This window comes from Hyaena hyaena, unplaced genomic scaffold (genome assembly GCF_003009895.1).
Source record: "Hyaena hyaena isolate Hyena2069 unplaced genomic scaffold, ASM300989v1 scaffold_1102, whole genome shotgun sequence".
In the NCBI taxonomy this organism is placed as follows: domain Eukaryota; kingdom Metazoa; phylum Chordata; class Mammalia; order Carnivora; family Hyaenidae; genus Hyaena; species Hyaena hyaena.
This window is the reverse complement of record NW_024081732.1, coordinates 280,613-410,762: the sequence shown is the minus strand read 5'-3', so window position 1 is coordinate 410,762 and position 130,150 is coordinate 280,613. Positions and strand designations below refer to the sequence as shown.

Here is a 130,150-nt window from a genome sequence, read left to right as displayed (position 1 = left end):
GGGAGGAGGGAGGAAGGGAGGAGGAAAGAAAGAGAAAGATGAGGACATCCCAGAAATCTACAACCTTCAGGATGGAAAAGGCACAGAAATTTCCACACAATGTTGTTGGAATTGAAGAACACTGGGAGTGGGTGCCCCATTTCCATGGGTATAGCTGAGGAAGCCAGAAGCATCTCAGAGCAGCCCAAGTAAGTGTTATCATGGCACTACATCCCACATGGCATGAAAGTAATAGAGCAACATCACGCCCTCTGAGTCTGGCAGATATTTAAACTGGGTGCTTTTGTGGGCACTTCAAAGCCTCCTTCCCTTTTGGGTACTTCCAATGACATGGATGAGATTTCTCCTTGAGTGTGGCTCCCTAGTGGCCACTCTAATACACAGACTTTCAGAGTTGGAAGCTCTTTGCCCTCCTCCTGGGCAGAACCTAAAGCAGTTCAGATACAGGTCTGATCTTGATGTGACCCACATTTGTTCCATGGGAAAGACACATTATATGTTTGGTCATTAGTGAACGTGTAGTTATTACCTAAATGTAGTCTTTTAGGGGCCTTCGCTGCCTTTACTCGGGCTCCTCTAGCTCTTTCTGACATGAGTGAAGTCCAAAAGTCCACAGAGGTCCCAGCTGTAGGCTCTCCTAGCATCCACCCCCCAATTGCATGATCCAATTTCTTTATATATATATAAAGAGACACAAGAATAGGGTGGATGGTGGGGCGCCTGGGTGGCTTAGTCGGTTAAGCGTCCCACTTTCGCTTAGGTCATGATCACGCAGTTCGTGGGTTCGAGCCCTGCATCGGGCTCTGTGCTAACTGCCAGCTCAGAGCCTGGAGCCTATTTCAGAGTCTGTGTCTCCCTCTCTCTCTGACCCTCCCCTCTTCACGCTGTCTCTCTCTCCTAGAAATAAATAAAAATATTAAAAAAAAAAAAAAAGAATAGGGTGGATGGTGATCCAGGGCAGATACCAGCATTTGGGGAACCAAAACAACAATTCAATACCATAGGAATCAGCCCAGGACAAATAGCCCTGAGAGGGCCTGAGTGCCAACCCTGAACTGACTACTTTGTGTCTAGAAGAGACATTTTCAAATTAGAGGCATCCTAGTTAATATGAATGACAAATATATGGGGTTTTTTTCTTCTACTAGAGGGAATAACTAAAAGAAATACATGAAAGCAATATGAAATCAGTTTTGGAATACAAAAAAAAGCTATATATTTATTCACATCTGAGTCATAATGAGAATTTTGGCTTTTCAGATTTTATTTCAGAGGGAAAGTTGAGTAACTGCCGGCTACTCGGTATTTTTGACTGTCATAAATCAACCACGGTATAAGTTATGCATGAGTGTATCATTGATTCGCATAGAATGTGGAATAGCATAGAACACAGAGATAATCAGCACCCAAAGGTGAAGCAGGACAAAAAATAATAACTACAGAATGATCAGGACGGGGCCATCTCCAGTAGCTTCTTCTGGGATTATCTGGACATGCCTGAATCTTTGGAGAGGACAAATTGTAAGGAAATGCCAGAACTATAATGCATTTAAGATTGTATTTTTATTGTAGTGTGCATGTGCATATGTGTGTGTGTAAGACATGCATAAATGCATACTTATAAAATATTCATCATATATTCCTGAGGTAAGAGAGATAGGTCATAAAATTCATTTATTTCCAGATATTAATAGCCCTAAACAGTGACAGGTACTGGAAGTTGACATTTTGAATATTTCTGTCTTTTAAGCAGCCAAGACTGACAGCATAGTATAATAGTTGAAAGCACATAATCTAGGGGTTTCAAATCACAACTCTTTCATTTAATAGTACCGCAACCTTGGGAAATTTACATAACTTCTCTGTGTCTCATTTTCTGATGTGTAAAATGGGAATAACAGTAAACACTTCATAGGGGTAATATTAAGGATTAATGAAGAGACTTAGTATCCACTGAGCCCTTAGAACCATGCCTGGAATATGGTGAGCTCTACATAAAGACTTGTTAAATAAAACTAATACGGTAACACATATTAAGATTGTAATAATAAATTGTGTAAATTGTGTCTTTTGGTTTATTTGGATATTTCGTTTATTTTTGTTCTTCCTAAACTAATCATTTCTATTTTCTTTATTACATTCAAAAAGAGAGTGGAAGAAATCTCAATTGCATTTTAAAATTACTGAAATCAAATGAGTCAATGTAACAACTACAATTACAAGGTTTCAGTACATTTTTAGAAGTGTGGGAATAGCACTAAATAGCACTAAAATGAAGGTATTATAAGACTGTGGAGATATTAAGTTGAAATTTAAAAAGAAAAGAAGGAAACATAAATATCAATTTTTCTTAGAGAAAATATAAAAATATAGTGGAGCTTTGAAATACACACTACTATAACATTCTATTCATTAGGGTTTTCCCATTTGAATGAAACTTAGAGTATTTATTAAAGGTAATTTTTTTTAAATTCTAGATATGGATTATAACCAACCAGCATTTTGGCCAATTATCTGCAATAATCAATGAAAATTGATAAATTGGAAAATTGGAAGGATTTACCCAGTGCACTACTAGATTTTTAATTAAAAGTGTCTCTCATTAGGTTTAATATACTGTTTTTAATGACAGAAGAGTGAACTCAAACATTATTCATAGTTTCCAGTGTTGGAAAAAATAAAAAGAAGACAGTGCCTAACTCTCAGCTAACTAAAAATGTTTTAAAAATTATTATCCAGAATAACCAAGCATTCGAGTTTATCCAAGTTTTATTACTATGTCCTGATTTTGCTTTTGCCAATTTGCTTAACATGTCCTCATTTCTAATTTTTTATGCTGGCAAAATCAGTTAAAATGCACATAACACAGTAATGTGCTTGTTAACAAAGACATCTTTCTACAACTGGTGACACAAAAAATAACCACTCAAGGACATACTCAAAATAAAAGTTCACAAAGAAGTTCAGCAGCTTAGGTCTTTCTGTGAGGAGAGTGTATGGTTTTCCATACAAGCTAACTCAGAATTGAGAAATAGGGAAGGAAAATTAATATAATGGCTCTCACCAAAAGCATTCAACCTGAGGCAGATCAGGACATGCATGAAAAGATTACACTGCACACCTCGTTTTAGGGAGCTGGAGTCTTTGGTCATTACACTTTTAAACTTTGGGATTTCCTACAGTTATTTACACAAATAGAGCCTCACATCATTAAATCCTCATCAGTGATGCCACTCTCTGCCTCTGGCCACACAGAATGCCAAATTAAAAAATGGTGTTTCAGAGTTTCATCTTCAGGAGACCAAGAGGTTATAATTTTCTTTCCTGGGAAACTATAGATAGAGGTTGAGAATCTCCTGGACATTTATCTTCAGTTTCTTTCATTTGTCCTTTGTCCAGAAAGGTCATTGTCTGCTCCTCAGAAGCATCATGCCAAGCCTCTTCTTTGAGACATATACATATAAATTCCCTTGTATAACCCACAAAAGACGCAACCTTGGACATAAATGTTCAGAGAGTATTCTTAGTCAGGTTGAGTTGCTACAACAGAATACAATAGACTAGGTGGCTTCAACAACAAACATTATTTCTCACAGTTCTGGAGACTGGAAAGTCCAAGAACAAGGTACAGGCAGATTTGGTTCCTGGTGAAAGCCCTCTTGCAGACTGCTGCCTTTTTGTTGTGTCTTCACATGGTAGAGAGACAGAGGGAGAGGGAGAGGGAGAGGGAGAGGGAGAGGGAGAGGGAGAGAGGGAGAAAGGAAGATCACTCTCTCTGATCTCTTCTTAAAAGACTTCTTAATCCCATATAAGGGCTCACCTCCTAACCTCATCTAAACCTCCCAAAGGCTCTACCTCCTACTGTTGTCATATTAGTGTTAGAGTTTCAACATAGGAATATTTATGGGTACACATATTTACTGTATAATAATTTTCCTATATGTTCCTACGTCTAGTATCAAAAGGGTTTTCTTAGACCTAGACACTAGCCATACCATCACCCTCTGTATTATGTCCTCTGGCCTGGAAAAAGGATAGTTTTTATAACAAAAGTAAGTAGTATTGTCTGATATTTCTTTTCAGCTTATGTGATTCAGAGAAAATCAAAGATTAAAATGGAACAAAATGGTTTAAGTAAAAAGATCGGATTCTAAAATCAGTATCTTTTTGATTTTGTATACAGTGCTTATTCTTGTTTCCTCTTCTGTTACATTGGGTAACAATAATACCTATTTCTCAGACTGTGCTGTTGGTACTAAATAAGATCAATTTGGTGATTCATCCCAGTACTTCTTGGGTGCCTATTCCATGTAGATACTGTTCTACACACTCAGTGAAGAAGACTCTCAAAATCTTCAAATCACCGGACCTCCATTCTAATCAGTGTGATAAACAAATATGTTCATCTTAACATTAGGCAGGGCAGAGAACTATATAGAGAAACAAAAGCAGTGTGGAAGGCTAGAGTATAACAAAAGGTACTTTTGGGGATAGGGCAGTCAAGCAAGGCCTCTCTTTGTAGATGAAGTTGAGTGGACGCCTAGTAAAGTGACCAAACAAGCCATGCACAGACATGGAAGAAGAGAATTCTAGACAGAAAATAGCAAGTGCAAATTCTATGAGATGGAAACATACTTGGGATCTTCAAGGAATAATGAGGAGGTTATTGTGGCTTGTATACAGTGGTCAGTGGAGAGAGTAGGGGAAAATGAGAAATAGGGGGAAAGGAATGGAGGTAGATAATAGAGAGTCTGGCAGAGTGAGTAATCAAAACATAGCTATTCTTAACTAGTTTATTCCTGTATTTTTGATGCAGGTTGGGATTAGATGGTTTCCTTTCATATTGCCGATAAGTCCTCTTTCGAATGAAAACACTTGCTGAATATATTATGGTCCTGTCACTTTCCCACAGTGCTGTCAATACCATATTTGGGTGCTCATTGACCCTGGACTCCCAGTAAGTGGCAATTGCCTTTCCTCTATCCGAAGTCCTGTTCATCTTAATGAAGATGCGTCATTGGCACTCACCTCCCGCATGGCTGGGGAGGAGCAGCAGAACCCAAAGGCCCCGTCCAGACGGAGGAGCTCATTAGAACATCTGCCTTGCCTGTCTGTCACCTCCCTACCTTCTGCTGCTGTGTTAGCTGCCAGCCATTGCATCAGTTCCTGATTCAAGGGCCCTCCTCTTCTGGTGTCTTCTTAGAGCTTTGACAGATTAACGGTACTGTTATTCCCAACAGCATCACACCATCTTTCTTAAAACTGCAGGAAGATCTTGATAGAACTCTCAGTCCTTTAAAAAACTGCACTATTTGATCTTCAAAATGGATCCATTAAACCATAGCCACACTTGAAAATTTCCTATCAACTAACATTAGACAGTTAATTCATTGTGTCAATTACACAGATGGCCTATACTGGTCCATATGACACTGAAGAAACAAGAAAGCTATGGAGAACACATTTGTCCCTCTCCAACTCCTACATGACCACTTGAGTCCAAATCACTCTCATCTCCTGCCTAGATTATTACAGAAGCCTCCTGACTGATCTAGACCAAACCACTTTAGTCCAAACCATCACTTGCCTGATTATTACTATCGCTTCTAACTAGCCTATTTCCAGTCCAGCTCCCTTTACTTCGGTTGATTTTCCACATTTGGTAATGTCAAGTGACATTTTGAAACCAAATTCTAAACATCTGAGTTTTGCATAAAACCGTTTATGATTTCTCAAAGCTGTTAGAGATTATTTCTGGCACCCATAAGGTGATGCCTGATCTAGCCTTTATTTAGCTCTTATCTAAGAACACACCCTGCCCTGCCCCATTCTCTATACATTAGTCCTATTGGCCTTTATCTGCTCTGCTAACATGCGATGGTCCTTTCTGCCTTCAGGATTTTTTAATACTGTTGCCTCAGACTGGAAATTCTTCCCATTCATCTCACTTCACCTTCTAAACTTTCTCATGTTAAATATACAACTAAAACACCCAAGGATACCTGCCTTGCACTTCCCAGACAGGTCCACCATTCTCTAATCCTCTCTATAGCTCCTTTTACCCTACATTTGAAGCTCTTCTAGTTTGTGGTTACATGTCACTGTGATTATTTTATTAAAGACCCATCTCCCTACACTAGGTTGTATTCACCAGGAAGCCAAGGAATTTGCTTTTCTTACCTCTTGAATCCCAGCATTTCTGGCTCCAAAGGTAATGCTCATTCTACTGTTTTCTGAATAGATTTGTCAAAGAACAAATAGCCATTTAAACCTCGACAGCTCTCAGTATAAAGATCGCTTGCCTAGATTTTTTAAACCTATACCATTTGCTTCATTTTATATAGGAGAAATAACAACTTTAGTACTTTCAAGCAGGAGTTTGAGCTAAGAACTGAACTAAGAGCTGAGACACCCATAATATGTGTTTTGAGTAACACTTTGCAAAACCAAATATCTTGATCTTTTCTTCTCATTGAAGGTATATCCAAAAAGCTTGACTGTGGACAAAAGCAATAAGGTAAAAATGGAACTAGCCAAACTGCTCCTTCTATGAGCTTACCTAATTTGTTCAATGAAAATAAACATTTACTTGTTTATTTCTGATAAATTCTACTTGAGTGCTTTGGTACCAATTCCATATTATAGGAGAATAAAAAGGCAAAGCCTAGCTTTGTTACAATACCATCCCTTACTGTGAAAAACAAACTTTTCACAAGTAGTACTTAATAACACTACCATAAACTCCCGAGTTCTTCAAAAAGAGCATTATTTCATACCTGAGGGAAAAGAATAAAAGAATACCACGAATCAGGGCACATGGATGGCTCAGTCTGCTAAGCATCTGACTTTGACTCAGGTTATGATCTCACAGGTTTGTGAGTTCGAGCCCTACATCAGGCTCTGTGCTGACCGCTCAGAGTCTGGAGCCTGCTTTGGATTGTGTCTCCCTCTCTCTCTGCCCCTTCCCTGCTTCTGCTCTGTCTCTCTCTCTCTCTTTCTCTGAAAAATAAACATTAAAAATTTTTTTAAAAAGAATACCACTAATCTAACCTAATTATATATTCCCATGAAAAATAAGAAGAAATAAAGAAAGGCAGAAAGCTTTAGAAAGATAAAGCAACATTGAGAAAGCAGAATACTCAGTCATTAGTCTTAGAATTAGAGATTCTGTTGTGAAATCATCATGTCACTCTAATGCAGATAAGGTAAATGTAATGGTACACAACTACCCCTTATAACTAATCACTAAATTAATAAGGATTTAAAGCACATAAAAATGATGTTTGATATTTAGATCATAATATAAACATTCTATAAAATGGTGGGTAACAACTTTATTTCTTTAACATAAGCAATAAATATTTACTATTAATCTACTATATGCCAACTACTGGAATCCATCAGTAAATAAAAACCAAAATATCTGTCTTCATAAATTTAGATATTAGTAGGTAAAGGTAATCAACAAATAATGAATATAATCAGTACCTTATACAATTTGTTGGAAGATGATAAATGCTATGAAAAAAAGTAAAATAGAAAAGAAATGAGAGTACAGGGACAGGGGATTGCAATTTAAATGTGATGGAAAGAGTAAGCCTCATTAGGGCAGTGACATTTAGCAAAAGTTGCAAAAGCTAAGAGAGATAGCTTTGTGAATATTTGGAGGAAGTGAATTTCAGGTAGAGGTCAAGACTGCATCTGGGACATTCTAGGAACAGCAAAGATATGTGTGTGGCTGATGTGGAGCAAGTGGGATAGGAAAACACAGGAGAGGAATTCAGACAAGTACTCAGGAGCCAGACCACATATTTTCATTTCCCTGTTGGTTAATGGTGTTGAACATCTTTTCATGTGCCATTTGTATATATTCTTTGGTGAAGTACCTGTCCAAGTATTTCCCAAGTTTGAAATTAGTTTGCTTGTTTCTTTACTATAGAGTTTTGAGAGGTTTTTCTTTTTTAATGTTTTTTTTTTTTTTTTATTTTGAGAGAGAGAAAGAATCCTAAGCAGGCCCCGATGTGGGGCTCAGTCTCACAAACCATGAGATCATGACCTGATCCAAAATCAAGAGTCAGATGCTTAACTGACTGAGCCACCCAATATACTGAGTTTGGATAGTTTTTATATTTTTTGGATGCAAGTCCTTTGTTGGACATGTGGTTTGCAAATATTATCTCCCAGTCTATAGTTTTTTTCTCTAAATAGAGTCTTTTGCAGGGCAAAGGTATTATATTTGATGAATTCTTATTTACCAGCTTCTTCTATGGATCTTGCTTTTGGAGTTCCATCTAAGAACACTTTGCTTAACCACAGGTCATGAATATTTTCCTCTAAAAGTTTTATCATAATTTTAAAATTAGATTTGCAATTCATTTTTAGTTGATTTTTATACAAGGTTTTTATGAAAGATTGAGTGTTATGGTTTGTAAACAGGCCCAAGTAGTTCCAACATTGTCAAAATGACTATACTTCTTTCATTGAATCACTTAGGCACCTTTGAAAAAATCAGATGGCAATTATACAATGGAATATTATTTGGGAACAAAAATAAATGACATATCAAGTCATGAGAATACATGGATGAATCACAAATGCATATCTTTAAGTGAAAGAAGCCAGTATGAAAAGGCTATAAACTGTCAGGCTATATACTGTCATTTAATGCAATTAAATGGTATTCTGGAAAAGGCCAAACTATAGAGACAGTAAAAAGATCAGGCGTTACCAGGGGTTTAGGAGGGAGAATTGAAGCATGGGAATTTTTAGGGTGGTGTAACTATGATGTATGATTCCTGACATATGACATTATGCATCTGTCAAAGTCATTTAACTTTTAAAACTTTACAATGGACCTTAATGTATGCAAAATTTTAAAAATTACTTAGGCTGACATGGGATCCCAGGATGGAATATAGAATGTGACAAAGCAATCTAACAGTATTACAAACATATAAAACAACCTCACTGGAAGTGGTGGTGCTGACCTAAGTAACTTTGGAAATTAGTGGAGTTTATAAAATTAAAGGTAAAAGAAACTCTATTTAAATGCTATGCCCAGTCACTTCTCATCATTTTAGCTAAGATCAAGGGTAAACACTATGCTCTAGGTGATAAAATTTTTCCCATGCAAGAAAAAGTTAACAAATCTAACTCAGCTATACATGTATACCAGAATTAAACAATTAAGAGTATAAATGGTGAATGATGGGAACCCCAATTCTTACTGTTGGAGTGGGAGTCTACAGATAAACAAGAGAAGGAGCATCATTCTGATGCATATGGTAATGGAATTAGAGTTAGAGACGTCATTAACTCATGTTTAGCTTAATATAAATTAAAATGATTACATGCAGAAATAGTTATAGACACATGTATAGACACAGTATGCAAACATAAATTTCCCTGATCCATGAACCAACAGGGCCTAGAGTGTCAGTAACATCTTAGTAGCAGTGAACAAACTTAATTCTCAGGTCTTGGTTTCTAATACCTTTATACAAGAAAAAGAACCAAGTCTTCTTGGAGAATGGAGGAACAGGGGATTCTAGGAGTGGAAGAGAAAATATAGAAGAGGTGCCTAGTAGGAAATGTGCAACATGTGCCAGGAGCAACTTGTAGTGCCAGGAATTAAGGAAGTACTTTCAAAAACAAAAAACAAAAAACACCATCTGGGCATATGAAAGTGAAACAGGAGCCAACTGAAAGAGTTCCCAATGTTCCAACTTGGAACAATTTGAGCAAGAAAACTAAGTCATATTGGATTATAACCCATAAAATAAATATTCATAGAAAGAAAGAAAGAAAGAAAGAAAGAAAGAAAGAAAGAAAGAAAGAAAGAAAGAGAAAGAAAGAAAGAAAGAAAGAAAGAAAGAAAGAAAGAAAGAAAGAAAGAAAGAAAGAAAGAAAGATGGAGAAGAGCTAAACCTTCCATGCAGAAGAATTTCAAGTAGTTTATTTTCATAGTCTTTCCTCAAGGAAGAAGGAACACCACCCCCCACTCCTTAATTGTGGGCTAGGTATAGCAACTTGCCTCCAAATAGTAAAGTGTGGAAAACAAGGGAAATGAACAGTTTTCAGTTGAAAAACAACAAACACTATTTCAGCCAGATGATCAAAGTCAACATCAACAGTGATATGTCAGTCACATTGGTAGTATGTGCTCTTGATATAATGTGATGAAAAACGTACTTTACATCTATGATCTTCCTTCCCCAAAAATAAAACCCCAGTCTATGAAAAAACATCAGGGGCGCATCTAGGTGGCTCAGTCAGTTAAACATCCAACTTCAGCTCAACTCATGATCTCACAGTTCATGGGTTTGAGCCTCATGTCAAGCTCTCTGCTATCAGCACAGAGCCCATATCAGATCCTCTATCCCCCTCTCTCTCTGCCCCTTCTCTGCTCACACTCGCTCTTCCCTCTCTTTCTCCCTCTCTCTCTCAAAAAAAAATAGTAACAATAAGCATTCAGGAAAAAAAGTCAGAAAAATCCCAATTGAAGGGCAATCTACAAAAGACCCAACCATACTCTTCAAGACTATCAAGGTCAAAAAAACAAGGTAAGTCTGAGAAACTGCCACAGCCAAGAGAGAGAACCTAAGTATACATGACAACTAAATGTAATGTGTATCCTCCATGGAATCCTGTAACAAAAAAAATACTTTAGGAAGGAATTAGTACATTTTACCTATTTTGGATTATGGAATTCATGTGCACAGAATTGTCTGTAGGTTGTCTTTAGTGTCCTTTTAATATCTGTGGGATCTGTAGTGATACCCACTTACTTTATTCCTGAAATTGGTAATTTGTGTCTTTTCTATATTTTTGTTTGGTCAGTCTTACTAACAATACCTGTGTACTTTTGACACTTTTGAGATTTCCTACAATAAACATTTCAGTAAACATTTGTCATTTTATAATTAGAAAATATACCACTTTAAATTTGCTTGTTTCTTCATTTAAATTGTGGATAATAATGCTTACAACATAGGGGCAATATGTGGGTTAAAAGTGGTAATGCATATAAAAGTTCTGTACAATTCATATACAGATGTTAACTATTATGATTATAAGTAAAGGAAGAGAGTTGTATAACTAAATTAGAAGAATATTGCTATCCAACTTAGGAACAGATGTCAATATTATATTATGCTTTTATGGGTTCAAGAGAAGGACCTACATTTTAAAACATGGTTTCCTACAATATTTAAAATAAGTTTGCTAACAATTAGAGGTGTGACATTTACTGACTTAAAATTTTTAATCATTTTTTAAAATGACTAATCACAACTAAAAATTCAAAATCTTTATAAGCAAGTATAAAAGAACAGCAGAAGATAGACAATTATCTCATTAGTTCTGAAATATCCAATGTATTTCTCTGAAGACCAGTCACCTAAACTAAATCTTACCATACAGTTGGATGATTCATATTATTTAGGTACCCAGGTAGATTACCTGTGAGCTTAGAGCACGCTGGCATACTGGTCCTATGTTTCAGATTAAAAAATAAAATTGAAAAAACTAGTATAAACCTGCCCTGAAAAAATGAGTTCAAATAATATAATACTTTTAAACCTCACCTTTTATATTAGCATATAAGAGACAAGTAGGAGGATAAGGAGAAGGAATTATATTTTCTTTTAAAGCACTTAAGGCGGGATGGTACAAATACTCTATCCCACCAAAAAAAAAAAAAAAAAAAAAAGGACTTGCTAAATTCCCTCCATCTGAAGCCCAGAAACACTCTATCTGGCATTTGGAAGATGCTACTCTATGAAGAAGTGATCTCCTAAATACTGAGCTCTCAGAGCCCCATGAATTGACAGGTAGGATTGAGGAGAGAGAAATAGCAAGATAAGAAGGATTCCAATTGTAGGAGAAAAAAGAGAATTAGACGAAGCCAACACATTCAGCTATGATTTATGCAATACCCAAGTACTAATTCAAGCCAACAGCATACTTCCAGGCTATATGCAACTACCAAATTACCATAAATTAAGCTCAGGCAAAAATAAGGCCATAAAATGGACATTTTACAGTGGCTATTGACTATGATGTTCAGTTTGCATTAAATCTTCTGAAATATTGTTACTTTGTCAACTGAATTAGTAATTGGTGTCTTCTTGGGAGGGAAATATATAATACTTCAAAATCCATATATATTACTCACCACAATTAAAGTCACTCGCTGTAAGGAGCTGCTATCTATATGCATCAGACTAATTATTTTGTGCTTTTTTACTAAGATAATGGGACACTGCTGCCAGTGGGCAAATCCTGATCATACATTATACCACACTTCCTAGCAATTTTTGATGAAAACTACAGGTGGAGACAGATTATAATGGGAACACCTAATTGAAATTCATCTCCATTTTGCTTCAGATGGAAGACATGCTGCTTGAGCCCTGAAACATATTCAATTTCATTCAAATTGGATGCAGATTTTTCCGGCAAAACTAAATTTAAAAAACATATATTTTAAATGGTTCTGGAAGAGAGAGAGAAGTGCCACAAACGTTGACCACTTGGGTTTCTTAAGCTACAGCTTTCCAAGGTAGGAATAGAAAACTAAACTTCTAATAAAGGCTATTATCTTTGTGATACCATATTGCACTGGCAGTTAGTAACTCTGAGGCTTCACAAAGACTATAAAGGAAACTGTCCAGTTCTTTAATAAATCCTCTAACACTTCACAGTCAGGTCTCTTCATTCATGTGCAGATCCCACCGTCTCCTTCTTCCATGTCCACCTTCGGCACCAGCTCCTAGGACAGAAGATGGAGACTTTCCAATGAGATATTAAGTAGGAAGCCATTTCCTTCCTGGGCCAAAAAAAGTTTTAAACACAAACACACTCATACACACACATGCACAAGCACATGCACATTCTTCCACACACTCACATACATGCATACATATATGAACACACACATTCATACATAACATATATGTATGTGTGTATTTGCACACACATGTGAACTCATGTCTGTGTGTGTATGATACACATATTCCCCTCCTTCACAATAAACCAAAATACCCTTCATTGGCAATAAGGCTAATAAAAATGCTTAGCAAAGTATCAGTTTAGTATTCAATACAATATTATTTAAAATGAAATTTTTCCGAGTTATTTTTGCTAAACGCTAGATAATATACTTCTTCAGAATAATTGATTTACTCCTAAATCCACCCATTTATCTAACCAATATTCAATGAACACAACTATGTGCCATGTACTAAAATAGGTGCCAGAGATAGAGCAGGGACCTCAAAGGTCTCAGCCTTTAAGAAGACTTAATTCTAATGGGTGATGAGCATTGAGGAGGGCACTTGTTGGGATAAGCACTGGGTGTTGTATGTAAATAGTAAGCCATGAGAATCTACCCCAAAAATCAAGAGCACACTTTACACACTGTATATTAGCCAATTTGACAATAAATTATATATTTTAAAAAAAGAAGCTTTAATTCTGTGCAGAAGAAATAAACAGGTAAATATGTCAGATGGTGATATGTAATATGGGGAAAAAGAACACAATGCAACGAAAGGAGAGTGATGGTGGCTGCTATACACACAGTGTTCAGGGAAGGCTTCTCTTAGAGGGTCATATTTTAAGGGACCTGAATCCAATGAGAGAGTACACCAGGCCAAAAAAAAAAAAAAAAAAAAAACGACAACTGGAGGAAGAGGATTCTATGCAGAAGGAATGACCTATACAAAGGCTGGGAAGCGGGAGCATGCTGTAGGTAGATACAATGAGAGAAGAGAGCAAAAGGAGATGAGGTCAGAGAGAGAGCTAAGATAGGGTTCCACCTTAGAAGCTATGGTAATGACTTTGGCTTTTCTCTGAGTGAGATGGTGCCACTGGAGGGCTATAAATAGAGGAGCTACACGATCTGATCTTTAACAGGGCTTTCTCTGCTTGCTCTATAGAAAAAAACAGATGGAAGGGCACAGGGAGAGACCCAGACATTGCATTTAAGAGGTCACTACACTAATCAAGGGGAAAGATGTTGGTGACTTGAACTAACACCCTGCATTGCACGTGGTAAGAGGTGACCAGATTCTGGATATATTTTGAAAGTAGAGACTTCTGGAGTTGTTGATAGATTTATATAGATATGTGGAAAAAAAGGCGGGAGGGGAGGGAGGGCTCAAAGATTACTCCAAAGCTTTCTGCCTGACCAACTGGAAGAACTAAACGGCATATCAAGTGCCTAGGACACGTTACATACGAAAAGATGCTGGCAATCAGTATATGTATTATTCCCTTGGTGTGGACCAGGCCTGTCCTCTTTACCAGACACAGGGGACCTAATGAATAGCTGTAATGGAAGACTTTGTCTTTGAGCTGTTAGTTTCTTCATAAAGGGAGACACTAAATGTCAAAAACTTCCTCACTGGGGGGAAGGAAGCTGGAGTCTTGAAACAGAAGCTATAGACAAATCTCCAGGGATTCCATGGACAGTTTCTAAAAGTTTCTTTTACTGTTATATTCAGGTGTGCTCAAATCTTCATAGGCAACATACTATAATCAAAATTAATCCAATCCTTCTGATGTGGAGTTGAAATTACAAATAAACATTAGTGTAAGCTTCAAATACAGTGAAATAAATTTCTGACATAAAACAAAAAAAAGTAAAAAGTTAATACAACTGAATTAATCTTTTATAATTAATCTTTTATAATCTTGGTATAATCTTGGAAGTATACCAAAGTGGTTTCCTTAAGGAGACATATTCAGTATGAAGATCATATTGGTTACAAATATAAACAGCTACCTATAGTGTATAAGTAAATTCACATAATACAGAATAATAGAGCCATAATAACTTAATAAGAGAGATTAGAGCATTCTAAAAATATATTGGTCAATGTAAAGTTCTCAACCAGGTAGACAACTTCCAAAACATTCTCCAAAATGTATGATCTTCCAAAATATTCTCCTTGCAGCCCTTTCCAGAGAAAGAATATGAACTGGCTAAACCACGGGCAGCGCACAGGAAGATAATTCTAAAGATGTTAGCCCTGTTCCTTAAGGGTTTGCAATCTCTATGATGAAATTATTGAGGAGGTTATTTTACACTCCCTCCCCCAAAAAAGGCATGTCTGTAAAACAAAACATATCTGCATATTGACACAAATATATAAATAGAAAATATTATCTATACTAACATGTGCTAGATATTCTTTACCTGCTCCTCCAGTTCCACTCTCCAGAATTCTCCACCTTCTTTGGTGTCTCAAAAGTCTGATTTTTATAGACTGCATCACCTGGACTCCCTGGCCCTTTGGATTTGGCCAATGAAAATTTCCAGAAAGAGATCAAAGAGCAAAAGGAGAGAGAAGTTTTCCTCCCTGCTAGATGATGGAGTGACAATAGCTGTCCATGGTTCCTGTCCAGGGGTCTTCTCTTACACCTACAAGTCCCACCAAATTCTGATAACTCCTTCCTCCCCTTGCACCTACTTCCTACTACTGCTAGGATAGCTCACCATCCCTTAACATTTTCCCCTAAACTTGCCCATGCATTTGTAAATAAGCAGCTATTAAAGTATCTTTAATCACCTCTTCGAGTTTTCCATTTCCTGCTACCCAACTGATAGAATGATCTCCAAACTTCATTCATAATCATTTGTAGAGTTTTTAGAAACACAGATTCCCAGAACCTACCTAAGACCTAATGAATCAGAATCTTTATGTTTGGAGCTAAAGAACAAATAGCTTCAATAAACAACATAGGTGATTCCGCCGCAGCCAACCTGACAACTATCCCCAGACCAGCATTTGGGAACCACCCACCCTCTCTGAAGACCTTCCCTTGCCAAACTGTGGCATCTGAAAACAAACGTGGTGCTTCCAGAATCCCACATCATTCACACACACTTCCCTCTGACAGCAGACCAACCAGGACACAGAAAAAGTGGGTTCTTTATGAGGACATCGAAAGCCAAGGAAAACAAGTGTAGGGTCTGACAAGATAGGAGATACTCCTGAGCACATGAAGTAAATGCTCAACTACTCCCTTCATATTTTATCAGATTCTCAATTGAAAATCACTTTTCAACCATTTTACAGGAAATGAAATGCATTTACATCTCCATCTGGTGCCAAAATTAACAAAGTGGAAAATGCCGACTAGTTTGGGCCTGCCCAGCTTTAGTTTAGAATGGGCACTGGAGCACCCAGTGCCCTTCAGCCTTGAAGAAGTGAGGCCTGTTTATTCCTAAACACCATGAACCTCTGGTAGGACCAGGAGATAAACAGAATCAAGAGCCCAACCTGCTCCAGTCTCACGAGATTTACTCTCCATTCTGAAGCCAAAGGCATCAGGAGATGGGCTAAGCTGACCATCTGTTCTTCTCTCTGATAATATGTAATTAGGTAATTTATTTATTCAGTACTTGAACCCCGTCCTCTCACCTCCCATTAGTCAGGGATGATTATGCCAGACCCAGCTGTAGGTAACATATTGCACACTCAGACAAGCTCTGTGCTACAAAGCACTCTGCTAGCCTCCTGGCTATCGCCACCTCTCAGACCTGACCACAGGAGTGGCTGCATGAAGCTTGCTGCTCTGCTGGCTTTGCTTTCTTCCCCAACGCGTAGGCGCCACTTTCCTGCTGTGCATTAAACCATTTACTGTGCATATTTAATTCATTTGTTCAAAGATGAATTTACCCACATCCTCTGATCACTTCCACCAAGCCAGCTAGGCATCACCAATGGATTTCTCCCATCTGGTAAATTTTATCTAAAATATAAACAAACACAAATGTACACAGAGCCTGACATACAACTATAGAGTGCTGGGATTGATTCCATAGGCCTCCAGCAAAATGTACAGCTGAAACTATGATTACATACAGCATATGTAATGTTTTGCATATTATCTGTGATGCTTTGCATAGTACATCTGTTTTGGTAGCTGACCAACAAATATTTCCCTTTTGCTGATAGTGCCTTTTTAACATTTTATGGGAGACCATCACTCCTTACTTAATGTCCCTGGAGTTTCATTGAGACTGACTCAATTCAAGATTGGCCCAGCCCAATGAATGCAAATTCTACAAATTGGTTTTTTTTTTTTAATGAAGCTTTTCAACTGATGTCTAAGAAGATAGCAAGGTCGTTTGGGTCATTGGTGATCATCTTGTCATCTTAGCATTATCTTGCTAAAGAAATTCAATTTAAAGATAAAAAAGAGAACTAAGAGATAGAGAGACCAACTCCTGAGCAACCAAGTCACCATGTGAGTACCTGGATCCAGCTGAAGCTATATGTATTCCAGGATTACTCTGGTATATAAACCGAAGCCCAATATGGCCAATGATATTAGTTCCCTAACACTGATATTACTCAAGGGAACACTGGAGGTAACTTGCCCAGAATGTAGTAGAGAGTGTTCTTAGAGAAAAGAAGATAGTCTGTTGTCCACAGAGATTGCTATGGTAAGCTGAATAATAGACTCCCAAAAATATTCATGTCCTAATCTCTGGAATCTGTGAATATTGCCTTATATGGCAAAAAAAGAACTTCGCAGATATTATTAAGTTAAGGATCTTGAAACAGTGAGATTGTCCTGGATTATCCAGGTGGGTCCTAAATACAATCACAAGTATCCTTCCAAGAGGGAGACAAAGGAGATTTGACTACATACAGAAGAGAAGGCACTGTGACTGTGGAAACAGAGAAAAAGCATGATGCAGCCACAAGCCAGCGAAGGCTGGCAGCCACCAAAAGCTGGAAGAGGCAAGGAAATGATTCTCTCCTAGCACCTCCAAAGAGAATACAGCTCTGAACATAGCTTGATTTTGCCCCACTAAAACTGATGTCAGATTTCTGGCCTCCAGAAGTATGAGATAATAAATTTATACTGTTTTGGGGCGCCTGGGTGGCTTAGTCGGTTAAGCATCCGACTTTCGCTTAGGTCATGATCTCGCGGTTCGTGGGTTCTAGCCCCGCGTCGGGCTCTGTGCTGACTGCCAGCTCAGAGCCTGGAGCCTATTTCAGAGTCTGTGTCTCCCTCTCTCTCTGACCCTCCCCTGCTCACGCTGTCTCTCTCTCTCCTAGAAAAAAAATAAATAAAATAAAATAAAATAAAATAAAATAAATTTATACTGTTTTCAACTACCAAGGGTTTGTGGTAATTTGTAACAGCAGCCATACAAAACATAAGGCAGTCCCAACTCCAGTGTTCTATAATTTCTTTTTATTTTAGATACTCTTTTATATCATTGACAGATGATAATGATATTGGTAAACATTTCTTCAGGGCTTAATCTGTGTCATGCACCATCACAACAACTTTACATGTATTACCCCATTTAAATTTCTCAGTGACCTTATGATCTAGTTACCATTACGAAGGCATGTTGCAGATAGGTAAAGAGAAACTTGTGGAGGTTAAATAACTTGCCATGGCCAACAAAGCTAATAAATTGTAAAGCCAGGATTTGAATTCAACAAGTAATTTGATCTCAGAGTCTGAGATCTTAACCATTATAGACAAGATAATGCCCACTTTGTTTGATGTCTCCCACTGGTGAGGAAAGGAGAAACCCATCACCCATCTGGAAGGTGGGCTATCTTTTCTTATGCAAATCCTTCAATTCAGCAAGAGGTTTTCCTCATATCAAGCCCAAATTTATCTCCTTATAAACGGGAACCCTCTGGCGTTGTTGGTGGGAATGCAACCTGGTGCAGCCTCTCTGGAAAACAGTGTGGAGGTACCTCAAAAAATTAAAAACAGAACTACCCTATGACCCAGCAATAGCACTGCTAGGAATTTACCTAAGGGATACAGGAGTGCTGATGCGTAGAGGCACATGTACCCCAACATTTATAGCAGCACTTTCAACAATAACCAAATTATGGAAAGAGCCTAAATGTCCATCAACCGATGAATGGATAAAGAAGATGTGGTTTGTAAATACAATGGAATACTACTTGGCAATGAGAAAGAATGAAATCATGTCATTTGCAACAATGTGGATGGAACTGGAAGATATTGTGCTACGTGGAATAAGTCAGTCAGAAAATGACAGATATCATATGTTTTCACTCATATGTGTAATTTGAGAAACTTAACAGAGGATATGGGGGAAGGGGAGGGGAAAGAAATAGTTACAGAGAGGGAGGGAAGCAAACCATAAGAGACTCTTAAATATAGAGAACAAACTAAAGGTTAATGGTGGTGGGGAGAAGGGAAAATGGTTGATGGGCACTGAGAAGGGCACTTGATGGAATGAGCACTGGATGTTGCATGCAAGCGGTGAACCATGGAAATCTATCCCCAAAACTAAGACCTTACTGTACCCACTGTATGTTAGCCAATTCAACAAAAAATTATATTTTAAAAATTTATCTCCTTCTATAACTTCTGCCTATCATACAGCCCTCTTAAAGGTACAAAGAATAAATCTAATTGGTGTTCCACCACACAACTCATCACACCCCCTCAAGTTTTCCCTTCTCTAAGCTAAATCTCCCTGTGTTTTAAACTGGTCTTCAAATGACATAGTGTTCCAATGTTTCACTATGCTAATTGTCCCTGTCACGACATACCACAAATCTATTAATCTTCTGTAAAGTGCAGTATCCAGAACACAATGTCATGTTCTAGTTAGGTCTTGCCAGCACAGAATATAAAGAACTCTTACCTCTACCATTCTGGTCACAAATTCCATTAGGCTATTTTAAAAATATAGTCCTTAACGTGCAAGGGCACTCAATATTGCTATTCATCACAGAAATACAAATCAAAAACATAATGAAATATTGCCTCACACCTGTTAAAATGGCTATCCACAAAGCAAGACAGAACAAGTGTTGGTAAGGTTGTGGGGAAAAAAGGAGACTTCTAAACTCTGTTGGTGGAATTGTAAATTGGTGTAGCCACTGTAGAAAACAGTATGAAGACTCCTCAAACAAATTTGAAAATGTAGCTACCACATGATCCAGCAATGTCGTTTCTGAGTATTTACCTAAAAGAATTGAAGAGATATCTGCCCTTCCATGTTCAATGTAGCATTATTCACAATAGGCAAGATATGGAAACAACCTAAGTGTCTATCAATGGATGAAAGGATAAAGAAAATGTGGTTTATATGCTATGGAGTTTTACTCATCATGCCTTTTGCAACACAGATAGACTTTATTATACTAAGTATAATAAACCACACAGAAAAAAAGGTAAATGTTATATACTACTTATACGTGAAATCTGAAAAAGGCAAACTGAGAGAAACAGAAACTACAATGATGGTTACCAGAGGCTAGGTGGTAGGGACAATAGGGAGATATTGGTCAAAGAGAATAAACCTCCAGTTACCAGATGAATAGTTCTGGGGATCTGATGTCCACCATGGTGATTATAGTTAATAATGCTGTATTATATACTCACAAGTTGCCAAGGGAATAGATCTTAAATGTTCTCACTGCAAAAAGACATGATGATTATGTGATATAACGGGTGTGTTAGCCAACACTATAGCGGTTGGTGATCATTTTGTCATTTATAAATGTACTAAGTCAACATGTTATGTACCTTAAATTTACACAATGTTACTTACCAATTATATCTCAATAAAGCTGGGGAAAATACATCCTATGACTTAGCAGCCATATAAGGGACACATACTTGCAATCTCAGGATAACAGTCAGAGGGTATACATGAAGGAATTCCACAAGAAAAGTTAATTTTAGGACTTCAGACAATGATATCAGATCAGATAAAATTAAACCTTCTGCTATAAAACATACAGATATTCTGGTTAAAATAATCACAAGTATCCTTTTAAATACATGTCTGAACTCAAATAAAAGTATGGGAAATACCCAGGAGTCAAAAATGAAGAGGAAACTCAGTGAGATAGTATCATGTTGTCCTGTTTTGGTGATTGGGGAAGGGACTGGTCTGGTCTCAGCCTATGGGCTCTGATTTTAAGAGCTGCACACAGAGTACATAAGACCTGGAACCTATGAGAAGCAAAAAGCTGGAAAGGAGACCCTTGTCCTTAATCCAGGAACTTCGGAGGACTGGATTTTGGGTGAAATGGTGTTCTCATTGGCACAGAAAGGTAACAAGGCGGCTGGTACAATTCTACATTTCAGGCATGCAAAGGGGGGAAACCTCTCCTAAAAATTTTTAACCAGAAGCCCATCTTCCCATGAGTTTGGGTTTTATTTTACACTCTCCTTGCAGAGTTCTGTATTCCTAAGACATGACATTAACATAGAAAAACATCCTGGAGCACCCAGCAGGAGAAAATGAGAAACTTATCTAGATGAAGAAAAACACAGCCTAAATCACACAGAAATCCCATAGATAAAGCTCCCACTGAGGATGCAAATGCAAAACAAAATTATAGAGCCAAAGAGGAAAAATCTAGTATTCATGTTAAATCAGCAGATAAACAGGACTAGGCTTCCAAGAACTTCAGATAACAGATATTTTTTTTCAAAAAAATATGCTTAAAATGATTAAAAGGGCAGTGTATTGAAAGCATAAGTCTAGTTCTGGGTTTTCCCAAAGCCCTATTAAAATGATAGTAAACCTTTTTTCTCTGTAAGGCATAAATTCATAAATGCAAAAAGAAAAAAAAGAGAACAAAAACAGAAAAAAAAAACATTTGGAGGATAAAAAGCTAATCGACTAGTGATAATAGACTAGCAGACAAGAAAAAGCTAGCAATAGAAAGTAACAATAAGAAAAGGAAAACCAAGAAAAACCCAATTTACTTCACAGATGACACCCACACAGTCAATAAGGCCCACCCAATGATCAGAACGTTCATAGCCCAACTGGCACAAATAAACAGATAACCTAAGGATGAGCTATCTAAGAAATAGGATGTAGAAGTTAGACTAGACCTGAATTCCAACCCTGCAATTCTGTACTATGTAACTTTAGACAAGTTATTTGCCTTCTTTAGAGCTCACCTTCCTCATGTGTAAAATTGAGGAATTGATAATACTCACCTATAATATTTAAGGTAAGAATGAAATAAGTTAACATGTATTGAGTAAGTTAATATGAATAATGCACTAGAAGAGTGATGACCACATAATAGATACTCAATAAATGTCTGCTACTAACAGTCAATAAATGTTGCTATTGTTGTCTAAAGAGAGTTCTAACATAGAAGACAAAATGAAGAAGCTAAAGCAAATTGGAAGAAATAGACATAATGTAGGGGGAAAAATTTTTAACTTATAATAATATCCTCAGAAAGATAAAATGTCCTGGCCATTGTTTATAAGAAACAAGAACAGACATTCATTTAAAAATAATAATAATAGAGGATAAATATAGCCAAAGGAAAGAATGGAAAATAGACTTCAAGGAATCTCTGAAAGCACTTCTGTAAGAGTGGGAAAAGGATGTCTGAAAATTTACTCACCCATAAACGGAATGGAACACTAGCAAAAACTGTCAAACTTATTCTGGACTCTGGAAATTAACCAATGATATAAAGCAATTCAAGGATTCTTTATTCAAGGAAATATCTGGGTCTCAATAAGGACAATGAGGTTTGTGATATTCTAACTTAGCCTATTCCCATCACCCTCTACCTAACTCTGCAATAGCTTTGGAAACGAGTCTAACAAATGCGGTAGTGGTGGAAATCAGCAGCCTTAGGGAGTTCAAATGCTATACTCAGAAACCTAACTAACACTAAGCAAAACAGCAATGGAGGAACAAAGAAACAAAAAGACAAAAGACATACAGATATAAATAGCAAACTTGCACACATAAAATTACCTTAGCAGTGATTGCATTAAATGTAAATGGAGTAAACACTCCACTCAAAAGTCAGAGATAGATCAAGAGATACTGGAAATATAATTTAGAGCCAAAGAGACAAATAGATGGAAAGTAAAAGGACAGTTAAAAATATACAATGCAGGGGCGCCTGGGTGGCTTAGTCGGTTGAGCGTCTGACTTTCGCTTGGGTCATGATCTCGCAGTTCGTGGGTTTGAGCCCCGCGTCGGGCTCTGTGCTGACTGCCAGCTCAGAGCCTGGAGCCTGTTTCAGTCTGTGACTCCCTCTCTCTCTGACCCTCCCCTGCTCACGCTGTCTCTCTCTCTCTCTCCTAGAAATAAATAAAAATATTAAAAATATATATATATATACAATGCAGAGAGTCACCAAAATAAGTTACAGTGATCAGAAGGAGTTAAGATGACAGAAGAGTAGGAAGACTCAAAGCTTCTCTTATCCCTCAGAATATCCCAAAACACTCCCTCAAATATCCTTATAACAGCTAGATAGTGATCATTGTAAACACCCAAGAAAGCAATTGGAGGTCGGAGAGAACAAAAATTCCAAGTCTACAAGTAGAAAAGTGACTTCCTCTGGGAAGGTAGGAGGTGCAGAGTGCTGACTCGGGAGAGATATAGCTGTGGGTAAGGCAGGGAGGAGACAGCCTGCTCATGGAGGCTACTGTAAAGTATTATAAGCATCAGGGCACAAAATCTGAACTTCTAGAAGTCCTCTACCATGGGGGACATGCCTTCCTTAAAAGTGGCAAAGCAGGCATAATCCCAGGAGTGACAGCATGGTCTGAGCACTCCTGTGTCACATGAAGTACAGGTGGTGACAACATGCTGCACTTTTCTCAAGCATAGCAGCAGAGATTCGGGTGGAGGGCAGCAAGCTGGATGCTGGCTTTCTGCTCTATTTTGCCATAAACTCTGAAACACTGAATGGTCATGCGACTGCTTTCCTCACAAGAGCCAGCAAATGACAAAAGCAGAGCAAGACCCTCCCCCAGAGCAACAGTGCAGGTATGCAGTATGGAGGTTTCTCAAAAAACTAAAAATATAAGCACCCCACTATCCAGCAGCTACATCACTAAGTATTTACCCAAAGGATACAAAAATACAGATCTGAAAGGGAACATGGACACTGATGTTACAGCAGCATTATCAACAATAGCCAAACTATGGAGAGAGCCCAAATGTCCATTGACTGATGAATGAATAAAGATGTAGCATGCATATATATATATGCATTACACACACACACACACACACACACACACACACACACACAATGGGATATTACTCAGCATCAAAAAGAATGAAATCTTGCCATTTGCAATGATACTGATGGAATTAGAGTGTATTATGCTAAGTGAAGTCAGAGAAAGACAAATACCATATGATTTCACTCATATATGGAATTTAGAAAACAAAAAAGATGAACATATGAGAAAGGGGGAAAGAGGAAAGAGAGAAACAAACCATAAGACATTCTTAACAATAGAGAACAAACTAAGGGTTAATGGAGGGAGGAAGGTGGGAGATGGGCTAGATGGGTGATGGGTATTAAGGAAGGCACTTGTGATGAGCACTGGGTGTTGTACAGAAGTGATGAATCACTGAATTCTGCTCCTGAAACCAATATTGCACTGTATGTTAACTAACTGAAATTTAAATAAAAATTTAAATTAAAAAAATTACAGTGATACTCATATCAGGCAAAATAAACCTTAAGACAATATTGTTACTAAAGACAAAGCCATTTTATAATGATAAAAAGTCAATCTATCAAGAAGACATGATTATAGATATACTCAACTAATAAAACCCCAAATAAATGTAGTCAAAACTGATATAATTAAAGTAAGAAATACACAATTCAACAAAAATAGTTGAAACACAATTCAAAACCCCACCTTCAGTAATGGATATAATAACTAGACAAAATATCAACAAGGAACCAGAAGAAATGAACAACACAATAAACTAGCTAGACGACGCCAAGATCTATAGAACTTTCCACCCAACAAGAGAAAAATATAATTATTTAAGGGCACATGGAACATTCCCCAGTATATACCATATGCTAGGCCATAAAACAGGTTTCAGAACATGTATAAGGATTTATATCATACAAAATGTGTTCTCCAGTCACAGTGAAATGAAATTAGAAATCAATAACAGAAGGGCTTTAGAGAAATTGACAAATATGTGGAAATCACACAATAGAGTCCTCAATGACCAATGGGTCAAAAGAAATCACAACAAAAATTAGAAAAATACATTAAAATGAATGAAAACAAAACACAACATACCAAAATTTATGGGAGGTAGCTGAAGTATTTCAAGAAATAAAATTTATAACTGAAAAACCGATATTAAAGGAAAAGAAAGACCTTAAGTCAGCAACCTAACTTTCCACTTTAAGAAACTAGGGGGGAAAAAAGCAAACTAAACCCAAAGAAAGCATACAAGGAGACAAGGGAGAGAAGAGAAAATCAGAAGAGAAAGATGCAGAAACTGAAAATAAGGAAATAGGGAAGAAAAGATAATAACTGGGGCACCTGGGTGGCTTAGTCGGTTAAGCGTCCGACTTTCGCTTGGGTCATGATCTTGCGGTTCGTGGGTTCGAGCCCCACCTCGGGCTCTGTGCTGACTGCCAGCTCAGAGCCTGGAGCCTGTTTCAGTCTGTGACTCCCTCTCTCTCTGACCCTCCCCTGCTCACTCTGTCTCTCTCTCTCTCTCCTAGAAATAAACACACACAAAAAAAAAAAAAGAAAGAAAAGATAATAACTGTAGAGGTATAGACGTGGAGGTCCAACATCATTAAATGAATTAGAAAATAAAGGAAGTGGAGAAAAATGAACCATCCAAACAAGAACTATTATTATTATTCAAGAAAGTTCCCATAATTGAAAGATATAAGCTTCCAAATTTAAAAAGACATATTAAGTTACCAGAAAAATAAATAAAAATAAATGAACATTAAAACACATCAATGTGAAATTTCAGAATATTAGGAAAAATACATCATCGCATACTTCTTGGCTTGATTGTGAATAGTGCTTATAAAGCCATAATAATACAGACATCGCATATAAAAATACCAATCTAACCAATTTCAACTAAATTTGTTGGAAAAACTGGGGATATGAGAAGGTTTTGTTTTGTGGCAGGGATCAAGCATGAAACAGAGCTAAATCTTCTTTGAGCTTTCTCATTTGAAACTGATAGATAACACTTAAAATTTAAAAATCAGGAAATAGCAATAAAAGCATGTTATTTAGAGGTATGATGTTTAATTCCAAAATAAGTTAAAATAATTAAAGTGGTTTCTCTGGATGAGCAAAACAAGGAGAGCAGAAGAGAGGGAAGTAGGACTAAAGTAAAAGAACACAGCATCCCTTTAAAAGAGCAGGAAAATTTGAGGGGCGCCTGGGTGGCTCAGTCATTAAGTGTCCAGCTTCAGCTCAGGCCATGATCTCACCGTTCGTGAGTTTGAGCCCTGCTTTGGGCTCTGTGCTGACAGTGCAAAGCCTGAATCCCACTTGGAGTTCTGTGTCTCCCTTTCTCTCTCTGCCCTCACCCCCATCATGCTCTGTCTCTCTCTCTCTCTCTCTATCTGTCTCTGTCTCTCTTTCTCTCTCTCTCTCTCAAAAACAAATAAACATTTTTTTAATTTTAATTAAAAAATACAGAGCAGCAAAACATGAAAAATACAGGGACAAGAAATATCCTTGCAGTAGGAAAGACATGTTAACAATGAAAAGTGAGGCATGATCATTGAAGAACATATAGAGACATTTGAGCCTTCACAGCATCCTACGGGACATTCTATTTTCTACATAGAAATCATAAAGGCTCATCAAATCTCTCTCTCCAAAGGAGTGCCCAATGGGGACATTTAAAGTCAAACATTGACAGTGAGGGGACTTCACCTCCCTACAGCATGTCCTGAAAGAGCTCCTAGGAATAAAAATTGTTAAAGCATAAAACTTCAATTAAACTCTGTGCAGATAGATGCAAACTGTAAGAGATGTAACAGAAAGATAGAATTTTCTGTGATTACCCTATCAACACTTATGTCAAAAGAGAGACTCGAACACTCTGGGCCAGTGACAAAGACAACACAGGCCGGTAACCTGGATCAGGAAAACAAAAGATAGAAAAGTTCAAGAGAAAGAACAAGAGATCACTCTAGCTGCTTCTACCAAAGGGATTCATCTACATACTCATAATGGGCAACTAGTAATTAACACCAAAGCTACATATGGTTACATATGCATGTCATTTGTAATTTCTTGTGGGAGAGTGAATATATTTACATAAAATACTTAGAAAATCGTGTAGAGTGCAGTATGCAGCATCAGTTCACAGCTCAATAAATGCTTTTACTATTTTCATGAAGTTCTAGAGTAGAACTTCCTATCAACTGGGCTAAGTAAAATAGTAACCATCTTTATTCACTATCTGGGCTCCACACTAAGTACCACTTAACAAGTATTACCAACAAAAGAGTAAACTTTTAATGACAGCTCTCTAAATTTTTCTTGACAGGAAATTCTTTACATCATTTAGGATCACAATACATATTCGGGGAAAAGGAATTGCAACCCTTAAAAACTTTTTAAGGGGCACCTGGGTGGCCCAATCAGTTAAGCATCTGACTTCAGCTCAAGTCATGACCTCATGGTTCAGAAGTTCAAGCCCACCTCGGGCTCTGTGCTGACAACTCAGAGTCTGGAGCCGCTTCAGATTCTATGTCACCCTCTCTCTCTGCCCCTCCCCTACTCATGCTCTATCTCTCTCTCTACCTCTTTCTCTCCCTCTTTCAAAAATAAATAAACATTAAAAATTTTTTACAAAACTACTCTTTACTACAACAGTTAGACACTTTCCTTTTGTGGCCTAAGTCTGACCCACAGACCTATATTAACTTTTACAAGTATTACTACTAAATTAGGTGCCAAAATATAAAACTTGGAAGATTTTGCAAAATCCAGATTTATGGATTCATGTTTCTAAAAATGTTTAATAGTTGGCTAGAGCTATGTAGAGACTGCCCACTTCTTGACCCCAGCCCCTCCTCCAGACTAGCATCCTCCCTTGTCTACCTGGCCCCATGGGCATGTAAGATTGGAATCTTGGCTCTGATTGCTGGCATAGCCCATCCTAATGAAATCAGCTTTAGGCCAACAGACCTGGTTTAGAACCATGGGTCTAGCTGACTCCACTGATGGAAGGTAATTTACTTACTATTTTAAGCCTCAGTTTGTCCATTTTTAGAAGTGGGAATAATTTTGTCTTCCTCATAGAACGATTGTGAGAATTAACAGGAAAAGTACAAGTATTTCAAATGCTTGGCATATTTATTCAATAAGTGATATTTCTTTCCTTCTTCTAGTTGAACTTTTAACCAATTCAAACACGTTAAGCATCTTCAATCTTTTGGCACACTTCTGAGTGAACTTTACATGCAGGTAATTACACAAAGAGTGGTTGATTTAAAAAAAAAATGTACATAACCCTTGCCTTTAAGAAGCATGTAAGCTAGCAGAGAAGGTAAAACCTAAGGGCAAAACAAGGTAGAACCTGATACCACAACACACCTATTTAGAATGGTCAAATTCTGACAACACCAAATGCTGACAAGGATGTGAATTAATAGGAACTCTCATTTATTGCTGGTGTGAATGTAAAGTGTTATAGCCAGTTTTGAAGATACTTTGGTGCTTTTTTTTTTTTTTTTTACAAAACTAAACATGTTTTTACCACAAGGCCAGCAATCGCTCACCTTGGTATTTATCCAAAGGACTTGAAACTTATGTCCACACAAACACCTGAGCACGAAGTTTATAGAAGCTTTATTCGTAATTGCCAAAACTTGCAAGCAACCAAGATGTTCCTCAGTGGGTAAAAGGATGAAACGTATACTGAGACAAAGGAATATGATGCAGTGACAAAAAGAAATGAACTATCAAGCCATGAAAAAATATGGAGGAATTTTAAATGCATATTACTAAGTGAAAGAGGTCAATCTAAAAATGCTACATACGTTATGATTCTAATTATATGACATTCTGGAAAAAGCAATACTATAACACACAATAAAAAGTTCAGCAGTTGCTAGGTTTAAGGTGGACAGGGAGGGGTGAATAGGAAGAGAACAGGGTTTTAGGGCAGTGAAAATGCTCCGTATGATACTATAAGGAACATGTCTCTATACATTTGTCCAAACCTACAGAGTGATACATCAAGAGTGAACTACGGGCTTTGGGTGGCTGTGATCTGTCAACGTAGGTTCATCAATTAATGGCAAGGCTATGCAGGTTTGGGGGCAGAGGGTATATGGGAAAACTCTGTATCTTCCCCTCTGTTTTACATTGAACTTTAAGCTGCTCTAAAAAAGTCAACAACAACAAAAAAACATAATAAAGATGACAAGCAGGAGGGAAAATAAAAGGAGAGAACATGACGAATGCAGAAGTAAAAACAAAATGCAATAATTATACTGGAGTCACAGGTGATTAGGCAAGTGTTACTGTATTTTGTACAAATACTCGTGGTACTTTTCTATGTTTTGCCACCTTTCTCACTTCCATCTCTACCAGTACAGTGCAGGGGAGGGGGGGATAATCAAGGCTTCACTTAAAGAGCTGAAAAATCACCGGTCTTGACAGATTCACTTGCTATATACACAGCCATGTTCTCTACAAAGAGAAACAGGAGCTATTGCTGCTGTTTTAAGATAGGATGTCATACCTAGCTGTGGAATAACATTTAGAATACTCTACTTTAGATCTGAGTATACATGGGGGGAGGGAGAAGGAGGCCAATTTTTAAGAACAATCTTACTTGTCTGATGGGACTCACACTTCATCTCAAACACAAATGCGCTATTAAGTGAATCTAAAATAACTGATACAAATCTCTCCACTGAGCCAGTGGGAAATTCCAGCCTTTATAAGTTAGGAAGTGCTAAAACAGCAACCTTTTAGAAAAAGAGTATCTATCTTTTTGAGCTCTTTCTGGGGAATTGCATATAAAGCATTCTGAAAACAAAAATACTTCCCTATTTTTCCAGGATCTGTTTGCCAGCTTGATACGAGGCTGCCCAGGACAGATATTGTCATGGCTCAAAGTGTTTTCAGAATTATATTCACAGTTTAAATGTTTTCCAATATGGTGTTTGAACATCAAAACCAAAAACAGCCCTTGAGGAGATGGGGGGGGGGGGGGACGGGGAAACATTCCTTAATTCTTATTTCCTTTAAGGTGTCTAAAGGAATTTATTTTCTCTACCAACATTCCTATCATTTAATAATTTGATAGAACTTTCTGAAAGATGTCTTTGGGAGATTTACATTTAAGAGAACTAGGCACAACATTTTGACTGACTACACTGAGCCACAAAGTGACATATTCTGATTGATTTTATATTGAAAAGAAAAACCATATGCTAAATGTTTCTGTCCTCTTATGGATGGGAAGCGTAATTATTGGTCAGATCCCAGGAATTTCAGAAATGATTAAGCACCCAAACTTCATTTTCTAGTAAAATCTTTGAGTCATTCTTCTGATAATTAATTCAGCTTTGTAAAATGATAGTCCTGTGGCAGCTAACTTGGAATAAGAAGTCAATGACAAAATCTTAACTTACTTTATTGGGTTTATATTTTGGCACAATTTGTCAAAAGATACTTAGATTTTTTAAAAGCAAGGCTTAATTAATTCATAAGGAGCCCAAGAAAAGACTACTAAGAGGAATTAAGAATGTTTGGAGCATACCCCTAATATTCAGGGGCTGTTAAGGACTGAATGTTTGTGTCCTTCAAAATTCACATGTTGAAACCCAACCACAGTGTAACGATATGTGAAGATGAGAGGTAATTGGAGTTACATGAGGTATGCAGGTGGGGCCTTCGTGATAAGATTATAAGGGAGAAACACCAGAAAGCTAGGCTTCTCTCTCTGCCCCCACACTCTTACACAGAAGGCCATGTGAGGACACAGTGAGAAGGGAGTTATCCATGAGCCAGAAAGAGAGTCCTCACCAGAATCATACCCAACATGTTGGCACCCTGATCTCAGATTCTCACCCAGACTATGGTATTGTGTTATGGCTGACTGACTAATACAGAGTCTGTATCCCAGAACAAAGTATCATACTCTAACATCCTTTAGAGACATCTTCTGGGATCTGCCCGCCTGGCCCACATCTTTACTACTGACAAGTAACTCCTCCACCCACAGGGTATTGATGGCGACTCACTCTTCTGTCTACAACTGACTGGCTTATGGGTAGACACCTAGTGAACCATGCTACTCTGACCCATAGTGGAGCTTGAGGTAAAAGTAAAAATCAGTAAAAGTGATCCTGTCTATATTGATAATTTTGTATTTTGTTCATCATAGAGTCTTTTTGCATTAGTTTGTATTTTTTTAAACATTGCATTGAGGGGTGCCTGTGTGGCTCCAGTCAGTTAAGTGTCCAACTCTTGATTTTGGCTAAGGTCATGATCCCAGGGTGGTAAGATGGGGCCCCATGTCAGGCTCCTCACTGAGCATGGAGCTTGCTTAGGATTCTCTCCCCCCGCCCCGTCCCGCTCTCTTCTCTCATGTGCTCTTTCTCTAAAAATTAAAAAAATAAACATTACATTGAAATATTATTTATCTGTATTATTGATATTTTTAGGCATCACCTTAAATTTTGTACCTGAGGCCTTATTGCCTCATCTTAGTCTCATCTCTGCCAATAAAGCTAGGTGTCCCCTAAATTTGGGAAATGATCTAAGAAAGACTGGTCAAGGAATCTAAAATGGCACCTCAACACTACAGTTGGCCTGCAGGCCATGGCTATGTTTAGTTTTGCCAATAATATTGTTTAATTTGGATGCTTTTAAGCAAGAATGCATTCTGCGTATTGCCCCTGCTCCATCACTCACTATTAACCGAAATGTGGCCCGGCCTCTGAAGGTCTTTGGGCCTGACTCTGACCTAGTGAGTGGGATTGAGAATGTGCAGTCTGGGACCTTGTGATGCCACCATATTCTGCACGAGTGGAAAGATGCAGAAAAAGTCCAGTGGCATAAAGAAAAACGAAACAAGAGCAAAAGAGAGACCTCTAAGAGAGATTGAAGGGTAAGGTTGACTGTGCTGACTTTGAATGCTCTGTCCCTGTCACCCACAAGCATCTCTAATTCTACCTCTAGTCTGAACCAAACACCCAGGTCCCTTCTCAGTAACCACTTCTCCCCCCTTCCTTCCTGGGCTCCTGATACATGGAAACTAACAATTCTTAACCAAGTCTACTAATGAGGAGAAATCATTGTCCTTTCTCACCTACTATTTACTGTGAAATGAGTAAATAAGCAATTCACCACTTAAATGCTTACCCGCACAGAGTCCCCAACCTGTAAAAACGCAGCCATTTGAAAGGAGGAATGATCTTCCATACTATACTCTTTGTTGGGCAGTTCATAACACTGTTGCACAGCGAATATAGTTAACACTGAAAAACTGGCAAGCGCAGAAAAGCTGGATGAAGACAGCCTCCAGGAGCTATAAAGAATGCTGCCCAGGCTCATGCTGTGAATTACTGTTGTTATAATTATTCAGAATCAATTTTAATCAGGAAACAACACACTCATTTAAATAAAATGAAAATAAAAGCACCAGGAAGAAAACCAAAGTTTGATTCCAAGGAAAGCTGAAGACTTCAGCCTCTGCAAAGAAAATCTCATTCTGCCAAAATTTAGTACATTTTACATTTAATTTTGCTCTGATTTATGACTGAATCTCCTGGGTACCAATGGTATATAAAAAACCATTAACTCCGTGGCAGCAATTGTTAGTTTTTATAATAAAAAATGCATACTGCTTATACCTTTATTGCTTAGGAAATTAGGGAACAGAGCTTCCAATACCTTGTGTGTGGAATACTGTAGCAAACCACTTAACTTGCAATAATAGAGTATTGACTGGGTACAGTGATCTGTGAGATACAGCCACAGTCAGATTAAGCTACCATCACACTGTGCTCGATAGAGCTTCTCCGATAATACATTTATTCCACCTTAGCCAAAGAATTCCCAACAAATTAGCTTTGAAAAAGGCTAAGAGCCTCTTCCTGTAAACTACTTATCATTTTCTCTCTCTCACTTTGTTTTCAAATACGTAATTAAAAGACTTATTTTCTCCTAACTACCTACAAAATCTTTCCGACTTTGTAATACTGAGCCCTCAACTTAAACAATATGTGAATTAGAAGAATGTCTTTCTAAGGCTAATTTCATGTTTGTCAAAGAAAATCACCATATAAAAAGCATGGGTTATCACTCGCAGGTCTTGAAGTATAACAGAATAAGTTTAAGAGCCTTAAAATGCCTTTCATGTGAACGGACACAAGCCCAGTGGTATCAAAACAGTTAAGTGCACATGCTCCTTCTAAATACAGGCTGTGATTGGTACACCTCTCCCTCTTCTTCACTGTCTCTTTCCCCCTCTCCCCCTCTTTCCCTCTCCTTTCTTCTTTCTCCTTCTCACACACACACTCACACAGTCACTCACTCACAGACAGACTTTTCATTACTCCCTAGTTAATCGGCTCAAGCAATCTAGCATATTATACAGTGACAGGATACGGTAAGATATCTTCTGGTCCCTGTCACTACTCCTTAATGGACACTGGAACAGTTAATCTGAAGCCTTTCCTTTGCATCCTAAGCATTCATGCTGGATGAGTTTAAGTAACAATAGAAGAGGTATCTCCCCTTAAAAAACGTATCCAAGTTACAGGTCACAGGAGGAAAAGCCTCAGTGGGTATGACTTAGAAAACAAAAAACTGGCGTGTCCCCAAAACACTCCTCTTGCTTTTCATAATTGGCTTTATTCCTTTGACTTCAGGCATCATCTACCTCCAAAACTCAAAAAAACTTGACTTTGGATGGAATATATTATTTAAAGAGGATTCTTCATGAGTCTCTTACCTTCCTGCAAATTTTCAGAGCAGAGGCACTGACAGTTTTTTTCCCTAGACTATCTTGTCAAGGATGTTTGAATAGCAAATAGCCTTGGAAGATATAGTCAGTTTTCCTCTGGGACTGAGGACAGATTTGTTTCCTAACCACTTTAAGAAAGATAGGGGTGCCTGGGTGGTTTAGTCGGTTAAGCATCCGACTTTCGCTTGGGTCATGATCTCACGGTTCGTGGGTTCGAGCCCTGCATCAGACTCTGTGCTGACTGCCAGCTCAGAGCCTGGAGCCTGTTTCAGAGTCTGTGACTCCCTCTCTCTCTGACCCTTCCCTGCTCANTGCCAGCTCAGAGCCTGGAGCCTGTTTCAGAGTCTGTGACTCCCTCTCTCTCTGACCCTTCCCTGCTCACGCTGTCTCTCTCTCTCTCTCTCTCCTAGAAATAAATGAAATATTAAAAAAAAAAAAAAAAAGATAACATCTCCCTCCAAGGCAAAGGTTGGTCAGGTTTGCCAATAGCCCTTTTTTAAAAAATTGGGGTTTCCTAAGCATGGCATCCCTCAACAGTGACATAACCCCAATGCATGCATAACATTCCCCTAGGGCCTCCTCTGCATCATCCTATGAAACATGGGGTCTCAGGAACCAATGAGATCATGGAGCTATGCCTGCTCAGCTATAAATAATAAAGTCTTTTGTCTCCACCCAGGAGTCTCCTATCTTCAGCCAATGTCTATGAAACTGTCATGGGCTGACTTGTTAGTTTGCAAGTAGGGTAAAATTTCAGACCGTTGCAGTTCTGGACACTCACCAGACTTTGTGAATTAACATGTAACTTGAGTATGACCAACTGTTCCCTCACAAGAATAACAAATTGCTTGACTCCTGAATTTCAGTTGTTCTCAAGGGTGCTTAAAATATTCCCCAGTCATGGGGCACCTGGGTAGCTCAGTGGGTTAACCATCCGACTTTTGGTTCAGGTCATGATCTCACGGTTTGTGAGTTCAAGCTCTGTGCTGACAGCTCAGAGCCTGGATTCTGCCTCAGATTCTGTGTTTCCCTTTCTCTCTCTGTCCCTCCCCCTTTCTCCCCCCCCCCTTAAAAATAAACGTTTTAAAACATTTCAAAAATATATTCCCCAGTCTCTGCCACTGCCAATGGAATGCCTCACATGTACCCATGAACCAACATGTCAACTGTAGCCCTTACACAAAATTGTCATGTTCTCTCTCTCTCTGACAACTGCCTCCATAGGTGTTCTGGGCTTGCCTTCAGCAACTGCTTTCCACACCCATCCCTATGAGTGGCAGTATCCATGCAGGAGCACAGTGTTCAGAGAATTCTCCAAGATGTCAATTCCAAAGGTGCCAAAACAGTGCTTAGAGACTTCCCTCTCTTCTATTCTGTGCCATACTCTGACATGTAGGCCTGAAATACCACTGCTTGAGCACATAATCCCTGAAGCCTCTCATAAGGGGGCGGAAAATGAGCACCTGAGTGGCTCAGTCAGTTAAGAGTCCAAGTCTTGATTTCGGCTCAGGTCATGATATAATAATTCATGAATCTGAACCCCACGTTGGGCTCTACATTGACAACACAGAGCCTGCTGGGGATTCTCTCTCTTTCCCTTTCTCTCTTCCCCTTCCATGCTCGTGATCTCTCTTTCAAAATAAATAAGCAAATACTTAAAAAATTATAGCAACTTTTGACCATTGACCCGTTAACAAGTTAATTTGAAACCCATTTCACTGTATAAAGCAGAAAGACAAATCAATACCTTCATCATTTTTGCCCCTCCTGCTTCATGTAACCTTTATTGTGACAAAACTCTTCCCTTCAATCAAACTAATAATCCAATGTTCTTATACATAGGGTAAAGACAGATTCTGGTCAAGTGTCTAAACCCTCCATTCATCCTATTAATATTTTTATTACAAACTCCTTTAGTTTATAAAATGATCTACCAACCAAGAAGCAGAGAATTATACCAAAGAAAATGAGGCCGCCTTGCTGGCTCAGCCGGTAGAGCATGTGACTCTTGATCTCAGGGTTGTAAGTTTAAGCTCCATGTTGGGTGTAGGGCCTACTTTAAAAAAAAATTTAAGGGGCACCTGAGTGGTTCAGTCAGTTGAGCGTCTGACTTCAGCTCAGGTTATGATCCCAGGGTTTGTGGGTTCGAGCCCTGCGTCAGGCTCTGTGCTGAATGCTTGCTCAGAGCCTGGCGCCTGTTTCAGATTCTGTGTCTCCTTCTCTCTTTGCCCTTCCCCAACTCACACTCTGTCTCACTCTGTCTCTCAAAAATAAATAAATGTAAAAAAAAAAAGAAGAAAAATGGAACACAAGTTAGCTAATATTATAGAAGAAAACAGAAAGGGGAGAAAAAAGGCAAAAAGAAATGGTCCAGATTTTATAGATGCATGGAAAGTGTGCACCTAGGCATTGAACAAGTTCCTCACAGAAAGGACAATAATGTCAAGGCTATCTTCAGTCTGAGCACCTCTCTCCAGGGTAACAGTTCTTTGCATATGTACCCCCAAGCTTTGAAACTGTTATGCTTTTATCTAAGTGGTGATATTCATTTGTGTATTCAAATATGCTAACTGGTGATTATGGGAAGGAATAAATGTGAAACAGAGGGAGAATAGAGCAATTGCTCAATATGAAGCTAACTCAACACTGAGTGGTTATCTCTCATTTTCTGTCTCCATCCTCCAGAAAAGAAGAAAATATAGACTTGCAGGGAATAAGAAAAATATCTGGATCAGAACACCTCCCAAATTTCGCATTCAGTCCTGCCATTCAAAGAAGGATTTGGAAGCATTTTTCCTAAACCAATAATTGAGTGGCATCTGCCAATTTCTTCCAGAACTTAACTTTTTTAAAATGTTTGTTTATTTTGAAAGACAGAAAAGAGAGCATGAGCAGAAGAGGGGCAGAGAGAGGAGACAAACAATCAGAAGCAGGCTCTGTACTGTCAACACAAAGCCTGATATGGGGCTCAGACTCATGAACCATGAGATCATGACCTAAGCCGAAGTCAGACACTCAACCAACTGAGCCACCCAGGTGCTCCAGAACTTGACTATTCTTAAGCCATTCTACCACCTTTACCCCTTTTGTTCTTTGAAATAAGAATAAGAGAAACTGGATGAATTGTACGTACTCACCATCATAGAGGTAAAAGGTATGTAATGAACTGTAAAAAAAATAAATTATTAATATTGTTCAAGTCATGGGATTTTCTGAGAAAAATTCACAAATAAAAAAATACCATTTAGAAAGCTGACAGTTTTACAAATTGGTCCATAAAACAGTAATGCTCCATTTTTTTTACTAGCCTAGAAATTGTTTAGTTTTGACAGGAATGACCCAGGTAGCAAGGACTATATTTCTATAAGGAAGTGACAAATACGGAAAATATAGCCAGGACCAATTTTTGCCAAAAAATCAAAGGAACTAAGTTACTTCCAGAGAAGGATCAACTGACATCTAACACAACAGTGATTTCCTTGACAGAGGCTTCTCAGGAAGGCTGTACCATCACCCAGACTTCTGGATCTTTCCACTACCCTGACCCATTTCTGTAACTCCAGGTTTGAGCCTGTACTGATCAATGAAACAATGTTCGGGCTACACATAAGGAAAAGAAAATTTCCATCTGAATCTTCATCATGAAAGAGGAGTTTTGAGAAAATCTCTTATTCTTATGAAACAGATTCTCCCAAGGCAGAGCCTTCTTCCTGAGAGGAAGTTAAACTATTATTGAAACACTCAGGGGTTGCCTGGATGGCTCAGTTGGTTAGGCATCCGACTTCATGATCATGAAGGTCATGATCAGGTCATGATCTCATGGCTCGTGAGTTCAAGCCCCATATCTGGCTCTGTGCTGACAGCTAAGAGCCTGGAGCCTACTTCAGATTCTGTGTCTCCTTCTCTCCTTGCCCTTCCCCCACTCATGCTCTGTCTCACTCTCAAAAAAAAAAAAAAAAGAATAAATATTTTTAAAAGTTTTAAAAAATAGAAAAGAAATACTCAGTGCTCTGCAGGATCATGTACCATGAGGTCAACAGCACAGGTTTGGTGGAGGCCAGTCTCAGGTTCAAAGCCCAGCTCCACCATGCCTAGGTGACCTTAGGAAAGTTAGAAGATAGTCTGTAAGCCTAGGTTTGGTATCTCTAAAAATATGAATAATAAAACTACCAAACACGTTCTCCATGAAATAAAGCTGTAATGATCAATCATAATATATGAACTAGAACTTTAGTTAGATGGCAGAATTGTCACAGGTCTCAATTTTAAGAAAGAAAAGCATGGAACAATTATTCACAACTTCTTCTTCTGTAGCTGTTTTGCTTCTCCAATCTCTAGAAGCTGTTGAGGCTTCAACTCCTATCACGGGAGCTGACAGGTAAGGAAAACAGGCTCAAAACAGCAGCTGTGGGTCATGTCATCAGCACCTGCTGAGAAGCCCTAAAACCTCATCCTGGCTCCCTGCTGATTGACTGTGCCTGGGGCACCCATTTAACCTCTCTCAGACTCCGAATCCTCAGTTGTAAAATGAGAGATTGAATGGCATAGGTTCTAGAAGGTCCATTGGAGCTAATGAAAAATATTCTCAATTTCCACAACTCTACTAAATCAAAGACACAGATGATCCAAAAAAGATTGCGAGGCGGGTTACCTTTCCCCCAGAGAAATCGAGCTTGCATAACAGGGAGCTCATGCCTTGTTTGGCAATGAGCATATGGATCCACTGGGCTGGGCATCCAGGTGACCCTCATTTCTGTATAAACATATCTGCTGGTGCCAAGGGCTGCATCCAGCCTGGAACTAGAAAGGAAGAGATTAAACCGAAGGCACAAACACCTGCCTCAAAGCCTGTAGGGAGCTCTAACCATCCTGATAGGCCAGTTGTGGTAATTGTCCTGTCTTATCCAATAAACCAGCTATTTGAGAACTGAAAGGTTGATGCCTCCTGTCAGTTGACCATAATTCCAATCACCTCCATTGCACATATATGTTTTATTTGCATCACACCTGTACCACCACAGACCAGGAGAGACCAATCAAACTATGAGCAGCACATATGCCACCTAAATCTGACAAAGGGCTGTTCTCAATGAAATCAAAGAACTGTGTTAGGGAAAGCCAGATGATCACTTAGGTGTGAGAGAGTAGTACCAATGACACTGAGAATATACCAAAATATTCTGTATTTTGAGACATACCAAAATAGTTCTAAAAGAAATAAGACTTGTTAGTTATGTTTTCTACTGCTCTCGATAGATGGAAAACTTGGATAGTACATGTTCAAAGAAAAGCATTCCATTTTAAACCTTTGCTAGTAAATAAAGTAGCAAAGGAATAGGACCATGTAGCTTAACTTATACAAGTACCTCAATTGCTGGGGCATCTGGACATTAGCATCTGGATACAACATCATCTGGACCATGGAAATGCAAAACACAAATGTGGTCAAGGGCATTGTCTCAGCTTGCCTCCCCAACTGTATTCCTTAGGGCAATCCCAGTTGCTCTTAAAATAAAACTGTTACATCCCATGAAAGTGTTCCTGGTGAGTAGGCCACTCTCCTCCACGTAGAGGTTTAGAGAACAAGTGTCCTTCCATCTTGTAACTGTCAATTCCTAGGCCTCTGGAATCTCCTGCAACCAGATGACAGACAGGGGAAAGGAGAGTAAGAGAGATACTGGCATCTTAAAATTGGCTCAGGAAATAATACTTCTGCTTGTTTGCCAAAATGGTGACATGGCCACATCTGCATGCAAGGAGGACCAGGAAATGTAGTCCCCTAGGGGCAATTTCCTCCCAAGGTTGATCCTGTACCATGGAAAGCACAGCACTAAATTTTGGTGGAGAGCTATTCTCTTCTACAATTACATACTCTCTTATATAAATGTTTCTACTTAGGAGCTGTTTTTAGACCCCAATTATTTCAACTTGTACTTTATCACTGACTAGAAGTGTTACATCACATCTTCCTGCTTCCCCATCATCAGTAATTTTATATAGTATCATGTTGAATTTGATTTTTCAAGATATTGGAGGATATCCAACCAGACAATAAAGATATTCACAGGTACAGTATTAGGTCTAGGTATACTAATAGGAGCAGGAATACAGTACCATTGCCTCTTCAGTACCAAAACTGCTGATTTGTCTTCACTTTTTTGGCTACTCTGATTCCAGGCTTGATATCCAGTGTGATGACAGCCTGGTTATAATGTCTAACTTTGTCTCAGGAACTTGAATCATGATGTGAATCTAAACCACCTTTGCCTTCAGGAGGTGGTTCACACTCATGCCAAAATCAGGGTTACAACTCATGGCTATTAACTGTGGGAAGCCAGCATACATGATGGTCAGAGGCTATGGTCCAAGATGATAGACGGCACGTAAGAGAGCAAGAGATGTGTTCAGAATGCCTTACTCTGCATATGAGTTAAAGTCTCAAAGTCCTGCTTGGCTTGCATTTCTTATTTGAATTGTATCTTCTACATCACCTTTATGAGTGATAGAGCATCCAGGGATGGCTAGACTTTGTGGGAAAAAGACAACAGACTGATAAATGTAAAAACAGAACAGGGGCGCCTGGGTGGCTCAGTTAAGTATCCAACTTCGGCTCAGGTCATGATCACACGGTTCATGGGTTCGAGCCTCGCATGGGGTTCTGTGCTAACAGCTCAGAGCCTGGAGCCTGCTTCAGATTCTGTGTCTCCCTCTCTCTCTGCCCCTCCCCTGCTCTCTCTCTCTCTCTCTTTCTTTCTCTCTCTCTCTCAGAAATAAACAAAACATTAAAAAAATTAAAATTAAAAAAAAAACAGAACAAACCCCAAAACTTGCCATTCACAGAAGCTACACTGAAGGAAGTAAAGTGTTAACAGGCCAGGTGATAAGAACCACTTTATAAACACGTTGTAATGGCAGCATCCCTTCTGTCTCTGCGTATAGCTAAGAGCCCCACCAAGATGTGTCTCATGGACAGCTGGTAGAAGTAACTTCCATCACTCAAGTAGGGAAGATGAGACCATGAGACATTGAGCAGAGCAGGAAAAGACAGATCTTATCATCGTAAGTTAGCAAACTTCAAAAAACCTTTAAAAGGTTTAAAAGGAGTTTTTAAAGGAGTATTTAAAAGGAGTTTAAAAGGAGTATTCCTATAACATTTGTTTCGATGAGATCATAATATTTGTGCTATAAAGCACAGACTCTGTGAGCTGCAGCTTTTGTCCAGGGTAGTAAATCATTAAGGATCTCTGAGCTTAGATTTTTAACTTCTAAAATGCATGATGTAAAGTTCTGTTGATTATAGAGAATCTGATTTTCTAGTCAGCATCCACCAAAAGCAGCAACAGAAAATGCCTCTGTAGCACAGTTCTGCTGACTTATGATCCCTGCTTTGCCGACTCTCATCTGCTTCTAGGCACAGCTGTTTTTAAATGGAACAGCACTTTATGCAAACAGTGCCAGCCTGGCCTCAGAGCAAGAAAGCCCGGAAAATAGGAGTTAGGGAAGTCAGTATTTTATAGATGGAGCCAAGAATTTGGACCATCACCTGCGATTTCTAATACCTGTGATCTTACATGGCTTGCTCTTTGCGGAAATTCACTGCCTGAAGCAGATCTTAGAGAGCTGTTATGGCAACCCAGTTCTCTGAGTCCTTGTGAATTTCTATGAGCCTGCCAAGAAGATGAGAAAATCGAAGGATAATGAAGAAGGTTGTGGCATGCATGGTGCCTCATCTATCTTTGCTCAACCTCATGGAGAAGACTGCACCCAAGTTGATAATTACAAGATTAGAATCCATGTGAGTTTTGTTTTTCTATAAAGTTCAACAGTGCATAGTTTCTACTAAAAAACAAACAAAACAAACAAAAACAAAAAACAAAAACAAAAAAAACCTAAACATAATGAATCCACTCTGTAGTATGCTTGGAAGAAAGTAGAATTTCAGAGCCAACAAGACTGGAGTCATCAATAAGAGTAGGACCGTTGGAAAACTAAGAAAAGCATACTCCTTAAAGAGTAACACTCCCTTTGGAACCGGACAGAATGTTTCAGTCCTCGAACCCTGGCTGCTGTCTAGAAACTGCCATAATCCTACAGCTTCCAAGACTTCCGAAGGCCAGGATTTAATCCATTAGGTAAACTGTAAGTGTTTACGAGCAAAGGCTGTGAAATAATTCTGCCTTATTCTATATCATGACTTCACTACATACTGTATGATTGTTGGTAAGTAATTTAATTTCTTTTAAAATAGTAGTCATCTCTGGGTGGAGGGATTAAGCTTTAAATTACTTTGATTTAATTTATCTGCATTTTCTAAAAATGTTTACAATTGAACATATATTATTTTTGTAATAAGAAAAGCAAACATGTATAACAACTTAGGAAATGAGAACTTAAGTGAAATAATTGTTTTCATAGAGTAATTCTTTGATGAATCCAAACAATAGAGTCTAACTTTGTTCCTCTAAATGTTATAAAAATGCCAAAAGTCAATTTGAAAATCAGTTGATGGGTTTATTTTTAAATAAAGGTAAACAAAACCACAGCACCAATGTAACAAATTAAAATATGAGACCTCCCCCCCCCCCCCCCCAGGTCTCCCACTTGATCACTTGATTCCACTCCTCCAGGCCTTAGCTGGCATGGTAACTGGCTCCCTTGACAGTCCCATGGTGCCTCATATACCAGACTCTGTGCTATTTTCCAGATATATACCTCCCAGGCTTGCCACAAAACTGTCCTTCCAAAAGATTCCAGCACAATGAAACATTCTGTTGGAATGTTTTTAAACAAGTTATTGAAACACAGAAAGGACATTGCTTTCAAAGTTTAGCCTATTCCAAGAACCCTGTTGAGATTCTTGGCTCATTCTCCAATTGCTCTGACACAAAATCCAACTGATAGAGGCAGTCTCACTTCATGATAGTTGATGGAGCACAAGACAACCTGATCATCAAGGAACTTTATCAAGGAAAAAACACATGTCATAAGATTGGCAGCAGACTCCCAGAGAACTGAGAAACCTACAATCCCATGCATACAAAAGAGGAGACCAACAGAATTACAGAATAATCCTCAATAAGAGAATCAGGTATAGTGGGCAAGCTCTGGCAGAGACAACATATCTTGTGATTGTCCATGAAAAAATTAAAGTGCTGGGAAACAACTGCATTGGTCCCTGCTTTCAAAGTGACTTCAATATATTTTGAACAACAAGCCCCAAATTGATTTTTCTAAATAAAGAGGAGGATATGCCCCCAAATGCCTCCAAGTGAGCATTGGAACAATGCCATTGGAATGATGGCAGTGTTGCATGAAAAACCTATCCCAAACTTGAGCTACTCATGTAACTAAAGAAAAGGCTCCATGGCCAGATGTTGCTCTGCTCTCCTGCCCTGCATAGCTATAGAGCCACTCATCTTGTAATCATAACTCAATTATCTACCAGAAGAATGACTATTTTACTTGTGCTGGAGAAACCCATTCCAAACTCTAAATTCTATACATAAGCAAGAATGCCAAAGTAACAAAAGCTGAAAAGGAAAATAACCAATCCTCTAAACAGAGCTTATGAACAATATGGAATAGAAATTTAAATATGTAATAAGTATTTTCAAGAGATTTGAGCTCTGTGAAAAGCAATCATCAGTCTGCAAATTAAAACTATAATTGCTAAGATTTTTTTACACTAAATAAATCAGTCAAATACCAAAATGGAGATCAATTAAAACTGAATTAACCACAAGAAAATCTATCAAACAAAGAGATTGAAATTATAAGACAAATAACAAGAATCATGATAGAACTAAAAGCTTAGATCTTTCAAGATAGACCTTAGAAAGCCAATATCTGTCTACCATGAATTCTAGAAGGACAAACATGGAGAGAGAATATAATGAAAGAAATAAATATCAATTTTCCTTGACCTAAGAAAATTTTCCAAAGGACATGGCCCACTGTGGAAATGATAGCTAGTTACCCACCACTAGCCATTCTCCCTGACTTCTTTTAATAGAACCCTAGGAATTTCAACTAATCACAGAGGACCAGGCCAAATAATTTGTCCCCCTCTCTTGCAAACTGGTCTTGTGATAAGATTCTCACCAGTAAGATGTGGATGAAAGTAATATGTGCAATTGTAAGTCATTCTCTTACATAAAAGAAGAATGTCTTCCACTTTCCTACTTTTCTTCCTATTGATTGAAATGCAAATGTGATGGAAATGGATATTTTAGACCAAAGATCATTCAAAATAGCCATGCCCATTTGTTTACTTACTGTCCACAGGCTGCTTTTGCAGTACAATGGTACAGTTGAATAGGTACAATAGAGGTCTTATGGACAATAAAGTCCAAAACATTTACTATCAGGGCACCTGGGTGGCTCAATCAGTTAAGCAGCTAACTTCAGCTCAGGTCATGATCTCATGGTTCATAGGTTCAAGCCCCACATGGGGCTTTGTGCTGTCAACTCTGAATCTTAAGCCTTCTTTTCAATTCTGTCTCTCCTTCTCCCTCTGCCCCTCTCCTGCTTGTACTGTTTCTCTCTCTCCCTCCCTCTCTCTCTCTCTCTCTCAAAAATAAGTAAACATTAAAAAAATTAAAAATAATAAATAAAATAAAATACTTACCATCTGTCCAGTTGCAGAAAAAATTTACCAAGTCCTGGTTAAAATTTTGAAGATTGACAACATATGTGTTGGTAAGGATAAGAAGCAACTAGAATGTGCAACATTGCCAGTTAGAGTATAAAGTATTATAGGCACTTTCCAATACTATTTGGACCACAGTGTTAATAAAGTTAAATCCACACCTGCCTTGTTACACAGTAATTCCACATCTATGTATATTCCCAAGATAAGTGAGTATATATCCACAAAACATATGTGTTCAAGACTGCTCAGAGCAGTTTTATTCATTATAATCAAGAGTAGATAAACAAGTTGTAACATATTTATGCAGTGAAAAGCTACACATCAATAAAAAAGAACAAATTACTGCTATACCTAATGACAGAAATGATAGCCCCAAACATGCTGATAAGTACAGGACAGACACCAAACAGAATTTACTACATGATTTCAACTATATAAAGTTAAAGAAAAGGAAAAATTAGTTTATGAGGACAGAAATCAGAATGGTTGGTGTCTATGGAAGGTATGTACTAACTGGAACGGGCATGAGGAAGCCTTTTGGAATGATAGAAAGTTCTAGAACTTGATCTTGGTGGTGGTTACACATACCTACACTTGTAAAAATTCAGCGAGCTACGCACTTAAAGTTTTGTACTTTACTGTATACATGTTGTAACTGAATGAACAAAAATAAAAGAAAAAAACCTGAGGTAAACAAACAAAAAAATCAATGTATAAGATAGTTATTGTTGATTAATTGTTGTCAAAGCAACAGACCAAAGTAGCAGATTAAATATATTTCCTGAAAATGTAGGACTTAAAAATGTAACAGGCTAGGGGTGCCTGGATGGCTCAGTCAGTGAAGCACACTACTTTTGATTTTGGCTCCGATCCCAATCGCATGCTTAAGATTATTTCTCTCCCTCTCCCTTTGCTCCTTCCCTGCTCACATCCCACTCATGTGCTCACTTTTTCTCAAAAAAAAAAAAAAAAGGTAGCACCTAGAGTAAGAGCTTATTCACTTGCTTAAGAGATAAGACTACTTGCTCCTTAGTGAGAAAGCAACTTCTAACACTAAAATATTTAAAAATAAATAAATTGAAACATTCAGTTTCTAAAGAAATTTTTTTTAATTTTATTTTAGAGAGTGACAGAGCACTCACGAGCAGGGGAGAGGGCCAGAGAAGAGATATAGTGTGTGTGAGAGAGAATCCCAAGTAGGCTTGTCATTCAGCACCGAACCCGAGGAGGGGCAAGTTCCCATGACCCTGGGGTTATGATCAAAGCTGAAATCAAGATTCTGATGCTTGATCATCTGAGCTACCCAGGCACCCCAGAGATAAGCCTACTAAATCATGAATAAAAAATAAGTCAACGACAGCAATATTCAACAAATATTACAATGTTTAGTGAAAAGAATAAGACACCAAAAATGCACACAGTATGAGTCCATGCATATAGCATTCAAGAGCAAACAGATTTAAAGTATATATATATATTCAGAATGCATGCTTAGGTGGTAAAGCCATAGGAAAACAGGGAAGTACATCTCATTAAGTCAGGAGATTAATTACCTTAGGCAGTAATAGAATAGAACTTCCCCATGATAAGAAAGTGATGAAGGAGAGGGGCTTTGGACATGCTGGTAATGTTTTTTGATCTACATGATGATTACACTGATGTTATTACTATTTTAAATTGTACATTTGTGTAAGCACTTCTTTCAATGTATGTTTTATTTCACATAACCAAAAGGTTTAAAATGAAGTAAAGATACAGAGGATTTGAATAACAAGTTTCATCACTATTACATATATGTTCTTTCATCATATATAAGTATAAATATTATATTCATAGTCACAGTATTATAAATCCATATGAATTTAATATATAACATACATCTTTTAAAGTTTATTTATTTTGAGAGTGAGAGAAAAAGAGAGCAGGGGAGAGAGATCTCACAAACCATGAGATCATGACCAAGAGTTGGATACTTAATCAGCTAAGCCACCCAGGTGCCTCCATGAAATACATTTTATATACATGAATGTATACATGTGTATGTATGTACCAAGCAGAGAAGATACATTGCAGTCAAATGCCTATAAAACCTTTTTTTCAAAAGTCAGTCATATACTTGACCAGGGATGATTTCATCTTTGCAGAAGATCCATGTGAGTTTCCCATGTTTTCAGTTTCCAAGATGAAGTGTACGTGTGTGTAGTTAGGCTGTCATTATTTATAGGTGTATGGTAAGAGTTAAGAAGATAATTCGGCTTTTTCCTCATAGAGGGCAAGGCACCAGGAATCACATCCATCCACACTGGACATAGGACAGTGCATTACCCTGAAAGCCTGGACTTGACCTGGATGTGGTAAGTGAATGGGACTCCAGGTTGTCTTTCTTAGGGAAGAGTATGTAAAGAAAGGTGCTCTGAAATATTTAAAAGCCTGAGGAACAAAGTAGGGTAAAGATGGCTAACAGATCACCAAAAATCTGTGTTACACTGACCCCGATAGTGTAGCATTGTCTCAGAGAAGTGGCTGGTCAGCCAATGACTACATTTCCTAGTTCCTCTTACTCTGAGTGGTAGTCATGTGACTAAGCTCTAGTCAATTAAATGTGAACAGAATTGGTGACCATAACTTCCAGACCTGACACATAAAGATCCCCACAACTCTATCCATATTCTTTTTTAGTTTTCAGCTGGCTAGAATGGATGTGATGCCCCAGGGTGACCCTAAAAACTACTTTAGGGGCTTAGGGGTGCTTAGGTGTCTCAGTCAGTTAAGCATCTGACTCTTGATTTCAGCTCAAGTCATGATCTCATGGTCGTGGGGTCAAACCCTCGGTTGGTTCTGCATTGGGCATGGAGCCTGTTTAAGATACTGTCTCCCTCTCCCTCTGTTCCTCCTTCTCTCTTCCTCTCTCTCTCTCCCAAGAATAAAACGAATAAACCTTAAAAACTACTTGTTGAAGAGAGAAAAGCTCCCATCAGCCCAGGTCCCCAAATGACTATGTGGATATGCAGGTGACCCTCTCTAACTTTTCACCTACACAGTACTCCTTTGTGAGCAAGAAAGAACTTCTACAGCATCTAAGCCATCATTCATTTTGGGTCTATTTGTTAGAATAGTTAGACAATACTAATTAATGCAGGGAAAAATAACAGTACCTACCCCACAGTGTGATAGTGGAGGTTAAATGAAATCATGAAAAAAAAGAAAGTTAGCACATCGCTTCACACATCTTACGTGCTGAGTGTGTGTTAGCTTAGTAAGTACCCAGGAAATTATGACAAGGACTTTAGAGGCCTCAGAATGATTAAGTTTCAAGAGATGAGGTCTTGAAAATAAAGGAAAGTGATTGATGACAGTCTACTCAGTCCATTTCTTCCAGTTAATCTCTCCTTCCTCAAAGAATCCTCTGGGCTTGGTTATAGGAGCAGTACAGTGGCAGCCACAGCACATTTGAGCAAATAAAGCTGTGAAACCAGCTTGATATGCTAACCATCAGGGACAATGACAAGCCAGCTGGAGACTTGGAAATGAGTCCCTAACATGAGTGAGCACAAAGAAGGGAGTCCTATATAAATATGTGTGCCAAGGTAAAGGTTTTCTCCCTTTCTACTTTCAGTAAGTGCATGTGTGCATCCACACATGTGCACACACCCTGACACACAAATAGATGGCTGCACTGCAAAGAGTATTGGTGATTTTATTGATGGGTCTCTCAAATCATCACTAAAACAAAAATAAGCTGTTCACCTCACAGCTGGAGTCAAATGGACTGATGACAGTTGTCTCACCCTTCTTTGATGATAAATGAGCCTTCCCCTGCTTACTCGGGTCCTTGACCCAAATTCACAGTTATTCCAGTGACCCAGGCAGACCTTTGAGAAGAAGAAAAGCCACACTCACAAATGCCTAATGAAGCTTGTCTCAACTATTACTACTGTACCCTGTCATTCTAACTATAATTGATTTGCTAAGGTAGCTTTTTTTTTATAAACAGCTAGCAGACAAAAATACCTAATATAAATTAAACACATCTCTCTCTCTCTCTCTCTCTTTCCCATTTCACCAGCTTTACTATTCCATGTTTATTTTAAACTTTCTAGGAGGCTTCACATTCTCCTTTTTTATCTTGGAAGTAGGCAAATAGGTGTCTGGCCTTTAAGAATGCCTTTGGTAATAGGATCTTAGAATCACATAAAGAGAACTTCAACCCCTTGACAAGCTTTCTCATAAGGCACAAATTTCTGTTGATTGAAGGTGACTGTCTAGAATCGTCTTTGAAAATGGTTGGGAAACCACATCAGAGCTTTATAGGAATAAATGCCATGATCAAATAGCAATGTCTACACAGACAGAGAACAGTGGCATATTAAAATATATCCCTTCCTAGGAGTTAAAGTAGAAGAATACAAAGAAAATTTCCAGAAAGCAAGATATCTAGCCTACTGCGTGGATATAATACAGGTAACTGATACAGATACAGAAATCGATATATAGATATTTAGAATCTGAATTCTTTAAGGAAGATAATACAACTACATTTCAAAGTACATTCCCTGAAATTGCTTATACTTGTCGGTTGTTTCCTACAACCATCTACTATAAACCCCTTGTGTTGCAAAACATAGAGATAAAATTAAACAGCTTACACGGGGAAAGAGAGAAAAATAACTCAGAGAAGTAGGGGCCTGAGATTTCCATGTTCCTTTCAAGAATCAAACTCCCTGTGACATCCTCAGGCCTGAGATGCTACTGGAAGCCATGTGCTTTGTGGCTGCCTGGCTGTCTTTCTTCAACAATGGAAGGGTGTATGTTAACAGCCTGTAGTAACAAGACTCCATTATTGCCAGAACATAACATCTCAAAGGGACTCCCAGCTACCCAGAGGTTGTGGAGAGTTCCATTTAGCACCATCTTTGTGCGGTGTGAACACCTGACACAGGATGAAAGTGGAGGAGCCAGCCCTGGGGAGGAAGGGCTTTTTCCCTTTCAAGTTTCTGAACTCCTCTAGGTCTGTGGAGGTCCAAACCACAGAACCAAGGAAACTCAAAAGGAAAGCAACAAAAGGAGCCACAAATCAAAAGCACTCTCTCCAATGTACAACTCCTGCTGTTCTGCTTTCATTATGCACCAGCGTCGTCTGAATGGATAGCAGCACCTCAGCCTCCTCGTACAAAGTCAACACACTGTATTGAGGAGTGTGTTCAACTTGCAAAGGAGCACACTGGCTGCCAGCTGAATTCTTCAGTCTGCTTCAACCTCCCTCCATGCTTTTTTTTTTTTTTTCTCTGTGGGGCTGGGAGCTGGAGAGTTTTCTTTGTCCTGTGATTACTAGGTTGTTTGGGGATCTTTAGGAACACCATCAACCCTAACACCGTCACCACCCATCCCTCTATAGCCATGTTCTCCCTGAGATCTGTCCTATAATTGGGATGTTTCTTTGCCCACCTGCCACACATGCCCTCTTCTTTCCCCTGGATCCCCTTTGCCACTAATTCTTTAAAGGTGTTTGTGTTAGCCAAAGATCTCTGTGTTGTAGGAAACAGAAACTCACTTCAAACTAATGAGAAGGAGTTTCTGGATAGCTCACAAAAATAAAGCAAGATCCAGGTTTTGTAGGGCCCAAAGCTTATATAATAGAGGGAGGGATTCTCTTTCATTTCATATGCAAAATTAAGTATGAAAGTGAGTATCAAAAAAGAGAAATCACAGCAAACTGCAAATCTTTAAATGTTGACAAATGTCACAAATATCACAAAACTCAGAAAAATATCCTAATGTTCTTGTTAATTAACTGACTGATAACACTTCTGTAATAACTTTGTTCTGTTCCTTTTATCTGCTTGCTCTTTGATCACCTGTCCATATGACAATGGGTTTTTACTCAATTTCCAAGGGAATAAAAAGGTAGCTCAAGTTCTTTCTTCTAGCAGAGTGATCAAAATTCATCACGGAAGGTGGGATGCAGAAAACATGCAACATCACACACAGGTGTATTCCCTGTTTGTAGTACTGATATCTGTCCTCTTTGAAGACAGAAACTCTGACAAATTACAGTTTACATGATTCATAAAAGAAAAAATATATGATGCATTTAAACTGCCTGAATTACATAATCAACCATATTCCTCCACACTTCCATTTTGACGAGACATAAGTAAGAAATGAATTCTCCTCCTAAAATTTTATATTTCTGATTATTTAAATGTACAAAATTCTTCTAAAAACAACAATAAATGTACAAAGTTCTTTCGAATATTTCTTCTCCTCCTCTTCCCACATACACTGGATGCTAGGAGCTATATAGTACGTTCCTGTACTAACCGTGTCACGCTTTTCCACTGTGTCTTTCCTGCAGAAAAACAATTGTGGACCGGGGTAGGGGAGGAGAGGTGTGGAGTAGAAGCAGAAAGAGCAGCCTGGAGGCTCCTGAAGCCATCCAGGCAATGGATGCCAGTTATTTAGACTAAGGTGTTAGTGGTAGAGATAGTAAGTGATCAGAGTCAAACTTACTTTGACTGTAGAGCCAGTATGATTTGCCACTTAAATACAAGAGATAAGGGCACCTGGGTGGCTCAGTCAGTTGAGCATCCCACTTCGGCTCAGGTCATGATCTCTCATGAGTTCGGGTCCCATATCAGGCTCTCTGCTGACAGCTCAGAGCCTGGAGCCTGCTTCGGATTCTGTGTCTCCCTCTCCCTCGGCCCCTTCCGCACTCACACTCTGTGTGTCTCTCTCTCTCAAAAATAAGCAAACATTTTCTTAAAAAAGATATGGGAGATAAGAAAATGAAGTAGAGGGACACCTGGAAGGCTCAGTCAGTGGAACATGTGACTCTTGATCGCTGAATTGTAAGTTTGAGCCCTGAGCTGGATGGATTACTTAAAAATAAAATCTTAAAAAAGAAGGAAAATGAAGTCGAGGATACTGCTAAGTAGATAACATAACTACACAGGATTATTTCTGAGCACTAACTGAATGAATGCTTGTAACTGTATCTAGCACAATGCATGGAACACAACTGGAGCTCAATAAATGTTAATTAATTCTGAATCTTGTTTATATTACTTAAAAAAAAAAACCTAAGAGAATAAACTGTATGGCAAGCCCTTTATTGTTACTCTTAGTGATGACAACAAGCATTTCTGAACATCTCTCTCACTGACCCATGCAAATCCGATCAGGACAAGATAAGATAACAACCCAGGTAAATATTTAAAATAAGATATTGCCAAAAAAAAAAAAAAAAAGCATGTAGAGCACAATCTTATATTTATCTAGATAAACAACTCACACAAAAGGAGATATCTGAGGCAGTCACTTCAGGGCAAATGAGTCACCAAAGCCTAATTCTGACAAAAGACACTGGGGATTTTGGATTACCAATGGTAGTGACTTCAACCCTCAGCCCTAAACACCCCTTTGTAATTCCTTTTGAACCGTAGCTTTGAAATTATACCCTTGTATCCTCTAATTTTTAATTTGAGAAATTCTTACTTCAAATCCGTACATGAAACTTATCGCTGATATTTGCACTATATCATTTTACCACTTGCTTCAATTTGTGCTATATAAGGTTTTATTATACAACAAAATATTTCCAGTAGTGAGGTTTTGAATATTTCCTCTTTTTTATAATATATCTTTTATATTTCCTCATTTTTGCAATGACTGTACATTACTTTGAGGTAAGAGGAAAGTAAATATTTTTAAAACATTAATATAAAAAAAGGCTAATAAAACTCAAGCAACAATATTACTTGATATTACATCTCAATAATAACAGTTTCTTAGTAAATATAAATAAAATTAAACCTAGGGGTGCCTGAGTGGCTCAGTCATTTGGGTGTCTGACTCCTGATTTCAGCTCAGGTCACAATCTCATGGTTCATAAGATTGAGTCCCAAGTCACATTCTGTGCTAACAGTGTAGAGCCTGCTACGGATTCTCTTTCTCACTGTCTCTTGCCCTTTCCCTGCTTTCTCTCTCTCTCTCTCTTTCTCTCTGAAAAGTAAAGAAATTTTTTAAAAATTTGAACCTAAAACTTTAACCAGAATCACTGGGATAATTAAGGATTGATGCAATATAGTATTTTTTTTAGTTACACATAAATGAACATCACCTTTGGTCCCTGCCTTCCACCTCTCTCCCTAATTCTTCCCTTTTCTACTTCCTTCCCCCAAGAATATAGCATAATTTATCAAGAATTTCCAATATGCCATATGCAAGACTTTGTAAATAGCATTTAGAACACAGGGGCTAAAGAAATCTTGAAGGATTTGTTCTCTGGCAGAAGAGATTTATGTCAGTATTTGCTACAAAATAAGGAAATTACCTTAAAGAATATGGCAAATATTGTAGGTTGGCTCATGTAATACTTATTCAAATTTCCTTTCCCTTTCCTTCTGCTCCTATAGGACCTAGAGAGATACAAACCCATCTTTCCAGGTGGCCCTGCAATTGAAGGCATGCATGTGACACGTTTATGACCAATTAGAAATAAATGAATGTCTCCTGGGGATTTCTTGGAAACCCCTTTCTGCTAGTTCTATCTGGAATGCAAACAATGATTACAGTCAAAGCAGCCATCTTGGGACATAAGGAAAAAATGTAAGAGAATCACAGGACCTTTAAAGCTCATATCCTTGCACCACTGATCTAATAACAGACATCATACCCCTCCAGACATATTTACATGAGAAAGAAGAAGGTTTTATATATTTATGACTATTACAAGTCAAGCTTTCTGCTACCGACAAAGGCAAGTCCTAACAAATCTGTAGGCCACATCTTAAGGTAACTTTAATGTCTTTAAGTAAATCTCTATTATCTTATGTTCCAATATTAGCCACTTTCTCCTGATATCACAGTTTAGGAAAATATCAGTTACTCCATGGTTCTGAAAAATTAAAATTGCTTACCAGGAAAAAAAAAAAAGGATCATACTAGGCTTCTTAGACCCAATGTTCCAATTAATATATTATGCATTTGTAAAATAGGGAAATATAAAAGAGGCGAATGAAATAAAGTCACAAACCTGAGGAATTTCATAAGCAGCAATTAGAAGGAGAGTTAACAGTCTTCACATTTGACAAAATTTTATAAATTTTTGCACATTTTATAAGCCCTGTGTTGTTAGTAAACCTTTCTATGTCAGCCAACCAACTTTGCCATCATAGAGGTGACTGAGTGTTCAGAATGTGAAAAGGCCACTAAGTTCTAACTTAGAGACTTTTTCATCTAGTCCATGGCCAAGAGGGTATCTGCATCCCCCCAAATAAGAGTACAAGAGATATCGAGGCCACAAAAAGGTAATGGGCAGAAGACAATCTTACCAAGATTAAATTCCATAAAACAGAATTGGCAACATCTGCTCAATCTACTGTAGATAAACAGTGAACTATTTTCCATCTCATTAACTAAGAGGATGAGATATTAAATAAACCCCAGGGGCCTCATGCTTTGTTATAATGTTTAAGGCTTGGCCCAACTTGCTGCATTAGCTAATCCTTGTAATGGTTTACAATCTGAAATCCTACATAATTTCTTTCTTTCTCTCTCTCTCCCTCTCTCTCATACACACACACACACACACGCACACACACACACACAAATTCCCAAATGGCTTAAAACCAAAAGTTCCTGCTTAATCTGAGTGTCTAATTACTAGTCACTTAGCTTAAATTATTAACCATGTCTTCAACTGTGATATATGATACCTGTAGGTCTCCAAACAGGATTCTAATAGAATTATCTAATTCTATTAAACTGCAAACAACTGCCCATTAAATATTTATTAGCCAGCTTGCATTCATTGAAGATAGATTGGAGTGTCAGCAAACCTCTAGGTTTTCTCTTCCTAGAGCTCTGTCACACAGAAGGTTCGGCCAAAATAGCTCATCAAAATCATGCCAATTGATCAACTGCCAATTACCTATTTAATCAAAATCAATGAGAAAAAAAAGGTTTAGAAGAACTTACAAGGTATGGTATGGATTTTTTAAATACTTGGTTAAATAAGTAAATTGGTTAAAATCTAGCTAACTTGATTATAAACACTTAAGGTTTATTTTACCATGGGGAAAACTGCTAGCAGTTAATTAGATTTTCTTTTTCAGACTGGTGAATTGTATTTTTAATAAAGGAGTTGAAGAACTGTCAATTTTAGCCACCCAGGAGAGATGATTTTTGATGCCACGCTTTCAGGCTAAAATGCCTTCCTTCTTAAAGCCATATGAAAGATAACCTGACACCTTTGGCAGACAGCACTCCTTCAGATGGTAAGCATGTGGGCAGTTTTAAACAATTAGATTATGCAAGATGGCAAGTGTTCATTCACTAAAAATGCAAGAACCATCTGGATTCTCCCAGAGGATCTGGAGAAAACGAACAAGGAAAGTCACTCCTCTAAACAAACCACTTTCACATGAATTGTTCAAAACCCCAAGTGTAAATCAATTCTTAATAGCAAAAGGCCATAATAAAGAATAAAAAAGAAGGGGAAGAATGTTATCTGACTCTTGTTCAACTGACTTCTCAGTAGTCAGAGAAACTCAGGTCGAAGAAAAACAGGAATTGCTGTATCAAATAATCAGTAGTGATATATTTTTGCTTCCTGTTGCTGTAATTAAGGATTCGACTTCAGACAACTGCCTTGTAAGTTGATTTTGAGGAAATACTACTGTCCAGAAGCAAAATAATTGAAACAGATATGAAAATCAGCACTAGGAATCTCTAGTCATTTAAATACAAAGCAGTAGGGGAAAAAATAAATTGCATTATATTCACACACTGGAATAAAGTATCGCAATGCAAATGGACAGACTATATAGCAACATAGAAAATGGATGATTTTCTAGAAATCATGTTGAATGAGAGAGCCAAACCATAAAAGAAAGAGAGAGAGAAAGAAAGAAAGAAAGAAAGAAAGAAAGAAAGAAAGAAAGAAAGAAAGAAAGAAAAAGAAAAAATAACAGATTCTGTATGATTAAATTTACATAAAATTCAAAAAACAAGCAACATTTTAAATGGAATGATAGTTACCTTTTGGAGAGGGGACAAGGGTAGTTAGTAACTGGGGAGAATTCTGGAGTAGCTTTCTATCTTTGACCTACAAGCTAGTTACAAAAATCTAGTCCTTTGGGGAAAATCTTTGCACTTTTCCTAATGTATGCATCCTTCAAAACAAATTTTACTTTCAAAATGTAAAGCAACAGAGCAATTTATTTGTGTGGCCTTAGGCAAGTCACTTATCTCTGAATAAGTTTTCATCATGTGTAAAATAAGCAGTTGGACAAGATAGTCTTCAGATTTCTTCAGATTGCAAAAATTTTACAAAAGATCATTAGTCTCACAAGGACAAACTGGATCAATAAATCTATACTGATATCAACTTCATTTTGGCAGTCAAATCTTTACTTAAACAGTAAATTTTCAATCTTTACTTAAACAGTAAAAAGCAAGTTTTTGGGCAGCATACCTACATAGAGAATCCTCCCTCTAGATAGGCAGATAGATACATATAGAGAGATAGATATTCTTTAAAATAAAATAAAGCCAAACAAAAAAGGAGGGATGGGGAACTGACTTGCTCTCAAAAACCTGTCCCTCAAGTTTCTTTCAGCTCTTCATTCACATGGAAATATTTAATCTTTGAATTGTTTTATCCCAAGAGAATCCATGGTTCTGAAATCAGACAGGATGGGACCTCATAGGAGTATAAAAAGAAAATATGTCCTCAGCACAACTACCTAAATACCCAATGTTCCCACCATTAGAGCATCTTCTATGATTGTCAGCCCTTTACCTCACAGAGAACTAGCCTCTGAAGAAATAAGACATAAAACACAAGTTTTGTGCACATAGAAGAGGATGGTAGAGATCCAAAGCCTAGGGCATCTCTAGAAAGGAAGTTGATGGGAGAACCTGGGTGGCTCAGTTGGTTGAGCGTCTGACTTCAGCTCAGGTTATGATCTGGTGGTCGGTGGGTTCAAGTCCCACATCAGGTTCTGTGCTGGCAGCTCAGAGCCTGTAGCCTCTTCAGATTCTGTGTCTCCCTCTATCTCTGCCCCTCCCCCGCTTGTGCTCTGTCTGTCTCAAAAAAATAAATAAAAACGTAAAAAAAAAAAAAAAAAGAAGAAGATGATGATGACATTTGGTACCAAGATGGCATTTTCCGATCAACCTGGAACCAAAAATCAAGAGAACATTGTAAGAGAATGGGAGCCAAGTATTTTCCCACTGCTCATTCCCACATAACACCAACTTAGTCCTGATTCTTTTCCTGTTTCCACAAGAAAAATCCTTGTGAATTTCACCACACAATAAGAAAATAAAATTCCACCAATGGCTGCCTTTCCCTAAACAACCATAAGTCAACCAATAAACTGTTCACTTTTTAATCTATTAATTATATACAGAACACTATAGGAGAAATGCTCAAAATTTCCCTTCACTCACTAAAGAAATCAGAGCATAGATCTCTCTACTCATGAAATACTATAAGGAAATATTGGTGATCCATTGGGGAATGAGCAAATGTCACCAATTCACAACCAAAATAATGGGCAGAGGAAAAAAATCTAAATCCCTCAGGTATGAAATATTACAACTTTTAAATTCCCTAGTAGTGTATCTCTTCAAAGGACAAAATAAAGTACAAATCAAGAATTGTTCTTGGAGGAATATTCCTGGATCATGTTGTCAGGAAACAGATAACATGTCATTTCTCCTTAGCTCTCAGGGAAAGTAGAAGTGTCTGGAGAATATGCAATGAGCAACTTACCTGCTGCTGTCTTTTACAAATCTTAAACAGAGACCAAAAGCAGTTTGGTTGGTTTTTCTTAATAAGGCACATGCATCTCCAGAGAACACATCCTCACCAGGCAAAAAAAAAACAAAAAACAAAAAAAACCTGCCTCTAAATGTCTTTTCCTGCCTTCCCAGCTGAGACCAGGGTTTTGTTCTCTCCTTTAAAGGTAAAGGGCTCTGCTACACATCTGGGGAAAGGCTGGTGCAGAATTATATTTTGAAGGCATGTGTTTAGGTGTCAGTCTGCTTCTCCAAATTGTAAAACCATAAGCGATTGTGCCAATACTGATTAACTCATAAAAAACACCACTGACCTAAGCCCAGTATAGAAAGATCCTGTGATAAAATGGGCTTTTCCGCTCCTACAAGGTAGAAGCAAGTTGGGAGAAGAGACAAAACACAAAAAGGAAGTATAAGAGGGGAACTAGAACTGCTACAGCATCCAGAATCATTCCATAAAGAATCCAGGGCTGCACAGATGTTACTCAGGTAGCCATCCTTTGAGCACTACTGTGCCTGAGATTTCTAGTCTCCACACCACATCCATTTTTCTATAATAATACAAGCCTTTTCTCTGTACATGGCTGCCAGGTTAAAGACTACACTTCCTGGCTTTCCTTAAAATTAGATGTGGCAATGGGAAATACGAGTAGAAGTTACTTGTTCAACTTTCTGATCACATCCATAAAAAAATAAGACATGTGAAACTCTATTGTTCTTTCTTGCTTTCTTCCCTCTTACTGGAATTCAGACATAGTGAATGCACCTGCCAAGCACAGAAGAGATACAGAAGGTACTCAGAAGCTGCTGGGTCCCCACACCATGGATCCACTATATAAGCTGTAGATGGCTTACACTCAGCAACCAAACCAATATCCTAAAACTCACAGCCACCAATTGCTATAGTTTGGTTCTTCATAATCCTCTGTCCCATTGGAGTGATGATTACTTCTGCTCCCGAAGTTGCCCAGGACCCATGAATGATTCTCCACTTAACCGCCTGTCACAATGGTAATCTCACCCTACCATTAATACCGAGAATGTGGGGCCACCACATACAGACGACTTGCAGGGTCATGGTAGTTTGAATCAAGAGCCCTGTCCTAATCAAGTTGGGGCCATGATGAACTAGTTTAAAATCATCCACAGAACCTGGTCAGCAGTGGCTTTAACACTTCTGGTGACAGCTCAATAGCCTTTTTTCTCCAGCCAGGAAATTTCAGAGGTGAGCCTGAGTGGGGTCACCTAAATAGATTGCATCTGCCAGGACTTGGTGGCTGAATAAATGAGTGCATACGGAATGGAAATTAGGGGGCTAGACCTAAAATAAATTTAACAGATTGTCTCCTCTTTAAGGGTTCCTTTTAATCAACTGGTTTCATGAGACTTTGCTTTGCAGAGGAAGAGATGTGACTCATGAACATGCTTGCTAGAGACAGATGCTTGTGGGTTTTGTTATTTTCTGGTTTTGTTTTTTAAATCTTCTCAAACAGGGAGCCACAAGAAATTTGGATGAGAAGAAAGGCCAATGATAAACATGATTAGAATCAAGGCATATTTGGGGGTAAGATATACAGGATTTTTACAGACTCCCGGTTCCTAAAACTATGTTTAAGGACATAAAAATGGAGATACCTGTATGGCTCAGTTGGTTGAACATTTGACTCTTGATTTTTGGCTCAGTTCATGTTCTCACAGTTTGTGCATACAAGCCCCTCACGGGGCTCTGTGCTGACAGTGTGGAGCCTTTCCCTCTCTCTCTGCCACTCCCCACCTCAAAATAAATAAGTAAGCTTAAAAATCAAAAAAGGATGTAAAAATAAAAGGTGAATCAGAATTTTACAAATAAATGACCCTAGAGATCACCTAGTTCAACTCCATCTTCCTAAACACTCACATAGTATATAATACTCAGTGGGCAAGTAAATACAATTTTTGTAGTTTTTGAATAAGTGATTGCCTGACCAGAAAATAAGAGAGATGAGTGATTCATCCAAGATGAATTACATAATAAATACCCGAGTGAACTAAGATGTGTCAACCCCAAGCTCAAGACATTTTCTACGTTGCTGTCTCTCGTTTCTACATAGCATAGTCTCCTTCATTTTTTAACTGAGCCCCAAATTCCATGCATACACTTTCCTTTTATTGGTGTCTATATCAGTTAGGATGATTTTAGCTGTAGGTAACAGAAAACCTAGCAAAAGTCGCTTAAGTTATAAGAGTATTTTACTTTATAGAAATCTGGAAATGAATTGTCTCAGGCTTGATTTTTATGGCGTAACACCATCAAGAACCTAAGAATTGTCCATCCTTCCAATTTCCCATGCTCATGTGTTGCTTTCATTTGGGGTCCTATTTTTTCATGATTGCCAAATAGTTGTAGCATTTCTTTTTATCTTCTATGAAAGCATCCAAGTAAAAAAGAAGGGACAAAGGGCATCTGGCTGGCTCAGTGGGTAGAGCATGGGGCTCTCGATCTCAGGGTTGTGAGTTTGAGCACCACATTAGGTGTAAAGACTACTTAAAAATAAAATCTTTTTAAAAAAGGAGGAACGAGAGTAACAATGGCTTCCTTCTCACATCACTCTATCAGTAAAAAGAAAAATAATTCCCAAAACCTTCAACATACTTCTCTTTATGTTCCACTAACAGAAATGAAACAATTTTGGCATATTTCACCAATATCTGGCATATTTCACCAACCACTGACATAAAGAAATGAGACTGTGATAACTGGCTTAGGCCAATAATGAGTCATCTATGGGAGCTGGGCACATTCTATCCCCAACGAATATATTCAAAGAAGACTAAGTGGCTATCTGAAGACATCTATGAGATTCTGGCACATACACAGATTGCTTTGGCAGCTCTATTCAAGACTAAGCCAGAAGGCATTATATCCCAACAATGTTAGATATAGGAGTATGAATTCAACTCAACAAACATTTGTCAATCACTTTCTATTCACCAGTCTCCACGCAGACCCTGCAACTAAAACAACAAATAGAACTGATACTTTTCTTACCCTCAGGAAGCCCACTGCTATACAATGGCAAATAAAGACCACTAAATAGGTTACTACAATCCAATATGATGTGTGCTCTTATGGGTAAAGTGCGCTCACATATGGGATAATGAAGAAGACATAACTAGCCCACATACGGATAGTCAGGGAAGGCTTCCAAGAGCAGGTGTCATCGACAGAGTAAGTAGAAGCTAGTATGGAGATGTTATGGGACAAGCAGAGTGTGTTCCAGATAGAAGTTTCAGCATAAGCCAAGTGCAAGAGACAAGTGAGAAGATGATGCATCTGAAGGCTGGAAAAAAAATTCAGTATGACTAAACCACTGAACATAAGGCAGAGGGATCAACTGAGACTAAAGAGGTAAGAGCTGGTATTTGAATTAGTCCTGTTTCAACTTTTTGCCAGTTTGACAAAGGATTCACTATGACAGCCATAGGTGGAGTCACAGGTGTAAAAACAACTACAAGGCAGCAAGCACAAAGGCGACCTCCCCCGAGGAAATGGATCATGACATTGCCACTTGGTGACTCGCAATTCCCTTTGCCGATTCTGCATCTATTGAGGCTATTACAGACCAGGCTGAAAATAATGTACCAGTTCAGTGTGTCAACAGCTCCCCAGCAGAAGGACTAGTGTGGGTAATGAGTGTGCTTTGACAGCCCAAGGTCAGATATTTAACAATATTCCAGAGTTTAAGTATGATACACTGAGTGCTGTTTTAGCTCCTTACTTGAAAGGCTCACAGCTGCTAATATTTACAGAAATAGGAAGCAATTACAGTTCGCTGCCACAGGAGGAACTTAAATAATTTAAGACTCATAATGCCTCTGATTCTTTTCAAGCCATCTTTTCTCCAGAACCAGCTGCTTCTAGCTCTCAGTAAGCCCTCTGTTCAGAAGGCAGAGTCACCCTGATGCACGGCACTGCTTTTGCTTGCCCAAAAACTCAAGCACACAGCTTTTTTGGCATCCACAACATTTCTCCCACATTTGTACTTCATCTCTGGAAAGGGCCCCTTTTCTCACCAGCAATGAAACTCTGCAGCCATCTGCCCAGGCTAATCTGGGTAAACTGGCATGAGCAGAGAGAACCATAATGTAATTTCACAAATTAAACTTATTTATTTCAGTAGCCATTTTCATGACACGGATGTGGTAGGACAAGAATAGAGAAGAAAGGGGAATGGGGGAGAAATTGAACATGTTGAATGCCAAACAGAAGAAAGTCAAATTTTAAGTGCCTAAAGTTTCCATGTGAACTATCCCAAGAGTCTCCTTGTGATTCCATTGTGAATTCAGCTCTTTCCCATCATGATTGACAACCTAATGAGTGGTATAAGAAAATGTAGACAACTGTAAAGTTTTTTAAACTAAAATTTAGATCAAAGAGCTTCTAATATCCACCTATCAAACAATTTTGGAAAGAATTAAAGAACATTGAGGTATGGGTTCCCATTACACAGTTTTAAAATATGACCAAGAATGTTACTGGTAAAGTTACTGCACCTGGGGATAACACTTTTTATGTGAAAGGTGATCTAGGATCTTTAGCTTCCATAATCTTATATTATCATCACAGCTTTTCTTAGGAAGACATCAGACTAGAAGAGAAAGAACATGTTCCCTGGCACTCAATATATTACCTTTTAAATCTCACTCTACCCAATTTGTGGCTCCCAACTCTGGGTGGTTATTCCTTATTTCTGAGCTTCAGTTTCAGCATCTGCAACATGAAGCTGATCTTAGAACCATGTTTTAATCAGAATTAAATTATGTCAAGGGAAATTATGTGGACTAAGAGCTTAATAGTGGCTAAGCTATAGACGGCATCCAGTGATGCCTTCTCTCCCAATACCTGCTCTTCCATTTTTCTCATCAGGTTAATATATATACATTTCCAGTGTCTGTAGGATTTGGAGGAATGCTGATTAGCTGCTCCTGTCTGTCCCTTGGAAAATACAAAAAAGAAACACTTTTTATAATATCAGAAAGGGCTGTGTTATGGGTGATTGTGATCCCCACAAAATTTGTATATTAAATTCCCCACTCAGGTACCTCATGATGTGACCTGATTTGGAAGTAGAGCTGTTGCCAATGTAATTAGTTAACATAAGGTGATACTAAAGTATGGTAGGCTCCTACTCAATACATCTGAAAGAGAACACCATTTACAGAGACAGGTAGGCCCAAGGAGACCATCACGTGAAGATGAAGACAGCAATCTCAGTGTTGCAGCAGAAGCCAAGGAATACCAAAGACTGCCAGCAAAACGCCAGAAGCTAGGAGAAGGGTATAGAACAGAGCCTTCCTCATAACCCTCGGGAGGAATCAACCCTGCTGACACTTTGATCTCCGACTTCTAGCCTCCAGAACTGTGAGATAAAGAGTTTTTGTCATTTAAGCTGCCCAGTTGGTGGTACCTTGTCACAACAACCCTAGTAAACTAACACAGACCCAAGGCTAAAGTTGTTTTCTACTCAGTGTATACATTAAAAGCTTTCACCACTACAACATTTTTATAGATTCTCAATGACTTTAGGTCTTCTGGGCAAACATTCAATTGTATACTGCGTAAATAACATGGTTGACTTGGACAATTCTGGCTGGCTGAGAACACAGAGATCCTTAGTATAGTGCCTCCTTAGTCCCAAAAAGCACTTTGGAAAGATCTCATTGGCTCTGTTTACCTGTTTTTCTTTCCCACAAGATGTCAAGCTCCTTGAAAGCAGAAACTCTGTCTCATTCACCTTCATATCCCAAAAAGATGTGGAAGGCACATAACATTTGTCAAACACCTTCCTGTTTGCAAAGCACTTAAAACATAGTTCCACAAACTGATCTGAGTGCCTGTAATATGCTAGGTCACATCCTCAAACCAGAAGAGAAGGATATCAATGTCCCCAACTTATAAAAGAAGAAATTCTACTCAGAAAATTTAGATTAAAAAACAATAGAAAAGAAAATTAAGATGAAAATGGCAAAGACTTTTTCTTTTTTTATTGTATTTTGTAACATAATTTCAAAAAATACAAAATATGAATCCAGTGTACATATTCTCCTGGAGTCTGGACTCAGAGAACACACGAAAGAATGAGAGAGGTGAAAGTGTCAGCTCCCCAATAAATTTATTGGTGTCATCTGCCCAATAAATTCCCATAACATACGCCATACATTGTAAATAAACCACAGTGATGACACAGTTCTGACCCTGAGCAGATGTAAGTAAAATCTATAATTTGTTCATTTCTCAGAAGAAAAGTCTGACCCAGAAAGACTCATTCCCTTTCTAAATTATTTAACACTTAGTAATTATATCCTGTGAACTAAAATGCTAAATTAAAATCATGCCCTACCTTTTACTCTTCAACACATGAGAGTGCAGCAAATAACTATGCTAAAATCAAACAGCTGGATCAAATTCATATATGTACGTAGATCAAGTCCAGATAGATGGAGAGATCAATGATAGAAAGATAAATCAAATCTATATATGAATGCAGATATTATAGGAAAATGTTAAGTTCCTTCAAAAATCTGAATACTTTCTCTCAAAACCATGACATTAAGGGATAGCGTACTTCTCTACCTTTGAAAAGTTTCTGGGACAGATTTTTCTATTTTTTTTAAGTTTGGTATTCTGATATCTTGCATATCAAGACATCTACACAACAAACATATTTGCGGTAGGAGATATGGAACTCAAGAAGCAGCCGTGAGTACCACGACTACATGCAACACATCCCCTGCTGTTTTTTTCTGATCACAAAGACCCAACCATTCCTGATAACTTTGGACTACTCTGGACCAGTGAGTATCTAATGGCCAGAGTGTAAATGTTTGTGCCCCTCCCCAAATTCATATGTTGAAGTCTTAAGCCCCAAAGATGGTATTAGGAGGTGGGGATTTGGGAGATACTTAGACCATGAGGGTGGAGAACCCATGAATAGGATTAGTGCCTTATAAAGTAGGCTCCAGAGAAATTCCTGATCCCTTCCACCATGTGAGAACACAAGAAGGCACTGTCTATAAACCAGGAAGAGGGCTCTCACCAGACTGTAACCATGCTGGTGCCTTGATCTTGAACTTCCCACCATCCAGAACTGAAAAACAAATCTCTGTTATTTATAAGCTACCCAATCTGTGTTACCTCATTAAAGCAGCCCAAATGAACTAAGACACTGATAAACCTTGACAAATGCCCTCTGAGTTTGACATGTCTCTTTCCCATTTCACTGCCTTTTAGTCGGTTTTTATCTCTTATGAGATCCCCATTTAGGGTATTATTCCATGAAGAGGGATGAAAAACCAACTTTACAGGATCCCACAGAAACTCCTAAAAAAAAAAAATGTCCCTCCATATCAAGCCCTTTAACCAAGTCAGACACTTTGGGTCTTGCCAGCAGATTTCCAGATCCACTCTCAAGGAACCAAAAGAAAATCTCCACCCTAAACATTCATGGAGAATTGTTGCTAAGTGAGCACCAAACTAGATGTCTAATGATTGACTAGATGTTCTTGATAAAATATTCAATCACAGCATTACCTGGCAGTTATGCCTTGTTTTAGAACACCTCTAAGAAGGGATGGCAAAGCATAACCCATTTTAGAAACTATCTCCTTCTCTATAGGAAAACACATGTAAGCAATGAAATTCAATATTTATCCTGGATTCTTTTTCAAAGCAACTGTGAGTTTCTTGAGGAACTATGCATTTTTTATCCTGAACACCTGTCACGAGTTTTGGCACACCATAGGCTTCCAACAGATGTTGGATAAGACTGACTGACAGAGAAGGTACTGAGATAAGACTAAGGCTAACATCACAGATGAACAAGAGGCATCACAAGTATATCTGTTTGCATATCAATTCCCAAAGCTTGTGGAAGTGTTTTTAATACTTGCCTTGAATAAGGCTCTAAGAAAATAAAAGTAGTGACTTACCACGCCTGATTCCTTAGTGACAAGATGTAAGAATCTCAATCATTGTTGCAAAACCCAAGCACAGTTTAATTTTAAAAGACAACTAAGAAACTTAAAGCTTAACCACGTCAACTATTAACTTCTTTATCTGAAGCATATAATGTGTTTTAATTATTTGCTAGTCACTCAGTCCTCTTGCATATTAGAAGATTTTGAGTTATGCCAGCATCATAAAAAATGCATGTGCTTTTAAACTTTTCTAAATATTAAAAAATTATACGTGTACTAGTACAGAGAGAAATGACACAGAAAGTCCTCATGACCCAGATTATCTCTACTGCTCTCTGATATTTTTCTTCCATATCTTTTTCATTCAAGATCATGTATACCTTAGTTCAAAAACAGGAACCTATATACTGTACTATTTTACAATTTGTGGGGTTTTTTTTCATTTTTGTTGTCTTTCTCTAATGCCTATAGTTTTGTTGTTGTTGTTGTTGTTGTTGTTTTAGAAAGAGGGAGAGCATGAGCGGGGAAAAGGACCAGAGGAAGAGAGAGAGAGAATCGCAAGCCAGCTCCACAGCCAATATGGAGCCCAACATGCAGTTTGATCTCACAATCGAGAGATCATGACCTGAGCCAAAATCAAGAGTTAATACGTAACTGACTGAGCCATCCAGGCACCCTTTTTTTCTAATGCCTATAGTTTTTAAAATCAGATTAAAATGTTAAGTGATTAGCTACCAAACATATACTGAGAACCGCATACTACTTATTTTTCATAAGTAAGGAACAACCGCATAATTTGTACATTTCAACACCCCAGTCAGCTGAGATAATATAAGCAGAGACTAATCTTGGTTAAAAAATATATCAAAACCTAAAACTCAGGTAGTATACCAGAGTTTGAAAGATTGTCAACAAAACGTTGAAATTTCTAATATAGGCTGACCCTTAGGTGACTCTGATTAACCTGAACCTTTTGCTTACAAGATAAGGAAGAATCTCAGCTGATATGATGATTGCCATATCAGCTCAACCAGTTGGGATGTTGACTATCTGACATCAGGGGTATGAGTGGGGGTGGAGGGAATGAAAGAAAAAACTACACATTCAGACATTGTAGTATATCAGCAGCAGATTCCCAGACATACTACAGCATATAAGCCCATCAATTATATAAACTCCCAGCAAGTTCAAATAAAACAATAAACAAAGAAAAGGTCATCATATAACAGCAATGCAAGTCAGGGAAAACAACCACCAGTGTCAGGCAATGCTTGCTTGATCCAATCTAAGGTGGAAAATATCAGGAGAGGCAAAGACTGCTATTGGCTTTAAATCTTCAGGTGGTGCATTCCCTCTGCTAGCTGCAGTGCCTAGAAAGACAGCAATCAAAACCAATAACCCTGGTGGCCCTTTCAGCCATGTCTCCCCCTCCCAAAAATGGGTTGTCAATGCATGTATGTGAGCTCAGGATCCTGGAGTTTGGGTTATGGTCTGTGAAACATTATAATGGGTTCTTAAAAACACATAAAAGCTAAATCTATGATTTACAAATTCTCCATGAGGCCCTCTTTTAGGAGAAAGCAATTTGATCTAAAGCTCACATCAAGAATGAGTGTCTATCTCAGGTGACATGGCCTGTCTGAAACCTGCATAAATGATCATGGCATTTGCAAATTTCCAAGGACTGGTCTAACCTCTTTGTTAGAAGTGCTTTGACTAGAAAGAAAGCACGGCATTAAAAGTGGAAGTTATCACATCTTTAAATATTGAGATTAATAATGTATGCTATTAAAATGATTTTAAGTAGAGGTTGTCAAATTCCTGCTACTAACATATTTTGAGGGCTTTGACTCAAATCCCTGATACCTAGACTTTTTCCTCATTTCCTGTGTATACCTTAGTGATGAAAAGAGATAGGATCATCCCATTCCCCTACTTAAAATCCTTCAATGTCACCAAATCTAAACTTACCATTTTCAAATAGGTCCTTCCTGATCTAAGCAACCTTCCTCAACAACCCCCAATACACAAGGTGCATTCAGCCATAGGCGGCTCCTTATAAATCTCTGCTGTATGCCATGTTGTTTCTCATGTCTTTGACTTCACACATCCTGCTCACTTAGGTGAAACTTTCCAAAATCTGCAACCTTCTCTTTACCTCAACCTGACCATCTTCTAGGTAAATCCTCACTCAGCACTGCTTCAATAAAACAGAACCACAGAATGAGGCTGGCTCTAGGACTAGCCACCTTTGATTTGTATCCTACTTCTACTATCTAGTAGTTACTTAAACTCCCTGTGCCTTTGTTTCCCCATTACCAAGGTGTGAAAAGGAATAACACCTAGAGATATTGAGAGGTTAAATGAAGGAAGGCCTTTATCCGGTAGCTTTCAAGAACATACTAAGTGTTCAAAACTATTAGCTATTTTCACTGTTATCATCATTATCATCATCACTATCCTTTAAGACTCCAGTTACAGCCTTTTCTTTTCTTTTTTTTTTTTTTTTTTGGTAAAAACCCTTTGCCAAACACAACCTCTTCTCACAAACATGTCAATTACTTGCTTTTTGTTTCACCCATGAAAATGAAACCTGACATGCAGTAGTCCACCCTTATCTGTGGGGACTACATTCCAAAGCCTCTAGCAGATGCCTTAAACCACATATTTATTTATCGTTTCCCTGATAAAAACAGTACCAAACATTGTATATACTATTTTTACCCTATATATACATAACTATGGCAGAGTTTCATTTATAAGCTAGGCACAGCAAGAGGTTAGCAACAATAACTAATAATAAAACAGCACAATTATAACGATATACTATAATAAAAGTTATGTGAATATGGTGTCTCTCAAAGTACCTCATTGTACTGTACTCGCCCTTCTTGTGATGGTGTGGCATGATAAAATGCCTCCGTGAGGAGATGAAGTGAGGTGAATGACATAAGCATTGAGATAGTGTTAGGATATGACATACCAGGAGAATCATCCGCTTCCAGACCACGGCTGACAACAGGGAACTGACACCCTGTAAGCCAAACCATGGATGGGAACACAGGTTCTACTGTACTTCTAATGTGGCTCTCAAACTGGATCAAAAGTATTTTTTTTTTACATGTATGTCCCCTCCATGAATGCTTCTCAAGAACAGGAACCACATCTCATTAATCTTGTATTCTCAGTGCCTAGCAGTGACATACGGGAGATACAAAAATAAATATTAGCTGAATGAATCAATAATTGAGTGAGTTCCTAAAAACCCAAGTGAAACCAAATGCTGATCAATCAAATCATGTTTAACTGTGCTAGGAAATTTGATATGCAGAGAAATAAGAAAACTTCAAGGACCAGGTGAATAATGGAAAGTACATGGATTTAGGAGCCAGACCTGCCTGAACTAGAATCCCAACTGCTCCTCCTACAAGCTTTACAATCAGAGCCAGATTATTTCACCCCGGGAGCCTCTGCTTCCTCATCTTTAAGAAAATAACATAGCTTAGCTGGCTCAGTCAGAAGATCATGAGACTCTTGATTTTGGGGTCATGAGTTCTAGTCCCATGTTAGATGTAGAGATTACTTGAATAAATATATTTATATGAGGAAGATAACATCTACTTCATTAGGGAAATGATAAATAAGAAGACATAAAGCAAAGTAGCAGGGCCTAGAAGCAGGCATTCATTAATTCAGTATTTCCCTTGGTCTTTTATAAAGAACTCTTTTTGTAAATTTAATTATTACTCCATTAATCTTTGTATTAAATTTGAATCTGCTGAAATGTATCACACAACTATACCATCATAGGAGTCAAGTTTTTGTTTTCTTGTCCTGTATCATGTTCTTAAACACCCAGACATACATACTCCATCTGTTATCTACCAGGGGACCAAATTCATGTATTCATATACTATGGGAAAATGTTTGCTTTAACTCAATTGCTGTATTTGGTTTCTACTCAAATCATTAATTTCAACCTCAGAATTTAGAAGGCAAATTAGTAGTCATTATCTGAAGTTCCAGAAACACAAGCTTAGACACAGACCTGAGAGTCCTAATTAATATATTCTTTAACACTGCATTATAAATAAATCCATCAGCTCCATGTGTCTGATAGAGATACATGTATCTGATAGAGATACAGCTGCAAGAAGAGAAGGCTTGCACAAGACAAATCTCATCTCTTTTGGTCACTAACCAGGTCTGACCATGATAATATAAACTTTTCATAGTTGCTCAGTTAAAAAGTAAAATGGATAAGCCATTTTCCTACCAATCAACTAGAGAATTTATATATAAATGTCAAAATTACCAAATAATCCTATAGATGTTTTCTTATAGAAAGAACATAAATCACTCATGAATTCCACCAAGGTTTGGTGGGAAAATTTAAACAAGAAAAAGAGGGCAGGGTTGGAAGTCACAGAATTTCTGATATCACAAGTCCGAGGTGATGTTCCTGGCTCATCGTTCATTCTTGTCCCAACAACAAAGGGAACAAGTAGAAGATGATATCACTGTAGGTATTCATAAACAGAGAAACTGAATTAAAACCACCCAAAATCTTGGGATCCACTCGACAGACTTGATTCATATGTGGATCAATCTGCTCTTTTAATCCCTAAAACCTAAATTTAATAGGACTGCAAGGGTAGTGGAATGGGAAACCAGTAAGGTGAGAGTAAACATAGAATGTCTTCCACCGTGTGATATCATGTAGCAGCATCAATTGTATCCATTGCGGATACAGGTGCCACTGAAATTAGAAAACACATAATCCTCTCTCAGCTTCCCCAAAACTTAAAAATTTGTGACTACTGAGTAAACGGTCTACCTTTACTACATTCCATCTCATGAGAGTATCAACAGACACACAGGCTAAGATCTGTGTTTGGCTCACAGGAGGAACAGAAAAGAGGAAAAGCAACTTTGCAGAAGTATCTAACTAAAACTACAGTAGTGTGGCTATTAACAAACACCCCCAAAATAGAACTTCAGTACAAAGAAATGCAAATTTATTTAAAGCATAAGCTACAAAATTTAAAGAGTTGGCATGTCAACACTACATACTGAAATTTAATCAAACTGAAAAGAACAGTTGATCTGTCTTCAAGAGAAAGGGAGGGGGTAGTGTGTAATATCTTTAATATATGGATGGCTGGGTAGAGTAAATGACTGTTGCACAGAAGGTTTATCTGTAAACACTGCAGTAAGTCTGGGGTTTTTAACCACAATAAATGGCTGGTTTCAATCAGCTGCTGCTAGCAGGAAATCCATGGCCCATAGGAGCAATTACCCATCTCTTGACTGGAGCACAGGGCAATTACAAGCTCCCAAAGTACACTCACAGCACTGGAGCACACGCCTGCACGGTGCTAATGGAACTCGGACAAGAAACAGTGGTTTGTGGCTACATTTCTCAGTCTCAGCCCCTCACCAAAGCCCTTTCATACTTCTCCTATCTCTCAACATGGCAGCAGAGACAGAAACTGTGGTCTGCAAAACCAATATCATCTTCACCCAAAACACTGACATTAGGGTTTTCTCTGCCCTGCATCCCCTATAAACTCCTTAAATTTATTATACTCATCCTGACTTTTCAAAATATACCATGCCTTCATCTGTGGTTTTGCAGATGACTTCTTACCTGAGTCTCCTAGTCAGCATTTGGTGTTCATTACTGACTAGATCAGTTAGCCAAATGAGCATTTCTAATCTTAAGGAAGTGAAGAGGAACCTGTCAGGGAAATAAATGAGAAAAATAATTACTCTTTTATTTCACTGTGAAAAATATAGGTATCTCCTTAGAGAAGTAACCTACGTATGATTAGAGAAAGAAAAATAAAAGATAGTAAGTAGTCTATCAAGTTAAACTTCCATTTGCATTACATTTATAACAGGTAACATTTACTGAAGACCTAATGTGCCAAGCATTGCATTATGTGCTTCAAGTATATTGTCACATTTAAGACTCAGAGTAACCCAAAGTGAATACTATGATAATCCTCATTTACAGAATGAGTGGGGCACCTGGGTGGTTCATCTGACTCTTGGTTTCAGCTCAGATTGAGATCTCATGGGTTCATGAGATGGAGTCCCATATATGGCTCTGCACCGACAGTGTGAAGCCTGTTTGGGATTCTCTTTCCTTCTCACTGCCCCTTTCCCACTTGGGCAAGTATACTCTCTTGCTCTCTCACTTTCTCTCTCTCAAAATAAATAAACAAAATAATGAAGAATGAGATAATGGAGGAGTGCTTGGGTGGCTCAGTTGGTTGAGCATCTGACTCTTGGTTTTAGCTCTGGTCATGATCTCATGGTTCATGGGTTCAAGCCCCATGTGGGGTGCGGATGCTGCTTGGGATTCTCTCTCTCCCTCTCTTTCTGCCCCTTCCCCTAATCCTCAACTCATGCTCATGATTTCTCTCTCTCAAAACAAAAACAAAAAAAAGAGAGAGAGAGAGAGAGAGAAAGAGAGAGAGAGATAATGGAGACTCAGTTTAAGTAATTTCCTCAAGACATTGAAGTTAAGGACTTTCGGACATGAATCTGGTTTGTAGCAGGCCGAATCTAGCTCTTAAATATCATATCATCCTACCCTGATGTTGGGTGGCTCTGTGAGAGAAGGTGAATAATTGGCAAAGCCACCTTATCATGCTCCCATGATAGACATTAACGATGAATCCCAACATCCTTTCCCACTGAGTGTAGACAAGATCACAGAATCTCTCTCATCATAGGACTTCAGAAAGCCAACTCTATTTGATGCCCACTCCATTTCAGAATTCCTCAGCATAGCAGCCTTGGCACAGTGCTTGACCCATCAGTAGGCATTCAATAAATGTTAGATTTTAAGAGACCATTGTATAAAAGGAACATACCTACTTCCTTTAGCCCCAAATAGACCAATATTTAACTTATGGCTCTACCATTTACTAATTACATGATTTAAGCAACTTATCTAACTATGAACTTACTTTCCTCAGAGTAAAATAAGGTCGTGCCAATCTACCTTGCCCAACTGTTACAAGGATAAAATGAGACAGTCTCTAGAGTTAGGAGGTGCTAATCCTCCAGGAAAATGAGGTCTCTTAATAACAATAAAAGATCATTAGTTTTGCATAAAACTGCTTGGGATCCCCAAAGACTGAAATAGAGAAGAGCCGTGCTCCTCATAAGGAAAAGTGGAATTACAAGTAATAGAGTGTAGTGGGAATCCTGGAAATGGGATTCAGAATTAAACAGACCTTTTAACCCAGGAAGGACAGATAGTATTAAATAACTAATAAAGAGAAATGAAAAAGATATAAGGTCCTGGATTGATATAGAGAAGCAAAATGACCAGCCCTGGGGAATGGGTGATGGGTCAGGATACCTATATTTTATCAGGGCAAATGACCCACAGGAAGAAAACCTAAGGAAAATCGTCAGTTTCTTCTTCTTTGTCTTAGACCCAGCTAGCAACACTGAATCTTTGTTCTCATCCATTGGGAATCTCCTAATAGACCATAATAATGTATAGCATAAACTGTGGGTTTCATTTTAAGATATCTGATCCTTCCCAGAATGCTGGTGACTGTGTCTTACTGGGAAATGGGATACAGGCCCAACCACATATTATAAGGAGCATCAAGCACAGTGCTTGGCTTATGGTAAGTGCTCAATGCATGTTAACTCTCATCCTTGTTTTTCCAAAGAAAGAAAAAAAACTTGGGCTTAGATTTGTTTCTCCAAAAGTACCTTAAGTTCCTACCTACATATGAAATGCACCACCTCTACCCTGCCTCTCAATAGCTAAGTAGTCTCATGGCAAGTGGAAACAACAGTGTGCCTGAGAGTTTCCAAGGACTCCAGAGTAGTGCAACAGAGGCTTGGAATTCCCTTCCCCCCACCCCATTTTATTCAGGTATTTCCTGTTTTCTCAAGCAATTATAAAAGCAGAGACGATGCTCTATTAGATAAATCTTCAGTCATCCAGCACATCAAATATGGACAAAAGTTGGCAATACGGAGTTGCTTAATCCCATAAGCCCCACAACATGCATGGCATAGTCCTTTTCTGGGCTTTAGTAAATATAGAAAAAAAGAAAATGCAAGGAAGCCAAAAGCATTTGTAAAACTAAGTCATAAAAGAGCTGATGGACTACACGTATCTTCACAGAACTGGTTTGGAAGAAAGAAATGACAGATATATATATGGGAAAAAAGATACACTACAAGGCAAGGAGCCCAAAACTCTTAGGTTTATTGTGATGGTCAACACTTCAGATTCTCTTTCACATCCCCTTTTTCCCTTTTTTATCTTTCCTTCTCTGTGATTTGTGATTCAAGAGTTGAATTTAGGTGATTGAATTTAGAAGGACATACCATGCCACTTTGCAGTTATGGATTCTCACTGCTGCCTACCCTCCCCATCCCACCATTGAAGATCCCCCTCTTGCTGAGATCACCTATTTCTATTACCCATGAGGCTTATTTCACAAATCATAAATGTTTCCTGCAAAAGAGTCCATAGATACAGATTTTACAGAAATCTGAGGACACTCCTACTCCAATGTTTATAAGAGATTCTTTGAAGAAACCCAGATCTGGCATCGTTAAGACACTAAACTGCTAAAAAGCTTTTCAACTGTGATATGGCTTCACTTGAGTTATTGAAACAGAACAAATAGAAACATGCTCTGGAGGATTTTAAAAGGCCAAATACCTTTGATGACACTAGATAGTCAAAAGTGTGACAGTTAACCTCATTTTTATGACAAAATTTGTTAGTCCTCCCCCTCCCCCGCCCCACCTTGGTTCACAGATGCTCTATCCCACATTACACCCTCACGAAGTATTGTGTTATGACATTCACTCTGGTGACCTTAGCCTACCAGCTTCCTATCCCTTCCCATTACCTTCCAATAAAGTAGCCACAAAATTAAGGGGAAATATCCAGCTTAAAGGGCAAAGATTTCTAGTAGAGGAAAAAGAGTGAGAAATGAATTATTTCAGACCAAAAGCAATTATATTTGAAGGCAGAAGCAGACATCTTCTGGCACAACTGTCAAGATGTTACAAAAAGATTAAAGGAAGGTTTTTTTTGTCATTTAAAATCTGTTTCTGGTTCTCGGGGAAAAAAAGGGTCTGCTGTTCAGTTTGTGATTTTTAATAAGATTTCTCAATAGACTCCCTGCTTTTAAAAAGTATAAGGGAGAAAGAAGCAAAAGATTGAAGGCCATGTAACAAATACAGCCATGACTTTGATGCAGTATCATTCGTTTTCACCATTCTGGTGGATATAGACAAGATTTTTTGTGGGAGGTTATATCCTATACAATAACCTGTCAACAAAATATACTTATTGCAGAAACTTTTCAGGATTTAGGCTTCTATTGGGGTTAAAGTAGAAACATAAGATTAATTTATTTCAAAACCCTGGGAAGTTTTGCTCAAGGAGGCAAAGGATGATATTTTCCACTGCTAACAATGTGCTAAATCTCTCCCTAAGCTTCAAATGTCGGCTCCTATTTGGTTCCCATTCCTGAGGGTATGGGCTCCCTCAAGTCTCCATTAAGTACTGCTTATCAACTTCCTGCTTGAGAAACACAAGAGGTTTTGTTGAAGACCTAACTGAAGGTGTTCAGTTCAAGGAGTCATGATTCCTAGTCCCTCCTCTACCCTCCACATGTATGACATGGAAACTATGTTGGGTGGTGCCTGGGTGGCTCAGTTGGTTAAGCATCTGACCTCGGCTCAGGTCATGATCTCACAGTTTGTGGGTTCGAGCCCCGTGTCGGGCTCTGTGCTGACAGCCAGCTCAGAGCCTGGAGCGTGTTTCAGATTCTGTGTCTCCCTCTCTCTCTGACCCTCCCCTGCTCATGCTGTCTCTCTCTTTCTGTCTCTCTGTCTCTGTCTCTCTCTCTCTCTCAGAAATAAATAAAACATTTAAAAAAAGGAAACTGTTGGAACTTGATCACAGTCCAAATTCTATCCCTGGGAGCTGAGCCACCACCTCTTTTCTTTCATCTTTCACATTCTCTCTATTTTCACTTCATTCTTCATCTCTTCCCAATGTTGGAGTTCAACATATTTGTTTCAAAGGCTTCTCTTCTGGCCTTCATCTCTTCATCCCTCCTGTACATCCATTTCTGTTGGCAAGACTAGTAGCTCATAGCCTTGGCCTTAACACATTCGTGAGGGTTACTGCAGGTGGAAGATAGGTTCACAGCTTCATTTTCTCTCATTCTAGCTCCAGTGTGCAATGATTCCTTTCTTGCTTAACACATATATAGGGTGGGCTAAAAGCTTTGAGAGGCCACATCAAATATGTGAGGTGACCCATCTCCTCAAGTATTCTGCAATATTAAAAAAACACACACACAAGACTTTTACTTGGAAAATGCTTAGGGGACAGTGCGTGATGGTAATCAATGAAGGCTAAAATCACCTGCCAATTGGTATGACACATATAATAAGATCTATAGGCTTTCAGGAAGGAGAGGAGGAATAGAAGTACCTCTACTTGATCTAGTCCATCCATTCATTTCTCATCCTATGAACTTATTCAGATGTCAACCTGCTATGAAAAATTTAACTTTGAAAAGGAATAACTTCCCAACTCTCCTCTCCTGATTTACAACACTGGTTATCTTTCTCCTTCTTTTATTTCCCGTTAAAACTCTCTTTTGAGGGGGCGCCTGGGTGGCTCAGTCGGTTGAGCATCTGACTTTGGCTCGGGTCATGATCTCATGGTTTGTGGGTTCTAGCCCCACATCGGGCTCTGTGCTGACAGATAATTCAGAGCCTAGAGCCCGTTTTGGATTCTGTATCTCCCTCTCTCTCTGACCCTCCCCTGCTCATGCTGTCTTTCTCTCTCAGAAATAAATTTTTTAAAAAAAATTTTTTTAACTCTCTTTTGAACATTACTATCATATTGGATACAGAATCCACTTAGAGTATATCTCAGCTTCTAAAATATTTACAAGCCTGAGCGTGCCTGAAATTCTTACTTTTCACTTAAAAAGAAGATGTGAAAATTAAACCTTCCAAGTTAGGTCAGAAAATTTAAAAATTTAACATGAAATTTTATCAATATGCTTTTCTTATTCTAATGTTCCCCAAATGGAAAAACTAAAATCTGAAAGAGGCTATTTTTTGAAGTGACGAAATATAGTGATGTATCTGGGATTTAGGATTAGAAAAACTTTTAATTTCTCATTTAACTCAATTTATACCTTTGGCCTATCACCTTTGCCAGATATTAGTAGGGGAAGGGAAAGAAGATGAAACTTAAATCAGCATGCACTAATTGCTGGCATGTTTCTTTTTTTAATATAATTTATTGTCAAAATGATTTCCATATAATACCCAGTGCTCAGCCCAACAAGTGCCCTCCTCAAATGCCCATTAGAATGTGTCTTTTAAGAAGAAGCTTTGTATGGAAAGAGACTAAAAGTACTGAGTAATTTCCCAGAAATTTTAGAATATTTTACATTTTATTATTTCAGACTGCAAAATACAGTAAAACAGAAAGAAAAAGAAAAGGAAAGACTAAGATGAAGAAGGGGAGGAAAGAAAAAGGACATAGCTATTGTGGCAGACACTCAGTTAGGTCCTCCCTGTAGCTTATCTTATGTAATCCTCATAATAATACACACAGGGTCGTTATGATCTTTGTTGTACAGATGAAGCATGTGGGAATTCAGGAGGTTAAGTAACTTGGTCAAGATCACGTGGCTAATAAGTATAGAGTTAGGATTTGACCCTAGATCTAACTCAGACTCTTGCTTGTACTATACCATACTGCCTCTGCAGACAACCCCTTCAGGGGCCCTTTCCAGACTAGTCACACCCAACACATTTTAAGGACAGTTTTCCAAAGGGGAATTTGTAGGCTCAGCTAACCAAGGTTGCAGGGCACAGAGGGGAATGTGTCTGATTTTTTCCCATTGCTTCTTGGTCTCGGTCCTACTATACATCTCCAAGGCAAAAGCCTAACCACTTGGAACAGCAAGGCAAGTGAAAGCCTAACCCAACAAGGTAGATAGAGATCAGGAGGAAAAGCACAGGATCATCAATTAATCTCCAATTCTGCACAAACCCATCCTGACCCAGTAACCACGTGTCAGACAGATTGCCCAACAGAAGCCTGACCACAACAACCGAATGGTCATAATTCTGCAGTGCTAACATACACGCTCAGTGTATCTAATTAAGAGGAAAAGGTTGACAAAGGTACTAGCAAGAGAAAAAAAATGTGCTCAGAGGACTTTGTATTTGTCAGTGTGCAGTTGGCACTGGGGTGACCCTGCTGTATTGAAAAGGGATTGGCTGGGTGGCGGGGCAGGTGGGCGGTGGGGTGGGGGTGGGGGGGCCACTGAAAAGAGAGAGAATGCAGGGGATGAAAATGAGACAGACAACTCAGAATTTTTTCCTTTTGAATTTCAACCTGTTGGATAAAAACAATAGCAAATGAGGCACTGAATATGCATGAGGCAGGAAGGTATTTTAAGTTTTTCAGGAGACAGCTCGCTGAACAGAATTGCTAATTATGTCTCACATTGCTCTGTCCAATTCAGTTAGCTTGATTATGGCTGAATTGTCAACTCCCCTGCACTTGAGGTTCCACAGTGGCAGCCCATTCTGAAGCTTAACACAAAATTAGAAGTATCTTTTCCCCAAAAAAAAATGTTTTCCCTCACTGAAGAGCTAGCTTTACCCATTGTGACAACATAACCTTTCTCAACAAAAATAAAATTAAAACCACCGAGGGTTCAGATTCAAGGGTTTTTGGAGTTGGTGGAACATCGGGAATGCAATCGCAGCTGTGACAATTGCAAATTAAGATTGAACAATGAGCCAAATTAAAAGGGTGAGAAAGAGCAGAACACCATATGGAGCATCTCTTTGCTACCCCCACAGGATATCTTTGATTTCTTAGGATAAGGAGGATTTGCCAACTGAGGAATGGACTAAATAGAGTCCTGGAATGTCGCCTTTTTTTTCTTTTTCCTTTTCTTTTTTCTTTTTCTTTCTTTTTTTTTCTTTTTGCCCTAACCTACAGTGGCTGTATAAGTCAAGGAAGTTAAATTTCCCATTTCCTTTACTTAGTTTATTCACCTTTAAAATGGGACAAACCTTACTTGATAACGGTGCTAGTTCAAGAAAGAGGTGATGAGTGAAACAGGGGGTGTCCTAGCTGGACAGTTAGATTACTGTCTAGAAAATTAGGACCTTGGGAAACTTCCTCCTAAAGATAGCAAGAATGGGACACGATAAGCTTCATCAAGTAAAATGACATTAGGTTACTTCAGTAGTGTGCCCTAGTCAAATCCATTCATTCCCAGCCAAGCCCATACTGGATTCATGTCTAATATAGAGGAAGCACAACAAAGGAGGAAGAAAGGGGAGCAAAACGGAGACATGACAGTCCTGCTTGGGACCGCTTTAAAATAGTAGCCCAGAGGGGCGCCTGGGTGGCTCAGTCGGTTAAGCCTCCGACTTCGGCTCAGGTCATGATCTCATGGTTCGTGGTTTCAAGCCCCGTGTCCGGCTCTGTGCTGACAGCTCAGAGCCTGAAGCTTGTTTCAGATTCTGTGTCTCCCTCTCTCTCTGACCCTCTCCTGCTCTCTCTCTCTCTCAGAAATAAATAAAACATTAAAAAAAATTTTTTTTAATAAAAAATAAATAAAATAGTAGCCCAGAGAAGGGCTAGCCTGGGTGGCTCAGTCAGTTGAGCGTCTGACTCTTGATTTTTTTTAATTTTTAAAAATGTTTTATTTATATCTGAGAGAGAGAGACAGCTTGAGCAGAGCAGGGTCAGAGAGAGAAAGAGACACAGAATCTGAAGCAGGCTCCGGGCTCTGAGCTAGCTGTCAGCACAGAGCCCAACGCGGGTCTGAAGCCCATGAACCATGAGATCATGACCTGAGCCAAAGTCGGACACTTAACCGACTGAGCCACCCAGGCGCCCCTTGATTTTGGCTCAGATCATGATCTCACTGTGGGATCGAGTCCCACACGGGGCTCTGTGCTAATGACTTGGAGCCTGCTTGGGATTCTCTCTGTCCCCCTCTCTCTCTGCCCCTCCCCTGCTCATTTTCTCTCTCTCTTATTAAATAAATAAACTTAAAAAAAAATAAAATAAAACAGTAGCCCAGAGGGAAAAGGAGCAGCGTTGCCACCTTGCCCAGGAGAGCCACATTGCTTTAGTGGTATGAGGGTCCATTGCGTGGATGACAGTTCGCAGTTAAGACCCAGCTGCAGTGGTAACCCTGCCATGCTGGAATACACATGGAAGGGAAAGCAAAAGCTGAAGCAGCTGGCAGAACAGGACAGTGCAAAGGAAGGGTCTTTTCTGACAACATTTATGACACATCCCCAGGAAATACAGGAAATGGGTCAGGGAAGGTGGCGAAATATTTCCTTATGGAGGTTGAGATTTATGGTATGTCATCGGGAAAGCTATTAATGCAATGAAGAAGCCCAGGCCATCCCGCTGAGGAGTCACTCAAAGGAGAACCAAGCCAGCCAGCTAATTGCTAGGCATGTCAGAGAGGTTGTGCGGGCCATCCAGTTGACCACAAACACATACTGAGTCCAGCTGACACCACATGAAACAGAGATGAGCCAGACCAGCTGAGCCCTATCTAAATGGCAAAAGTATAAATAAATAAATTGGTGTTGTTGAAGCCATTATGTCTTGCATACCATAGTATGAGAAAACTGATACAATCCGTACACAACATATTTCCTTCTGGTATCCTCCATTTTCAAGACAGAAACTTTTTTTTAAATTTCTTCCCCTGTGTCATTTGCACATGAGAGCAATCTTAGTTCCCAAGTAATGTCTGCTGCTGACCTTAATCAGAGGCATTAGAGAAGTAACAATCATCCTACTTGCTAAAATTAAAGATTTAGCTACAGTACATCATTCTACAGTAGCAGAAAAAAATCTTCCAATAGCAAGAGCTTTGATGGCCACATCTGTCTGCCCTGAATAGTATCAGAACAGGGTGAGGTATATGCACTTCGGCCTCAATAACACAGTAATCCCCCAATGGGTTGTGAGTTAAGAAATGACTGCAGTACTAAAGGCTTGGTTATTTGCCCTACAGAGTTGCTTTCGTAACTGTTCCCTTGGTCCTCCAAACATCACCATTAGGAAAAGAGGAGATAAAAACCATGTCTATAAATAAAGCATCCAAGCTCCAGAGAGAGGGGAAGGCGAGTCAGCTGCAAAAAAGGCATGGCAAACAAAATCACAATATTATTGATCGTCACTATTTTCCAGCGTGGCAGATATCTCCATTATTCACCTGCTTCAAGAACATAACCAGAAGATTTCCTGAGGAACATGCAGGATTTCTTTATACTAAACCTAACTCAATGGAGAAGTTACCAGGGGGGAAAAAGTGCTACTTTTTAAAAAATATTTGAAATGTTCCTTTTTTTCTGTTTCTCATCTTCTGTCCTCCACCCTCCTCAAGTGTCATTTGGTGGGGCAGACTGTTTCTGAAGCAGAATTTCCTTTCTGATTAAATCTTCTTCTGTTCTCATGCAGCTCCATTGCTCAGCTCTGATAAGCCTCAGGTCAGTTCTATCTGAGCTTACAATCCAATATGAACTTTCGGTGATCATGGAAATACAGATATTTCTTATTTTCAGTGATATCAGATTAAGCTGCTTATCCCTAAGCAGCCAAGGTGGAGGAATTAAAATCACATCATGAAATGCAGAAACTATTTACTCACTTGAACTCTATCTCATCGATGTTCTAGAGACAAGTACATCAAAAGGTTGTTTATAATCAAGGAAAATTACCCCCCAAATACATCGTAGTACATGTGATTTTGTATGTGCTCCTGATGTCTGTCTTTAAGAAAAGATTGGGTTTATTTCAAAAGATTTGCCTGCTTACTGTGATGATCTATGCCAGTTGGAAGCCTCAACTTTAAGTTGATGGTGCTTAAGTAAGAGGAGTGTTTCCATGGCTCTAAGTCAAAAAGGTTCCACCCTTTTTTTTTTTTTTTGTCTCAACAATGCAACACATACAAGGAAGCTAAGCTAAATTCCATTTTTTTCATTAGTCTTTATTATTGGTCTTTATCTGTATGTGACCAGAGTCAGACTAAAAGAAAAAGTCAAAACTAAGATGAACCTAAGTCTGAGGAGACAGAAAGGCAAAAATGCAATGCCAACAGACTAACCAGCTGGAAGGAAAGAACAAAAAACAAAAACAGAGGAGCCAGAGTCTTACCTCACTGTAATCGTGTGTAAGCCTGACTATCTGACTCTTGAAGACAGGCTGGGAATGGTGGTAGAGACTCAGGGCTAGCAAACTCCCACAGCTGCCACTGAACCAACCACTCATTAGGAGGAGCCACTCATCAGAAAAGACAGGCTTCTTTCTCCTGCTAGAAGCCCCAGGGCCCTTCTGGGTGCTCATTCCCAGGAGTCCTGATGGCTTCCTTTCCTTTCTCTTCTTATCACCTGATCTCCTACAATTCTTTCCTAGATGTTTACACTAAACCTAATCAAAGGCTGTTTAACTGCAACAATTGAGAAGGTGACTGATATCTGCAAGATGCCTAGAAACAAATATCCTTCAGGGGAATTATACTGCTAGTAAGCTAACTTTTTCCTTTTTTCTTTTTGCTTGAGCACTTGCCATGTACCAGTGGTACAAAAAGTTCTATCACTGAATTCTTACTACAGTCCTATGAGGAAACTAGTAGACATTGGTTATGTTTGTGTGTTAATACACCCCTATACAACCCCTTTCCTCTGGGGAACTGCTTCTCCTGTTGTCCAATCAGGTGACAGTGGGGGGACTGACACTCCTAGAAACCCACAGGACCACAGTCATAAGAGGGCAAGGGAACCAAGTTCAAACAACCAAAGCACCCCCTTCACCAGACCACATGGTTAATTCAGGGTGAGAATATGACCAAAGTACAGCCAATTATGACATTTTACCAAGATTTTTTTAAATCTGTGAATTGTTAAAATTTCAAGTTGGAGAACTTGATACATTCACTTGACGTAAATTAGGGGCTATAACACTGTCTTCTCTGCTGTGTGGCTAAATCTTGTTTGGGGAAAAAAAAGGTTGAGGTTAAAGGAAAAAGCAAACCAAAAGAGAGTGACAAGATCATACCTTAACTAACCACTCCTGGAAGGTATAGGTATAGGTATAGGTATAGGTATAGGTATAGGTATAGGTATAGGTATAGGTATAGGTATAGGTATAGGTATAGGTAGATTAGCTACTGCATTCCTTTTATTGCTCCAACAACCATAGTTTGGATTACTAACATAACTGGAGCCTTGACTTATCAAGACAGGTGCTGTTTTTATCCTCTTTTGAAAGATGGGAAAACTGAAACATAAGAGAGATTACATAACTTGCCAAGGTCACAGTAATACAAACAACAGGACCTGCATTCAAACCAAACTCAGCAGGACTCCAGTCAGGGCTCTTCATTACTGCAGAGTATGATCTTTAAGGAAAGCCATCATGCCAGGCATCTTCAGAATACAGGGAGGAACAAACTTGCTATTAAAGAAATAGTTTTGCAGGAAAGATAGATCAGAACGTAAAGAACAATATAAAACACATTGTGCTATTATTATGTACATCGTTCTTCAGTAACAATACTGCCTATTTGCAGTACTTGATTTGAACTTCTCAACAACTCCGTGAAGTGGATGGCACAGAGATTTTTGTTATTCATTTTACGGATAAAAAGAATGTCTAAGAAAAAGTTTTCCCCAGATGATCTAACTATGTGATGAGTAATGAGATAAAGCCAGGACCAGATACTGTGTCTTCAAACTGCAAGTACAGGGCCTTTCTCTACCACACTATTTACTTACCCTGGCTTAATTTAACCAGAAAGACCATTGTGGAGCTCAGAAAAAAGTACTTGGTATTTAGAGAGCAAAATTAGAATCTCCCTCTCAACACTGAACTACTTGGAAAATCTCTGATCAAAATTTCCAACCAAAACTTTTAACAATGGGAAGTTATTTTTTCATCCAACGTAGTTCTTAAGACACTTAACTCTTAAGACAGATAAGTGATACTCATCAATATTTTCTTCCAATTCTTTTATACTTTTAAAAATTTGATTTGAATCCATCTGGAGCATACTTTCATGTAAGATGTTAGACGAGACTAATTTTTTCCCTTCCATATAACTGATCAGTTCACTACCTTCATTTATAGATTAATCCATTCTTCTCCCTCTATATACTCATATATATACCCTTAGTTTGTTTTTTTCTCAGCTATTATTTCTGTAACCTTAATGTGGGACCAGCTTTATAAGGATAAAAATAAAAACAGCAGAGGAAAAAGACGGAGAGTTTTGCATCTGTGCAAATAAACACACATAAATCAATTAATAGATTTTTAAAAAAGGTTTAAGTCAAAAGACAGACTGTGTGATACATGGCCAAGAATCTTAATTCGCAGGACTGTTATAAATACAGAAAGATAGATATCCAAGTAGAAAAAAAGACAAAGATTAGGAATAGTCAATTTTCAGGAAAAAAATTACAGATTAGAAAAAATTAAGTATGACAATATGGAGAATTAGGCCTTCTTTTCTACTACTAAAGACTGTAATAATTGACATGTTTCTGGAAGTGTGTATCTAAGGCACTAAAGTGCCCCATACTCTCTAGTCTAGTAATTCTACTCCTAGGAATCTTTCTAAAGAAATAACTAAGGTTGCGGGCAAGGCTGTTTCATATAGTGATGCCCATTATCCTGTTTATAATAGGCAATAAGCAGCCTCAAAGTTAAATGATAGCTGGAGAAGCACAGAGTATCTGAGAAGTTACCATTCATTTATCCAACCCAAAGTTCTTGAAGCACCTATTGTGTGTCAGGCACTGTGCTGGGCCCTGAGAATAGCCAACCCATACCCTTACAAGGCTTAAAGTCTAGTGGAAGAGACAAAACAATAAAAAATCACACAGGAAAAAATAATTATGACTATGATCAGTGCCCACAAGGAGACCACTAAGCAAAGGAAACATCCAGTGGAGAATAAATAGGTCATGAGATCAAAAATGTCTCCCAAAGGTAAGGAGATTCAGAGTAGAGTTCTGAAGGAAGAAGAGGCATTCTTTGGGTAAAAGAAGGACAGTCTAGGCAAAGGAAACAGCATACACAAAGTTATTGTTCACATGAAGAAAGTATGTGGATATAGAAAAAGAAAATGTCTATGAAAGTATATGCATTTTATCTTTTTTTTTTTTTAACACACACACACACACATACACACACACACACAAATTACAAGGACTATCAAATTATTAATAGTGGTTATCTCTGGTTGGGCTATGTTTGTCCCTACCAACACCACCTCCTTTCCCCCTCCCCCATTTTCTCTTTTATTTCTTTTTGTATTAATTTTGTAAATAGAAAAAGAAACTATGAAATAGGACAGAAAGCTGTATAGTTGCTTACCCATACTACCCTATTTCCATATGTACAATGTTGTGTTATCCAAGCCAATCCTATCTCACAGCCAGGTCTTAAGTTGCCCTTTTAAGCAGAGAAAAAGTTAAGAGCAGCTATAAACTCCAAAGTAAGCCGTGTTTTCTTGCTTGCATATCTTTAGTTACAAATGACTATTTACCTGTCAGTTGGGTTGAGAACACCCATAGGTTTTCCTTTGAAGTGAACCTCTTGGATTTAAAGAGATTTTTTTAAGCTGTTGAAGGTTTGCTTGATCTAAAGTCTCAGAGACGTTTGAAGTTGTGACTTAATGGAAGATTATTTTTATTCATAGTGATCAAGCAGTTAATGAGATAAAGTAGTGAGGAGACAAGCTTAATAGAATATGTGGTTGCACCGCATGTTAATCTTTATAAAGGCAGAATGAAAATAACAGGAAACCAGGAAGAAATTGGGACAGATGGCTGAACAGCTCAGATAGGAAAAACAACTTTTCCCTTCACAGGGCTTTCAAAAGCAAACCCGACTCGTGTTGAGTTCAACAGATAAAAAGGTGATGGAGAATAAGAAGATGGAAAGCCAAGACTAAAATTTTTCTGGTGGCTGTTCTCTTGGGACCTTCCTGTAACCGTTTCTCAATTTCTTCCCCAGCCTTCCGCTAAAGGGTAAAATGAATCTGGAGCAGCTACAAGTTATCAATATGGGAGGAACATAAACAGTAAAGAAAGTCACCATCTGCCTCAGTGGTCCATTATGCACCATTTTAACCTCCATAAATTATAACAAGATGAGGGACATTTCCAGCCTGAGCAGACTCGGCAGCTATAAAAGGAGGCCACTAGGGAAGCAGATGGCAAAAGAGGTGAAGAGAATGGCACCTCCATTTACTCTCCTCCATTTACTCTCCATGTTGTTTCAGTATCATTATTTTTATTTATTTAGCTAGTTTTTTAAAGTAGGCTCTACCCCCAGCATGGAGCCCAACATGGGGCTTGAACTCATGACCCTGAGATCAAGACCTGCTCTGAAACCAAGAATCAGACACTTAACAGACTGAGCCACCCAGGCACCCTCATTTAGTATCATTATTTATCGTTGAAGTTGTTTGCTTGTTTTTCAGGCCAAAGGAGAAAAATTCTGGCAACCTATTATCCATTTAAGTCAGAAAACTGATAAAGCCTGATTAGCCACAGACCAGAAAAGGAAATTCCTCATTAAAAGGTATTCCTTTTATGGGAACCGGGGTGGCTCAATCGGTTAAGTGTCTGACTCTTGATTTCAGGACCTGATTTCACAGATTCAGGAGATTGGGCTCCATGCTGACAGCTCAAAGCCTTCTTGGGATCCTTTCTCTTCCTCTCTTTCTCTCTCAACATAAATAAATATTAAAAAAAAAAAACTAAGAGGTATTCTTTTTAACCCACTAACATGGAGGTGGAGCCAAATATGAATACCTTTAGTATTTAAAGTGACCAGTGGAATACATTTTGGGGAATAGGCCAAGCTACATTTCCCAGTGGGTCTTCTGAAGGCCATTTGCATCTTACTCTTTTAGGATGCTTTTTCAAAGTGTAGACTCTCAGGCCCACCTCAGCTGTTGATTCCTTGGCACCCAGGGATGTGCACTTCTCAAACGTTTTATACATGCTTACATTCTGTATCTTATATCCAGTGTCTGAAGTCCTTGGGAGTCTATTTCTGCTAGGTCTTATTACAAATGTTATTTGGGAACTGGAGTTAATGTTATACCAGGCTTATTTGTAGAATCCATAGACCCTTGGGCAGAGAGGACATAACTGCAAGGGAAAAATCCTGTGGCTTCTGCCCTCAGCACCTCAGCTCCACCAACTCAGGAGCTTAGAGTTAGTTTCAGAGCTGGGGTCTTTATAAACCACTGGAAGGGTTAGCCTTGTTCCTTCCCTTTGTCAGTGGTAGATTTGTCTTTTAGTCCACCTTTTGAATGAGGAAAAATACCCTTTAAGAGAGATGGATATACAGGCAGTCTCCATTCTCATTCTACGCTGGGTGAGCCTCAGACCTTGTCTTCTGTCTGTCTCTAGCACGCTACTATATATTATTGTCCCTCAAGGCAGCTGTGTCTTTAGCACCCAATTACCCCTCTGAGTCACTTCTCCCTCTTCCACTTTCTGGCCCTAGAAATTTTCCTTTCTTGATCACAAGCTCAGTTATGCATTTATAATGACGTTGGATATACTTTATCCAACATTTCTAGGAGTTTTGTAGCAGGAGGGTTTTTTGGGCTCTGTTGCCTTATGTATTGCCGGAAATAGAAGTTCTCGAAACTGCATCCTTAGCAAGCACCACAAATGACTCTTATCTACACACTAAAATTTGAGGATATTGTAATCTCAGCAAGTAATGAGACATTATAGTTGTATAACAGCAGTTTACAAAATGTTTTCATATTTATTTATTTATTTCATTTCATCCTTGCAACAACCTTGCAAAATAAGCAAGACTGGTATTTTTATTCCCATCTTCCTGATGATAAAGCCTAATCAGGCTAAGTTTCTTGCCCAAAGCTATAAAGAGCAAAAATGAGGACTAGACCCCAGATATTCTACTTGATCTATTACATCATGCAACATTGTTCCTAAGGTGATAATTTAAAGAGATCATTATCTATCACACGATGCAAACCATATCTTTTCACATCAATTTGAAGGTGGTAGGGTCAAATATTCTTTGGAGTCTCAGCCTGTGTTTTCCTTCTCTATGTATGTCAAACATTGAAGAGCTAACTCTGTGGTTAACAGACTCCCATTAAAAATACATGACACCTGAAATAGGGGCGCCTGGGTGGCTCAGATGGTTGAGCATCTGACTCTTGATTTCATCTCAGGTGATGACCCAGGGTCGTAGGATGGAACCCCATATCAAGCTCTACACTAAATCTGTAGCCTGCCTAAGATCTTCTCTTCCTCTGTCCCTCTCTCCTGCTCTCTCTCTCTCTCAAATAAAAATAAAAACTTTAAAAAAGGTGTAATTTCTTTTTTAAAAACATAGGGTACCTGAAACTAATATAACATTGTATGTCAATTATAGCCAATAATAAGTTTTAAAAATAAATTTAAAACAAAATAAAATATATGGCAGTAATTTTTTTAATGTTTACTTATTTTTGAGAGAGAGAGAGAGAGCATGCACAAGCAAGTGGAGATGAGTGAGGGAGGAGCAGAGAGGCAGGAGTCAGAGGATCTGAAGAGGGTTCTGGGCTGACAGCAGAGAGCCCAGTGTGGGGCTGGAACTCACAAACCATGAGATCATGACCTGAGCTACAGTTGGATGCTTAACTGACTGAGCCACCCAGGTACCCCTGGCAATTACCTTATAAATGATCTTTATAGTAGATTCACATTATTTATGAGAGCACCCATTATTTTTAATAATCATCCTTCAACTTTGTAAGAATCTTACATTGCTGGGTCAATGCATGGTCCCTACAAGGGCTCTTCCGCAGCAGGGGCCTCTCCTATATTTTACTGACCCTTGAGGAGTTAAAGATCCTGGTTGAACCATTTATCCTATTCCCCACAATCCAGGTTATAGGGATTATTTGAATTTTAGGATCAATTTTCAGGCTGTCTGAGAGTCTGTGGGCAGCCAACCATCCTTCAGGGCTCCTGGTCCATGCGGCTGCAGGCTCACAAGACCTCAGTCACATCACTGCTTCTTGGTCATTTCTCTCACAACCACATTCATTCCACAAACATTTGAACACCTACAACGTCCCTGAAAACAAACTAAAGACTGTCTCATATCCAGCCTATATTATAATGGGGAAATTTTACTAAGGAATTAATGCTGCAATTTAAGATTGCTTCAAAGGGCCTTTTAAGCAAACAATCATCCAACTAAAATATTTTCTGGCTCTGTCCAGTGTTAACAGAGTCTTCCTTTTCTACTTGGAGTTATCTTCCTTTTCTCCTATCTTTAGGGCTTACAGAGAATAAATGTCTTCCTTATAGAAGACATGCCAAGAATTTTTTCAGAAGCACAAATTGCCATGAAAACTTAAAAGAATTTGTTTAAAGAGAAGTTAATTAATTTTATTTTAGAGTTGTTGTTCAAATGTCTTTGAAATTGCTGCCTTTTTTCCCTTTAGGGCCAAGCTGATTTCCTTTAGTCCCTTCAGCACATGGTAATTTGCATGAATGTGAAAATATTTTATCTGCATTAATATTCTAGAACATGACTAGTCTATACAGTCAGGAAGAAAACTGGGTTAGCCAGTAAGCCTAAGTATCTATTAGTGAGAGGGTAAGAGAACCCACAACTCTACATCTATTCAACAGAAAACTCAGGTATCATCTAAAACAACAAGATGAACTTATGTTGACTATACCAACATAGAAAGCTCAAGTTATATCATTAAGTAAAAAAAGGTAAATTAGAAAACAAGCCATAAGATTTCGTCCCATTCATATAAATGTTAGAAAGAGGTCAATTTTGGGAAAGGAAAAGGAAAATCAAGAAGGTAAGAAGTTCTCATTTTTAAAAAACTTGAAAATGCATCACTGAATGAGAAATATGTGAAGGCATTCAGGCATAATATTTTTAACAATTATATCTAAGCCATCAAATACTCCCTAACTGATTACCATTGTGATTGTCTTCTAAAATCACCAGATAAGGAGACAATTCCATACTTCTTCTTATAAAAATGCATGAGTTGTCTTTTTTAACATACAGAAATCAAAGAATGATTTTAGTAATTGTTAACAAGCATTGAGCTCTTACAAGGATCCAATCACAGTGGTAGCTCTAAAAATGTTAGCCAAAAAGAGAAAGAAAAGGAGCACTAAAGTCCAATATCTGTAGGTCACAGGTGCTCCAGAATTTCTATACAGACAGAGACTAAAAGGCAACAACAATCTGAAAGAGGGTTGGGTTTGAGTTCTACTTTCATAGAATTTATAAATCAAGAAAATTCCAAAGGACCATATTTTTAAAATGGTAAGAGGGTGAATGACTAATTGAGTGGAAGTAGATCAACCCCCTTGATGCTTCCGATATCCTGTGATAGGGAAATTCCCAATGGAAAAGAAAGTAGTTCTGGGTCTGGCTCAGCGAGAGAAGATTGGATTGTATCTGGTAGAAAATTCTAGAAACTGAAGAAGGTTTCAAAATGCATATGGAAGCATTTATAGTGGTATAATAGTTATAATGCCATGGATATAGCAACAACCTGATTCTATTCCTTTAAAAGTATATGTAAATCGTATCTAATTACACATGACCAACAGCATAAATGTCCTCTACTGCAGTACTTCTCAACCTATCTATGGTAAAGAACAAATCTGGTTTTATTTCTTTGTTTATTAACTGCCATTCCATTAGAGGTTGATGATAATAAGTAGCTTGAACTATATGTGATTCATTATGTGAGTGTGACAACACCCAGATAGAGGAGACCCTGATTAACAAAAAGAATCCACTGATCACTTGATTGGAAGTCAGGGCAGTGACAAGTTGCTGTAAAAATTCCTAAATGCTAATTCCCCATTTCTATTCTTTTCTTGACCTAGACCAGTAACAAACAGTGCTGGTCTACCTACATACCACAACTTAAGTAGCACTAGTAAAAAAGCATATAGATCCTATCTCAGTCAATAGTACAAAATAGCTTTAAATCAGGCATTGATCAAAAAAGAGACTTTTTAAAATTGTTTATGTTTTTATTTATTTTTGAGAGAGAGAGAGCTAACAGGGGAGGGGCAGAGAGAGGAGGAAAGAGAGAAGCCGGCACTGTCAGTGCAGAGCCCAATGTGGTCCCTAAACCCATGAACCGTGAAATCATGACCTGAGCTGAAATCAAGTTGGACACTTAACTGACTGAGCCACCCAGGTGCCCCCAAAAAGAGAAGTATTTAAACAAAAGACATAAACAACTCACACACAGACGATAAAACATAGACAATTGAAGCAAAAATGTCCTTTTGCTCCCTTTTTATACTTTTTGCTTTGTTTAATTGACAAGTATCTTGACACAGCAAAGCAATCTGTTTCCGAAACTGCTACTGTTATCTTGCAACCGCGTATCTTTGTTACAATTTTCTCAGTATTGTGCAATCAAAATAAGATAAATTAGACACTGAGACTAGAAAAATAACACTGGCCAACACTCCTGCAAAGCCACTCCATGGAAAAATTTAAATTCCACTGTAAAACACATGACCCCAGTAGAGATTTACAACATACAATGGACATGAAACACCTTGCAGATTAGTTGGATTAACCTTTCAGGGGACTGTGAGCTATTTAAACCACAAATCTCATTCTTTACATTATATCAAGGAATGTGCTGATTTACATTTTGAGAAATGCTGGAGAAAACCCCCTGTAAGGTACCTTGTCATTTCTAACGCCTCAAACTTCCTGAATCCCTATATTGCTAATGCAGATAACATTTAATTATCCATTCCATCTCTCCCCAACATGCACACTATTTAAAAGCATCCAAAATTTTTATTTTCTGTCTGGGACTGAAAGACATCTAAGGCCGTCCATTTCCAGTATTGACACCCAGAGCTTTGTTGGTAACCTAACTTACCAGTTCCAAGACAACTAGCTATTGTGCTTATGAGTAAATCACATACAAGCTGTTTTGAGATATGGATGTTGGAGAGCTGACTAGAATCACACATTAGCTGAGGGACTCTGTCTTCTAGCTGATGACCCAGTGAACAGAATTCAGCTTTGTACTTTAGCCAAAGTAAATTTTAGTGCATTAGTAGGCTCATACAATCACCTGAGGATACTGAAAGCAAAACTGTTAAATCTCTCATTGCCAGATTTCTGTGGAACAATGGTGAACTTCCTTTTGCCCAAAGACCTATGTAACAACACTAAAGCTCAAAGCAAATTGGGTGAAGCTTATCCTTCTGATCCTGTCAAACAAGGTTTCTCAATGTGAGAGCCCCAACCATTTCATGGGAAGTCCCTTATTAAAAATGCAGCTTCCTCTGGATTGTGGTGATAATAGGACAATTGCATGAATGGCTGAAAAATCATCAAAATGTACACTTTCACTGCATTAACTGAGTAGTATATAAAGTATGCTTCAATAAGTAGGTTAAAATGAAAAAAATTTTAAAACTAAGCTCCTGGGTCCCATCCCTAGAGATTCAGAAGTACTAAATGTGTGACAGAGTTTAGGAATTCAGAGTTTTTTACGAAGAACCCAGTAATCCTTACGAGACTCCATATTTAGGCTATATGTTCTGAATTATATCTTGGAGTTAAACTAGACCAGAGAAAGCAGCATTTGTCTGGACTACATATGAACTTATTTGAGTTGCTGTCATCAAGGAATGCCATCAGAAGGGAATGCTATTCATTTGGTTTAGGATGTTATGGTATCATTCAATACACTTCCTAAGGAAGGAAGAGGAATTGCCATTTGGTCACAGCTCTCAATGAGCTCTCAACTGATAACAAGAAGACAGACAGTAAGAAAAAAAATGACTTTATGTTAATAATTTTTTAAACATAAAAATAATAGGGGCACCTTGGGTGGCTCAGTCAGTTAAGTGTATGACTTCAGTTCAAGTCATGATCTCACGGTTCATGAGTTTGAAGCCAATGTTGGGCTCTGTGCTGACAGCTCGGAGCCTGGAGCCTGCTTCAGATTCTGTATGTGTGTCTCTCTCTCTGTGCCCCTTCCGGGCTCTCACTCTCTCTGTCTGTCTCTCTCTCTCTCAAAAAACAACATTAAAAATTCTTAAAAATAGAAAATAAAGATAACTTCCTTATGAAAATATATAACTTATGACTAAAAAAGACAGCAAGGGGTGGCTGAGTGGCTCAGTTGGTTGAATGTCCAACTCTTGATTTTAGCTCAGGTCATGATCCCAGGGCTTACGATTCTTAAGATTCTCTTTCTCTCTCTCTCCCTCTGCCCCTCTCCCTCCCTCTCTCTCTCTAAAAAAGAAAAACAAAACAAAACAAAAAGATCAATTTTAATGAAAAAAATAGGAGTGCCTAGGTGTCTCAGTCAGTTAAGCTTTCAACTTCGGCTCAGGGCATGATCTCACGATTTGTGATTTCAAGCCTCACATCAGGCTCTCTGCTGTCAGTGCAGAGCCCACTTCAGATCCTTTGTCCCCCTCTCTTCCTTCCCATGCCCCTGTCTCAAAAATAAACTTTTTTTAAAAATAAAATGAATAAAAATGAAAGAGTTTGCAAAATAAATCCAATAACATCCTTACTTCACATCATACAAAAATGGGAATTCAAAATAGATCAGAGAGGCGCCTGGGTGGCTCAGTCAGTTAAGTGTCAGACTTCAGCTCAGGTCATGATCTCACGGTTAGTGGGTTTGAGCCCTGTGTCAGGCTCTGNGTCAGTTAAGCATCTGACTGTTGATTTTGACTCAGGTCATGGGCTCGCAGTTTGTGAGTTCGAGCCCCACACGGGGCTCTGCACTGACAATGAGGAGGCTGCTTGGGATTCTCCCTCTCCCTCTCTCTTTCCCCTCCCCTGCTCACACTCTGTCTCTCTCTGTCTCAAAAATAAATAATACTGGGGCACCTGGGTGGCTCAGTTGGTTAAGTGTCCAACTTCTGCTCAGGTCATAATCTCATGGTTGGTGGTTTCAAGCCCCATATCGGGTTCTGTGCTGACAGCTCAGAGCCTGGAGCCAGTTTCAGATTCTGTGTCTCCCCATCTCTCTAGCCCTCTCCCACTCATGCTCTGCCTCTCTCTGTCTCAAAAGTAAATAAACTATAGAAAAAATAAATAAAACATTAAAAAAAATTTAATAGATCACAGATCTACATATAAAACTTAAAATTATGAAACTTCCAGAAGAAGACAGGAGAAAATCTCTACAACCTCACAGTGGACAGAAGTGTTTAGACAGATAGAACATAAAAGACACCAGTCAATAGAAGAAAACAACATGATAAATTGGACATCAGAATTAAACAACTCTGCTTTTTGACATTTTTAAAAATGAAAAAGCAAGTCACAGGCTGGGAGAGACTATTCCCCAAACATATATCAGATAAAGAACTTGTAGCCAGAATATACATAAGGAACACCGCAACTCAAGCATAAGAAAACAATCCAATTTTTAAAATAGGCCAAAACTGTGCATACACTTCATAAAGATGAAGTACAAATAGCTGAGAAGCAGAGGAAAGGTGAGACACATCATTAGTCATCAGGAAAATGCAAATTAAAACCATAAGGAGTTATCACTCTACACAGATTAGAATGGTTAAAATTTCAAAAATGATCCTACCAAGTAGAGACAAGGCTGTGGAGCAAATGCAACTTCACACAGATTGCAGATGGGAATAGAAAACACTACATCCAGTTTAGAAAGCAGCTTGGCAGTTGTTTCTTTAAACATTCACCTATAATGTGACACCACCATTCTATTCCTAAGTGTTCACTCAAGAAAAATAAAAACATATTTCCATACAAAGATCTCTACATGGATATTCCTAAGGAGAAGGAGAAGGAGGGGAAGAGGAGTTTTATGCAGGGGTAACCACACCTACATTTGTGTTGTGGCAAGTTCACTCTGGCTGCAGAGGATGGACAAGAGTAAGGAAGGCTATCCGAACTATGAATACACTCTTCAAACATCTTAAAGGTAGCTACTCCCAGAACAATAACCAGCCCAAATCAACAAGTTTAGAATTAGCAAAAATCAAATTCTGCCTTTTGTGAAAAAAGGAATTTATGCAAATATGAAACCTAATAACAGTTTGTGAAATAAGATTTGAAGGATCCAGTGAATGATGAATTTATTAGGAGCCCAAAGTAGGTGATAGTTATTGGAAAAGCTATTAGGAGATTATAAATTGGAAAAAAAAAAAAAAAAAGATAAAAGAAAAAAAAGAAAATCCTGTGGCCTCTCTGATAGCATGCTAGATTATTTTGTCCTGTTTTGAACACTGCAGCTGTTTTAAGAGGTGACATTAGACATTAGCACCAGGAGGGATGAGACTGGAGAGGCAGGCAGACATAAATGTTTTGATTCTCCTCCCTTTGAGAGGCAAAATCTATGTTCTTTCTCCTTGCATCTGAGTGAGCTCTGAGATTTCTTTGTTCAATAGAACATAACTGACTCTAACAGTGGTTAGGCTCAGACTTTAAGGCACCTGGCAGTCTCTACTTCTTCCATCTTTGTGCACTGAGCTACCATGTAAATGTAATGCTTCCATCTTTCCCTGAGGCCCCTATGCTGTGAGGAAGCCCAAGCAAGGGAATGGCCTTCTGGAGAGAAGCCCAGCCAATCCCAAGTTATTCCAGGCCCTAGACGTTCAAGTCATCTGAGACCAGAGCCAGACATGTGAGTGATGAAGCCATTTTGGACAGCCAGCCCAAGTCAAGCCAATCCCACCTACAATTTGATTGCAACCACTTGAGAGATTTGAGCAAGAACCAGCCAGCTGAGATACGATAATGATATAACCATCTTTCTATATAGTATTATATCATATATAAGTATTAATGTAATAGAAAATGGTTTTACTCATTCAGTGTGTTACACAATAAAGAGCTAAAACATGAGGTTCCTCTCTCACCAGCCATTTCCCACCACGTGTATAATGATTAAAGGAACAAAATATATTTAGCCTGGAGAACGGAATACTTCAGAAAAGTGTAACAACCATCCACAAATATTTGAAACTCTGGCATGTGAGCTCAAGAACAGCTTTAGTCTGCAAAGGACAGATCTAAGACCAAGACGGGATGTTACAGGAAGTGGCAAATATCACAGTTCCTACAAAGAAGAATGTGCCAAGTTATCACTGTACCACTGTACCACAGAATTAAAACAGCATCATTGTGATGTCAGAAATAATTTCTCTGGACACGTTCAAATGGGCACATGTGCTCTCTGGTCAGGCCAGGTGTTGAAAATGAGCCTACAGTAAGATAAAAAAAAAAAAATAACTAGAGGTATAGCCAGATTGCTGTGATCCTACTGTGTGTTTCGGAAACGTAACAACTGACTTTATGTGTCTGAACTAAAAGTAGCCTAGCTATGCTCATTTCTATTCCTAAAATACTAATTCAGGAGGCAATCAAACATGGCTCTGGCTCCAATTTACACTATGCTTAAACAAAACTAATTCCTCAGAAATTTTACATGAATTCTATTTGTAAGATGTTCATTGCACAAATGCTACTAGAAACCTCTTCCAGATTTAAAAAAAAACAACTTTGTGGCAACACTGTAGGAATGAAAGGCTTGAGCCTCCACTACCACGTCTGCCACCCACATTTGATCATTTCTTCCCTACATTTATTTGATAATCCAGACTGCATTAATTTTACAGTATTTTTGTACCACATAAAACTCTGTAAGGTCTTATCAATTGTTTCACAGATGAAAAAACTGAGGCACAGAGAGGTTAAGTACTTTGCCCAAACACACAGTCAATGTGTCCTAAACTCTTCCCCAGCTGGCCAGTTGCTCAGGGAGACTGAGGAATCCTTCACACAGTAAGAAGTGACTTCGTTTGAACTGAGAAGTTCCTTGGAAGCTCCAGCCACACCTGCTCCTTTGTTTCCAAGAATGCCCTTATTTAATTATCAAAGGGGATGTCAATTTGTTGTATTAAAGAAAAGAAAACAAATTGAGGCTAATACCTCTCTCTATGGAGAGATGCAGTTATTTGGGGACTCCTGGGTAGAGTTGAAGACAAAAGTACTCACAACTTCACAGGTCTTCTTCCCCAAAATATAGGTCACTTCACATATCAGACAAATACTATAAAGCACAATGCTGCCTCGGTGAAACCTAGAAAGTAAATGTACTGACGCAAGGCGAACAATGACTTCTTAAAATTAATCATTATTGTTCCTCTCCATTAAATAAACAAACAATAACAACAGTAAAAACTTTAAAAAAGAACCTTCCCTAGAAATCAGATAAACAAAATACACTGTTGCTATATTCAAGAGTCTCTCTACCAAATAAGGCAGGCTTTGCATTTCTATTCAGAAAGATATAAAAGTTCATTCATTTGGGGCCTCAATTCAGGCTTATCATGAATGTGCTGATATTAAAAAGTACTAAGAGAACAATAAATTGGAACGCTTAATGTATTTATTTACAAACCATCTCTGGATCTTTCTTGATTTGTGGGGACACAATGGGTAGTGGGAACATTGGGTGGTTGGATACACAGCTATCTGTGCGGGTGATTTCCACAGGAGCATGGACCAAATGACCCTTCAAGGTGGTTTGGTGTCTTTCAACTCCACAAGCTGTGTGTACATCCAGATCAGACAAGCTTCACTAACCACAGAAGTTTGGGACAAAAGCCAGCCACACATCCCTGTGGTCCTCCTGCCTTCTGGCAAACTCCAGGACCAGATTGGAAAATCTGTGCCCAGTTTGGGGGCCAAGTTTGGTATGATCTGGGGATGATTTATATGGCTTTGGTTGGAGTCCACATGATCCGCGCTACTTTGGCCAAATTTAGCTTTGGGGTTTCTGACTCATTTGAAATAAAATGTATCAGGTGGAAACAGATGGGCTCCCCAACAGGGATCAGAGGTGTCTCCTCCAAATCCTGTGGGACACCAAGACAGCCGAATTTCCTACCTTCCTACTCAAAGATCGAAAACAACATGCAATACAGGTGGCACCAGGGTGAAGGAGTTGGATGTATAAGTGTTTCCCAGGATTCACCTAAAATAGAAATAAATTGCTTTTAATTTCTGAAGGGAGAAAGGCTGGATTGATTTTACAGACTCTCCTCTAAACAGCAATTTACATGCTGAAACTGTAAAGCTGAGGGTAAAGTATCCCTTCCTGGTGATTTGAAATCCGTTGATTAATTTCAAGTTGATGACCTTGTTCCCCTACAACAATAGAACTTTAATTCATCTCACTCAGGCTGCCTCTAACTAGTTTTCAACAATCACGAAACAACCAGCAAGTAGTGGCTCTTTGGTGGATAGAATCCCTATTAATAAATACAAATTAAATGAAGCATATCAAAAGAACCTGATCCTAATACCAGACCAAATAGGATTTTCTCTGAATTTAAGAGCAAAATATGTCCCCATAGGGAGAATCTCAGATATTCTAAGGCAACTCTGTCCAATAAAAACAAAATGCAAGCAACAAATTGAAGCTACTAAGTAATTTTTAAAATTTATACTAGTCACATTAAAAAATAAGAACAGGTGAAAGGTGCCTGGGTGGCTCAGTCAGTTAAGCATTCGACTTTGGCTCAGGTCATGATCTTACCGTTAGAAGGTTCGAGCCCCTCATGGGGCCCTGTGCTGACAGCTCAGAGCCTGGAGCCTCCTTCAGATTCTGTGTCTCCCTCTTGCTTGTACTCTGTCTCTCTCTGTCTCAAAAATAAATAAATATTTTAAAAAAATTTTTTAAATAAGAACAGGTAAAATTAATTTTTAAGTATTTTTTTATTTAACACAAACATATAAAAATATTACCATTTCAACATGAAATCAATATAAAAGGACCTAAGATTTTTTTACATTCTTTTTCCATCTAAGTCCTTGAATTCTGGTGTGTATTTTGCACTTAACAGCATCTCAGTTTGGACTTTCCACATTTCAAGTACTCACTAGGCTTATGTAACTAGTGGCTACCATTAATGGACAATGCAGTTGTAAGGTAATACCACACTAAATATCTCTGAAATGTTACAGCTAGTTGAGACACAACCTCAAAAAGACGGAGACTGACTTTGATCTCATTGAAATGGCAACATTTGGGAGGTAGTATAGTAGCAGGCTATCAAGACTCTGGGGAAAGCCTGCCTAAGCTTCACCACTACATGCCTCAGTTTCCCCATCTCTAAAATCTAGCTATCTCATATGGTTTAGCAGGTTAAATAAGTGAATACATGGGGTGCCTGGGTGGCTCAGTCAGTTAAGCATCCTATCGGCTCAGATCATGATCTCGCAGTTCATGAGTTCCAGCCTCACATTGGGCTCTGTGCTTAAAGACAGCTTAAAGCCTGGATCCTGCTTCAGAGTCTGTGTCTCCCTGTCTCTCTGCTCCTCCTTCACTTGCGTTATGTCTGCCTATCTGTCTGTCTGTCTGTCTCTCTCTCTCTCTCTCTCTCTCTAAAAGATAAATAAACATTTTATTATTTTTTTATTTAAAAATTTTTAAAATATCTTTTATTTATTTCTGAGAGAGAGAACAGCATGAGCAGGGGGGGTCAGAGAGAGAGGGAGACACAGAATCTGAAGCAGTCTCCTGGCTCTGTGCTAGCCATCAGCACAGAGCCTGACGCGAGCCTCGAACCTACAAACCGTGTGATCATACCTGAGCCAAAGTTGGACGCCCAACAGACCGAGCTACCCAGGCATCCCGAAACATTTTACAAAATAGTGAATACAAACAGAATACTTAGAATTACTTATGGCATGTCATACTAGTCAACAACTCAGAAGACGCTGATTAGAAATACTTTAAGGCAAGGACTATTCCTTATTCATCACTGTAAGAAGTCCCAGGACCTAGAACAGTTCTGGTACATGGAAGGCAGTCAATGAACATTCTCCTTTAAGTTGTCAAGGGAGGTTGGGGATGCCTGGGTGGCTCAGTCGGTTACGCATCTGACCTCGGCTCAGGTCATGACCTCACAGCTCTTGAGTTTGAGCCCTGCATTGGGCTCTCTGCTGTCAGCACAGAAAATGCTTCAGATCCTCTGTCTCCCTCTCTCTCAGCCCTTCCCCCCTCTCAAAAATAAATAAACATTAAAAAATAAAATAAAAATAAAAGGAGTGTGAAGTGCTGCCCAGATCCAATTTTCAGAAATAAAAGGAATTTTACTCAGGCCGCTGGGAGCGCTGCCAGCAAACAGCCCTCAACTCTCATCTCCCTTTGGGGATTGCTCCAACAAAAACCAAAGGCTTGCTAAAAGCAAGTACCCTTCCCAAGGTTGTTTATTTCTATCTCAGGGCAGGCTTCTTTCTCCTTAGGAAAGGTAGCACCAAACAGCTGCTATTGCTCCAGAGCCCCTCTTCTTTATGTATGTATCCTTGGGTATGCATTGTAGATATCCCCTACCTCATCCTACTTCCTTCCCTCCATTCCACAGGTGTTGATCCCAAAAGCTCTCCCTAACAAACATCCTGCCTGTTAACACACAACCCACAAAACCCAATCGGTGATAAGAAGAAACAAGAGCTGTCTGTTAAGAGTTAAGACAATGAATAAATAATATTTGCCAGTGTTTTCCTAACAATTTCTATTAACCAAGTCACTGGAAGTGTTGCCTGTATAGGGCACACCGTGCATTGTAACTCAGAGTCTTCCCACCGGCAGCTCATTTTTTTCCAAGACACAGAACCACGCAATGACAGAAGAAACGAAGAAACGAGAATAGCTGCAAGCACTGAGACTCTTTCGAGAAAGCCTCTTTCTTCTTTAGGTTATCCAAGACCCATACACTACAACCAGACGCATTCATGCCCATGCCGGAGTGAGCCCAAACCTCAGAGTTCTCTTGCATCTCGGACTTTCAAATTCTTAAATTTGCCCTTTACTTAAAAAAGTCAATGATTTCACCAAGAAAGTTTGATTAGTTTCTTTTACTTTCTGTAATGAAGTGCCATCCTTTTTACACTTGAAAGGATCTTTGTAATAATGCAACATTGATCTTTTGAATACAGATGAGCTAACCTAGATAATAGGATTTAGAATGAGAAAGACCAGACTGGTTATGATATTTAAGGCTCCAGTGCCATCAAGAGGAATTGTGGCATAAAACATGTTTCCAGAGACACTGTCTAAAGCCACATTAATAAATGTAGGATCATGTTTCCTCTTGCACATAGTTTTTATTTTGTTCAACATCTTGAGAGAAGTCAATATGCTGTGTCCCTGGATGTCAATCACCCAGTGCAAAAAAAAAAAAAGTCAGGGGTGGAGATTTAGCTATGAGATCTGTCTTCTCAAGTCTGCTGCTTTAAGCCACAGAGGTCGAGAACTGGGATTCAAACCTGATACCAGAAAGCAATTCTGATAAAACTTTAGGGAAAAATGGGAAATCGCTGATCCAAAAACTATTTTGCCCCAGACTCAGCAGAAGAACTGACAAGGGGAGGTGGAAGGCTTTCACTTTGGAAAATGAAGTCTATCTAGGAAGTTGATTGCTATTTTTCCATCTCCACATCTGTGGGAAAGAGAAAAGAGAGCCCTTTTGGTGAACCCATCCTCCAGGAAAGACTGAGCAGAGAGATCCTATGCACAGCCTCACACACAGTGGGTGGCTTGTTGTCAGTCACAACCCAGGCCAATGCTTCCTGTGTACAGAGCAATGTTAGATTTAATGTCAGAACAGAATGAAAAAGAACTATCATGAAAGACCCAATCCAGTGACAAGTACAAAGGGATCCTACAGGGGCGCCTGGGTTGGTCAGTGGGTTAAGCATCCAACTTCAGCTCAGGTTATGATCTCACAGTTCATGAGTTTGAGTCCCGCATTGGGCCCTGTGCTGACAGCTCAGAGCCTGGAACCTGCTTCAGATTCTGTGTCTCCCTCTCTCTCTGCCCCTCCCCCACTCATGATCTGTCTGTGTCTTTCTGTCTCGCTCTCTCTCTCTCAAAAATAAACATTTTTTAAAAAGGATCCTACAAAAGGATGCCATTAATCTCTCTATTTATGGTACATTTGAAATTATCCATTTTTAATTTTTTAAAATAAAAATTAATAGAATTAAACTTAATAAAAATTAAGTTTATTTTATTTATTTTGAGAAAGCACACGCAGAAGCATGAGTTGGGGAGGGACAAAGAGAAAAGGAGAGACAGAGAATCCCAACCAGGTTCCATTGATGCAGGGCACCAGCTCACAGACTGTGAGACCATGACCTGAGCCGAAATCAAGAGTTGGATGCTTAACCAACTGAGCCATCCAAGCACTCCTGAAATTATCCATTTAAAAAAAAATTCCAAATCTAGTGTGGGGAGCTATAACTAAGTCACAAACAAAATCAAATGTTAAGTCTGTGACACTAATTTTAAAGTATTTAGAGATGAGAGAGCTCAGTATGGGCTAAATTGATCAAAGAAGCCCTTGGGATTTGAATAATATAATAGCTAATAATTATTGATCTCTTACTCTACAACGGGGTAAAAGAAGCACTTCACATGGACTATCTCATTTAATCCTCATCAGAACAGTGTAAGGGAGTTAAGCTTGCTTTACTGATGGGAAAATTTGAGACCCAAAGTTAAATACCTTCCTCAAGAGTTTACAATTATTAGAACTCAGTTTACCAGATCCCAGAGCCTGAACTCCTCAGCAGCCAAATCATATCAGCGTGGAAAAGAGTGAGGAAGTTTAGAGGGGCATGGGACGAAGAACGAAAACCAAGGTATCCTAACAGGCGCAGAGGACAAGGCAAATTGAAAGAAAACAGGTAGAAATATAGGTTGGCATTGTGTGGGGAGACAAGCAACATAGAATCAAGTCTGGGGACAAAGTAGGATGGAAGACTTTGGGATCACAAATAAAACCAGAAATTGGGATAACAGACAGGAGACCAAGAGCAGGGAAGCACCTACTGGAATGCCTTCTAAGACAGCTACTTGGTTATCAGATAAGATGGTGAGAGCAGTTCTAGATGCAAAATATGAATTTCCAGCAGAGCAACAGCAGGGCTGACTGATGCCCTTGTGATGCCCCACCTGGGAATACAATTGGTCCCAGGGTCTGGCCTTGGGGTCCCCCTACATACGAATCCATAACCTCAGCTATAATGGTCAGTGCTGTAGCCTCCAAGACATGTACCACGACATTCTGGCCCCATGAAATATTAAAAGGAAAGAGAAGAAAAGAAAGGAAGGAGGGAGGGAAGAAAGGAGGGAGTATTTTCAATTCTTTAGGTCCAAACAGTTTGAGAAATCCCACATGCAATACCATCTTTTGAAGGATTTATAATACACATTAGCATAAAACTCCATTTAAACAAGAAACCATTTTCCTAACTTATTTGGCCACAGACCCTCAGAGGGTGTACTCTAGGAGGGAATAGTTTAAAGAAATGCGGGGGCAGAGAACTCCACCCACACAGGCCTTCTCAGGAGAAAGAAGAGTATTAAACAAAGTGAAGATGGCTGAGAAAAAAGGCATGAAGAGGAGCAAACATTAACCAAACATTATGGCCAGGAAGAGTCAAAGATTCAGTTTGCAAAAAATTAGGGACAGATTACAAAGGATCTATAACATCTGAGGGACAGAAAGTGGGAGGTTCCTGCACTGAGAAATCACATAAGCAGCAAAGACTGAATGCACTGAATCTAAGAGCTCAAAATCTAAATTGCGAGGACACGTTGGGGAGGACGGAGTCAGGTAAGGAGCTGGGAAGTGTTTTTAACTCTATGGCAGTGTATACGGTGGAGAGCCAGGACTTCAAAATCAGACACTTGCGTGTGAATATCAGCACTGTCCTTCAGCCCTGCATCATGGTGAGTTAGGTGCTCAGGCTCTCTGCCCCTCTCTAGCCAGGGAAATGAAGGTTTAAAGAAGGAATGTGACTTGCCCAACATTCCGCAGCTAAAAAACATCACAGCCAGGATTCAGTGTAGGGCTGAACCTGGTATCAGACCATCTCTAAGATATTTTCATCAGCAGCCCCGCAAAGCAAGAAATTCGGTCATTCACCAGTCTCCATAGTTCCTCTGGTTCCTCGGGGTCTCCATTTTCCCACTAGTAAGCAGAGAGCATCATCTTTGCCTCCTTTCCCACAGGAAATCTTTCACTGGAATATAAAGTTACGTAAGATCTGTGATACTGGTTTCATAAATTCACCAAACTCCACCTCTAGCGGATATATTTTTTTTAGGTTTATTTATTTGAGAAAGAGAGAGCATGTGCGGGGGAGGGGGGGTGAAGGGCAGAGAAAGAGAGAGGGAGAGAGAGAATCCCAAGCAGGCTCTGCACTCTCAGCATGGAGCCCAAAATCCCATGAATGGTGAGATCATGACTGATGTGGGAAACAAAGGCAGAAGAAAATGACAGATAAAGTTAAATTTCCTTACAACCTGCAGCCCATTCGCAAAGACAGGAGGCAGGCAGAGTATAATGTTTCTCCAGGAACTCCCTACTGTCTTACTGCTAATGTTTTGCTGGGGAGGAAACAACCATAGCTTGACAATAGCTAGACCTCCAGTATCCAGCGAGTCTCCTTTAGCATATGAAAATCTCATTGGAAACTTCCCTTGGAGTTTTACCTCCCCCAACTCCATAGTATATGGAGTCTCTCTTGCTGGTCCTGGGCAGGGGCAGGTCCTTCTGCCCCCGGTTCCTCTCCCTGTGCTTTAATAAAATCACCTTTTTGCACCAAAGACATCTTCAAGAATTCTTTCTTGGCCGTCGGCTCCGGACTCCAAGAACACCATTTCCCCACAAAAATCTTCATCAGCGATCTCAGCTGAAAGCAAGAATCAGACTCTTAATTCAGCCACCCAGATGCCCCTTTAGCCAATGTATTTTTACTCCAGACACTATTAGTTTATTTCATTTCAAGGTAACAGACATATCCAATCCAGTTACAACATTACACACCATTCAGGTAACCAAACCAACACCCCAACTTAAAGATATCTTCTGTGGCTTCTATTCTTCGAGCAGCATGCTTTATTTAGCACCTCTGTTCAGGCTGCAATTACCTAAAGCCAGCATCTGTCAATTTTCCTGCTGCTCACCTCATTCCATAACCTACAGGTGCTGCTCCATTGGGAAACTCACCAGTGCTAAGGGCTTTTTTTTTTTTTTTTTTTTTCCTCATCTCCTTTCCCAAATTTGACCCTGTAAGGCCTGGGGTGAACAGCCTTGGATCCCCAAGTGGTGGAATGCAGTTCTCCACCCAGCTGACCCACCCGGTTATCTGGAGTCCCGCTGCAGCCGCACCTGTGAGGTAGCCATACGCCCCACAGGCAGCACCCCTGCGAGTGAGTGTGCATAGAAAGCCCGCCTGAGCCTCGGCTTTGACTTGTAAACAGAGGCTTTGAAAGAGCAAAGTTGTGAGTTTGTCTCCACTAAAGCAAACTTCCTCTGCTGTTTGCTCTGGGCGTTTTGCAGGTGAATCTGCAGAGCAGGAATGGATTTCCTGTCCGTTCCTGCAATGCTCCGGGAGCCCTGCGGAGCTCAGCTGCCACCTCGAGGTTCCAGAACAGGCATCTAGCCACTTCCGGGTCTGAGCCATCGTCCAAAGGGCTTTCCTCACCTGCTCCCCTTCTCCCTTAACCCTTTCTTCCCCCAGCCGGGTCAGGCAGTGAATCTGCAACTTTACGAAAGAGTGCCAGTTAAGAGGCTGGGTGGCACACCAGCCTGAAAACCCACCGCCCCCGCGAGGAAGGTAAGACAAAGCCAGGAGCTGGCTGACCACACTGCTAAGCGGTGTGCCCAGGTAACTCAGTGATTCCCTTCCAGGGCTGCTGTGAGAGTTAAGTGAGATTATCCCCATTTAACCAAGAGGATAAAAAGATCACTGGAGTGCTGCTGGTACTTTACGCCAGGTCAGCCCCACGCCTGCCCATCTTCAAAGGCACAGCTCTCCCAGGTGGGAAATTCAAGGTGCTAGCAGAGCAGGTTGTTTCGCTAAATGCTGCAGCAGGGAAGGCTCCATTCAGGCTTATTTTCCTTGAGCCATGTGGCTCCTTGGCTATACCTTTCATTTTTCTATTCTGAGACCGACATGGGTATTAAATTCTCGTTTTCCTTTTTATTGTAACAAAAACAGTGCAAACGTGGTTATAATGAGTACCTCCCGAGTATCAGGGAGACAACAGGGGAGACATGGGTGTGTGATGACTACATCTAGCCACAAAGAAGGTGGCTGTGGCCGATTGCCACAGAGACACTGTGCAGGCTAGTCATTCCAGTTGTCCAGGGTTTCAAGAAAAGCAAGAAACCAGATCTTTAATATAACTCTTTGCATTTAAGTGTTACAAATTTTTAAAAATTAAATACTGCATGAGGCAATATAGCATGACAAACCAACTATGCTCAGAGGACACATTCTAGAACCGTCCACAGTTCTGCAGCAACCTCTGCATTATCCCAACTTGAGGAGACGCAACAGATTAGCCCTGACTTTAGACCTTCTACATCTGCAGGGGCAAGGAACATTTGGAACCCAGTAGGGCTAGACCTATCTGTGAAAGAGCCACTTCAGAGTTTCTGTGATTGTGGGGTGAGGAAGGCCACACGGTCCCAACTTCAGAGAAAGCTGGCTAGATTCTGCCTACCTAGTAAGTATGGAGAAAGACTAAATGCAAAAATTTCCTGAAAGCAATAGCAGGAATTTAAGTCATATCTAAGGGTATGGAGGGTTTGGAAGAAGGATGGGTTTATGTATTATCTTTGTGACATTTCTAATTAAATGCAAAATCAACAGAACATCTTCTGCCAGGGTCACGCTGGTAATGAGCACCCACCCCAGCTTGTTAGCACAACAGACTCTCAAAACAGCAAAAAGGAGGATAAATCAACTGCTTTTGCTACCTTTATCAGCATAAACAAAGAGATAAAAATACGGCATAAAATTTTAACTATCTTCCCCCATTCTACCTGCAAATGTGAAATTCCCCTGTGCTTCGATAAAGGAAAGATACATCCAATGAAGTCTAACAAATGTGCCATCTGTTTAGAAAACAGAAGGCAGGCATCTTTTACATGTGACACCACTGCCCTCGTGTGGTTTAAAAATATAACGCCAAGGAGGCTGGAAAGGTTATGACTAAAAATTGTACTTCTCCTAAACATAAATCATTTATAACATGGAACAATATATGAAAAAAACCTTTCATTTTAAGGAACACAAATATCACTTATATTAAAATTCCCATTCAAATCAGATCCTGGACTCAGAGTTTGATTCTGCACTAAGTTTTCTTATGAAAGGGAGAAGAAATCAACAAGGGGGGTGAACTTTCATTAGGAAGCAGCTGGATACCAAGGACGCGCAACTCTCAGACCTAATGATGACATCGGTCATTCCCCTGCTACCATGCCCATACCTGGCTCCACACCTCACCGCCTTGCTGCATGGATACTGCGAAGGTGGAAAAAGGACCTTTTACTTCCCACTCATTTATTGGCTCCACACATGCTCCCGCATGGCAGATCCATGGTGGCAAGGTAGTCCCTGAGGCCGTTCAGGAGTAAGCATCTCCTGGGGGAATGGCAGGAATTCAGTGCCCAGACCAAGAGGAGAAAGGAGAACTCTCCAGCTTGGTGAGCCAGACAGAATGGAAACAACCTTATACCTGAAACTATGAATATAATACCTATATTTTCTTCTCTCCTCCACTGACTACACAGACACAGGGGTCAGTTAATGAACAAATATTTAAAATGGAGCATCTATAGACATAAAACAAGGTGTCAGGCCAACTCGGGACAGAAACTTCTCTGAGCCAACTTTGTTACCTGGAAAATGAGGATAATGCTTTCTATCTAATCCTTACCATCACTCTATGGAAGGATAAGATAAGGCTTTCTTCCTCAAGATTGGTCAAAGGCTGTAGGCTTTTATCATAATATTCTAGTTTAAATTTGGGTGCAAATATTAGATTTAAATTTCATGAATGTGATTTTTTAGGTGATAATCTGAAAGCTGAGTAGGTTGCTTGAGCTTTGTAACTCAGGAACACATGCATGCCTGGTTGTTCCCAGTAAGGGTTGAAATCAGACCAATTTGCTGCAAAAGGGAAGAGCCCTCGAGCCCCTCCCCAGGGGAGCCCCACATAGCTGCCCCGTCCATGCCCCTGGAGTCAGTGTTGGGAGTTGCAGGCTGAGCAGCTGGGTCCTAACCAGCTGAAACCAGAGCACTTCTGAGAGCTGCAGGCTGTTGTCACAAATGCCCATTCCCAGCTCCCATCACTGCCTGAGACCATGCCGCAGGACTGAGAACCTTACTCCCTGACTAGTAACTGGGGGCAAAATACCTGGTGTTTGTTCTATTTATATCAGATGTGTCTGCTGTTCTACGTGAGTGCCCAATTCAGTTAGAAGGAAATAATTAGCTGTTTATTTACTCCACCTTTAGAAGTAAGAAATTAGTGTTTAATCAGACCTGCAACTAGAGTGGTTCGTTGAAGATTCGCTTTGAAAAGACAAGACAGCACTGAGGGAAATGGGCTTTGGCATCAGACACACCCAAGTTCAAGGCCCACCTCTGCTACTTACTAGCTGTGTGATGTCACCAAATGAGTCCTCGTCTTTGAGTTTATATCCTTGTCTAAAAAATGAAGATAACATGGGGCGCCTGGGTGGCTTAGTCGGTTGAGCGTCCGACTTTCGCTTAGGTCATGATCTCGCGGTTCGTGGGTTCGAGCCCCTCGTCGGGCTCTGTGCTGACTGCCGGCTCAGAGCCTGGAGCCTGTTTCAGTCTGTGACTCTCTCTCTCTCTGACCCTCCCCTGCTCACGCTGTCTCTCTCTCTCTCCTAGAAATAAATAAAAATATTTTTTAAAAAATGAAGATAACGGTGTCTAACTCTCGGGTTTATGTGAGAAGTATGCATGCCTAGAAAGAACTTAGCATAGTCCCTGGCACATCACACATGTTAAAGAATGATAAGAAAGCTGGCACCATAAATAAATGAAGCAGGCTTGGAAGGCCAGGTGAATTTCAGCTTGAGGTGAGCAAAAGTATAGAAGCCAGAAAGCCTCCGGATGTGATTTAGACTTAGTGGCTGTGAGGGATGCAGTCGCTTCAGCATCAAGATCAAGAGCAGGACTGGGAGTCAGACAGCCTGGCCAACATGACCCGCAGCCATTTGTAGAACATTTACTTCTTCCCTTGTAACCTGTCAGGGGCCACTATCGATCATTTCCCTTCCCTGCTGAGCCATCCCAGCAGCTGGGCTGACAAGGGTGAATGGCGAAGTGATGGCTCCTAACTAGAAGGTTTTCCCACCGCCACGTTTCTCTGGCTGCCGCCACAGTCTTTTCACACCAGGGTGACCAGCCCTGCCCCGGAATGTTTCAATTGTGGTCCCCCTAGTGCCGCTGAAAGGCAAGCCCATGACCTTCTTTGTTTCTTCACTGTCAAAAACTGGGCAGATGGGTTAGCCTTCCAGTCCCTTGTCTCCCTTCAACCTAGTGTCCGTTCTCTACTTTGTATTCCAGGCCCTTTTATAGACGAATTCCCAACAGGAATCTTGGCCTCTGATCCCTCATTACCTTTTCTGTGAGCTTCAGTCCCAACTGCTCTGTGCAGATCCACTATTCTTTTCAATCACTTCACCTCCATTTTTTCTTTTCTTTTCCTTTTTTGTTTCTTTGCCAGTGAAATATAGCACCCTTTGACCTACCTCATCTGTATCACTTTCCCCAATAAAAATTGAAACTGATTGAAGCCCCAGTCTCAAGCTGGAGTTCTTTGTTAGGATTTCTTTTTCTTTCTTCTTTCTTTTTCTTTCTTTCTTTGTTTCAGTTCTATTGTGATATTTACATATCATAAAATGTACCACCTTTAAGTGTACTACAATTGAACAAATTATAGTAAAATTATAGAGTTCTACAATCATCACCATAATCTACTTTTAGAATATGCCCATCAACCTAAAAAGAAACCTGGTTTACAGTCAGTCCATATTCCCACCCCCAGACATTTGAACATTTTATATAAAAGACATTATGTGCACTTTTGTGTCTGGGTGAGCTGGGTTCTTTTTACATACCCTAGTGCCCTTGGGCATCACCTTGGACAGCCTAAGTCCATATACTGGTTTTGTTCCCTCACCTGTTAGGGAAGATGCTTGCATTTCTCCACGACTCTGAGCACTTTTTACTTATGAGGCGCTGGGCTTAGCCTGGGGATACACTGGTCAGCAAAACTAGATACAGTCCTTGCCCTCACCAAACCACAAAGATATGCATTTCACCCAAATATATTTAAAATTATCAATGTGATTTGTTCTACAAAAGAGAGACAAAAATCTTGATTTTAATCTGAGCTAACTTAATGCAGTTTACACTTACTGCCTATTAGCAAGAGAGTTAGCATCTTGAAAAACAGACTTTCTGGTCACAGTGGAAATGTTTTTGCTAAAAGTAAGCATGGTATTCAATGTAATCCCTATCAAAATCCCAGCTGCCTTTTTTGCATGAATTGACAATATGATCCTAGAATCCATATGGAAATGCAAAGTACCTCAAATAGCCAACAATCTTGAAAAAGAAAACCAATGTTAGTCCCAATCTCAAAATTTACTACAAACCTACAGCAACTAAGACTGTGTGGTACTAGCATAAGAATAGACATATACATCATCAGAATAGAATTGACAATCTGGGAGGGGGGGTGATTTTCAACATGGGTGCTAAAATAATACATTGAGGGAAAGAGTGGTCTTTTCAACAAATGATGCTGGAACAACTGGATATCCACGTGCAAAATTTAACTCAGATTTAAAAAAAAACTAAACCTAAGTGTTAAAAGCATAAAATTCTTACAGGAAAACATATGTAAATCTTTATGACCTTGGATTATGCAATGGATTCTGAGATATGACACCAAAAATATGAGTAAAAAGAAAGAAATAAATTAGATGTTATCAGAATTACAAATTAAGAAACTAAGAGAGCAACCTCTAGAAGGGAGAGAATATTTGCAAATCATATGTCTGATAAGAGTCAAATGTCCTATATAAAGAACTCTTACAATGCAACAACAAAAAATAAACAATCCAATTAAAAATGGGTAAAGGACTTGAATAGACATTTCTCCAAATATATACAAATGGTAATTAGCACATGAAAAGATGCTAGGATTACTAATAAAGTATAATTTCATTGTATGGAAAAAAAATCACAGTGAGATATCACTTCATGCCCATTAGGATGGCTATGATCAAAAAGACAGACAATAACAAGCCTTAGTATGGATGTACAAACTTGGAACCTTCATACATTGCTGGTAGGAATATAAAATGGTGCAGCTGCTATGGGAAACAGTTAAATAGCTCCTCAAAATGTTAAACATAGAGTTTCCTATGACCCAGCACTTCCACAATACCCAATAGAATTGAAAAAATACAGCCACACAAAACTCATACACAAATGTTCACAAACAGCAATATTCATAATAGCCCCAAAGCAGCAACAACCCAAATATCCATCAACTGATGGGTGGATAAACAAAAGGCTGTACATTTATGTAATGGAATATTATTCAGCTATAAAAAGTAATTATGTACTGAAACAGTCTCCAACATGGATGAAACTTGGAAACATTTTTCCAAGTAAAAGAAGCCAAACAAACAAATAAACAAAAACCCCACACATAATGTATGATTCCATTTATATTAAATGTCCAGAATAGGCAATTACCTAGTAATGAAAAGCAGGTTTACGGTTGCATTAGGGTAAGGGGAGGGTGGGGGATGTAGTAGGATAGGAGGTGAGCTAAAGGGCACAGAGTTTCTTTTTGGGCTGATGAAAATATGGTGGAATTAGTGGTGATACCTGCACAACTGTGTAAATATACTAAAAAACACTGTATTGTATATTTTAACTGTATACTAAAAAGGGTATGTGAAATATGTCTCAGCAAAAATTAAGGCCTGGCTGGTTCAGTCAGAAGAGTATATAATTGTTCATCTCTGGGTCCTGAGTTTAAGTTGCACGTTGGGTATAGAGATTACTTAAACATTTAAAAAAAAATAAACTTACAAAGCAAATTAAGGCTTGGGGCAGCAGGGTGGCTCAATTGGTTAAGCATTTGATTCTTTATTTCTGCTCAGGTCATGATCTCACAGTTTGTGTGACTGAGTCCCGCGTAGGGCTCTGTATTGACGATGCAGAGTCTGCTTGGGATTCTCCCTCTCCCTCTCTCTCTGCCCCTTTCCCTCTCTCTTTCTCTCTCTCAAAATAAATTAATAAAACTTAAAAAAACTAAAACAAGGCATGATCACTGTAACCCAATTCAACAATGCTGAAGTACATACACGGCAGAGTAAGTGTGTTCCCTTTCCCCTGCATGATTTATTAAGTTCTTGTCTCTGGGCTCCACACCTACTTTCCTATAATCTGCTCTGTGATGCTTTGCTTGAGACTCTGCATCTCCCATTTCTCACCGGAGGGAGATCAGGAGGCAGGATGAAGAGAGAAAAGTTCCACTTCCGATTTGCTCCCGGCGTCACTCCAGCAATGCCACTCGCCTCCAGGCGCGCACTGCGTTCCAGCCTGGGTCTCCAGCTTCTGCCAGCCCATTGAGCACCTTTGCCCCAACATCCCTCGGAAAGGCACCAGTGGAAGGCAAGCAGTGCGCCCTTCCCAGAGATCAGAGCCCTCCTCTGAGGTTCTAATAACACATGACCTCACCTCTGTTTCTCATTCCTGCATGTGGCAGCTGCTTTCCCACAGTACTGTCTTTGTGACACCTCAATATCTCTTCCTGCTCTTTGAGCACTTGGAATCCAACCTACATGAAATCTCTTTTGTTGAAATATTTTGTGTGGTTTCTTTTTGCTTACCTACATGCTGACTAAGTCTATTATAGACATACTATATTCCTCAAAGTTTCTTTAAAAAATTTTTTTAATGTTTATTTATTTTTGAGAGAGAGACAGAGCATGAGTTGTGGAGAGGCAGAGAGAGAGGGAGGCACACATCTGAAGCAGGCTCCAAGTTCTGAGCTGTCTTCACAGAGCCCTACGCAGGGCTTGAACTCACAAGCTGTGAGATCGTGACCTGAGCCAAAGTTGAACACTTAACTGACTGAGCCACCCAGGTGCCCCATAAGTTTCTTTTAATTTCTATTGAAATACTACCTACCAGTTTTCTTTATATGATGGGATAGTACGCCATACCATAACCTGTTTTATGTTGTGGGCATCTTTATCAGTGTACTTCCACATGACTTTGTATATAATTAATATATCATTTTTACGGTAATTGGATCCAATTCATTATTCTCACATGATGTTCTAAATTTGTCTAAAGTATATTGATCTTTTAAAGAAACTAACTGCACTGAATTCTAATTATATTCATTTATTTATCAAGAGCCTACTCTGTGAAATCTTTATATTGAGCACTTGAAGGTAAGTGTCTAGTAAGTTAGACATGGGATTGCACTGAAGGAGTTGAATTTTGTGGGGAGATATGAACTATAGCTAACACTATAAAATTGACTTTTTTAGGATGTTTCTAATTTTATTTTATTTTTTTAAACCATTTTCTTTTTTTAATTTTTTTTAATGTTTTATTTATGTCTCAGAGAGAGAGGGAGAGAGACATCGTGAGCAGCGGAGGGTCAGAGAGAGAGGGAGACACAGAATCTGAAACAGGCTCCAGACTCTGAGCTAGTGGCCAGCACAGAGCCTGACACGGGGCTCGAACCCATGAACCGTGAGATTATGACCTGAGCCAAAGTCAGGACGCTTAACCGACTGAGCCACTCAGGCACCTCAGGACGTTTCTAATTTTAATTAATCTGTGCTTGTCCCTCAAATACACCCATATTTATATTTTCAAAAACAAACACAAATCTCCTTCAGTTGCTACTATGCAGCTCTTTATCCATCTGCCCCATAAAAAGGAGGATTCTATTCATAGCTTATAACGGTTTTAAGAAGAGAAGAAATTCTGACAGTATTTAATTCTTCTCCAGATAAAACAGTGGCAGTTCCAAGGAGACAGAAGATTTATCAAGCTGGAAAACAAAAAGCAATATAATTATGCTTAATATTATACTGGTATTCAGAGAATTATCTGAACCAAACTCAACTTTGACCTACTGGAACTTAAACAGACTCCCACGACGTCACCAAAAGGTATTTTCTTAGACATCCTAACAAGGTCATTTTTCTTACATTTTACTCAAGGGCAAGATATCAATCCTACATTTCATTTACAACTGGGAAAAGGCCAGGGGTCCAGATTAATTTATTAATGACATTCTCTTTTAAATAAGCTCTCTTCATAAGTCCATAATATATTCAAAAGAAAAAATGGGGAACAAAATAAGCTCACTGGACATCACTAAGTGTTGCCAAGCCATTACTTTGAAATTTGATAATTAAAACGGAGAGAACAAACCTGCCTGGCTGGCTCAGTCAGTAGAATGCACAACTCTTGATCTCAGGGTTCTGAGTTCAAGCCCCACATTAGACATAGAGCTTACTTTTTTTTTTTTTTTGTTCCTGAGTTTCAAACTTTTATTTCTCACTGTCTTTTTTTTTTTTTACAAATAGTTTATTGTCAAATTAGTTTCCACATAACACTCAGTGCTCATCCCTACAAGTGCCCTCCTCCATGCCCATCCCTCCTCCCCCCCAGAGCTTACTTTAAGTAAATAAATAATAGGAAAAAAATCAGCATATACTATACCTTTATAGAGTAAATGTATTTCAAGACAATGAAAATAGCCTTAGTGAATGAAAAAAAAAGTTTTCTGCTAAAATAATTCCAGCTAACAAATACAGAAGAAATGATAGAATTCAAATATTACTGTTTCACAACATTCAAAGAAATAACCAAATCTGGAAAATGGTCACCGTGTTAGTTTCCTAAGGATGTTGTAACCAAATACCACAGACTGGGTGGCTTAAAACAACAGAAATTTATTCTCTCGTAGTTCTGAAGGCTGGTGGTCTGAAATGAAGGGGTCAGCAGGGACATGCTGCCTTTGAGACTCCGGATAGAACCCTACTTTGCCTCGTCCTTATTTCTAGTGGCGGCTCCATCAATCCTTGTGCATTCCTTGCTTTCAGGCTGTATTATTCCAGTCTTTGCCTTTTTTTTTTTAACTGGAGCCATGAGCCCATTTTCATTATTAGTAAGAAACCACAATGCTTTGGATATGATCAGCTAGGAAAAGGACCAGTTGGTTGTATTAAAAAATATGTAAAGTATAAAACCGGGGGCGCCCCGGTGGCTCCGTTGGTTAAACGTCCAACTCTTGATTTTGACTCAGGTCATGATCTCACAGTTTGTGAGATCAAGCCCCACATCAGTCTCTGTGCTGAAAGTGCTGAACCTGCTTGGCATTCTCTCTCTCCCCTTCTCTCTGACCTTCCCTGGCTTGCTTGCTCATGCATGTGTGCTCTCTCACTCTCTCACAAAATAAATAAACATTAGGAAAAAAAAAACCAAAGTACTTTTAAAATACATATAAAGTACTTTAAAATACATTTAAAATACATATAAAGTACTTTAAAATACATTTAAAATAGAGTTAAAAACAAAAGAATATTTAAAAGGCTTTTCTGTTGAGTTCCAGGACTCAGACAATGAAATGAAAATACACTCCCTTTTACCTAAGAAACTGGGTTATAAAAAGAATTGCCTGCTATGTTGGAGAGAGCACAGTGGGAGAAGCATCCTTGCTGGCTCCTCCTGTGCATTGTCCCGAATTTGGGCTTGGGCGTCCTCACCTACCACTGGATCACTGGGGGCCGATCAGCCCATGTTTCATCTGAGTGAGGGCAACTGAAGGGTCTCCCCACCCTTTGAGGCACAGCATTCTCCCTGTGTGTCTCTGACTTTACATGACATTTTCTTCTGCTTGTGAAGGCACCGCTCATACTGGATTTAAGCCCGCCCTAAGGACCTCATCTTCACTGGATTATATCTGTAAAGACCCTATTCACAAACAAGACTACAATTCATAGGTACCAGAGGTTAGAATTTTCAACATATCTCTTGGAGGACACAATTCAATATGTAACAGTCAATAACAGATGATAAAAGATTAAATAAAATGCTGGAGGCCGAGCCGGCTCAGGCACGTCCAGGGGTCCCTGAAGGATGGACGGTGTCGGCAAGAGAGAGTGAGAGAGCCCCGAGATTCTTTCTGATGACCAGGCAGGCATCTCTGACCTGTCAGTTTTGGTGTCTTTATTTAAAGGTTCAACCACAATATGAGGTCAATGAAAGGAGTTTCTTTACAACAGAAGGTCTTTTGCGATAACAATTGCCGAATTATTCCAATCATAGTGAACTTACAATAGAATGCTCTTAGTGGAAAACAGGATAACACATATGCTAAGTTGTATATAGATAGGCTAATGGGATGCCCCCATTGAGAAACAAGATATAGTTTAAGTTGCATATAGATAAGCCACGACCAAGAAAATAACAGGGTGCTCTTACTGAGAACAACATATAGGTTTAAGTTGTGTATAGATATTTCCAACATGAGCCAAGCAGTGGCAGAAAGAGATAACAGTTGCCGCTCTTACTGAGAAACAGTATAACATGAGTCAGTAGTGGCAGAAAGAGACATCAGCCTTCACTCCCCATGGCAGGAGCTGCGCAAATATTGCCACTCTTTGCTGTGACTGCCATCCAGAGAGGCCGGTGCAGCTCCCAGCAATAAAATGTTGATGGAAAATTTTAGACTGAAAAAGTGAGAATATCACCACCTGAAATCACTGATCTATTAGTATCACTAAAAGCTAAACAACAAAACATTATGTATCACATGAAATGATAAAATAAAAACTGCAGGAAACCCTGTAGTATATTCTTCCAAAACAAATAAAAAATAAATTGATGTGGAAATTAATTTGCATTTTGTCCTATCTCCCCCAACATGCAGGGTACAAGAGACAGAGAAACAAGTTAAACTGTGCCTGGAGGATGCATTGGCCGAATCCAGAATATAGAATGACCTTGTTTCTTCAACAAACAAAAATGTGGGGGGGAAAAAGGAAAGGGAAGTGTTCTGGGGCAGGAGAGAGAGAGCTAAAAGAAAACTGGATTTAAGAATGAAAAAACAGGGACTCTGGGTGGCTCCACCTCTTGGGTTAGGCTAATGTCACCGTCTCAAGGGTTCCTGAAATTGAGCCCCACAGCAGGCTCTGCGCTGACAGCACGGCACCTCCTTGAGATTCTCTCTCTCTCTCTCTCTCTCTGCCCCTCTCCTGCTCATGTGTGCTCATACTCCTTCCCTCTCTCAAAATAAATAAACTTGAAAAAAAAGAAGGAAAAAAAAACAAAAAGACATTTGGAAACCAAACTGACAAACAGAGCAAAGATTTAGAAAATGAAAATTATGATAATCAAAGCAGTTTTAATATGTACTGAAAAAGTATGTACTGAATATAGATAATATTAAGGATGCTTTGTTAATTCCATTAAGTCTTAGTATGAAACAACACCCCTTTGTAAGAGGCATTCTGAAGTATTCGGTGATTCACTCATAGGCTATATAATATTTACCTTAAAATGTTCCATGCCGTGAGCACTCCTTATTGAATGAATGAGTGAATGAGGATTGCTGTGACCTTCACCTGTGGATTAGGTCTCACTGCTTCAAATGTCAAAAGTTGCCCATCCGAATGAGATCTAAAGATTACTTTTTATTGAAATCAGAATTTCAGGATCAGGTTCAATTCCTGAAAATGTCTTAGTTCTTTTAACCATTTCCTGAAGCTTATACTGACTTAAGGATGAACACAAGGCTAAAAAAAGGCAGCCATTTCCTGAACACCTACTATGTGGCAGGCACAGTGATAACACGTTAAATCTATTGTCTTGATTAAACCCTAAAACACATAGATGAGGCAAGTACCGTTTTTATCTTCATTTTACAAGTGTGGAAATGGAGGTTTGGTGAGATGAAGTGACTTTCCCTGGGTCGCAAATGGCAGAGCCATTGTTTGAACAGAATTCTGTCTCCTTCTAGCACTTGTAATTGTTAAGAATGGTGCAGTAAGATAAACTAAAAGGGCTTCATAATCAATAGTATGCTTCACCTACATAGGAATAAAAACATAACACACAAAAAAAGTGCCTTATCATCATCTAAAGAGTCAGGAGACTTTCAATAAAATTCAGGAAACAGAACACACACATTACCTCCCCTCCCTCCCGAAACCTCACTATATCAATACTAAAGGGATTTTAAAAGAAAAGGGCATCAACTCAGAAGGCTGAAGAATAATAATAGAAGAGATAATGAAAATAAAATTTGGGGATTTGGAAAACAGAGTAAGTGGTCATTGATTTAGCTAGCAGACCTGAGACACAGAATCCTAAGGTGACAGTAGGGAGATCCAAGAAGAAACCCATTTCATCAGAACCTAAAAGGCACAGCAATTTGTCACATTAGATACTTCTGGTACTATGGAGTAAGGATGGGACTAAAAAACCTCAAAATTGGTGTCACCTGTTTCATAAGCAGTTAGAAGCACAGATTTCCTCCCCTACTCTACAGGCAGAATGAGGGAAATAGAGAGGCCAAGGTAGGGGTTGTCTACAAAAAACCAGAGAATTGAGAGAGTTTACATACCAGAACCTGAGAAGCCAGCCTTCCTCCCTAATTGAGCCCAGATTGTTCACACCCGAATTATACCCTCTGGGCATGGTATAATAAAAGACTTCTCTAGGGAATCTGGCCAGCCAAAGAGGAAATACCTAACAATATTGACACTGGGTTATTCTACTGAAATAGCCAGTGAAGTCACCTTACAGTGAAGCTCACACTTGACAACCCCCAAACTCACTGCAGCTTTTTGTGCCTTATTCTTAAAAAATGATCAGACTTGTATGATTCCAACTACATGAAATTTTGGAAAAGGCAAAATCCATGGAGACAGTAAAAAGATCAGTGATTGCCATGGGTCCAAGAAAGAGGAAGGAATAGGCAGTGCATAGGGGATTTTTTAGGGCAGTGAAACTACTCTCTATATGGTACTGTACTGATGGATACATGTCATTACAGATTTGTCCACACCTGTGGAATGTGCAACACCAAGAGTGAACCCTAATTAAACCATCATCTTTAGATGATTATGATGTGCCAATGTAGGTTCATCGACTGCAACAAATAGACCTCTCTGGTGGGGGATGTTGATTATGTGGGAAGCTGTGAATGTTCTCCCCAGTTTTGCTGTGAACCTAAAACTTCTCTTAAAAATTGCCTTTTTAAGGGAGATTTCTTTGTATTATTATTCTTAACAAATATTTTGGGGGGTTTTGGGTTTTTTTGTTTTTAAATCTTTTTAATGTTTTTAATTTATTTCTCAGAGAGAGAGGGACAGCGTGAGCAGGGGAAGGTCAGAGAGAGAGGGAGACACAGAATCTGAAACAGGCTCCAGGCTCTGAGCTGTCAGCACAGAGCCCAACGCAGGGCTCGAACCCATGAACTGTGAGATCATGACCTGAGCTGAAGCCGGACACTCAACCACCTGAGCCACCCAGGCATCCCTCTTAACAAATATTTTGAAAGCTTATAATTTTATCAAAATTAAAAGTTACCTGTCCTGTGGCCCCCAAGCAGATGTGTATGGAATTGATGGAAGGGGTCAAGAGATAGAAGGAGTTGTGGTCTACGAGGACTTCAGATCCTGCTTTCAAATCCTTAGAGTGGTTTTGCTGTCCCTCCCCCTTTCTGAAAATGCTCATATTCAGGGGCACCTCGATTTATCTCCCTCTCTCTCTGACCCTCCCCTGCTCACACTGTCTCCCTCTCTCTTATAAATAAATAAAACATTAAAAAATTTTTAATGAAAATGCTCATATTCAAAATCTGCTTGTCTATAACCCTGGATAAGAAAGAATTTACAGGTAGTTTAAAAAAAAAATGCCCTGATACCTCTTGTAAAACCAAGTTTCAGAATACAGTCATTTTGGTTCTGATTTGGTAGAACATACAAGTATGCTGAAAGCAACAGCATAAAAAGGGGAGCAACAGCTTCAAAAGCCAGTAGTAGGTAAGTGATTAAATACATTGTGTTCCATCTACAGCCTGTAATAGTATGAAGTAGATTTCTTTTTAATTTAAATCCAAGTTAGCTAACATATAGTGTAATAATGATTTCAGGAATAGAATTAGGTAATTCATCACTTACATATAACACCCAGGGCTCATCCCAAAGTTTCCTCCTTAATCCCCATTGCCTATTTAACCCATCCCCCCCCACCCAATTCCCCTCCAGCAACCCTCAGTTTGTTTTCTGCATTTAAGAGTCTCTTATGGTTAGTCTCACTCTGTTTTTATCTTACTTTTGCTTCCCTTCCCCTGTGTTCATCTGTTTTATTTCTTAAATTCCATGTGAATGAAATCATATGATATCTGCCTTTCTCTGATTGACTTATTTCGCTTAGTATTATATACTGTAGTCCCATCCACATTTTTGCAAATGGCAAGATTTCATTCTGTTTGATCATCGAGCAATATTCCATTGTATGTGTATGTGTGTGTGAGTGTCTATATATACATGTATATGTATATACACACATATATATCACATCTTCTTTATCCATTCATCATTTGATGGACATTTGGGCCCTTTCCATACTTTGGCTATTTTCGATAGTGCTGCTATAAACATTGGGGGGTATGTGCCCCTTTGAATTAGCATTTTTTGTATTCTTTGGATAAACACTTATTGCCAGGTTGTAGGCAAAATAGATATTTTTTAAAGATTATTTTTATGGTTAAATGTCTATAATAGCATATTGAGGAAAATAAGATACCAAGAAATCCATACAGGGGAATCTATCCAAGGGGGTTTGTACATTGCTCTTTAATCTGTATGTAGCACAGTGGTTTCTAAGAACGTACGATAAGAAGATCTATCCTTCAATGGATGCAAAGTATTTAGTAGGTGACAAATACTCTGTCAATACTATTAATACAAACACTGGGTGAAAATAAGCCAAAATGTTAACAATGACTATTTCTGCATGGAAAGATTGTGTGTATATATATATATATATATATATATATATATATCATGGGCGATCAATGTGTGTGTGTGTGTGTGTGTGTGTGTGTATCAGGAAAAACAAATAAATTTTCTTCTCTTGGCCATGCTGATTTTACCTGGAAGTTAAAAGACCACTAACTGACCAAACATAATGTTCCATTGTAGGCATCCAGAGAGAGTCTGATAATTGAACAAACAGAACTGATTTCACTGGCAGCAAGGGCATTTATGTCCAAAGAGAGCACAATTGTTCCCTTACAAAGACTGAGAGCCTGGACATGTATAGAGTAGAATGAGGCAGGTTAAAAAAATTACGTGGACTTGAAGTTTCTCAAAGAGCACAAGGAAGACTGCATAAATCCTTGACAAAGGTGGTCATTAGATATGCATTAACTCCAGTTCAGAACATGTATTTATCTTGGTTGGAGATTGGCACCAAAGGGAAAGGGAAAGGTGACTTGCCTATTAATAAATATATTTCTTGCTTAAGAAAGAAAGCTGAGAAAGTTTTTGGGAGACTAAAGTATCATACTACCCTGTGGAACTTCTCTGGGCTTGAATCTGGGAACTGTCAGTTAGATTCAAAGGTTTCAAAAAGCTCCTGAATGGGGACCATGGGTTCTGGATCCACATGAATGCTCGGGTCTGAAGCTCCTTCAGCACGTAGGAAAGGTCCCACTTCAAATTTTCATTTCCCTCCCTACCCACTTCAATGATAGAGGTTACAGGGTTTTCACACTTGGAAAGAACTCTTTCATTCAGAAATGTGCCCAAAAAGTGCCTCATAATTGATCCTTCTGTTATAGACTGAATTGTGTCCCCCCAGATTCATATGGTGAAACCCTAACCCATAATGTGACTAGTTTTGAAGACAGAGCTTTCAAGAAAATTAAAGTTAATAAGGTCACGAGGATGGGGTCCTAATCCAATTGGACTGGTCCTTATAAAAAGATGAAAAGAGGGGCGCCTGGGTGGCTTAGTCGGTTAAGCGTCCGACTTTCACTTAGGTCATGATCTCGCGGTTCGTGGGTTCGAGCCCCGCGTCAGGGTCTGTGCTGACTGCCAGCTCAGGGCCTGGAGCCTGTTTCAGTCTGTGACTCCCTCTCTCTCTGACCCTCCCCTGCTCACGCTGTCTCTCTCTCTGTCTCCTAGAAATAAATAAAACATTAAAAAAAAAATTAAAAAAAAAAAAAAGATGAAAAGAAACTAGAGCAACTCTCTGTGCATGCACTGAGAAAAAGCCCATGTAAGCACTCAGTGAAAAGGTGAAAAGGCGCTGTTTGCTAACCAAAAGAAGAGCTCTTACCAGAAAACCACCCTGACAGCACCTTGATTTGGGATTTCCAGCCTCCAGCACTGTGAGAAAATGAATGTCTATTGTTTAAGCTACCCAGTCCATGATATCTTATTATGGCAGCCTGAGTCAACTAATACCTCACCCTTTCTTTTTAACCCACAAAAATTGACCCACGCCATACTAAGGAAATAGATTTTACAACAGTCAGACTTACCAAATTTTGAACTTGCACTCCCTAATTCTCTTTTCATAAAAATAAAGCTAAAGGGATATTTTCCTCGAATATGGATATTTTATAACACTTGATGGTTCACTTTATTCTGACTTCACTTAGTTTGTCTAAGGAATTGGATATATAAGAACCAAAATAACTTCCACTGATTACCAAATAAATGCATAATGAAAATATGCAAAAGCCACTGAGGTCTACACAAAGCCATCCTAGATATCATTACTGCTCCCTTCAAGCCTGCTTAGGTTTAAATTATAGAAAAAAGATGGAAAATTTTTTTTGTTGTTTAGCTATTGTGTTTAGAAAAACAGAAGAGATCATGGAGATTTTATCTTTGACACTAACAGAAAAGAACTTCCATTGGAAAGCAAAATGTTTTTATGCTTCAGTACTCTAAAATGACCAGAAAGTCATTCCAAAATTTACTTCTGAGGGGCACCTGGGTGGCTCAGTCGGTTAAGCATCTGACTTCAGCTCAGGTCATGATCTCACGGTTCATGGGTTCAAGCCCCACATCGGGCTCTATGCTGACAGCTAGCTCAGAGCCTGGAGTTTGCTCTGATTCTGTGTCTCCCTCTCTCTCTGACCCTCCCCTGCTCATGCTCTCTCTCTCTCTCTCTCTCTCTCAGAAATTAAAGGAAAAAAAAATTAAAAAATTTACTTCTGAAAAAGTGTCAGATTTTTAGTGACCTCATGGAAGCCATTTTGGTTCATTAGAAGCTCATTTATGAACAGACATTTGAAAGTTCAATAAGGAACCATAACCATTTTTAGACAGGTTTCTCTTCACCTGTGGTCTGGGCAGAGAAGTCAGATAATATTGGGATCCATCCCTCTTTCTTAAGATACAATAGTCCTACGTTTGCCACAACACACACCCAGTGACTTGTGAAGGACAAACTTTTGTTGGCCTACTTTATTGATTTGCTTGACCCCAGAAATACACAGTAAATAGCATTATGTTCAGCTATTTATTTATTTATATTTTATTTTATTTTAGAGAGAGAGAGAGAGAACACATGCAAGCAAGTGGGAGAGGGGCAGAGGGAGAAAGAGAATCTCAAGTAGGCTTCATGCTTAGCATGGAGCCCCACACAAGGCTCAATCCCAGCATCCTAGGATCATGACCTGAGCTGAAATCAAGAGTTGGATGCTCAACTGACTGAGCCACCCAGGCAGTCCATATTCTGTTCAACTTTAAAAGACCAACTAGACTCCCAACATTGTCCATCCAGTCTAAATTCTTCATTGATGAGAGAAAGAAAAAAAGAGAGAAAGAAAGAGAGAGAGAGAGAGAGAAATGAAGACCACAAAAACAGCAGGGATCAAGCCAAAAGCAAGATCATTATAAATAAAATGATCTGCTTCAGCAAGGAGGCTTGGTGTTCTCCATTCCAATTTGAATATTGTCATCCATTGAGCTAATAATTGGATCATCTCTTTATGTGGCTCCATCAGTACCATAAAAGGGGATACCATCAGTGACAGAGCAAGAAGTTATGTATATTGGAGGAGAAGAGTCCTTGATCTCTTTCTCTTGACCTATAATGACCTCAGCCTGCTACCCTGATTTTGCTCAAGGTAATGTTTGTAGTATAACAGATGTCCTTCCAATTAAGAGCAATAAATCTAAACCTATTTAAGTTACTCTTCTCACTACCTGGTATTATATTTATTTTTACTTGTATACTGCTTTTGAGCTCAAACCAGGATCAAACCCATAAAAGGCAGGGTTTGTATTTGTCACCTCCATGTCCTCAATATTTGATGAATAAATAAGTTGATGGATGAAATATAAGGGGTTGAGAATTCTGCAGTTGCTTTTAGAAGGCCCCTAAGGATGATATGAGAACTTAAGTGATGTAGAGGAAGGGAAATGGAACAACTGCTATAATCAGAACATTACCCCTTGATCATTAAGCAAGAGCCAGGAAAAGCCATCTGGTATAAAACAGCAAAATCTTGTTGGGAACTATCAAAGGGCACTGCATCCCATAATCAATGACTATATATAAAAATATAGTATGGGGCGCCTGGGTGGCTCAGTCAGTTAAGTGTCCGACTTCGGCCCAGGTCATGATCTCATGGTTCATGGGTTTGAGTCCCGCATCAGATTCTGTGCTGACAGCTCAGAGCCTGGAGCCTGTGTTTGGATTCTCTCTCTGCCCCTCCCTCACTCATGCTCTGTTTCTCTGTCTCAAAAATAAATAAAACACACACACACATAGTATCGATACGATAGGAACCTATGTAGTCATTTTAAAAATCAGATTACAGAATATATTTTAAAGGGGAAAAAAGGTGACTTTGAAGGGAAGGTGGCCTGGCTCTTTACCTAATCACTGGCTGGTCTGTGTTTATGAGAAATAGCCACCTTTGAAATGGATGCCTAGGCCATCAAAGCTTAAATCAGGCACTTGCATCACAACAAACAAACAATACCTGTCAGGGTTTACACTACAATCAACTTAATCTGTCAAACTCCCTGGGACCTACCCAACAACAATATGGCTCTTTCACGTACCCTCAGACTCTGACCCTTTCTCTCCCTTTGGATTCCTTTTCTTATCTATGTACCAGTGTCTTGCCTTCCAATTGACAGTGACAGATCTTTGTGTTTATTGCAGGTGCAAACAGAAGGTTCCTATCCTATCTGTATCTACCCAAAAACTAAGACTCAGACTGAAAACTAAATATCTCCTTACAGCTTCAGGCTTACTAATGCCTATTGCATGGCATTGTCTTAAGAACAAAGTTGTCGGGGCGCCTGGGTGGCTTAGTCGGTTAAGCGTCCGACTTTCACTTAGGTCATGATCTCGCGGTTCGTGGGTTCGAGCCCCGCATCGGTCTCTGTGCTGACAGCTAGCTCAGAGCCTGGAGCCTATTTCAGAGTCTGTATCTCCCTCTCTCTGACCCTCCCCTGCTCACGCTGTCTCTCTCTCTCTCTCTCCTAGAAATAAATAAAAATGTTTTTAAAAAGTTTAAAAAAAAAAGGAACAAAGTTGTCATCCCAGAGTCATATGTACTGGGTGGGGATGGGGAGTTCCTGGAGGTTGTCCCTCAAACTAAACTAAGCTTAATCTGAGGAGCTAGGTAAATGACAAGTTTCAACGACCTGGCTCCCAAGGTTTTTGTTTTTGTTTTTGTTTTTTTGGTAATTTTAATGTGTAAGCTGAATACATTTCTAAGGCAATTCTGCTGCAGATGGTCCACGGATCACATTCTGAAAAACAGTGGTTTCAGACTTTATCTAACGACACAGGGCAGACCATTAGGCCAATGGAAGTGCCTCAAAGTTTTACCCCATCTGTGGCTGACTGAAGTCAAGAGGTTTGCCTCTAGCTAGCTATAAAAAGTGCTGAAATGATAAAGTAGAATTTTCTAAGCATTTGGGATTTAAATATCAATTTCACTTTTTAGGAATGTGACAGTGTTCTTACCTGGGGACTTTAGGCAATGCTGTTTTGCATTTATAGTTTATTTTGCTCAATAATTATTCACCAAGTGTTTTACAGGGTGTATTCAGTCTCCCCAGCTTGATCATAAACTCCTGGGGTAATTGAAAGGCTTTCAAAATATTTCTTAATGACATGAAAAGAAAGAAATTGTGCTTAGTGCAGTGTTATTGACAAAAGTGCATCCAAGGTCATTAGGTGTGTATTTTCTACTACACCTCATTTAGCTCTAAATCTGGGGCATGCTTCCTTTTAAATTGGAGACAGGAGTAGAAATACGAGGTAGAGAACATAAACTTTTTAAAGTAAAGGAAGCTTACATTTCATAATCAGGGGAAATTTTGTTTTAATGCAGTGGTCTTCAAAATGCAGTCCACAACCAGCAGAATTAAAAAAGAAAGTGACCCTGTCAAAAATGCAAATTTTCAGGCCCCTCCCAGACCTACTGACTCAGAAATTATGGCAGCAAGCCCACCATCTGAGTCAGTTCAGGCTGCTATAACCAAATAGCATAAGCTGAAGGTGGGAGGAGGGCAGGATACTTAACAAATAACTTATATCTCACAGTTCTGGAGGTTGTGATGTCCAATATCAAGGTACTGACAGATTCGGTTCTTGGTGGGGGCTGTCTTCCAAGTTTGCTGAAGAGAGCCTTCTTGCTGTGTGCTGACAGGGCCTTTCCTAGGTGCTCCCTTTCTCTTCTTGTGAAGGTACTATTCCCATTACCAGGGTCCCATCCTCCAGATGTAATCTTAATCTAATTAAGTCTCAAAAGGTCCTGCCTCCAAATATCATCACATTGGGGGTTAGGGCTTCAATAAGTGAATTTGAAGGAGACACATTCAGTCCACAATACACTGAAGTGTGCACTTAAGTTTAAGACTGGGGCTGAAAAGGATGGGGAAATCTGTCCTGTGGATTTTAGAAACCAAAAAAACAAAACAAAACAAAAGAACTTGGAAGACTATAAAACAGTAAAGCTACCATTGTGATCAAAGTGTATAGTCTGATTGCTAGATATCTCAGTAAGTGTTAGATGTGCATTAAGAGAATCCCTTATGTGTATGTATTAAATGAGTAAAAGAAATATACAGAAATGACCAAAAAAAAAATATTTCTGCTGCATTTTACAAAGTGTTTTGTCTTACCTGATCTCAGTGGAGTCCCCTCACTTCCCTGAGATGAAGAATAAGTCCTATTATTTTCCTATTTTACAGCTAAAGATTCTCAGTTCAGAGATGGCCTAGGGCAAGCCACATGGGTACCCAGGGGTGTCTAAACTCTATACTCACTACCCCAAAAAGCATTTCCTTCTTTTATAACAAATGAATTCCCCTGTTCCTTCACGCTGCTTAGCGAGGACTGGGGTAAATGTTACCTTCCAGAGCTCCTTGCTAGTTTGTTGTCTATAGACCTTTGTCTTCATTCACAAATTAACAGCTTGTCCTCACATTAACCAGATGGATGGATGCACCTGATTAATTGCAGTTGTAAGATGGATAAGTAGATTAAAGAACACAGCGGCTGGAGTGCTCACTGCTGGCCAGACATAATTAAGAAAGGAGGAGTGAGCAAGTTCTACTGGGGCTTCCATGAGGGAAAGGCTCAGTGGACTGATTTCCTGGAACTGCTTCAAATGCTAAATTATGAGAAGCACTTGCTGCTGCGTTGGGAGAAGGTTGAAATCCTGCTGCTGAGAGGGCACAAATCCTGCTTTTCCCCTTAGATGTTCTGCATTTAAATCAATGTTTCTCCGAGTGTGTTGTTTGACCACCAGTCTCAGAATCATGTGGATGTTTATTAAAAATGCAGATTTCTGGATCTCCTCCAGGACCCATTAATTTAGGCGGGAGGGGGAGCGATTGGTGGTGGGGATCAGGAATCTGTATTGTTAACAACCTGACTTATTGCTATCCTCAAATGTACAGGATTTCCAGAATCACCTAAAAGACTGCATAAATCAGCACTTTGTGAACAATAAAGAGCCCTTGTCTACCAAAACCTCCAGCAACTGAATCTCCAACCTCCCCAAAGATCTGACAAAGCAGAGTCTATGCCAGAATCCAAGGTTTTGTCTCAAAAGTCTCCTGAGACACTTGGTAGGTGAGAATTCTAGGCCTCAACCCAGACCTAGTGAATAAGAACCTCTGGGGATGGGGTACTCTCTGGATGAGCGGAAGCATGCTAAAATTTGAGGATTACTGCTGTAGACCCGTGCTGCTCAAACTTCAGTGAGCAAATGAATTACCTGGGGATCTTGTTAAAATGCAAATTGTTTCAGTAGGTTTGGGAACTAATAATCTCCCAAGCGCTGTTGACGCTGCTCGTTCACAGATCACATTTTGAGTAGCAAAACTCTAGGTTACTTTTTATCTAATATCATGAGAGAAAATTCATATGTATGAAAAAAGAAAGAAGTCGGAAGCAGGTCCCCAGGCCTGGGCTAAAATGGTTGGCTAATCAGCATACTCCAGGCATAGACAGTGAAGCTACCAAAACACCTTCAGTCAGCTTTGAGTTCTGAATACTAAGCATGCATTTGTACTGATTGGCCTACATGCCATCTTCCAGGAAAAGAGAGCCAAAATGGCTTTGCAGGAATCAAACTCTGCCTTTACCCCAACTTTCAAACAGTTAATAGGTTCCAATGAAGTGTACTGTCTTGAGAGTGACAGTGAGTTGTATAGCTGGCTTTGTCAGGACCTCGAAGAGTCCTGCTATCAGCCCATATCACTTCAATGGGCCTTGATTTCCTCATTTATTGAGTGATAGGTCTGGGGTCTTTGTCTACTCTTACAAGCCTATGGTTCTATGACCCCTACAGTCCTTTATTCTTACTACACTGGCTGTATTGTTTCTGGCACCTACAGACTGCCACCGCCTACCCTTTGTACTTAGCTTACCCTTTGTACTCCCTGAGAGCACAGGCGTTCTGTTTCTGAGTCAGCCTCTATTGCTGATCCAGGGACCACAAGCTTTGGCAACATGTGTACAAATTCAGATGCTACACGGTTCTTGTGCTTTTCACCTTTACCTTGGAAGGTTTTAAATTATTCAGCCTTGATGTTCCATCATGCTGAAATCACTAATTGGGAAAATGGTCACATACAGGATTAGTTTGCCTGGCTGTCAAGGGTTTACGAAGTAGCCCATGTCCGCTGAGATGAGGTATGTGTAAATTAGAGAGTGAGGATTTGCTTCTAATAGGGGCCTACCAGAATAATTTGTGCAATAAAGACTGAATAGCTAGTAGGTTTATAGAATTCCTCTAGTGTAATTAGGAGACGCATTGTTGTGTAATGAAGAAAATTAATTAGAACTAAATGTTTAGGGAATGTGTAGTTAGGTAACCAAAGGCATATTTGCAGCCTAATTGTTTTTTGGCAGCTGGAGGCATTTTAGACCCTTTCAGGGTGTTTAGTTAATAGATATTTTAACATGCCCTACTGTTTGCTTTTTCTTAAATTTAAACGACTCCCATATAAAAAAACAACTCATCAAAGGTTTAAACCAAGTAAGTATCCCATTGGAAAAATGCCTCAGTCATCTGGTTTATTAGATCATACTGTCTGTCAAATGTTAATTATTTTCAGAGGAAGTCCATATTGAGGCTAATTGGTATGCCCTCCTGCACCACATAATAAGAGTTTTGCTCTATGCTTATGAAACATAAACACCAAAACATTTTCTAATATTTTGTCAATATTTCTCCTAACCTGCACTCAAATCACAAGTCTTCTGCCTCAAGTCTTCTCTAGAATAAGGCAGCATTTTTGAAAATACAGTAAATTTTAAAACAAGCTGGATTGCTTATCCAGTTGGTTATTTTTACAACATGTGTAAAATTTTGAAGTCAAGCAGATGTAGATTCAAACCCTGGCTCTGTCATTTACTATGTTATCTTGGGGAAATTATTTAAACCACCTAAAGCTTTTTTATAGGGCTGTTGTGAAAATTCAACAAAATATACTTTATTCAATTGTAGCATTTTCAGTTTCAAAGAGAAACCTAACATAAAATAACAAAATGACAACAAAAGAGGGAAATAGCTTTTATTTAGAGTAATTTTAGATTTCTAAAAGAATTATAAAAATATTACTCAGTTTCCATATACCTTTTACCCAGCTTCCTCAAATATAAACACATTAACTGCCATAAACTATTAAAACCAGGAGATTAGTACTGATAAAAAAATACCTTAATTTACAAACCTGATTCAAATTTTGACAATTGCCTTTTTGTGGTTCAGGATCCTGTGTTGCTTTGAGGCTTCCTATCTCTTTGGTCTCCACCAATCTGGGCAAGTTCTTCAGTCTGTCTTCATCCTTCTTGACTTTGACAAGTTTCAACTTAAATAAGTTCCTCAACTTGAGTTTGATATTTTCTCATGATTTAGATTCAGATTACATTTTTTATAAGAATGCCATTGAAGCGACATTGTACCCTTCTTAAGGCATCATAGTCGGAGCCACATGTCAATGTCTCATTGCTATAATATTAACTTTGATCACTTGGTCAGGGTAGTGTCTACAAAATTTTTCTACTGTAGAGTTACTATTTTTTCCTTTGTAAATAAGTATTTTATAAGATGATACCTTGGGACTGTGCAAATATGTTTTTTCTCACCATACTTTCATTCACCCATTTTAGTATCCTCCAATGATTACTGCCTGGATCAGTTATTAGTGTGGTGTTTGGCAAATGGTAAACTTCTGTTTCCCCCATGCAGCCTACGTTTATTAACTGAAATTCTACTGTTAAGAAAGAGCTGACCCATTTCCCTGATTTGTTTATTCCATTATTTACTTAAATAATTAAAATAATTTATTTAAATATTTGTGAGTATGGACTAAAATAT

The 130,150-nt window shown here is 39.0% G+C and overlaps 1 long non-coding RNA gene across 1 annotated transcript; it reads right to left on the bottom strand.

The window, feature by feature from the left end:
• Window positions 1-12,195: 12,195 nt before the first annotated feature.
• On the bottom strand, window positions 12,196-97,932 carry LOC120224063. Its single transcript, XR_005526457.1, has 4 exons — window positions 97,898-97,932; window positions 97,247-97,333; window positions 70,843-70,932; window positions 12,196-12,772 (listed from the first exon to the last, which is right to left on the bottom strand). It is a non-coding gene; the product is annotated as an uncharacterized LOC120224063 (long non-coding RNA).
• Between the last annotated feature and the right edge of the window lie 32,218 nt (window positions 97,933-130,150).